At 39.5% G+C, this 144,179-nt stretch overlaps 2 protein-coding genes across 2 annotated transcripts in view; one reads left to right on the top strand and one right to left on the bottom strand.

Annotated features, from left to right (window-relative positions):
- LOC149317244 (phospholipase ABHD3-like) overlaps positions 1-8,677 on the bottom strand; it is a 22,354-nt gene extending 13,677 nt beyond the window's left edge. The window contains exons 1-2 of the mRNA XM_089518362.1: positions 8,510-8,677; positions 1,263-1,426 (exon numbers count right to left, since the gene is read on the bottom strand). Of these exons, the coding sequence (XP_089374488.1) occupies positions 1,263-1,426; positions 8,510-8,677 (332 nt within the window). The remainder of the gene's footprint in view (positions 1-1,262; positions 1,427-8,509) is intronic.
- Positions 8,678-17,838: 9,161 nt separating this feature from the next.
- MIB1 (MIB E3 ubiquitin protein ligase 1) lies at positions 17,839-74,579 on the top strand. The gene is made up of 21 exons (XM_089517161.1): positions 17,839-18,375; positions 22,603-22,774; positions 23,014-23,143; positions 26,556-26,660; positions 30,190-30,256; positions 31,176-31,380; positions 32,574-32,757; positions 34,584-34,728; positions 36,548-36,681; positions 37,462-37,569; positions 39,178-39,375; positions 46,214-46,365; positions 57,589-57,721; positions 59,224-59,310; positions 61,067-61,228; positions 62,462-62,643; positions 65,631-65,823; positions 67,177-67,255; positions 67,624-67,737; positions 70,031-70,131; positions 73,355-74,579. The coding sequence occupies exons 1-21, from the start codon at positions 18,147-18,149 to the stop codon at positions 73,493-73,495; spliced, it is 3,021 nt and encodes a 1,006-aa protein (XP_089373287.1). The 5' UTR covers positions 17,839-18,146; the 3' UTR covers positions 73,496-74,579.
- The last annotated feature ends 69,600 nt before the right edge of the window (positions 74,580-144,179 follow it).

The following is a 144,179-nucleotide window of genomic DNA, read 5'->3' on the forward strand; positions in this document are numbered from 1 at the left end:
TTCAAAGAGTTCAGCTAGGTATTGGTTTCAGCTGCAAAACAGAGCATGAGAGGACATTTTTTTATGGATGTAGAAAACAAGGGAACAGATTGGTCAAAGTAACAAAGAGCTGAAACAGATGTGAAATGAAAAATTCATTATGATACTTCTGTGTTTGGAGGGCATTTTTATCCCCAACCTACACTGTAAAAAACAACAACCCCAAAACCAAGTGCATGGCTATTCAAAGTCATAGCCATGCTAGTTCATTTCAACAATAAAAGATACAAAGAAATCCTGTGGCACTTTTAAGACTGAGAGAAAGAAGTTTATAGCATAAGTTTTCATAGACAACCACTTCATTAGATGCTACTTCACATAGTACTTCTGTGTCTGGTGATGTAGACTGGGTCCAAAAACACACTGCAGAAATAATCCAGTTTGAGACCACTTTAACTGCCCTGGCCCAGTGCCAGGGAATCCTGGAAACTGTTGTTTGTTGTGGCACCAGAGCTCTTTCTGACAGAGAAGGCTAAATGTCTCACAAAACTACAGTTCCTAGAATTCCCTAGCACTGAACCAGGGCAGTTAAAGTGGTCTCAAACTGGATTATTTCCATAGTGTGTTTTGGCCCTGAGTCTACAGAAATGTATGCTACCAAAATTTTTCTCTCAGTTAAATGCAAGAGTACTAGAGAATCAATTTGTTTCATTTTACAAGTGCATGGCCCCCCCTTCCCTTTTTCCTGCTTCTGCAAAACACTGTGGAGAAATAGGTGCCATTCTAAGGATAAGGTCAGCAGGAACACAGGGGTGAGATAAACTCAGAGCTTGGGAAAGTTACTTTTTTTTTGCCCAGAATGGCCAGATTCTCTGAGGCAGTGTGGCTATAAATCTCCCCCAAACTTCTTCCAGGCTCTAGGCCAGTATATGTTCCCATTCACTAGTTCTTACATTCTGGGAATGTGTGGCGGTTAACCTTTGAGGGTGGTTGTAGACATTTATTTCTGTTGACAGTTCCAGCATATGCCCTTCCTTTCATCCACTACAAGTATAGACAGACATCATGTATTATGGGACAGGTATCATGCAGCCATCCAGATGTTATTTGACAACATTTTACCAGCTAGAGCTGGTAGGATAACAACATCTGGATGGCTGCATGATTCCCACTTCTGCTACATCATGACAGCCACAGTATGAAGTCAGTACACCCTGGTACATCATAACAGTCACTGTGGGTAGCGTCCATATTTAAAGCACATGCGAGCAGGTTGTACTTACTTCCTATATTGCACATAGGGTCGATCTGTGATGAAAGGCCGAATGAGAGTTTGTACACGGCCCTCCCAGCACCACACAGTGGGATAGTATGTTTCTGTCACAACAGGGCAGTGGTCCTGTAAGAAGCGGCAGAAGCTTTCACTGCCAGTCACCAGCTGAGGTTTCTAGAGAGAAAAGCAGGCAAGGATTTAGTACAAGGAGTAGTCTGAAGTTGGGGGAGAAGGATATTAATTCAAAATTTTTAAAATGTTTAATAGAACAAATACATCAAACAGTTTCAGGCTTGTATGATGGTAGTAATCATGCAAATCTGCAGGGAGGAGAGGGAGAAGACTACCATGTGGCAATGCAGGATAGTCTGCTCAAGTGGCAGGTCTGAGATGCCATTAAGTGGGACAGAGCTGACCCAAGGAAATTGTGCACAAACTCTGCTGGAATACGCAGCATCCTAACAAGGGCACAAGAATGCTGCTATGAAATCCCCATGCCTGCCAGTGAGTACTTTGTATTCTGCTGTTTATGCATATGTGGATACCATTTAGATCCCCTCCTCCCAGGAATTAAAGCTTTTTGGGTCAGCTCTTAAGACAGCAACCTGCTATATATTTGGACACCCACACAAACAAGAACAGATAAACAGTAGTGCTAATAATACATTTGTTAGTAGTAAAAAAGAAAAAAGGCATATGAAAAATTAGAATGGGTGGGCTGGTGGCAGTGAGCAAGTCATCCTATCATCCTAACCATGAAGTCATTCTCTGTCTTTGACGATGTATCTGTATTAGTCTGTATCAGCATGCAAAGAAATCTTGTAGCATCTTTGAGACTAACTGGGAGAAAAATATTTGTAGCATAAAATTTCATAAACACAGGCTGCACCTACACCGTAGAAATAATGCAGTTTGACAGCACTTTAACTGCCCTGACTCCATTTAATGGAATGTTTCATAGGTTTCAGCATGGAAGATTCAGAGGAACGTGAAGTACAGGCTGACCCAAACAGGGGAGAAACTCCAGAATTTTCTTCCATGACTTCTCAACTGGAAGATATAGCCTACCATCATATTCAGACTCAAAAAGTCATTAACAGTACCTCAATTTATCCCTCCTTTCAGAAAATAAATTAGGCTAGGACTTTTTGAAAATCACAATCAGCTCTTCCAGTGTGGCTGAGCCATTTATAATAAAGATCTGCCACTTACACTGGGCATCAAATTTCTGCTGAGATGACATCTCTCCATAGCTGCAAAAGGAGGGAGAGCTCCTGTTAACAGGGTCTACTGGGAGCTGTCCATGGTCTTTTCCTTGACCTATGTTTATGTGGAATGTGGGAAACCTCGAGCGTGTGCCCTTAATCTGGCCCATAAGGCTCTTATATCTAGCGTGGCATATTGGTTTGAGTGTTGGACTAAAATTATGGAGACCAGGATTCAATTTTCAGCTTGGCCATGAAACCCCCTGGGTAACCTTGCCCAAGTCACATACTCTCAGCCTCAGGGGAAGGCAAAACCTCCTCTGAAGAAATCTTGCCAAGAAAACTCCATGATACGTTCGCCTTAGTTGGAAACAACTTGAAAGCACACAACAGTAACAAATCCAGGTATGCTCCTTTTCCTTTGGCCTCCTGTCTCACTGCTGAATTTATTTCTTTGCTTTGCTTTGGAACATGGGCTGGGTTTTACCCATATGTTCCAACTTCCTCACGGCCTTTAAATAATCTTACAGTCACTTCCTGAGTGCTTCAGAATAGCAGGACTAACTACTACTTAGCTCAGCACTTCAAACGTCAAAGCGCTAACAGCTGAGGATTAAGAAAGCGTAAGTGAAGAGCTGAGCAACCAATACAGAGCAAGGGAGCCAGCATTGGGTGGCAGTTTGATTGGAATTGGAGAATGCCAGCAAGAGTGGTTGGTGAGGTGACAATGGGGTGACTGTGACTATAACAGTGGGAAGAGTGATCATGGAGTGAAAGGGACAGTGTGGGCATGAGAGCATGTGGCCATAGGGACTGTAGGAGGAGGAGAGAGAATGGAGTATCAGAGAAAAGGGAGTGACAGGGAGTGGGGAAAGTGTTATTCAGACAGTGCTGGAAGGGAGAGTGAGGTGACAAAGAAAGTGAAGAGCAAAACATTTACAAGGAAAATAGGTGGGGAAGTAGTGATATGTGTGCTGGGGGGCATTGAAAGTTTGAGCGGTGCCCACACAGTTTTAGCCCTTATCAGTGGCATATGAGCTCCCAAAGTCTTTTATGAAGGCAGCATGATTATTAGGCTGAAAATTATTCTGCAGTCTCGGCTTATGAAATGATGTGAGGGTTTTCTTGGATCCCCTTCCTGCTTCTGCCTGAGCTGGATGGAGCTCCTTGAGACTACCTAAACAAACTAGGCTGCCACCACCTACTGAACTGTCCCCCCCCTTTCCCTAGTAACTCAGGAGGGCGTTACTGTGAGGTTGCTTCCCATCTCTGACTCTGCAGAGACTTTCTTCACCTCCCCAAACCTGCAAAGGCAAGTGAAAAAGGAGTGTGAGAGGTAGAAGTATTTTTAAAGGAAAAGGCTTTATTCTAAATAAGAAATCTACATAACAAAAGGATATCTCTTTACATGAAAGGCTACCTTCCCTTCAGGCACATATAGGAGTTACATATTACAGAATAGATTATATCATTTCAGCCAAGATCACCAAAATAACCATAAACCCTAGCACAAGCTGACTAAACATTTCCTAGCTACTCATGATGCAAATGGGATTTGTAGTCCTTGATGTTCTAGGTGTAGTGTGAACTCCATTTGTCCAATCTTGGCCAGCTTCCCCAGGTGAGACAGGAGTCCCTGCTCCTCAGGCCCCCCCCCCCCCCTTTGTTAGACTTTCCTTAGAGTATACTGGTCCTTTCTTAGGATTTTTATAAACTCTGCAGACACAGATCTTCAATGGCTATCTCATTGGGCAATTGCTCTCTTATCACCTCTGTGATGTTGACCCCATTAAAATGTAACTTAACCTTATCAGATCATTTAGCTCTTTGTTACCTGGAAAGAAGGCTATTTGTGCTGCTTAGATAATGGGAGAAGCCCCCATTATCACAAATGACCTGACCTGTTTTAGCCTTGCCTCACTTGGCTTTTCTTCACATGAAGATACTTGACCTGGCATCATCCACTTTCCCAATGAAAGAGGATGGCGGGAAACCCATGGTTGCAAAAACACAAACAAACTGAGGGAGGACCTAAGGGGAAGGTGCAAATCCAAATGCACACTATTAAGAATAGAGGGGAAGGTGAACAGAATATTCTCAATGATGGCAAGACTGGCTGGGTGGGAGAAAGGTAGACAGAATCACTGAACAGTAACAGAGTTCCACTTGTAGAACCTGTTAAGTCCTATTGCAAGGTGGATACTCACAGAGGGGACGGACACCAATTTGTTTTTCTTGTACTGCTGGGCTGGACTGGCATGCCATAACCCCTAGTTGTCCTAATAAAGTATTTTTTTTTTCTGTGTGATTTTCCCACCACAACCACCAAAATGGCTCAAAACTAATGTCCCACCCAGAATGGAAAAAGGAAGTGGGTGTAAGCAGGTTTTTAAGGTATGTCTGGAACTTTGATGACTGAAGGAACAAAATCATTGTATTACAGTGGGATGGAGCCATTTTGAGGGGACTGAGGGTCAATATTACCCAGATTTTTTAGGGTTTCTGGGGGGCTTTAGGAAATATTGTACTTTAGGGCCCCATGGTCTATAGTGAAGAAGAAAGATTTATTTCTGAAGTGGCAGAACATATATTCTATCAGCATAAAATAATCATAGCATGATATTCCCACTGCAATACGTATGGCAATGTGATTGCACAGCATACATATTTTAAAATTGGCTTGACTATTTAGTAACTCCACAAAACCATCAAAGGAGTTTATCACATGGGAGGGAATCGGCCAGATCCTGTACAGATATGGGATTTAAATCCACAAAAGCGGGATCGTTTTCAGATGCATTGAGCATTAATCCGAAATTAACCCACACAGAAAGTGGACAAATCCTGTAAAAGTTGGATCATTTTCAGATACATTGGGGGCACTGAGCATTAATCTGATATTAACCTACACAGAAAGTGGACAAAATTGGCAGCTTTTTTACTTTCAGGATTTTCCCAAAAGTAAAAAGTGGCTGATTTTGTCCACTTTCTGTGTGGGTTATTGTTGGATTAATGTTCAGTGCCCCTGTTGTGTCTGAAAACGATCCTGCTTTTGTGGGATATTCCCGAAATTTAAGTCCAGTTTCTGCATGGGATTTGGGCACTTAGCCTTCCATGTGATAAACTCCAAAGACTTGTGGCAACCTATAGATTAAGCACCAAATACTATAGTTGTGTTCAGTTCTGTTCAGCATTGACACTGAAATTGACACTTTCATTGGGGAAGTGGATGATGCCAGGTCAAGTATCTTCATGTGAAGAACCTTTTAAATCACAATTACCTTAAATTGCATTGCTTTAAATTGTTACTCGTTGTTGTTGTGTGCCTTCAACTTATTTTCTGATGTATGGGGATTTTATGGGGATTCTTTGCAAGTTTTAATCAGAAAGTGTTTGTCATTAGGTAAGGCTAAATGTTGGATTTTTGTTGTTATTAAGTGCCTTCAAGTAGCCTCCAACTTATGGCCGCCTTATTATAAAGGGGTGTGTTTTTTAGCAAGTTGTATTCAGAGGATGCTTGTCATTGCTGTCTCTGAGGCTGAGAGGCTGTCACTTGCCCAAGGCCATCCTAAGGGTTCCCATGACAGGACAGGGACTCTTAGGCTAACACTCAAACCACTGCCACCATGCTAATTCTCAATGTTATATTTAGCTCTTGGCATAAAACAGGACCAGTAGAACCCACAAGAAGCCCAGCATTAAATGGTCATCTGGGTGAATCAGCCCTAGACACAGATGAATAATGTATGAAAACTGGATATCTGGTAGATATCCGTCTCACTGTTTTGGTATGATGCTTATCACCTTGAAGAATAGAGAATACAAGAATGAGTAATTTTCCATACACTGAAATAAAAACAAACCAAAACAAACAAACAAACAAACAAACAAACAAATAAATAAGGCAGTATTACTGGGTTGCACTTAAGTATACTAGCCAGTCTCATGTCTACTTGGAAGTAAGTCCCTGTTTCCTTCAACATTTCTTCTCGCCCAGCATGCATCGTACTGTAGCAATAATTTGTTTTTATTCACAGTTTTGATGGAGCAAAACATCATGAAACATCAAACATAATTAAACTATTGCTTCCTCCTCCCCCTCCCCCTCCCCCTCCCCAAGGACTTACTTTTCCTCACCTTACATGCTCCTTCACTGCTGCTCGATTCCTCCCTAACCCAGCCCACTAATTCTAAATCCTTAACCTTTGCTCCTGCAGCTTTTCTATCTACTGTGGCAATTCGGTCTTCCAAGTTCCCTACAGCCTTTCACAAGATTTCTAGTATCAGTAGTGTGCAGAACAGCCGATCTGTTAGTCAGAAGAGATATCAGACAAGATTCCAAATGAAGGAGGGCAAAATCTGTTGACATGGAACCAAGAGTTTGAGATATCAGGAAGGAAACATGGCACCCAATTCATTATTTTGTTCCTTCACTCAAAGAATATTTTTTAAACCAACCTACCCCCTTCATTTGAGGCAGTTCAAGCAAAGTGGGTGATTTCTGCAGGGTGTTTTGGACTGGAGTTTCCCTGCTTGCCTCCCAAACTGGCTGCCTTGGCTGCCTCCGCCGGGTGCAATGCACCAACACCACCCAGGCGCCTGGGGCCATGTCAAACCCTCCCACAGTTTCTTCCCCCAAAGGCAGGCAGGATGGGAGTTGCAGTGCATTCTCCAAAAGAAGGAGGAGAAGGAAAAGAAGGAGAAGTCCTAGCACCACTATGTGCAACAGGGCTGAAAGGCAAACCTTCCCACCCCATCCCTGCCAAGGACTAGCATCCTTCTATCCAAAGCCAAGGGCTTCACCTGACGGTGAACCCAGGCTCCTGGCTTCCTCCTGACCTGAGGATGTTTGGCTGCCCAAGCCACCAAGCTGCCTGAGGTCTGTCTCCCCTCAGGGTCACCCTGAGTCCCCCCCCTCCCCGTAAAGGAGGTCAAGACATTGCCAGATGGAGGGCATTGCAGAAAAAAAAGAGGATTTTGCCACATAGAAAAGCTCCAAACACCAGAAGCAGGCATTCAACCTTCTAGTCCTGCTCAAAAGGGAGGATATTGTGGGAATTCCTCCTGGAGAGAAGGCTGAAATGGAGGACAGGTCCTGGAAAAGGAGGACACCTGGCCACTCTACTGAAGGAGAACAAGGCATTTCAAGAATGTAGGGCATTCAATAAAAATGGAGAACATTAATTACCACATATAAAAGCTAACAACACTCCAATTCATACTTCTTAGTCCTGCTCAGAAAGGAGGACATTCTGGGGCTTCCTTCTTAGACAGATGGCTGAAAGGGAAGACCTGTCCTAGAAAGGGAGGAGGACCAAGTCTGGTCACCCGGTAGAATAGCATTCGTCCTACTCTTAGTCCTATGAAAAATGGAGGATGTGTTGGAATTCCTCCTAGAGGGAAAGCTGTGAAAGGGAGGACCTGTCCTGGCAAAGAAGGAGGACACCGGGTCCAAGTCTGGTCACCCTGCAGAATAAATATATCAATTGCATGCTTCTTAGCCTTGCTCAGGAGGGAGGGCCTGGTGGAGAGTCCTTCGTGGACAGAAGGCTGAAAGGGAGGGCAGGTCCTGGAAAAGGAGGAGGACACCTGGTCACCTTGGCTAAGGAGGACATACAGTGAAAGCACTCCTAGGAATGTCAATCCATGGCTGTGTGTCCTGCTCAGGAGGGAGGACACGGTGGGGATTCCTTCTTGGACAGAAGCTGAAAGGGAAGACCTGTCCTAGAAAAGGAGGAGGACCATGTCTAGTGGTCACACTCTAAAATAGATCATTTCATCCTTCCTAGCCCTCCCTGCTCAGGAGAAAGGAAGGACATGCTGGGGATTGGCCAGGAGGCTGAAAGGGAGGGCAGGTCCCCCTGGCAAAGGAGGACAAATGTAGGGCATGCCCAAAGGACAGCTAGAGGTGCCCCTTCCCTGCTTGTGAAGCCTGAAGGGAGGCCCTCCTGGGGGGGAGAGGAGGGGCTGGAAGGGGGCAGCAGGGGTCCCTCTGGCCAAGGAGGAGGAGGAGGAGGAGGAGGAGGAGGGGGAGGGGGAGGGGGGGTCCTACCTTGGCGATGGTGCGGAGGTAGTAATAGGCGGCGTAGGCGGCGGCGGCGCAGCAGAGGGCCAGGGACCAGCCGCAGCATCCGGCTCCGGAGCCCAGCAGCAGAGCCTCCCTGGCGGCAGGGCTCTCCAGGGAGAGGGACCAGGCGGGGCTCAGGCCCAGCAAGAGCATGGCCAGCCAGGCAGGGACCCCCCCCCCCTCCCAGCCTCCTGCCCCTCAGGCCTCCATCCCTCCAGCGGCAGGCAGCAGGGGGTGAGGCTCCTTGGTCCTGCCTGGCTTGCTTGCTCCCTGCCCCAAGGCAGCAGCCTCCTGCTCCTCCTCCTCCTCCTCCTCCTGCAGCCCTTCAGCTCCGCCTTCAGTCCTCCTCTCCGCAGGCGCCAGCGCAAGGCATGGGTCCCAAGCCCACTGCAGAGAGATGATCCACTCTGAGACCGCTTTAACTGCCCCTGGATCGATGCCGGGGGATTCTGGGAAAGGGTAGTAGTGTTTGTGAGACACTGAGCCTCCTCTTGTCAGAGAGATCTGGGGCCACACACGAACTACAGTTCCCAAATTATTATTTGGGGATCATCATCATCATCATCTACGATTCCCAAATTATTAATTGGAAATTATTATTATTATTATCAATGGTAAACTACAATTTACAAATTATTAATTGAGAATAATAATAACAACAATATTTAGGATACAGTTCCCAAATTCTTAATTGGTAATAATAATAATAATAATAATAATGACAATAAACTACAATTCCCAAATTATTATTTGAGAATTATTATTATTATTATTATTATTACTACTAATAGACCACAATTCCCAAATTATTATTTGGGAATAATAAGTCATCTCTGATTTACGGCAACTCTAGGCAACCCTATCATGGGTTTTCTTGGCAAGTTTCTTCAGAAGGGGTTTGCCATTGTCTTTCTTTGAGGTAGAGAGAGTATGTCTCACCCAAGGTCACCCCGTGAGGGTCCCATGGCTGAGTGGGATTCAAACCCTGGCCTCCAGAGTCATCATCTAACACTCAAACCACTACACCACACATCTCAGTACCTTTGACACTCCTGAGCAAAAGATGTACCATATGTTTTCATAGACTTGTCTGGTATGAACTCATACATCTGAGGCAGTAGACCAAAGCTGCGGCATCTGCCTTGCAGAAACAATGCAGTTTGACACCACTTTAAAGGCCATGGCTCAGTGCTGTGGAATTATGGGGTGTGTAGTTTGTTGTGGCATCAAAGCTCTCTGACAGAGAAGGCTAAAGACTAACTCTCACAAAATACAAATCCCAGAATTCCATAGCACTGAGCCATGGCAGTTAAAGTGGTGTCAGACTGTATAAATGTCTGCAGTGTAGATGCAGATCATGTCGATCTAAGCATACGTACTATGATGTCTTTTACTCAGTTAGTCTCAAAGGTACTACAAGATCCCTTTTGCATACTTGGGCAGATCACACACTCTCAGCCTCAGAAAATCCCATGGTAAAACTCACCATAAGTCAAAAAACAACTTGAAGGCACACTGCAGCAAATGAGGCCCCAGGTTTTCCCCTCAACTCCACAAAGCCTCCAGGTAGAGATTTTAGATAATGAAATCTGCAATTTATTCATTTAATGTATTTAACCCTTCAGCCAAAAAGGCTCCCAGGGAGGCTTACAAATTCCTACTTTGATAGTCCCCTGCTCTCAGGTTTACAATCTAAACAAGACACGAAACATAAGGAAAAGGGAATGGCGGAGCAGGGGGAACAAGAGTCTGTTTCATGAATTCTACAATTAGCCAGGAGTGTTGGCCAGTTTTGTTTCTGTTTGGTTATAATATTTACATTGCTTTAAATGACATGGTTCATGTCCTACTTTTGTATTTAAGTAGTTTCTTGTGTTTCCTTATGTTAAGGTTCCTTGAGAACTTTGTGATGGAATGGCACACAAATGTCACAAATGAAATAAAACAGCTAAGTATGGTGTTAAATGGGGATAACAGATCAGCAGCAGAGCACATACTTTGCATGCAGAATCAGAGGTGTATTATGCAAAAGGTCTCAAGGTCCAAGTCTCTGGGAAAGGAGTCCTTTTTTAAATGTTATGTAAGTCTGTGGGCACTTCAAAACCATTCCACCGTTGTTGGTAAACTGGGTTCCTTTCAGGCTGGGATTCTTTCTTTTGTAACCAACATCCATAACATAAGAAATCTGTTTATACAAGACAGGTGGTTTCTTCAAAAAATTACTTATTGTAATGTGTTTTAAAGATTATGCTAATGTGTTTTTTTAAAAAAATGTTTTTCCCTCTTTACTGTTTTAATTGGGGTTTTTTTTTAAGTCGGTCATCCCATTGGGAGCCCGTGTGGCCTGGGAGGCAAGAGAGAAATACTTTAAATAAAACAAAATAACATATGTATCCTGTTCCATAAAGTACTCCAGGTTTCTTTTCTTTTATAGTAGTTATAGTGTGAATATAAAATGACCAAAAAGACACACAAAAACCATTTAAATACTATACAACACATGAAGCCATATCAGAAATTAACTAGTGAAAAGGGCTACTGTTCTATACATTATTTTTTCACTTATCCTTGTATAGACTCATGATGAATGCTCATTGTATATCTAGTTTGCTGTACAACTCTGTTCCTGTCACTGAGTTAAGCTGTCTGTTCTCCTCTGTTGGCAAATTCTCAAAGACAGGGACAAATCACTGCCTTAATCAAGAAACGGGCAACTGGCATTGAGACCAGCAACTTGGAATGATACTTAGCTCTGCTTGAGTTTACAGCAACGCTAAAAGAGAGTGAGCATGAAAATGGAAGCAGCAGTTAGGAGCATGTTGCACAAAGAGTGCAGCTGATGTATCAGGAAACGTATTGTATGTGCACAGATGGGAAAGCTATTATATGCCATGGCAGCGTTGTATCCAGTTAGCCTTTGAAGAGACAGACAGTCAGTTTGGGACTGCAACAATGAAATGCCCTAACTGATGCTCAACACACACTGCATGCCACTTTTGTGGGGAATCAATGAGGCATATAACATGGAATGGGCAACAGGGGGTGCCACCTGCAATTTCCCTCTTCGGGATGGCATTTTTCTCCTTTTTAACATGGATAGAGTCTGCCATCTACTGGGTGAAATGTTGGGTATTTATTCAGAGCCAACATGGTATACTGGTTTGAGTGTTGGACTAGGATACTGGGGAACCAGGGTTTGAACCCCTGCTGGGAGATGGAAACCCACTGGGTGACCTTGGGCAAGGCGCACTTTCTCAGCTTTAAAGGACGGCAAAGGCAATCCTCCTCTGAACAAATTTGCCAAGAAAATCCTGTGATAGGGGCACTTTTTGTTGTTGTGTGCCTTCAAGTCATTTCTGTCTTATGACAATCCTAGAAAACCCCATGCCTTAGGGTTGCCATAAGTTATTTCTGACTTATCATTGGGTTTTCTTAGGTCACCGTAAGACAGAAATGACTTGAAGGCAGATAACAACAACAAAGTATCTGCCATCTACTGGGTGGAATTTGATTCATGTCTGGCATTTATTACCAGTGGTAAAGAAGGGACAGTGAGTTAAATTTCCAAGTCAGCTATCCAGTTTCTGGTGTGGTATGCAAAAGAATAAGTAATTCAGCATTTCAGCTATGAAGCTGCTGCGATTGCTATTGTTCATCAAGATGCTGAACATGGAAAATAAAAATAAAACTAGGGAATCTTGCTGTAATTGAGGCAAGGAGATTTCAAACCCACTGGGAGAACCACTCTTGGGAAGTGGTTTGAGTCTGGGTTTAAGTAATTTCATAGAGTCAGGGTGTCTAGACATCCTTCTTTCCCAGGACATTTCAACTTTCCGCCCAGGAGGAATTCCAAAATGTACTCCATTTTGAGCATGACTAGGGTCCAAAACACACTGCAGAAATAATCCAGACTGCTTTAATTGCCCTGGCTCAATGCTAGGGAAGTCTTGGAACTGTAGTTTTGTGAGACATATAGCCCTTCTCTGTCAGAGAGCTCTGGTGCCACAATAAACTACAATTCCCAGGATTCCCTAGCAATGAGCCAGGGCAGTTCAAATGATCTCAAACTGGATTGTTTCTGCAGTCTATTTTGGACCTAACAGGAATGTATGTTTATATGCATGTTTTTAGCTTTTATTTTGTAACATTCTCCATTTTTCTTGAATGTCCTCCATTTTGAGCCCTGGAAGTCTCTAGATGTTCTTCGGCCAGTAACTTTCTGCTTGACTGGCTCACAGCATTGTTTTGAGGATAATGTGGGGAAGAGAAGAGACATGTATGGCACCTTGAGCTTAGTACATATTTTGGCTCAGCCAGTAATCAGAATTAAGAATTAAGTTTCCAGTCAGAAAACTACTAATTTGTTTGTTTGTTTTATGTTTATCCTTCCTTTCCCCTAAATTGGACCCAAGGTAGGTCACAAAACATACTAAAAACAAACAAACAAACAAACAAAAAACAAATCTAGAACTTGGAAGAACAGCTAAGAAAAGTAATTCCTCAAGTGTAAAGAGATAGAATTGGATTCTTGAATGGTTGTGAAAGCTGGAAAATGAAGAAAGCTGATAGGAAAAAAATCAACTGATTTGAAATGTGGTGCTGGAGAAGAGTTCTGCATATACTGCCAAAAAAAAAAAAAAAAAAAAAAGGAAAGAAAGAAAGAAAGAAAGAAAGAGGTCAAAGGGTTCTAGAGCAAATCAGGCTTGGACTCTCCCTAGCAGCTAAGATGACAAAAATAAGACTGGCAGGTTTTGACCATATCATGAGAAGACATAACTCACTAGAAAAGTCAATAATGTTTGGTAAGGAAAAGACCCCACTGCAGATGGATAGACTCAATCAAGGAAGCCACAGCTGTGAGTTTGCAAGGGCTGAGCAGGGCTGCTGAGGATAGAGTGAGTTGGAGGTCTCTCATTCATAGGGTGGCCATAAGTCAAAGTGGACTTGACAGCAGTTAACAACAACAAAGAATTGATGAGGAGAGAATTAAGTGTGCCTTACAAAACATACTTCTCCAGGTGTGTCTCTGAGTAACTTCTAGTGACTATGGTACAACTGCACTGATTATTCATTATTCTGAAATGCCCAATCTTCCAAGGCAGGTTTGAAGGCATGAGCCTATCAACCTGATATATGCGCATAACAAGTATGTGTGTCTGTATCACAGTCTGCCCTAGAACTCAGGCAGGTCTTGTGTTGATCAGTATTAGGGACCTGCTTGGGAATAAAAGGAACCAGCTAGCGATTGTCCTTGCAACTAACTGAATTGCTTTCTTTCCCTCCTCTCTAAAAATTACTTGGCAACGGGTGACTCAAATGATCCAGGATACATTTGTATCTTTGAAGGTCCAAACAGAAAACCAAATCCAGTCCAATGACTGTAAACTTATCAAAGTGGAGCAAAGAGGAGGATGGATAATAAAATAAGAAAACAAATCCTGAAACCAGCAGTGTTGATTTATCAGAGAGCAGGCGAATGGATTTTAAGGTTCCCTTACTAGCTCTCTGCTTAGCATCCTGCATTGGCCAGGAAGTATGCATAATGCAATATACTGTACAAATGGTGGGCAAATGTAACACAGGCCAACTTGCACTCCTGTATCCTCCCTCCTCCCATGGCCTCAGCATCACAATTTCAGTGAAAAATTAGACAAAAATGTAATCCAAAAGTGACTAGAAGTCTAATTCTAGTCTGTACATCTTCTAACCAATTTTTGAGGTTTGGGGACTTTGAAGTGGGAAGCACCTGTGGAACTGGAGGGGGGAGGGGGGCTTTTACTCCCATCAAAATAGTTAGAGTTTGGGAGGGGGGGCTTTAGAGTTGTCAGATGGGGCTCAAGGGGTTATGAAAAAGGGATTGTGGGTTACATGTAGGCCATAGCGTACATTTTCTCTATCCTTGTACTGTGATACCACAGGAGAGATGAGAAGGCGATAGAGATGTAGACCCGTTGGATTTGTGGCAATTATATGCCTCCCATAACACATATTTGGTTTTTTTTAATTACACAATCAAACTGTTAAGCCTGATTTAAAATGAATAGAATTAAGTGCCCTTACACTTCTCAGGACTGTTTACATTGCAGTGATTTTGAACAGAGCTGTCCTACAAGTATTAATTTATTTTGCTTGGGGGAAAAGCCTAAAATTGTTAAATCACCATTAATTGCTGCTGATATGAAAGGCCACTGTGCTTATTCTGCATACCTTGGAACTCTAACTGAATCGTCACAGACTGTAATTTTTGCATTTCATTACTTTAAGCACATTTTTCCTGTACAGCACAGAAGCTAAAAGATAGACAGTTAGAAGTGTGTAAGGCACAACGTAAGTACAATATCTCCAGCTAATGAATAGACAGTCCATACACATGGGCATAGAGCAACTACTTACCTTTTAGCTTGTAAATGCAAATATTCTCAACAGAAGGATTATGTGAGAACAATATTTCCATGCATCTGATGCATCTGATATAGTCCATGAAAGCTAGCAACACAAGGAATGCCTTAATTTTTCAGGATGCCAATAGACACTTTGTTATTTTTGCTGCAACAGACTAACACAGCTGCCCTAGAAGATTTTGCTAGGCTGGGATCAGAAAATGTTACAATGTAAGAACAATATATCTCAAACCAAATACAGCCGATAAAACAGAATATTTTCTGCTGCTGTTAGACAACAAACACACTAAAATGCCAGTGTAAATGTCTAACAAACAAAATAAACCCCAAAGTAAACATTACTGGAACCACCACATCTGTCAGGCGTTTTTAGGTTTTTTGAGGTTATACATGTTTGTCTTAGCAAAGGCTTTAGTAGCTATGGATATTCTGAACAATGTTACTTCTTAAAATAAAATAAAAAGTAATATCGCTGTAGAGTGTTATGTTTCATTGCCTTTTCCTTTCCTATGATGTCATCTTCCACTATTAGATAACTAAATAAGATGCTGGATGGCCATCAGTTGGGGGTGCTTTGGGTATTCCTGCATGGCAAGGGGTTGGACCTGGTGGCCCTTGAGGTCTCTTCTGTCCTGTTGTGCCCTTGAGAGGCTAGCCAAACTCTCAGTCCACTTTCAGCATTTGTCTCTCCAAGTTGTTGGTAACAAAATCAATGGTCATATAATCAATTCCAGGTTTGTAACAGTCAGTCCAGTACAGCAGGTTCAAAGAGAGAATCTGAAAAAGTCGTCCAGGGTCCGAGCAGCGTTCCAGGTACTCAGTCCAGGTTCAAGACAACAGCAAGGCATTTCTTGAACACAAAGGATGGTTATTGACCATGGACCCAGAGAGGTGCTAGGATATTTATAGCTTATCTGGGTTTTGTAGGTGCTCTGTTAGCAACCTGCTTCCTCCTTAACCACAGAAAATGCTGTTGTCTCTCTTTTTCCTGGCGTCTCTCTGTGGAAGTAAGCACTGGTAAGTCTGGCTTCAGTGGAGGAAAATTTTGCTCCCAGGAACTTTACCTCCAGAGGCTGCTGGAGTGGCTGCAGTTCTGGCATGTCCCCTGGGCTCTCAGCCTTTTTCTCAGACTTAAGAGGACATCCTGGCTCCAGCATATCTTCCATCTCTATGAGTCTATGATTCTACATCTTGGATTGAAGACTGGCAACATATGCCAGGTGGTATAGGCTATATTTCAGAGGAAGGATCCAGTGACATATTCAAGTCATTTAGCCCAAGTCTCAAGTCAAGTCTGAAATCTCTCTGTTCAAGTCTGAAGTCTTGATACTTTCCTTAAAAGTATCTTGCAAGGACTTGAGATTCCTCACGTTCTTGCAAGTTATTTTCAAGTCACGTCTCAAGTCTGGGACCCAATTTTTAACACAAAAATAGGACGTGAGATGCGTTTCTTGGAGGGAACAGCAAACACATTAGGCAATGGGGTTGAGGCAGGGGTTGAAGTCAGCTCAGCAGCCTGTCCCTGCGGCACATCAGAGCAGCCTTCTAACACTTTTCAAAAGCTTTAGAAGGACACTTTCACCTCAAGCCCATTGCCTAACACATTCGCTGTTCCCTTCCAAGAAATACGCCCTGCACTATGGGGGCATGTGCCTACTGCTTGAAGTGAATGGCATCAGCAAGTCAGTTGCTAAAAATATACAAGTCTCAAGTCAAGTAAAATCAAGTCAGTGTATGATTTTTACCAAGTCAAGTTCCACCTCAACATTAGGAAGAGCTTCTTGAGAGTAAGGGCTGTTCGACAGTGGAACGCATTCCCTTGGAGACTGGTGGAGTCTCCTTCTTCGGAGATCTTTAAATAGAGGTAGGAAGGCCATCTGTCGGGAGTGCTTTGATTGTGTATTCCTGCATGGCAGGGGCTTGGACTGGACGGGCCTTGAGGTCTCTTCCAACTCTGTGATTCTAAGTCCAAGCCAAATCAATGAAGTGACTTAAGTCAATTGAATAGAGGCTACATCACTGGAAGGAACTGGAAAAACTAGAATATTCCTTGCCCCAGAAAACCCTGTGAAATTCATGGGGTTGCCATAATACTGTAGGTAACCTGAAGACAGACTGACTGACAAACACACACAACCACATTATCACACTACACTCTTATAGTTTATTTTATTGCTTCTAATTTAATATATGAATATGTGGTGTCATAGTTGTTTTTTTATAAAACATAAGATTTTTTCCCCTTAGGGTTTAAGTTTAAATAAATATAAGAGCAGATTATCTGACAGATGCTTATGTGAAGATCACAGCAGTTGAGGAAGGACAAGGAGATCAAGCAGTTTGATTGTAGAGCTTAAAAATATTAATTGTAGAGAATATCTCAGCAGAGGAGATGATATGCTATTGTTTTGTTTTTGTATTTATGTGGTTTTTGTTTTGCTTGTTTTTCTTTCTTTTTGCTTGTTTTGTTTACTTGTTTGTATGTTTTTTAAAAAATAATAGTGTGTATAATAAAATGTATTTTTTTAAAGTGTAGTAACAAAGAGTGTAGTAAAATCTTACATTTTACAATTAAAAAAACCCATGACACCACACTACACTCTTATTACAGCACTGCTGTTCTACTTTAAAAGCTCTGGCTGCCTCCCTGTTGCATTCTGGGATTTGCAGTTTAAACGAGGGGCATTTAGAATTCTCAGCTAGAGAACAATTAAGCCTCACTGAACTACAAAACCCAGAATGCAACAGGAGGCAGCAGAGCACTGTAACACACACACACCAAGCAGCAGCCCTTTCTCCGTTTCAGCTGCAATACCCGCCTGCGACCCCTAGGCGTCGCTGTAGAACCTCTCTCTTTGTTCTCAGAACAAACCACTCCCTCAGCCTCTTCCTTTCTACTCTCTTTCTCCCCCCGTTTGCTGAAGATGATACAATCGGAGCATGCGCAGAACGTTCTGTGGCCCTTCCTCCGTTCCAAAGCGGCGACGGCGCTGGCGCTGTGGCTGCAGGGTCCCCGGATGTAGCCACTGGAACACCCCCCGCATTTGGGACTTGGAAGGAGCGGGGCGCGCGTCTCCCAAGCGGTCGGGAAAGACCATTGCGGGGCTAAAGAGGGGGGTGAGGCCTAGTTGAGGGGAAAAGAGAGGCGGGGGGAAATTACTGTTGGAGGCTGCGGAGGCCGTCCCTTTTCTGTGCGCGTGGTTCCCCGGAGGCTGAGGGCGATGAGCAACTCGAGGAACAACCGCGTGATGGTGGAGGGGGTCGGGGCGCGGGTGGTGCGGGGCCCCGACTGGAAGTGGGGGAAGCAGGACGGCGGCGAGGGCCACGTCGGCACCGTCCGCACCTTCGAGAGCCCCGAGGAAGTGGTGGTGGTCTGGGACAACGGCACCGCCGCCAACTACCGCTGCTCCGGCGCCTACGACCTCCGCATCCTCGACAGCGCCCCCACAGGTGAGCCGGGAAGAGGCGAGGCGGCCCCGCCAGGCACCGGGCCACCGGCCCTCCCTCCCTCCCTCAGCAGCAGAGACAGGGGAAGAAGGAGATCCCAGTCCGACCCGGGGCTTGGATATAAGCCTCCTTTAGTCCCTGTGGGGTTGCTCCCCGGAGAGCTGGGCCTTTTAGGGTCCCTCGTCTACACTGCCGAAATAACGCAGTTCGACACCACTTTAAGCCCTGAAGCGCCATCCCATGCAGCCCTGTTTACAGTCCTTGAGCCTTCCCCACCAAAGTGTGCCGCTGCCTCCAAAATGCCATGACCCCCAGCCCCCTCCTCCCCTGCCCTGCTTAGGAGCCTTGTAGAGTCAGCAAAGTACACACAACCACAACAAGCCACAAATGCCAGGGATCTGTAGGAGGCAGCCATGGCAGTTAAAAGCAGTGTCAAAGTGCCTTATGTCTGCAGAAGAACCTGGTCCCTGACCGGTAACCGCAGGATTGATTGACATACTGTACTTGTGTTTACTTCCATGTCCCCTTTCTGCTTTCACTGCCATCCATGGCTCTGTCCTGTGGGATCCTTGGATTTGTAGTTTGTTGGGGTTTTGGGTAGTTGGATAAATCTGCAAGACCTAAGCAGAGCAGTGGAGGACAGGGGGGCTTGGAAGGACCTTGTACACAGGGTCGCCATAAGTTGAAGGCAGCTAACAGTAACAGCAAGTGGCCCTAGAGCTCTCTGACAGAGAAGGGTAAATAACCCACAAAACTACAAGCCCCAGAATTCCATAGTACTGAGGTGTCAAACCCCATGAATTCTGCAGTGTAGATGCAGCCCTAGAAGTGGACCTTAGTGTTGGTAACTCTTAAGACAGATTCCTTTGATGCAGTGCAAGAAAGACTATAAATCTAACATTTGGAGAACATTTCAGTGAATGAGTTTTCTTTTTTGGTGAGGGAGGGATTTCTTTCCCTTTAAACTGGGGGGAATATCATGTGACCCTCCAGATGTTGCTGTTTTGCAATTGCCAGCATTCCCCACCATTGGCGGCTATGATGGTTGGCGGTCTAGCAGCAACCGGAGGGCTGCATGATTCCCACATCTGGAGTAATTCCTTCTGGGAATGAGACTTTGCCATGAAGGCCTATGCATCTCCATTCAACGGAAGATATCCTCCCAGTACTGTATTCCATAGGGCTTCAAGATTTTATGCCGTCCAAGGCTGCCCTTGGACTGCATAAAATGCATTGAAAACGAGTTTCCTTTGCTGTTATGCTATAGTCTCTGTTGTAACAGAAGACATGCGTTGACTTCGTAGGTATGGCTTCAGTAACCTGTAAAAACTTTATTGGTTGACAAAGAATAGGATTTGGTAGCCTTTTCTCTTTCTGGCGACTTGGTCAATATATTGCTGATTTGTATTATTTTTAATTTGCTGACAGCTATGGAAAGTGTAGTCCAGTATTTGAATTCTGCTTAGCCAAAGAACGTATCCATTGCACTATTTTAAACATCAAGATGTTGTCATTTTAAAATTACAAGGGAATCTTAATGGAAAATGCTTGTTTTTAAACAAAGGAACAGTGATTGTAACAGTTCATAAAGTGCAACAAAATTTAGAATCCACGTTGTAATGATACCTTTATTGAGACAACAAAAATGTCCAAAGTACATCACACTAACTTTCAAAGCTTCACTGGCTTCTTCATTAGGCAAAAGATAGATGCAAAAATAATGCAGGGGAAAGAAAGTGTGTGATGTTGTTGTTAGGGCATCTATATTGTAGATTGTGGGGGTATAGAAAGCATGAGCAGATATAAAGTGAGGCTTGTTTGGCCATAAGCAGAGTCAGAACAAAGGCAAAATGACAAACTGTTTCTCCCCAGTAAACAGTGACAAACAACAACAGATGATTCATAGTTTGCTGCTCAAAATTATTAACATATTTCTGCCTTCAACTTAATTTTAATTCACCTTATTCATGTTAGATTTTAGTGGAGCCCAATCCTATGTACAATTACTCGGAAGTTTCCACTGAGTTAGTAGGATTTCTAAGATCTTAGTAAGATTTCTAAGATGGTCTATGAGGAATATCTGTGTCAAAATCATAATATCACCTACATGGGATAGTTCTATCACTTCATAAAACCATTGTCAAATTGAAAGGACATAATCTGTGTATGCCTTTAAGGATACTGATTCACTCTGTTGTAACAGATGGTCAGTGCTATCATTAGAATTATTCACCTGTTAGCAAAGAGGGTAAGCGGGAAACAAGTGTTTCAATAAGAGATTTGCGTTTACATTGTCATTAGCTATATTGTGCTGTGGAACATTTGCTATTTCTAAAATGTATTGCTCCATTAAATTTATCAACATAATCAATACTAATACACCATCAGTCAAATGAAATAGTTTTAAAATTCTGAATGTATTTGCAACAGTTATTGAGATATGTTGAAATTACATGTGTTAACAGTCTTTATTACATTCATGGTTTTTCCTTAATATTTGGACAATTTAAGGGAAATGAATTCTACAGCACACGAAAGTATGGATTGCTGAACTGAATGGGGCTTACTCCTGAACAGAATTGCACTGCTTACTGTATGTGCTTTAAAAGTCATATATAATTCTATTTAAAAGTAAGCCCCATTCAGTTCAGCGAACCATTCTTCCATGTAGTTGTTTGATTGCAGTCGATAAGTGTACTTTTCCAATCAAATATTTCATTTTTGGCTTTTAGCAAAAGCTTCTGAAATACTTATGTAAAACGTAAACTTAACAGTTAACTTGAATAAGTTTTACTGAGTAGACACAGTTTCTGAATTTGTTTATTTTTGTTAATTTAGAAGATTGGAATTTTTTTAGTAAACTTTCCCAACTCCAGCAAATTAAAATCACTATGGGGACTCCAGTTGGAACTTATAATTTAGTTTAGGTCAACAGTATTGCCATTGAATTACTGTGTCAATATTAATTGGAGCTGAATGGAAAAGCAGTGTATGAGAGACCAGCTGGTAGGCATCTGCCTGCTTTATCTTTTCCTTTGCTGCTGAATGCCTATATCTTATCAAGTCCAGGTTTGTGAAGTTTGCCAGAATAATAACATTAATGGATCTACATTGCTTAAAAATACACTGTTTAGTGTGTTGACTGACTTTATATTTCACTACTTGTTAAGTAAAAACAGTGTGACACTATTTGAGAATGAATACTAAATACTGCAAGAAACTGATTCTGAAATGAATTGTCATCGGATACTTGGGACATCAGTTTCTTCACATTTGAAGAGACAAATCCATTTGAGCACTAGGTCAACCAGTCAGTTTTCTAGAGGCCTAAACTGAAAAGTGAAAGGGACTGTCATCCTGTGGTAGATGCACTTTCTATGGAAAATGTTATAGTTTCATTATTTCCTTCCCACATTGCAGGTTAAATTTTAACTGTTAAAAGATATTGTGTAGAAGGCTGGAACTGATGCTTGAAAGTCCAAATACAAAAAAACTTGGCCTTTCAAAATCAGTGTCTGTCTGAATACAAGAGTGTTTTATAGTATAATAGTATCTATTCTAATTGTAATTGTACTCTTATTTAACTAGAAGGAGCATTTTACTGAACTTGATTCCAAAAGCAAAGTGTTAATGTATCTTATTTATTTGATATCAATGGCGGCTTACAGACCGCCTATTTGGGGCGGGCTGTACCCGCCCCTTTCCCCGGTGTATCGGGGCCTCAGCTGCCAGAACGGCAGCCGCTGAGGCCCCAATCCGCCGCTTTTCAGGTTGCGGGGAAGCAGCAAAACATGACGTCCTCATGGCGGCGGCCGTCTGGAACGGCCGCCGTCATTTTTTACGCGCTCGGCACGTATTAGGGTTAGGGAGGTGCGGAAGCACTGCACCTCCCTAACCCTAGTACGCGCTCCGCGCGTACTTTAATGGCGGTGTATAACCCGCCTCTGACTCCTTGGTGGGAACAGTGGTACTGTTGCTTACAATATTTTCTCATTAGGATTATGTGTACAGCTTCTACATTCCTGTGTAGCTCTAGTTTAAAAAGACAGAGAGACTTGAGTGGTCATAGGAATTTATGGATTGCATTTGTGCAACCTCTGAGAAAACAGAACTGCTTGCATAACTGTTCCTATACTTGTGTAGTATTCCCTTAGGATTCCACTTTTTTGTGTATCCCTGCATATATATATGTACAACAAAGTATTATACTAATAGTACTCCTTTCCACAGGAATTAAGCACGATGGAACAATGTGTGATACTTGTCGCCAACAACCAATAATTGGTATTCGATGGAAATGTGCAGAATGCACAAATTATGACTTATGTACAGTGTGTTATCATGGGGATAAGCATCATCTGAGACATCGGTTTTATAGAATAACTACCCCAGGAAGTGAAAGGTAACTTTTACATTCACACTTTAACAAACAAAAATGTCTGTATTATCAGTCAGGAATAGTCTCAGCACCACTTAAAATGCTGAGATGTTCAGTAAATTGAAACGCAAGTTGCTTTTTAAAAAATGTTAACAGCTTCTCTTAATTTCTGAAAATGAGAGATTATATTGAAGAGATTATATTGAACAGTTTATTTTTGATCTGGCTTTTAAATATATATATAATTCAATATTACATTTTAGGGTATTACTGGAATCCCGTCGTAAATCAAAGAAAATCACTGCAAGGGGAATCTTCACAAGTGCCAGGGTAGTACGAGGAGTTGATTGGCAGTGGGAAGATCAGGATGGTGGCAATGGACGTAGGGGCAAAGTAAGAGTTCAGAGTATCTATGTTTATTCCTATGTCTTTGATGAATAATTTGGCTAGGTATCAACTACAGATGGTGGGTGAAAACAGTGGTTCATATTTTTTTTGGTCCATCCTTGGAGGCTTCTAGATACAGATGAATTCCTGATATGTCTAGGAGATTTTCTCACTGATATGTCTATCAGGTCCTTGCATACCTCTGAAATGAGTATTGAAGTAGTTTGCTCTGATAAGCTATTCTGATTTGTAGAGAGCATGTAATAATTTCTTGGTATACGTGGCTGTCAGCATATGCTGAAAGCCACGAGGGAGCTGCGTGGGGCGCAAGGGGCAGCGTGTCCCATTTAGATGAATGGGGCGTGCATCTGAGGCGCACATGTGCCCCTGTGCCACCACTGCATGCACGAGCCCCATTACTTTCAATGGGGCTCAAGCATATACGTTTTTTTACATGGTGGGGTCCGGAACGGATTCCCTGTGTAAAAAAAGGGCACACTGTACTGAGATGCTGATGGAAATGAAATTATTGCATGTCAGTCACTGATTCTTACTATTGAGTAGCACAATTTGACACAAAGATTGTTGATGAAACATTTGGTGGTTCACTGTAACTAACATCCAGTACCTGTTCGCGTCATGTTTAAGGCAAAACCAAAGATAGCTGTAGTCAGTGTTCCATTTGGTGCTGTTAATAATGGATATATTTCAGCTTGTGCAGCTTCCGGACATGGAGATACTACTTCATAGTTATTGGCCTTTCAAAAATATTCTTGATCCTTGCCTTTCTTTGTTAATTCTTTGGGTGTTTTGACTACTTGAGTCATAGAGATACATATTTCAGAAAAGGTGTGGTGTCCTCATTTTGGGGTAAGATTGTGGAACACATAATAGCCTTGCAACTGAAGGTGGTACTGGATGTTACAGATCGCTTGTATCTATTGACTCTCAGAAACCTCAGCCAGCTTCTTGAGAAAATTGGGAGAGTTGAAACCCATAACAACTAGAAGATGAAAGTTGAGAACCACTGCTTTGGGGGCTTAATGAGATACTCCTGAATTTTTCAGTGGATTTTAGTACTATTGACTATGGCATATTTTAGGGATAGCCTGCAAAATTGGAACTTGGGACCACTTTATTTCCACTTCTTTCTGGAGTGTTGATAAGAGATTGATGCTACAGGATGGATGCTCCACCTGTGGCCTTTAGCTTACAGTTTTTTGAAAAGAATTCAAAGATATGGCCGTGTTAGTCTGTAGAATCAGTATGTAGAGAAATCTTGTAGCACCTTTGAGACTAACTGAACGAAAGAAATTGGCAGTACATGCTTTTGTAGACTTCAGTCTACTTCTTCAGATGCATTTGGTAGAGTTGCATCTGAGGAAGTAGACTGAAATCTACGAAAGCTCATTCTGCCAATTCCTTTCTTTCAGTTAGTCTCAAAGGTGCTACAGATCTCTCTGTGTACAGTTTACTGAAAAGTTCCATGTTGTCATCTACACTTTGAAACATCTGTATCAAGTTGCAGGGTGAGGCCACTGGATGTTTGACCTGAGGTATCCTCAACATACTGATAAGTTTACTTCACATTTCTATCTAATTATTCCAGGGAAGCAGTGGACAACCTGTATTGAAATAGATCAGAGCAAACAGGTTGAAGCCTAATCTAGATAAAATGGAAATACTGCTAGTGATGAATTTTTCTGATCTGGATGGACCAGAATTATAGCATTGGGACATTTTTGGGTCCAGGGCTAATCCCAGAAGGACATCATAGTGGGAGTCAATTAAGTCATTCTAGGAAGGGTGTTTCAGAACCCGGGTGCTGGCCACCAGTAATGCTGTCTCTGACTGGCAAAAACTCTTCAGAATTTTAGTTAGTGAGATTTTTCCATTGTGTACTACTTGATCCTTTTATCTAGAGATGCCAGGTTTTGTACCTGGGAACTGATACTTGCCAAGCACATTCGGACCAATGGTCTGTCTACATAAATGAACATAAATGCAATAGCACCCCCTTGCATGTGTTCTCTAGTATTGAGAGCCATACTGTCTCTGGTAATTTGAGTAGTATATAGCCTACTAGTAGAATATAGCCATCATGACTATGAGACATTAATAGCTTTTGAAGAATTAGACTTCCATGTCCACTTTCATTGCAGAATGCTCTCTGACTGAGAGTGCAGTGGTGGAAGTATAACCAATGGTCACTCTAAGTAGCCAGAAGGATTGAAAATTGTTGCTTTGTTTTGTAGTAGTTTGGCTTAACACCTCTGTGACTAAATCATTTGGTTATCATAAAAAAGACACCAAATCAAGCAAGACGGTTTTCAAAAAATTGTTGATTGTTGTTATTTCCTGCCTCAGTCTCTGGGGAGAGGCGGGTAAGAAATAAATACTCACTCTGCATTCAATTAGCTAATATACTAAAGAATAGTTGTAAATTATGGTCATCACAGTGGTCCTTATTATAAGCACTTCCATGTAAATATGGTTATGAATTAACAACAACAACAACTCATAACCATACTTACACAGAAGTGTTTTTATAGATCACAGTGAAGACCATAATCTAGGACTATTCTTTTGTATATTGTCTAATTGAAAAGAGAGTTTGGATGTTAATTTCCTGAGGCAGAACATGCTAATCATATTTGTTTGTAAGCAAGTTTTCTTGGAAACTTCCAGGTATGATTTAGTTGTAACATACCCTGTTGTAAAAATGAAACTGTTAACAACAGAAGTCCTCTTATCCATTCTAAAATGACAGCTAATCATTGGGACTAGAAGGAAGGCCTTTTGGTGGCTGTACCTTTTACATTCCTAACCCAGTGATAGCTGCTTTGCTGCTTGCTTAATAGTCTTTTAGGCCCCATGCAGACAGGTCAAAATAAAGCTGCTTCGGGTCACTTTGGAGGTATGCTGTTTAAATGATGCATGCGTACTAAGAGTACGGAAGCCACGCCAAAGCTATGATCCAGTCCTAAGGACTGGAGCTCAGCTTTGGCGCAGGTTCTGGACTCTTAGTATGCATGCATCATTTAAAGAGCATACCTCCAAAGTGACCCGAAGCAGCTTTATTTTGGTCTGTCTGCATGGGGCCTTAGCCTTCCTTTTTGAGGGTGGATTCCTTAGGTTAAGGGTTTTAGTGCAATTTGAATTAGTTTTTAACTGATGTTTTGATTATTTTATTTTTCTGTTTTGTGTGTGTGTGTGTTTTGTTGCTTCTTTTGATTAATAGCCATGTTTTCTTGTGCATTTTATTTTGCTTTGTCATGGTAGCAACATTGAACTTTTTGAAAAGGTAGAATATAAATGCTGTAAATAAACAGTGAAGGTTAGTGTTCTTATCTGTAGACTGTGGATGAAGGTGATTTACTTTTTGGAAACAGACATATATCCTTCTTCATTTTGCTAGGTAACTGAAATCCAGGACTGGAGTGCATCTAGTCCACACAGTGCAGCATATGTTTTATGGGACAATGGAGCGAAAAACCTCTACAGAGTTGGCTTTGAGGGCATGGTAAGAAGTAAATCTGTACAAAGAGTAAAACTGCTTCATGAAGGAAGAATAAAATGGCATGTGCTGTGCTATTATCTTCTTTTGTAATATCCTTCTGTCAGTTTGCATGCTATTAGGATCTTCATTGTTCTTACAGCTGTAGGGATGGCTTATGCATATGCAGTAGTCTGGTCTCAGTTTAAACATACAGACAAAGTGGGCTTCTGTCTCAGTCTTAACCACAAGTACTTTTGTAAATAGGATGTTTATTTTTGAAAGCAAGATGGACAGAAATGGTTAGATGTGAAGATGGCTAAAAAGTTTTCAATTCCCAGTAATTGTAAATATGTTCATTATGGTAATTATTTATTTACATACTGTAAGGTAATCTAATATTTTTCTGGCTGTATGGTGTGCTGGCGGTCTGAGGACTTTGATGAAGTTCCAGTAGAGTTTTCATATTAATGTCTGCAAAATCACTACAGAATCTAAAGCAGAAGTTGGCCAAATAATATTTTTTCTTTTCTTAGAAGTATAATTATAGATCAGTTTGGACTATTTATCATTAGAATAAAATATTTAATAAGTTCACGATTCATTAAACAGTAGGAAGATTCCTGATACAGCAATATATGATTACCAGACAAGTGCACTTCTTGGCATTCGTTAAATTGTTATTCTTTTCTTTTGAAACTTGTATTGAATAGAAACCATTGTCTTTGGGTAAACAGCCAGTATATTCTAATCAGCTCTCAAATTTCCCCATTTTCTACTTGGAAACAAAATAATCTGCTGATGTAAAAGTTCTTCATTGCTTTGCAAATTGTTTGCTTCTCTTTCTCACCTAACCAAATGCTTGGTTTCTTATAAAAGAAACATTTACATGTTCAGTATCAAAATTGAAGTTCTTCTGAAGTTTTGTTTGTATTCCTCTCATATTAGTGTTGTGTATGCTTTTCTTCCACTAAATTGTAAAGGAAGCAGTTTCTATTTTCTAAAGAAGTTTATCTGAATACCGGGTGACTTAATTGACCTTTTAATCCTTTTTAAAAGATTTATGTTTTACATGTTCAGGCAAAGCTATGATTTTAAATATTGAGAAGCAATTCAGTCAGCTGCATTCAAGCACATACTTTTTCTAGATATTTGATTCATTTTGAAAAGACTGAATTAGGAAGAGGCAATAAAATAAAAATAATTTCAGTTAATCTTCATAAATGTAATATCAGATGGATGCAAAACTTACATATGATAATATGGGAATGCAAATGTACATATTTTCTGCCTCATAGCTGTATATTTAGGAATCTTCTGCTCTTGGAAGTTTCATTTTGAAGTATATTCATCTAACTCAGTGGACAACTTATTATTCTTTTCATCCTGCAATCTGCCAGCACCTCACATTTACTGCTCTGGACCTTTTTTCTCCAAGTAATAAAGAAACAGATCTTTGCTGAGGCCCATGGTTGGCCTATACACCACCTGTCCCTTTGTTTGCTTCCTTAGTTCCAGATGATATGAATTAAAGGATTCTTCTCTTCCTATTAGCTTCACACTTTAGTGTAATGTGCACTGAACAACTTTTGTCCAATGGGAATTACTTTAGAGATATCACCAGATGGCTGCTATTTGGGTTAGGAATAACAAGAACAACAGTCAGAGAAGGGAGGACATAGCAGAATTTGTTGCTAGGTGTATTTGATAGAGGTTACTTTTGAAATAAATAGCCTGTGTATCCTGTAAAGGCACAGTGAAAATATAGAATATTGTATTGTGGTGCTGCAGATTACTGTAAAAACAATGCAAAGTATTATTTGTAGATTGGATTAATTTATATGCAAAGAAAGTTTTATTTTGACTTTTTACAAAACCATAACAGATATGTTACACTTTAGGAGTATTTTGGGAAACAGTCCGTAATGTGGCATTGTAACTAGAGCAGCAGAGGATGATTACATATCTGAGTTGAATAAGGTCTTTTGTGAACTGAACGTGAATGGAGAGGGAATGTGGCACAAATATATCTGGAATTGGGAAAGAAGTGTCTGTTTACAGACATCTCTATATAAACAGGTCCAGGAGTTTGAACTGGTATTGCTTTTTTGACACTAGGGCATACAGTGGTACCCCGGGATACGAATTCACCACGTTACGAAATTTCCGGGGTACGAAAAAGTTAGATTTAAAAAAACTGTTCCGGGTTACGAAGGATTTTTCGGGTTACGAAAATCTTTTCGGCGCGAAATTCAAAGCGCGGCTAGCGGCTAGCGGCTTTCCAGCGGCTTTTCAGGTTGCGAAATGTATCGGGTTACGAACGGCGCCGCGGAACGAATTAAATTCGTAACCCGAGGTAGCACTGTATATCCCAAACAACATTTAATAAAAAGGTCAGTGAAGAAGAAAGTGTTTTGTAGCTCAGGTCTGCAACTGGGCTTGAGTTAGCCCAGTTGCAGTCCTTGAGCTACAAACACTTTCTTCTTCAAGAAAAATTAATTTTAGGAAAGGACCTTTTTATCAGTAGTGCCATCGTTATAGGTAGAGTTCAGGGAAGGCACAGCAGGAACTAAATGAGGAAAACCATTCTTGATTTCAAGTCTGTGTCAAGAAAAATACCAACTATGCAAAGGTGTTTACATTTTAAATATTCTGTTCCTTAAATACCTGATATATGCATTGTATGTAAAAAGCTGTTCCACTTAGGCTTGCTTCTGAGTAGACAAGCATAGAATTCAATGTTGCTTAGCTTGCCTAAAAGCTCTTGCACTGAAATTTGAATCAACATGCTTAGAGTTGAGCTGTGCTCTGCAGACTTGGTGAGAAAATTTTTAAGTGATAAGCATCTGTGCATGTGTATGAATATGCAAGTATGTGCACATATTGTAGTCCCTAGGATACCCTTAATACAGCCCTTTGGTTGAAGACATTTTTGCATCCTTGGCAGAGGGTAAAGCATAGTTCTTCGTGGTCTGTCTGAATCACACAAATGGGTTATTCTGTGCCTGTCCAGTTAGCTTCAGAACTTTCTGGAATCACTAGGGAAGACTTTTTGGCAGTAGCACCTCCCATCCCCTATATCAGTGATGGCGAACCTATGGCACGCGTGCCAGAGGTGGCACTCAGAGCCCTCTCTGCGGGCACACATGCTTTCACCCTAGCACAGAGATTGCCAGAGCTTCTTACTAGAAAGCCAGAGGGACGTGGCATTTTGCAATAATTAAGTGGAGTCTGGGTTGCAGTTTGGGCACTCGATCTGTAAAAGGTTCACCATCACTGCCCTATATAATGCCCCAGTCTTCCTGCCGTTTCTCAATTCCTTTTGTCCAACTTGAAGGAACTGCATTTTGTAGCAGCTAAAAGGAACTGCATTGGCTACCTTGCCTACTTTTCTTCTTTATAGTTTCTGTGCCTCACACAAATGGGTTTTATGCCTAAATAGCAGATCATCATAGATTACTGTTTGACAGAGCCACTGCAGTGCAAATACCAGTTTAGCGGCAGACAAATAATCTGTATTGAGATAGTTAAGGCTAATATTTTCTGTTGTTTTTAGTCAGACCTTAAATGCGTCCAGGATGCAAAAGGAGGGTCCTTCTACCGTGATCACTGTCCAGTACTTGGTGAGTTAGAAGAAATATAAACTGAATTATTTGTATGGTTATTATATATATTTAGAAAGCTTACAAGCTTCAATGTAGGAAAAATGGTGAGTAGAGAGACACATGATAGAGGTATATAAAAGTATGCATAATGTGAAGAAGAAGGCATTTCTCTAGAAGTTTGGGTCATCTAGTGAAGAGAAATGGTGGAGGTTTAAGATATAAAAAGGTAATACTGTTTAATACAACACAGAGGCAAAGTATGAAATTCACTGCTACAGAATGGAATGATGGTTTCCAATTTGGATCATTTAAAAGGGGATTGGATAAATCCATGAAAGATGGAGCCATGACTGGCTACATGTCAAAATCACTATGCATCACTTCCCACATCAGAGGCATTATACATTTATATATCAGTTATTGGGGAGTATGAGATAGAAGGTACAGGTGCACTCAGGTCCTGTTGGCAGGCTTCCCTAGGCAATTAATTGGCTAGTTTTTAAACAGATTGTACAACTAGATGGGACTTTTGTCCTATCCAGCATGTCTTTTCTTATGTTTATATGTTGCAAAACTTACTGAACTCTGAGAATTTCTCTGTATGGTTTGGAAGCCTTAAATTAAGATAATAATGTTCTGTTTAGAGTTTACCATAATTAACAGTTCACAGCCTGTTCAGCTTGTGTTAGATTTAAGTGAAATGCTGTTATCTGAACTGCTTACTGACTGGACTTCTAGCATCTGCACTGATAAATAGCTATACTGCTTTCTTGAATTCCCAACCTGTGTTTCAACATGAACAAGATTATGCTGTTAGAACAGGAGTTCCTTTTTTTTTTTTTTTTTGGTATGATGTTGAATTCATTATTCCTTTATTATTTGTGAAATTGTATTTGCATGATTAAAATTCCATCTTGTCCTTTTATTTTAACTTTAGGTGAACAAAATGGTAACAGGAATCCAGGTGGACTACAGATTGGTGATCTGGTAAACATTGATCTTGACTTAGAAATTGTTCAGTCTTTACAGCATGGTCATGGAGGGTGGACTGATGGAATGTTTGAAACCTTAACTACCACTGGCACAGTTTGTGGCATAGATGAAGATCATGACATTGTTGTGCAGTATCCAAGTGGCAATAGGTATGTTAATTTCATGTATTTCCAAGACAGTTTTTTTCTTAATGTTTGGTTAGTGTTCAGAAGTTCCACTTGACTATTTTTGCATCCCAAAATAAGAAAGGGGATACAGATATGTCTCCTACCAAACCTAATAAAATTGATCATAGTTCTTGCATTTTAAATTTCGATTAGAATACAAAGCACAGAAATTAAAGAAGTAACCTTTTGTTGTCTGTATTTTGTACCAACGTATTTCCTTTAGTCTAAGTAAAAGAGCTGGAAATTCTGTAGTGTTCTTAATGACTTTGGGCTGTGTGCAGTAATGTCAATTTACTAGTGCAAACTGCCAGTCCCTTTTCAAATCTTTGGGGCATCATTTTCTAGCCAATTTCTTCCATTATGAATTATCCATTAATTCCAATTCTCTGCTTCCTAGCTTTGTGGGGTTATGCATCCTTTAAATTGGAGTGAGTAAAATGTTGTGATTTAGGTATTTGGTGGCCTGCAGTTTGCTTCACTCCTGATTTATGTATTGATTGGTTTATATCACACTTTTCTCCCCATATAGGACCCACAGTAGCTTGCAATATCAGCCTAATTTATTATCCTATACACATAGACTTTACAATTAATTATACAGGCTTGGGCTGATGAGGCAGACTTTGCCCTATTATTGCTGTTACTACTCAGGAAGCAATGTGGGCTTTGTTCACTTGGATTTTCAGAAAACCTTTGACAATGTCTTGCTGATCTTCCTGTTCATAGACATATTAACACTCAGGAGACTCTTAAAGATTATTGAGATGAAATTTACTTCTGGGTTAGCCCTACTGGCTCTCTGCGTGATTTGTCCTTCTCAGTCTGGCTGAAGGAGAAATCTACTATAGTGGGTTATTCCTTTTGCTTCCAGTTCCTTTTATTTTGTTTATGATTTACTCAGACATTATGCTAATTGATCTGTGACTGTCTCAGTCTTTCCTAAATTTCAATTTGAAAATTGATGTGGCACATGAATCTTCTTAGATTTCTTGTAAAATTCACGGTGCTTTCCCTTTAGCTAATAGACACAACTATGAAAACATACTTGGATTTTTGCAAAACCAAGCAATTGCATACTGGCAAACCTGTTACTAGTGCAGTTACATAGCTACTGTCCATTAAAATACTAAACTTCACTTTTCTTAATAATGTTGCAAGTAACTCATCTTTTGTAGGTGGACCTTTAACCCTGCTGTCCTCACCAAAGCCAATGTTGTCCGAAGTGGAGATGCTGCTCAAGGGGCTGAAGGTGGCACTTCACAGTTTCAAGTGGGTGATCTTGTCCAAGTTTGTTATGACTTAGAAAGAATCAAACTGCTTCAAAGAGGACATGGTGAATGGGCCGAAGCAATGCTTCCTGTAAGTATATACATATATGTCTGTTAATCTGAAATAAAAATACTAAAAATACTAAAATACAATACTGTAGATTGTGATATGAGTAAATTTACTTTTAAATTTTGTAGATTAGATAATACTTTTTTGGGATGAGAAGTAGTGCAGAAAGGAAGTAATCTGAATTTGTATGATGCATAGGTACGTAACTTTGTACATTTCTACTGTTCTTGCTATAGAAACAAGGTGCTTTAATGTTGTAATTGTTTGTGAACTACCCATAGAATATCTTCTACACATGTTTATATTAATAAAGCTTCATTACTAAAACTCATCCTGTGTGTGACCTCATGTCAGTGTTAGGATGCTTGTCTTATGGTGATCTAGGCCAGTTATTCCTAAAGTGGGTGGTATGCCCCCACCTGGGAGCAGTGGAAAGATCCAAGGGGGTGGTGAAGGAAAGGGGGCTGATAGGAAGGCAATGAGGAAAGGGGGCATTAAGGGAGGTGTTAGTCAAATTATTGGCACACAAGAAAGACAAGGGGAACCAGTGGCCCACTGCTGCATTCACACATGAGAGCAGAGGAAGAGGTGAAGCATTGGGTACTGCTGGGGTAGATGCTGCTAGATGCTGCACAGTGAGTAGACCTATGATCAAGAAATAGACATGGGGGGCAGTAGGGTTGTTGCACAAGAGGAAAGAAGGCAGTAACCCAGTTTGGGGACCACTGACCTAGATGCTCCTAACAGAAAGTTTTGTTTTAATTTCCAAAGCTAATAAATTGATTCCTCCCCCTAATATGCATTCAGAGAAGCTTGATGACCAAATGTTAGGCTTGATACTTCATCCCATCAGTACCTGCAAAATCATGAAAACATTTCAGGCCACTTGGTTTTGATACTTTGTTGCTTCTTTCTTAGTTAAATGAACTAGAGAAGGATCACGTTGATGATCTCACTCAAAAATAATTTGGCTGCACATAGGACATGGAAGGAAGTTCTCTTTCTGTAAATGCAAGACATAATGATATATAATTAGCTCATTTGGAGAAAATTTATTGTCTTCTGTTGGTGGAGTTTTGAAATGCTTCGAAAATTAGAGTTGCACTTCATTGCTGTAGCTTTACACAGACATTCAGCAATCTTTTGTATTCAGTTTAGTAAATATGAGTCTGTTTTTAATACCAGTATGGTGTTCTATTAGTGTTTTTGATACCTGTGTAGTATTCTAATATATTACAGTCCGTCCTTCCCTTACGCAGGGAATCCGTGTAAATGAAAAAACATGGATATTCAAGCCCCATTCAAATGAATGGGGCTTGTGCCCGCGGAGGTGCGTTGGCGGTGCGTGGAGTGCACACTGTGGGAGCATGCGCCATTGTTTCCTTCCGGCGTGCATCTCCTTCACTTCCGGCGTGGCTTCCAGCGTATGCTGGAAGCTGCGTAAAACACGGCTGCGTATAACACAGGTGCACTGTATAAATATTGATAAACATTGTTCAATTTCTGGTCTTCTCAAAAATCCCAGTGTCATTTAAACCAGAGAAATTCCACAGTAGGTGTTTTATTAGGGGAAATTGTCTAGTAATAGATTTCTGAAATTAGCAGAAAATAACCTGTCTTTCAAAACAAATTCTTAGTGGAAATGAATAGAACATTTACAACAGAATTAGGCACCGTGCACCCTTTTAGCTTTTACCCTGCTCTCTATTGATGGTTCATGCTACAGTTTATACACAACTTGACTGAACTAGAGAGACAAAATATCCTCATAGTGCAAATAACTGTATTTGTTTAGTCTTTTTAAAAATTAATCATATGTGCTGGGGTCTGTCTTGTCTTCTATTTAGACTTTAGGGAAAGTTGGAAGGGTCCAGCAGATCTATTCAGACAGTGACTTAAAAGTAGAGGTTTGTGGAACTTCTTGGACATACAATCCAGCTGCTGTGTCAAAAGTAGCATCAGCAGGCTCTGCTATAAGCAATGCATCTGGTGGTAAGTTAGACTCTTACTCTCTATGTGATTTGGAATTTTTAAGATGTTTTTAAAGATAAATAATGTACAATAAAAGTACTTTGTTAAAGTTCCAGAAACTGATCTTTAATAAATAATAATAATAATAACAACAATAATAGTGATAGTAATTTTAATATTTTTTTTAAAAAAATCTGTTTTTAGGATTAGTGAAAGTGTAGTTACATACTGCATATGTTCAGAAATTTATTGAAAGAGTAGTTGTGTATTGGATATTTCAGTTACTTATTGAAAAGTGGCACATTTTAATTGTGTTTTATTGTGTGTTACTGTAAGCTGCTTCAAAAGGGCAAAAATATACAAGATACAGTACAATCCTGTAGACATTTCTGTTACAGATATGGCTCAGTTAACAAAGTGGGGGGAACAGACCATCACAAAGAAGCAGCTTAAAGCCTTCCCCGCCCAAGACGTCTTGGGACTGTGGCAACTGCATGCCGTGGTCCTGAGGGTGCCCTCCGCCAGGGGCCCAAATTGGAGTGGAAAAAATTGCTCTTTTTTGGCCATGGGCCCAGCTTCGGTTTGTCTTCCGTGTGTCTTGGGGACATGTGTCATCTAATTACCATGCCCCCAAGCCATGCAGAAGCCAGCGTTTTCAGCCTGTCTGTTCGGCCCCAAAGTAGATGTGTTCATAGTAAATGTATGCATTACAGTGGGCCCTTGGATCCATTCCGCCCCTCCCCCCCGCATATACCAAAATCCGCGTATGCTCAAGTCCCATTTGTCCCCAATGGCGGGGACAAAAGTCCCTGGCCTCCCCTCCTCTCCTCCCTTCCCTCCCTCGCCTCCCTCCTCCTTCCCTGCCTTCCTCCCTTCCCTCCCTTTTGGTGCCGCTCAAATCCGTGGATGGCAAATCCGGCTGTTTTTTCAACAGAAAATTTGGTAACAGAGAGGAATGACATGGAATGAATAGTGTAAGGTTTCTGCTATACAAAAATATGAGCAATTCAACATGTTTAAGCAAACTTTTTATTCAGAACTAAACAATATACACACACGAAATGAAATAACCAGATCAGATAAGCCTTGCCTGAATAAATAAATACATTTTGAACCTTCTGGAGACCATCTGAAGGCATCCTCCAAAATTTACCCAGGGATGACTTTTTCTTTCACCAGTCTCCATTTTCCTTATGGTTTCCATTTTGGTGGCCACCCGCTCGTTGCTCCACTGGCTCAGGACAGAAACTGGTTGGAACCAAGAGCAGGATATGACGGGCTTGGCCCATGGTATCCTGCGTATCTGCTCAGGCCTTCAGTCTTTCTCTGTTCTTCTCTCATCTTAACTTCCTGCTCCCTTGTCTTACCCCACCAATTTCCTTCTTACTTGCCATTGTTCCCAACACATGGCTTTCCCTTCCCTTTGAAGTGGGTGTATATTATTTACATCACTTCTCACACCTTCTTTTCCCAAATGTGACCTTTTTGTATTGCTCACAAATTTCCATGCATCTTCATTTTATTCCATAATACTTGTACCCTCTTACCACTAATTTGTGCTCTAATGTGAATTGTGACTTTTCTCATCTACATAAACTGCAAGATGGCAAAGTAGTGCACACAAAATCAATTCTGTTCTGAGAATTCTCTGCCATAACTCTTCTGTTTCTGCTGTAGGGAAGTATTGCTGCTTTTCAGGAGACATTATTTACAGGCAAATAGCAAATCACAATGAATCTTTAAACACATTTGAAATGTTGATTCCCCCCCCCCATCTAGTTTATTCAAGTTTATTCAGGTACAGTGATTCTGATAAAACTGTTTCATTTGATGATCACAGAGAGATTGTCACAGTTACTGAAGAAACTGTTTGAAACTCAAGAATCTGGGGATCTTAATGAAGAACTGGTTAAAGCAGCAGCAAATGGGGATGTAGCCAAAGTGGAAGACTTGCTTAAGAGACCTGATGTGGATGTGAGTACCTGATTTTCTAACTCCTGATGCAAAAGGAAATTGAGAGCTTCCAATCTATTACTCAGAATTTTTGGAAAAGCAGGACACATAACTGGTCAAATGTAAGGATGTTTCACAGTCTTTACAATTAGAACTGTGGCAGTGAATGAAAGGCAGTGATGTGGATTTTCTGCGGAAAGTAGCACTGGGAAATAATCTAGAAAATTTTCCAGTGCTCTCACTAATACTCTCTAATTTTGTATGTTTGATTTAAATGTTATATTCAAATACATTTAAATCTTTATGTGCAATTTTTTTTGTAATAAAATAAAGAGAATAGCATATTGTTTTTGTTGCTATATGCCTTCAAATCCTTTCCAACGTATGGCTACTCTAAGGCAAACCTATAATGGAGTTTTCTTGGCAGGTTTCTTCAGAGGGAGTTTGCCATTGCCATCCTCTGAGACTGAGAGAGTGTGACTTGCCCAAGGTCACCAAGTGGGTTTATAAGGCCAAGCCAGGATCTATTCAGACCTAATATTTCAGTTTATTCCAACATTTTAAAGGTAGCATTACATAGATATAGTGCTTTACTTTAGCATAGCCAGTTAATGAATAAGATATGGGCATTCGAGGAAAAAAATAATAGCACATTTGTTGTCAAAAATATTTGTATAATGTAATGGATTGCCTACATAATGCTAATCTTAATTGAATTTTCCCTCTAGAATATATGACAGTACAGTTCTCAGTATGCATACATGTTTAAGCTTAATTGACTTGATTAACCATGTATTTCAGGTGAACGGGCAGTGTGCAGGACACACAGCTATGCAAGCTGCTAGTCAGAATGGACATGTTGATATTTTGAAATTGCTTCTGAAACAGAATGTGGATGTAGAAGCAGAGGTATCTTAATATTTAATTCTTCAGTTTAATACTAGTAGAAGTACCTTACTGTGAACTCAGTAATGGTAAACACAGTCACTTAAAGCTTGTAAATAATTTATTTAAAATTGCAGTTATTGCTCCTGGGTGAGGATCATTTTTATATCTTCATATATCTTTTTATTTTCATCTGTCACTTGTTTAATTAGAATATTGAGCAATTGTTTTAATCAGGTTCTCTGTTATTAGTCATCAGTGGCTTGATAAGGCATTCTTTTTACTTTATTTTAAATGTAAACTTACTTTAATGTCTTCCGATGTCAGAATAATAAACTGATGTGATGCAGTTTATTTTGAGGGTTAGCAACTATTAATTGTAATGTCAAACACATAAAGAGGGAGAAGGTATGTGATCCTGCTGGTTATACGATTCCTAAAAATATGATCTGCGAACTGGTCCCTGTGTTATAGTTTGAGCAGACTACAATGCACATGCATCATATGCGGGTGTGCTGTACATGGCTTTCAGCTTACGCTGAAAGCTGTACCACTGGAAAAACAATGGTGCACATGCCTGAGGTTGGAGTATACACGGTTTTTCCCTTACGCAGGGTCCCCCGAAACGGATCCCTTGCATAAGGCAAGGGCCCACTGTATTGTGTAGAATAGTAGTACATTTTAACAGTAAAACAACTGTTGCAACTGTGGTTTAGGTACCACAGAAAGGAAACACTGTTTACTGCAGATAAGAAGCAACTCAGGTAGGTGAACTTGGATGATCTCACCAGCATGAACAAGAGAATGTCTTGCGGGGAGTGGAGGGGGATGAAGGGTCTGTTTATCAGCTCTGGGTTTTTCCTTGTTGTTTTGCAGAGTTAAAAATCAGTGTGGGAGAAACTTACCATTTGCTCCTCCAGCTAGAGAACCAAAACTGAGAAGGAAGGATAAGGGAGAAGGGGAAGGGAGAAGGAGCCTCTTTGGCGGACTTTGCACCATAGCTGGCACTTTGAGGCACTCCTTCAACAACAAATTATTAAAGAAATGGGACTCTGAATGGATTTCACTTGCAGAGGTTGTCCAATGTGCAGAGGGGTCTGACTAACAAAGCAGCAGAGGAATGACATAAAACTCTGGGATTCCAAAGGATGGTGGCGACTCTTTGGTGTTTGCTCAAAGAGGGGAGGGGAGGAGAGCAGTGATGACATTGACTTACCCATGGATCATATTAAAATCCATAATTTTGGTCTCAAATCATACCCTTGACTTATACATTAGGTCGACTTATACACAATTATATATGGTATTTTTGATATGTTCTCCATTTTCAATATCCACACATATACATATGTATAGAGAAATACAGTGGACCCTTGCCTTACACGGCGATCCGTTCCTCCCCCCTCCCCCTCCCGGTAAGATGAATTATGTGTATGCTCGAGCCTCGATGAAAATAATGGGGCGTGGTGGCACATGCGCACCATGGGCGCGTGCACCATTCCTAGGATTGTAATTGTGCTTAATACTATTGCACCAATTTGCTGATTGTGTGCGAAGTGTAAAAGTCAAAAGTTAGAACTATTGTTTAGGGCAAAAGTAAGATGCTTAATTCAACTGAATATTGATTTTTAGGACAAAGATGGAGACAGGGCTGTTCACCATGCAGCTTTTGGAGATGAAGGAGCTGTGATAGAGGTTTTGCACAGAGGCAGTGCAGATCTCAATGCTCGCAACAAACGCAGACAGACACCTCTTCATATTGCTGTTAATAAGGGTCATCTCCAAGTAGTAAAGACATTACTGGACTTTGGTTGCCATCCTAGCCTCCAGGTATTTCAAATTGTTGTTTGCTATTGATATTATTCTGAGCATGTAAAATTTTCCATTTTTTGGATTATAACTAATAATGGCCACTAACTGTTCACAAAAGTAATTTTAACAAACCGAGGCTTTATTACAGAAAAATGTATGGAAGCATGGTATATTTTTGTATGTGCATAACAAAAATGTAAATAAGGTTATCCACTTAATTTACTATTTCTGTGATTGTATGTGCTTTTAGGTCACCTGCTGATTTATAGTGATCCCATTGTAGACAACTAGGGTTTTGTTAGGCGAGTTCTCAAGGTGATTTTGCCAGCCACCTCACTTTTGCTATTTAATTTTGGTTTTAAGTAACTTACCCTACTGTGTGCATTTATATGAAGGTGTAAGTATATGCAGTCATAACACAGATCTGTAGCCACAATTTGATGGGCTTGGCTTGATCTTGCTATTGTGGGTTCATTTACTTGTTTGTTAATATGTTTACGTTTATAGCACAGGTGGTCCATTCTTAGGGGCCTTTCTGTTCTTGCAGGCTGCTGTGGTAATGGAGCACATAGGTGCAACATTTGATATATACAGATTGAGTACCCCTTATCTGAAATGCTTGGGAACAGAATTATTCTGTATTTATTTTTTATATTATTACTGTTGTTGTTATATTTTGGAATATGTAAGACACTATACACAACACAAGTAGCATAATATGTACTGTATTTGCAAGGCTGGAGAGAGGTGAGAGGCTGAAGAGAGATGGAAAATCTGCGAAATGACAGTAATTCAAGCACTGAGCCCAACGCAAATCCGTGCCTCTTTGCATCTCTCTCCAGCCTCACATCTTGTTCATAATAATAATAATAAATAATAAAACATATTTTTATCCTGCTTTTCTGTGACAAGACAATCAAAGCGGCTCACGACACATTAAAATATCCACATTCAACAGTATGTCCCAAATTCCCCCCTTAAAACAGGATTAAACATGATACAATTAAAATTGGAGATTAAAATATCTATTAATAAGACAATAAAAAAATATAACGAGGACAGAGTGGTGGGCTAATACATGATGTGAGGGCGATTATTCTGTGGCCGAACACTTTTATTCAGGAAAGGCCTGCCAGAAGAGATCCGTCTTGACAGCTTTTTAAAGCTTTTGTTCATTTGCTGTTTATGTTGTGAATGAGCCATGAGGCTGGAGAAAGAGTAAGGATCTGTAGACAAACGAGCAGGAGCCCTGCAGCCACCACCTTGAAGGTGGAAGCGGGTGGCCTTTTCAGCAACTACTCTTTCAAGAAACTGTTTCTTGCAATTATTTTCCTATTTATTTCCGATTGAAACAATTCTTACAGCTGTAGGACATACTCAGGAATGCTGTCTCTACTTATTTTGTCATTCATACTCTTAAAATGTAAAGTAGCCATATATCTAAAGTTTACATTCTGAAGAGATATACTGTTACTAATGGTGCTGATGGTGTAGTTTACTAGAATTGTGTTTCACTAGTATTCCACATCAGCACCAAAAGGAATAATCCAAATAACAATCAGCCTACTCTTGTGTTCTTAGGCTTTTAAGTTAATTTGGCTCTCAAATATCTTGGAAATTGCCTCTTTTCCTACACTTCTAGTATGATCTCCTTCATATGGGCACAGCTGCAGTAGGTTTTCAGTATAAGATATCAGAATGTCACAGTGAGGTGTTACAATTTTGCTCTCTTACTTTGGGAATGTTGTCATTTAGAAAGTTAATAATAGGATTTTCAAAATACCTTAAGTATCATTATTTAAATTTCTCAGAGATGGAGACATAAATTCTAGTTACTTTAATCTAGGAATGAATGATTCTGCAGATTTTGCAGAGAAGATGGCACAGTGCTAACGGGGGACAGAGAAAAGGCAGAATTACTCAACACCTTCTTTGCTTCAGTCTTCTCAGAAAAGGCAAAGGGTGCTCAACGTGAGGATAAAGGAGCAGAGGACAGAAGAGGGGAATTTCAGCACAGAATAAGTAAAGCGATAGTAGAGGAATATTTGGTTAATCTAAATGAATATAAGTCTCCAGGACCAGATGAACTACACCCAAGGGTATTAAAAGAACTGGCAAATGTAATATCGGAGCCATTGGCAATAATCTTTGAGAACTCCTGGAGAACAGGAGAAGTCCCAGCAGACCGGAGGAGGGCAAACATTGTCCCCATCTTCAAAAAGGGAAAAAAAGAGGATCCCACCAATTATCGTCCAGTTTGTCTGACATTAATACCAGGAAAGATTCTAGAGCAGATAATTAAACAGAGAGTCTGTGAACATCTAGAAGGCAATTCCATAATCACAAAAAGTCCACATGGGTTTCAGAGAAACATGTCATGCCAGAAAGATCTAATCTCTTTTTTTGATAAAATTACCAGCTTGGTAGATGAAGGAATGCTGTGGATATAGTATGTCTTGATTTCAGTAAGGCCTTTGACAAGGTTTCCCATGACATTCTTGCAAACAAACTTGTAAAATGTGGGCTAGACAAAGTAACTGTTACATGGATTTGTAATTGGTTGACTGGCAAAACCCAAAGGGTGCTCAACAATTGATTCTTTTCATCCTGGAGAGAAGTGACCAGTAGGGTCCCACAGGGTTCTGTCTTGGGCCCAGTGCTATTCAACAACTTTATCAGTGACTTGGATGACAGAATTGAGGGCATACTTATCAAATTTGCAGATGACACTAAACTAGGAGGAGTAGCTAATACTCCAGAGGACAGGATGAAAATTCAAAATGACCTTAATAGATTAGAAAGCTGGGCCAAAGCTAACAAAATGAATTTCAACTCAGAAATGTAAGGTACTACACTTAGGGCAGAAAAAGGAAATGCAGATGGGCGACACCTGGCTTAAAGAGACTACGTGTGAAAGGGATCTAGGAGTCCAAGTTGAACATGAGTCAACAGTGCGATGCGGCAGCTAACAAGGCCAATGTGATTTTAGGCTGCATTAATAGAAGTATAATGTCTAGATCAAGGGAAGTAATAGTGCCACTCTATTCTACACTGGTCAGGCCCCACCTGGAATATTGTGTCCAGTTCTGGGCACCACAATTTAAAAAGGATGTTGAGGAACTGCAGCATGTCCAAAGAAGGACAACTGAAATGGTGAAGGGTCTGGAAACCATGCCCTATGAGGAATGACTTAGGGAGCTGGGAATGTTTAGCCTGGAGAAGAGAAGGTTAAGAGGTGATATGATGGCCCTGTTTAAACATTTGAAGGGATGTCATATTGAGGAGGGAGCCAGCTTGTTTTCTGCTGATCCAGAGAACAGGCTACAGCAAGCTACAGGAAAAGAGATTCCACCTCAACATTAGGAGGAACCTCCTGACAGTAAGGGCTGTTGGACAGTGGAACACACTCCCTTGGAGTGTAGTGGAGTTTCCTTCCTTGGAGGTCTTTAAGCAGAGGCTGGATGGCCATCTGTCAGGGATGCTTTGATTGAGAGCTTCTGCATGGCAGGGGTTGGACTGGATGGCCCTAGTGGTCTCTTCCAACTGTATGATTCTATGAGATTTTACTTTTGAATTTTGGCATTTTCTTACCAAATATTAACTGAATGAAATTCATAAGCATCTGTACTAGGCAGATTCAATAGACTTTCAAAATGCTGTTCTCACATGGAAAGGACAATATTGTGCTTGCCTGGTATGTAGCTTTAAAATTGAGACGCATGAGAAAAAACAGCTGGCAGCCCCAATTCAGCCAGAACATGGTTGAATACCGAGAGGCTATTGAGATTGCTTTGGTTTCTTTTCTTTTTTTAATTAATTTTTATAATATTTCATAAACAAATGTCTTCTTACATTCTATTACATACTATCACATTTTAAAACATTATTTTGTATACCCCTCAGTGCTCCCCTTCCCTGAAGCCATTTCCATCCTTATATTCCATCCAAAATTTCAGTTCTTCTGGAGGTAACCTTCCATCTTCTTTTCTCAATACTTTCTCGACAAATTCTTTCCAAATCCCCTCAAAGTCATTTCTTTTCCATAGTCCTTTTTTACTTTCAATTTACATGTCAACTTATCATTAATAGCTAATTTCCAAACCTCTTTGTACCAATCCTCCACTTCTACATCTATTTTCGTTTTCCAACACCTTGCTATTATTAATCTCGCTGCTGTAAGCAAATTTGTTACCAAATCTTTTTCTTCTTTTTTCCATTTCTCTGAATTATATAACGATAACAAAACAATACTCGGTCTTCTATCTATTTTTATATTCATAACATTTTCTATTTCTAATAACACTTTTTCCCAAAAATTTTGTACATATTTACATTGCCACCACATATGGATGTATGACCCGATTTCTTGACAGCCTCTCCAACAGTCCTTTGAATTATTCTTATTAATATTGTATAATCTCACTGGAGTCAGGTACCATTTCCAAATCAACTTATAATAATTTTCTTTTATCCGAACCGATAAATTTTTCAGGTGTCTTTGTTCCCAAATTCTATCCCATTCCTTGTCATTTATTTTACATCCTAATTCTTTTTCCCATAATCCCTTTAAAGTATTTCCTTTTATTTTTCCTCCTTTATTCTCCATCAACATTTTATAAATTTTACTAATAGTTCCTTTTATATTCTCATTTTCTTCCATTTCTCTTCCTTTATGAACTATTTGTTCAAATTGCGTATACTTTTTCTTTTCTACATTCCTTTTCCTCCAATTTTTAACCCATTGTTCTATTTGTATATAGTGAAACCATGACATTTTTATTCACATAAGTTTTTCTTTTATATTTCCTTTCTCTATTCTTACATCTATCTCATCTTCTATTCTGTCTATTTTCCTTTCTTTTAACTCCTTATCTAACAATCCTCTCAAATTCTTTGGGAATTTCTTTTCCATTATTATTGGTGTTATTATTGAATCTTCATTCATTAATTCTTTTTTGTGCTTATACCATATTTCTATTATATTTTTCATAAGTGGGTTTCCAATAATTTTTATTTCTTTCCTAGTAAAGTTCTTAAAAAAAATATTCCATATTCTCCTATCTACTTCTTCTGTATTCTAAATCTATCCCACCCAACATACCTTCTATCACATATCTCAGTCGATTAGCCTCATAATATCCTCTTATATTGGGAAGGCCTAACCCTCCCTCTCTTTGTGTTTTATACCAAAATTGTTTATTTAATCTTGTTCTTTTCCCTCCATTACAGAATGTATTTATTAGCTGTTGCCAGTTATTCAGTTCGGTTTCCGACACTTTTAATGGTATCATTCTAAATAAAAAATTAATTTTGGTAATATTTTCATCTTGATTAATGCAATTCTTTCAAACCAGGATAATTGGGTTTTTTTTAATATTCTACCAATTTTTTCTCCATTTCTTTCCTTAGTACTACCAAATTTTTATCTTCCGTTTCCTTCAAATCTTTTGTTATATTTATTCCTAAATATTTTATATTACTTCTTAATCTTATCTCTAATTTTTTTTGTTTTATAAACTCAAATTCCTCTTTTTTTGTATAATTAAATATCATCATTTCTGATTTATTCCAATTAATCTGTAACCCTGTCATTTCTCCAAATATCTTTAAATGTTCTTTTATTTTACCCAATCTATCCAATAAATTTTTAATAGTTAATAATGTATCATCAGCAAATAAACTAATTTTATGTTTGTTTTTAAGTCTTATTCCTTCTAAACTATTATCATTTCTTATAGGGTTCGCTAACAACACTATAACCATTGGAAATAATATTGGTGATAGTGGACACCCTTGTCTTGTACCTCTTGTCACTCTTATTTCATTTGTTATTCCGTCATTTACCATTACTTTTACTGAATTATCAAGATATAATTGATCTATCAATCCTCTTATTCTATCCCCCATTCCAAATCTTTTCATAATTATTTTTAATGTTGGCCATTCCACACAATCAAACGCTTTAAATATGTCTAATGCCAAAATCCCTGCCCTTATTTTTTTTCTCCCCTATTACATGTATTTTGTTCAATACTCTTCCTACTAAATTGGACATTTGTCTATCTTTTACAAATCCACACTGATCCTTTCCTATATACTTATACATATATTTATTCAATCTATTTGCTATTATTGCTGATAAAATCTTTGCATCTTGGTTTATTAATGATATGGGTCTGTATGACGCTGGGTCAGTTAAATCTTTATCTGCCTTTGGTATTAAGATTACTAATGATTGGTGCCAGGACGCTGGTATCTTCTCCCCATTCATTATTCCATTATATAATTCTAGCAATTTTGGGATTAATATCTTTTCAAACACTTTATAGTATTCTCGTCCCAATCCATCCATTCCCAGAGCTTTCCCATTTTTCAGTTTCTTTATTACCTCCACTATCTCAGCCTTCTCAATGGGTTGCTCCAGTAACTCTTTATCATCTTCTTCTAATTTTTGCCCCCAATTTTCTTGCACATATTTCTCTATTTTATCCAAATGATTTTCTCCTGCCTGATATAATTCCTTATAAAATTCTTCAGAAATTTTTTATTGCTTTGGTTTCTTTCACACTTCCAGATTGGAAATTTTGAGTCCTTTCTATGAGTTCATGAGTAATTTTGCAAATTGTAATTAATTCTCTTTGGAGAAAGAACCAAAGTAGATCCTCACCTATATCTGTTTTAGTTTCATTAAGCCCTTTCTGTCAAAAGTCAAATTTTGCTTGCATTGATTGAATGAAATGTGTGCTTTAGTATAGCATATTACTATATGTGTGCATTTAACCTAAATAAATAAATATTTTTTCTAAGAATATTATTTTGAATAAATTTTTAAAGAATTAATTAATGTCTGTTTCAGGACTCTGAGGGTGATACACCTCTTCATGATGCAATAAGTAAAAAGCGTGATGACATCTTGGCTGTACTTCTAGAAGCTGGAGCAGATGTTACTATTACAAACAACAATGGATTTAATGCTCTCCATCATGCAGCACTGAGAGGAAATCCAAGGTACTGTATCTATTATCTTCTTCCTAATATGGGATAGGCAAAATAGCTACTAGAAAAAAAAACTTATGGAGAAGACTATAAAGTGAAAGAAACTCAGTTATTATTTGATGTGATGTTGAACTGATAGACCAGATTTTGCACTCCTTTGATGAACAAGAATCAGAAATCCTGTTTCAGTTGAATTTGTATACCACAGTTTGCTGAGCTTTGGTGAGCTCTTTGGTCCTCTTGGAATGGCCTGGCCGTGAGAGGGAGAACCAGGCAGGAGAATCAGGGAGTGAATGAGTATGAGGAGGGCAGCTGTCTGCCATTGGTGCAAGAGCCTCCAGCTTCCTGAGTGGGGTAAAGGAGGAATCCAGGGATTCTGCTTTGGGAGTTAGCAGGACAAAGAATCCTTGGGTTCCTCCTGCACCCCATCCCTGAAGGTAGAGTCTGCTGTCTCCCATTCTAATAACAGCCTTATGCTTCAGGAATTAAGAGGAGGAAGACTGTCTGGATTCTTCCTGCACCCCACTCATGAAGCTGAAATCTCTTGAGTGAATGTTAGACAGATGTCTCCAGCTTCAGGAGTTAGGAGGATAAAGAAGTTGTTTATGTCACAACTGATACCATTACATTCATTATTAAGATGTAACAGTACAAAAAAAAAAATCACTAAGCATTCCATATGGTCTGATAGAGGAGGAGGTCAGTGAGGGTGACACCATGAGTTATTGCACTAGGTATGCCAGTGTCTTGCAGCAAAGGCTAGTGTTAAGCGAGAGGACTTTTGGTTGCTTCTCAGCCAGCTGGTTAGTTGCTGCTCACAAGGTGACCAGGTGCAAAGAGAGAAGCTTTTCCCTGGTGAGAAAGGACTCTCAATCCTTTTTTGTCATGGCAGATGGGGGATGCAGGCAGTGTATATGTAGAGGGTTTCCAGAGGCCACATGCTGGACTGTAGACTGGCATGGATGGGGCCAGGGAGAGACTTTAACTATTGGAGCCACTCCAAGGCAAAGAACTCTTTCCATGAATTGACCCCAGATACTCTTCCCCCTCCCTCCTCAGAGATGTGCCTTCTCCACACATCTTCAAGTGTTCAGCCTCCCCTAAAAACATTGTTTCTTCTGCTACCTCTTCTCTTGGCCTGTCAGATGAAAGAAAGCAGAAACAGCAGTGTAACTCCAAGCAGCCAGCCAAGCCCTGGCAAAGCTCAGAAAGCAGGCTCTCAAATTTGAAAGCTCCTTTTTGCCATCGCTTCTCCGCAGCTGCCACATGTTCTAATGCCTTGCTCCAGTGAGTCTGTCCCAAAATGGCACTGCTCCAAGCTCAGAAGCTATGCCCTGTATCCAAGCCTCATGAGAATTTCCCAAATGGCACTACTAGTGAAAGATGCAGCTAGTGAGCTCCTGTGGGCAGGCAAAGAGTGGCAGACAACCACAACAGTAAATGATCAGCGGGGTTTTCGGGCCCCGAAAAGCACTTTCATGCATTGGGGATAATTGGTTCTCTTTGAATTTCTTGCACACAAATACTTTGACTGAAAGCCCCCCCTGCTGCCCCTTTCCCCCCTCACTGCCCCCTTTTTCACCACTCCCAGGGGGGTGTATCATCCATTTTGGGAACTGCTGAACAAGCACAATAAGGGGATCATCCCATTGTAAACGTTTATTTAATGTCATTAAATGCTGTGTCAAATACTCTTAGATTTGTGTGATGAAAACAATTTTGGTTTTGATGGCATCTCTGACCAAAAGAGGTTTTTGTGAATGCATGCTGTTTCTTGATCTTAATTTGAGATACAAAAATATCATTAAAATAGTGGGATCAAAGAGGACATGTATTCAAGCACTTTGACTTTATTTCATGGAAGCTTTCATGCAGTACAACTTAAACAAAATAAGAACATCTTAAGAAAGTGATAAAAAATAAGTGTAACCATTTCCCTCATGGTCATATTTAGGGTACAACAATGGGAGAAATGTAACAATCTTTAATATGTAGCTTTTCATTTAGAAACAAAATACCTTCTCTTGATTGCCCAGAATAGGTGCCTATGGTCAGTTTTATACAGAATGTTCATAATTATGTTTTTCATAGGACTTAAGGAGTAGAGGGACTACTTACTTATTTTCATAACTCCTATTATAAGAGTATCTTGCTGATGAAAGCTTTTGTCCAGTCGTGATCAATACATAGCTACAGCTGGTTGAAGGGGACCAAATCCATTTAACAGGTGATTTGGTTCCATTTTACCAGCTTTAGCAAAGCATTGAAGTTTAGGAATCATACAGCTGTATATTGTGCATGTAGGGTTAATAACAGTTTATTGTGCAACAAAATATAAGATTTTAATTTGTAATTTGAGTCTCATTTTGGTGGGAAAGGCAGGTATAAATAAAATTGTTAATCATCATCGTTATCATCACTACTTTCTTCTTATGGAATATACACAGTTTTGAATTTGAAATACGCTGCCTTAATGACCCATCCTGTACATCATAAAAAGTAAAACTTAAAATATTATCATAGACAGAACACAGAAACTGGAATACCCACTAGCCCTTCTATTTCCTTGCAGTTGTAGCTTTTAATGATAAATCAATGTATCAATGAGCCCTGAATAGACTGGCCAAAATAAAGCTGCTTTATGGAGCTTTGTTGGTTAAATGATGCATGTGTCCTAAGAGTCTGAAAGCCGCGCCAAAGCCACGCTCCAGTCCTAAGGACTAGAGTGCAGCTTTGGTGCAGCTTCTGGCCTCTTAAGATGCATGTGTCATTTAGACAGCATACTTCCAAAGTGACCCGAAGAAGCTTTATTTTGGTCTGTCTGTTCAGCTCCAATGTTGAATTGACGTCCTTCCTTGGGACTGTTGATCTTTACCATTGTGATTATTATTTTGGTTGAGCAACACATTTATCACTCAACAAGAACAGATTCATGCAGTGGTATATTATATTTATAAAATTTTACTGCTGTTCCTCCTAATTATAACTGCTATTGACAGGGAGATAACTACAGGAAGCTGAAGGGACAGTGTTGTTTTTAAGCTTACCATTTGTAATGCTTTCCCACTTTTCAGGTACAATATTTCCAATAATATTGTAGTATATCCATTAATATTCCCAGAGATAATTTTGTTCTCTATGGCTTTTTCTGTTGTAATATATGTTTTCTATATAAATTATGTAGTAGCGTACATGTTATGAACAATTGTTTTATCTTTTTGAAGACACAACAAATAGCTTTTGAAATCAGAGTAGAAAATGTGTGCCTTTTGGTTATTAAAAGATTGGTTCAAAATGGCAGTAAATGCCATTAAATAGTATTTATATTTGAAGGCCTTTAAATGTTGAATCAAGTAAGAGGGGAGCAGTATTAATTTTGGCTGTATGTTATTAATGCATACATTAAATATAAAGCAAGTTTTGTTGTAAGGTCTGCTGCTTGTGATGATGAAATTTCTGTAAGTATACTTTTATCCTTTGTTTTTAATAGAAACAGAGTATGTGGCTTGAACTTGGGCATTTAAGGCAGCTATAAAACTAGTATCTATTTTTATATCAGTTATATGGAAGCTGTTGTACTGGTCCAGCTGCTCAAGTGTTCTCTTGGATGGCAATGGTTTCATGTACTGGCCATATCAGGGCACAAAGTGACTGTGGAAAGACCATGGTAGCATTTGATAATGTCAGCATCTGTTATCCTTGTCAGTCAAATGGTTGAGATGTTTGAGTTACAACTCTGTCAGCAGATGTCCAGCATTCAGCTTGTGCTTAGCTAGAATTCAACAGCTGACCTAAGTGGCAGAGGTGATATTTTAGTGTGACTGACAATGTTCTAAGGGAAATACTAACCTGAGCATTTACAAAGCCATGTATATAACTGCAAGGATTGTTTTGCTGCTTGTTTAGAATAGTGCAGTAAGCAAAGGTGTGAAGTCTATAACACATTTTAAACAATATTCCATTTTAAAATAGGGGCCTTCAAAAAATAATTTTTTTTGGTTCAGTATGTAGTGCTTCATTAAAATAACCGGGTTTTCTAACATTGCTATTTGTGAATTTTCACTCTTCATAAATCTATTGTTCATTAAAATTAGACACAGTATCTCTGTTATCTGTTCAGCACATTTGCTTTATGAACCATCTTCAGATGTTTGTTGTGGGCTCAATATAGTGAACTTTCAAGATAAAATTTAAATATACAATTTTTATTGTTTCAAACTGGTCAGAAAGTTTCAAGTCTTTAATTTTGCCTGAGTTAAAATAGTAATATTTAACATAGATCCTTCTAATAAGTGTCAGATATCAGTTTAGGGAATCTGTAATTATTAAATATAATGTCTTAAAAGTATATATTAATTTACATTACTGTAATTTATGATTTGTCTTTAATTTACAATAAATATAAGCATAATGTGAATATAATAGAAATTATAATACATATCTGGGCTAAAATACTATTTATATTTGAATGTTCCTTCAGTGTTTCAGCTCTGCATTTTTAATTTTCACATTGTTCTTACATGTAACAATGAGAAAAGGCATTTCAGTTCTTAACTGTTCTCTAAAAGTGTGATTAAAAAATAAAAGGTTTTGACATTTTTATAGTTATTTGAAAATACTGTATCTTGGCTCTTATAGTAAAAATAGTTATTTAGTATTTTCCCCCCTGTGTTTGAATTTTTCAGCCAATTTAAAATACATTTTCCCTTTTGTCTTAGACTTTTTCAAGTTTATTTGGTATTTTTCACATTGTGAGTAAAACATTGTTTTCCTCTTTTATAATCTTGGGAGGGAGACCAGCAGATGAATTGAATAGAAACTTAAGGAATGACTGGTTGTAATAAAATGTAGTACATAATTCAATATGGCCTAGAACCCACTATGCCATAAATCAGTATTTCACCTACCTACATTGAATTTTTAATTAATAATCACTGGCAAACTTATTCACATACTGGCATCATATATATGGTAAGCAGTATTTCCAGAATGAATAAAAATCCGTATTTTTTTTTTAAAAAAATTAAAAATAGGTTTTAAATATATTTTCTTTTAAAAAATGTTTAAATGTAAATATCTATTTTCTCTTAAATAATAGTTACATTATTTCCACTTCCCACAACAAGTATGTGACCAGTCTTTAGTAACTAGCCAGCCAGCCTTCCAATTGTGAAGCTATACAATTGGGCCGTGATTGTGCCAGCACTTGCAAGGTGATGCCCCTTCTCCAGCTCCAGCATTAGGAAAAATAGTGCAAGTTGTTTAGCAGTGCATCGCTATCATGCTTGGAGAGAATCTGGCAATATTTTAAAGATATCATGTCAGTGGGAAAATTATTTAAAATGGCCATTCATTTCATGTTGGTCAAATCATGATTTTAAATCAATGTATCCTATAGCAAACACTAACAAACAGTTTCATCTTAGCAAGGGAACTAATAGAATATTATTTTAGGTTTTCTCTCAGTCTAATCTCGTTGATCTGTTGACATGTTCACCCAACTGGATAAATCAAAGGCACAAGTTGATTTCAAAAACACTTCCTGTCTGCTGTGCTTGGGCACACAAATAGTGTGTGTACTTAGAGATTTTTGTTCATGGGCACATCCTTACATGACAAAAATGGGCCATGAGAGGCAAGAGTAATGATAGGACCTCATCCGTGGGATTCAAAGCACATGAGTAACATTCACATTATGTCAGCAGTGGAAACAAGGCAAGTGGAGGGCAAGTACTGATGGAGAAATTGCTAATACCAGCAAGGGTGGCAATAAGTGGATAAATGCTTAAAAGATTCCTTACTGAAAAGTCAAGGCAGATTAGATAGACAGTGAAAATGAACTTTTGCTACTGTGTTGAGTTTACCACACACTGAATGAATAAAATATTATATTAAATTTGCTTATAATAATAAATGTTAATAGTCTTTAATGTACACAAAAGTTTAGTTACCAAGGAAAGCCTTTCTTAATTGTCTAGGGAAATGATGTAGTAGATGTGGATTATCTGGCAAAACCCTAATTAATTTGGAGATTTTCTTTAAAGCTTCAGAAGAGATATTTCTAGGTAGAAAGTGTTGTAAAAGCTTGATAAGGTTATCACATTTCTGTCCCTGAAAGAATTCATGAGTGGGAAGGAGTTTCATGTTATTTTGATCATATATGACTATGGTTGCTTTAATCTTAGATTTTGAACTGATATAAAATGTATGCATGTATAGAATTGGCATTATCAAATTTGTCCTTCTAAAAAGTAGCACAGTCAGCATATTTTAAACAAATGCTAGTGTATTACAAATTGTAAAAGACAGAACAAAGATGCAGTTTTGTACTATTATTTACCTGTTCCTTTTACCTGCTAACTTACATGTTATAACACTTTCATCAGGAATTTAATTCAGTTTTCTTTTCCTGGTAGTTTGTACCTGCCAAAAATACATACTTCTTTACATTCCATAATATTGTATCTTCATATGGGTACATAAAGAAGTATGTGCTCTCAGCAGGTTTTAATAGTTGCTATCTGCTGAATGAAGAGGAAAATAATTTTCCTCACTCTTTATCCTAAGGTACAAAATAATTTTCCCCAGTTAGTTGCAATAACACGTTTGGTGTAAATAATTCCTGTTATTGGTGAAGCTAAATTCCCCAATGTAGTTTACTTGCACAGTAGTAAACACATATTAAAACTCATTATTTTCTCATCAAGATTTCAAGTGGTTGTCCAGAGTTCTGTTACACCTTATTGTATAACTATTGCATAAAGAGGAATATGACTTCATGCAAAGTCAGCCATACAAATAGTATTATGAAATTGCAAATGTTACTCCACCTTAAGCTTCTATTGCCGTTGGTCTTCATCTATAATTTATCATCATATTCTTAGTTAATTGTCCCAGCTCCAGGATTTTCCCTTAATTTTGATTATGCTTTTCAAATTCTTTTTACTGGATAAGTGTTGATTAAAATGCTGACACAAAGGGAGAAAAAGCCTTCTAATGAAAAGATTTGGCCTTTAGGTGGTTCCAGATCACACAGTTTATGTTGCTTCTCACTGAACACTTCTGCAATATTAGTGCAATAGTTCATTTGTTTCTTGACACAATAATTAGTAGGCTTGCCATGCTATTTCATATATATTGAGTTTTTTTGACAATCTGATCAATTCTGTCTCCTGCTATTGAATCCAGTAGCAGGGTAAAGAAACCACAGTATAAGTTTGGAAAAAGCAATTAAATTTTGTAGTTTTTTTTAAAAATTGAAATATGTAGAGTATAGTTTTCAAAGATTCCTCTTTGTGTTTATAAAGTTGATTTGTAATCCAAGCAAGGAAATATGTTTACACTTGATTATTAGTTTAGGAAAAAAAACTCAAGCAGAACAGCTTAAGGGTCCCAAGGAGGAGAAAACGTGAATGTTCACTTTCTGCAGCCCATGACAGAAAGCTAGTGCAGCTGGTAGAGAGCAAATCAGAGCCTAGCAAGTAGCTAAGTACAGTACTACAAGGAGAAACAGCAATGCAGCATACGAATTACAAGTTGCTTGTTTCCAGTGAACTAAAATGTAGGCAAAATAAAATACTTTTCATATTCTCTCTTGATAAAAGTACATCATAGTTAAACAATTCATTTCCATCCTCTAATGAAATGCCTGCAAAATGTTAGCTAGATGTGAACTGAAAGGAAGAATGAGGCAATACATTCCTCTAAAATTAATACTTTTAGGAATGCTTAAACATCAGTGGATCCAGTATTTAAAATACAAGTAAAACAAAAATTTGCTTGTCAAATAATTAGCTAAGATATTTCATTTAAGGTTGATTTCTCAAAATTTGCTCTTTGCACTAGAAATGCTTGATATTTAAGCACACTGGTTATAAATATTACTTGCAGTAGAGATTAATATAACAAAATGCAATCTAATAAATGATACATGCAAACAGGAATCTTTTGAATGTGTGGAATAATTTAGGTTTTTAGCTCTGTTACCTGTAAGCTTATCATGCAGCATTTGTAGTTGAAAGAAAGGTAATGACCTAGAGAGAGACATCAGCAGCAGCCATCTCTTCTTGGGTGTTCATTCTGTTTGCTGATTCAGCTCCTCATTATGTAGGAAGGGGGAGCCGTGAAGGAGGATTAAACTGAACACATATTTCACTTTTTAAAATAATTATAGCCCAAACTCATTGAATTGTGTTAATAAGCATGTGCTACTTTTTAGCTAAATACTAAGATGCAGATATGAGAAAGTTAAGTTTTTTGTACCTGCAAGACAGAGTAAGGTATCCGGGATAGCTGCTAGGAAACCAAAAGCAGAATAAACTCATTTTGTTCATCTATTGAAAATGACCTTCTAAAAAGTTCACAAGACTATAGAAATTTAGCATGCACCCTCCCCACCATAAAGTTTTGCTTCTTTTCCCTGAAAGGTTGCATTTTCTTCTTCATCTTTTCAAACCCATTTTCTCTTGTCTCTCTTCAGAGGTCAAACACTGTTGTTCATGTCAGGGCTTGCACATGCATGATTCTTATGCTGGATCCGTTTGCCACTCCGGACACAAGCAAAACTGTTATGGCTTTATAGGCTGCTAAGCATTTGGAACATCCACTCCCAGTCTCTCTCCTGCCTCTCTCTCTTCCCTGACCATATTTAGTCAACCATTGCAAAAAATAGTCTCTCAGTTCTTAGCTGCTGTTCTGAAGCAGAGCATGGCTCTATCTTTTTCTCTGCATATTGATTATTAATCCTGCAGTCCCAAAAGTACTCAGCTATTTGTGCTTGTTCATTTTTAGCAATGTCAAATAAAGTGAGGTCTTGTGTTTCGACTTATGTTTTCATAGATTTCTTTTCTCTGAAATTCAAAAGCCTGATGAAATTCAGATGCCTGAGGTATCTGTCATTTTACTTTAAGATACTAAATATCAAAATGTGGGGAAGATACTAGTTTTTTAGCTTTGGAAATACTAAAAGTGGAAGCAGTCTGGACTGGGGAATCAATGCTAATTCTGTTTAATAATCAGGATTAAAGAAATCTTTCTCCTTCATTTTATATTAGACCCTTCTGCAAATGGAGGACAGTTTATTTTGGAAAATACTCCAATAATTTTTACTAATTTGTCTGTGTATATTACAGATAGTATGTTTTATTTTCAAAGAGCAGTTTTAAAAAGACATGCCATTCCTTGTGGTCTGTACATCACATGTGTGGTTCTGTGACTCCACAGAGCTACTTCTTGGAACCTTCTAGATTGCTGAGATTTTTTTTTTTTATTTAGCCTGAACAAAAAGCCATATTGTAAATATTTAAGTTTGAATTCCAGTTGGATGTTGAATTCCAGCTGCAGCCTTCCTAAGATCATACCTCTTAGTTTCTGGGATGACTGATAACTGGGGGAAGTGTGTGGTCAATTGCAGACCGTTGTTCATAGGAGAGGGTGAAGAAGATTCAGTTGAATCTCCTGTGAAATTATTTTAAAATATTTTTTCAACTAGAGTTGATTACTTTCTTGACATTTTTTGGATATTTATTTTTTCTTTTGTTCATATCACTGAAGCACACCACGTGGAACATGTATTGCATAGACATAATTTCTGAACATGAAGTCATGATATAATAATAATAATAATAATAATAATTATTATTATTATTATTATTTTTATTTATATATATCCTGCCTTTCCCTGCGGATTGAGGCGGGAGTACAGCACAATTTTAAAATTACAGTTAGTTAAAATACATTCTCATGATATAAAATCTTAAAAACACATCAAAAAACCTATACAGGTACAATATCAGCATCTAATTTCCCATACATGCTCCGAATGAAGTGTCATCTTAAAGCTGTTATAGCAGATCTGGGGGATAGGCTCGCCAGAAGAGATCCGTCTTGAGTGCCTTCTTGAAGGCATCTAAAGTGGTAATAAGACGGATCTCCTCGGGCAAGCCATTCCACAATTTGGGAGCCATAGCAGTAAATGCCCTGTGGGAAGTAGATCTTAGTCTGGTCTTTGGATAATCCAATAGATTCTTCCCAGTTGTTTTGAAAGTGTGGGGCGGATTGTGTAGGGAGAGGCATTCCTTCAAGTAACTTGGGCCCAAGCCATGTAGGGCTTTAAAGGTAAGGGAGAATAAAGAGAAATAGAAATTGAGATTCAGGACAGTGTTTAAAATAGAAACACTTCTTAAAATTATGGTAAAATACAAATATCTGTTTATACAGTTGTCCCTCCGCATTCACTGCTTTGACACTCGCAAATTTGGTTATTTGCAAGTGCCGTGCTGCATGCGCTGCTCCCCCCCCCCCCCCGGTTCCCTTAGAGACCTCGGGCAAACTTTCTGAAGCATTAGAGGAAAGAAAAGAGAAGCACACATGCGCATGCCCTTCCTGGCCACCCTGTAACTGGCCCAGTGGCAGGGAGAGGGAAGAGAGGCAAGCATGCGCTGTAGGGAGAGGAAAGAGAGACAAGTTCATGTGCTTGTCTCCAACCCCTCCCTGCCACCCTGTAACTGGGGGGAGGGGTTATTTGTGATTTTTTCCACATTCACGGGGATCATTTGCCCCTAACCCCCCATCCATGGATGAATTACTGTACTCACAAGCCACAAGGTTGTGAGTTCAGTACCGGCCAGGGGCTCTGGGTCAACTCAGCCTGGCATCCTTCCGTAGGTCACTAAAATGAATACCCAGCTTGTTGGGGGTAATTAGCTTACACTTTGTAAACCGCTTAGTACAAAGTATAGAAATGTACTTGCTATTGCCACACAAAGCAGTATAGAAATGTGCGCTCAAAGCGGTATAGAAATGTACTTGTTATTGCTATAATCCAAAATGATGTAACTGCAAATGTGCTCTAGAGTTCATGCTTATTGATGGTTGCTAAAGTAATCATTTCATACCACCAAAAGTATATAAAGTGATATTGCAGCATTATTCTGATTAAGTTTTTAAAGAGAACTTCTAAAATAAACTGGCCCTGGCTTGTTAATTTCTTTAATAAATTATGGCTTCTTTAACTCGGTTCTCATTGAATCTGAATGATAAAAATTAGTAAATGCAGTTTTGCATGTTTGATTTAAGGTAGCTTTGAGACTAATTTTTCTACAGTCATGAATAGAAAAGAAAGGGGTTTTTTATACCCTGAAATCAGTGAGCTTTGGGGTTTTGTACTTAGCTAAATGATTTTGGCTCTGTTACAAAATAATACTGTACAATAGTACTATGTTTTATGTGTTTCAGTGCAATGCGAGTGTTACTTTCCAAGCTCCCAAGGCCATGGATTGTCGATGAGAAAAAAGATGATGGCTATACTGCCTTACATTTAGCGGCACTTAATAATCATGTAGAAGTAGCAGAACTCTTGGTACATCAGGTAAAAGGATATTTTGCTAATATTTTGATATTAAAACAATTATTTGGTTGTGGTAGATTTTTACATATGTTGCTAAAGTGTTTTTATTAGCCATATGAACACAAACAGCTGTATTTACTCAGTACATCTAGCCCAATTTATCTGGTTTGGCTTTGACTCTCTAAGATGTCTGTCATTGCCTACTACCTGATCTGTTTAATTAAAGGTTAAAGATTGGAGATTAAATTGTTTGGTTTATTAGAGTTGAATTCTGAACTTTGTTTTGTATACCCACCAGTTCTAACAGATGTTAATTTTGTGCATCGTATTAGTGAAATGCCACTAATTTTTAATTATAAACCTTATATATAATAGTAAAACAGTTTCCATTGTTCATTCACTTATTATATGACTGAGGTTGTAAAGCAAATAAAGGTGCTTTACAAACACAAATGCATGGCATTCTCAGTAGCTTCAATACTTGGCTCCTTGTGTACTACTGTTTACTGCTTTTGCAAACAGGAAAACCTTTGAGGTGGAAGTCTAGAATTGGACTTGGGAAATAGTTTTTACTAAGAGCTTTATGGTGAATGTTATTTGAATAAGTTTGGTTAGTCTTGTACAGTCTGGCTAGCTTCACAAAAAGTACCAAGCCTCTCTATTTTTTAAACCAAAACTTATTTTTCCCCTCTGTTCAGCTTAAATTATGTGTTTGATAAACTTGACATCCAAAAGTAGTTCCATTTCTATTTCCCCTAAGTCAGTGGAAAAGTTTCTCAGTGTTGAACTAAACTCTGGTCCACCAGATGTTTTGAACTTCAGCCCCCAGAATTCCTGACTATTGGCTAAGATGGTTGTGGCTTCTGAGAAATGACCAGAGTTTGGGAATTACTGGACAGTCTTAGGAAGCCTGTTCAACTAGCAGTGACCAAGGGGGAAGAGTTATGCCCACTTGGTTTACTGAAAATACTGTATCCAAATCTGTGTCTAAATTGTATTGGTGTTAACATGAACTGTGAAAAAATCACACTATATAGATAAATTTATATGTTTTATAAATACTGGGTTTTACAATCCAAGGAAGATAGAGGCCTAAATTCAATGAATCGTTCCAGCTAGAGTAGACACATTGAATCAGTGGAACTTACCTACATGTTGATTTACCAAGATCGCAATTCATTCAAGGATTATTTTAGTTCTAACTGATAGTTGGATTTAGGTTTTAATCCTCTTTCCATGTCAAAAACTGAACATTAATTGTATTCTCCTTCAGATATTGTTGAATGGCAGCCTCCAGCATTCTTCACCATTTGGTCAACCCTCTTTGGGTTCATGGGAGTTGACATTTGGTAACATTTGGAGGGCTACATGATTGAATCCTTGGTTTAAAATATGCAAATGAAAATAATTTGATTTTGTAAATTTAGTTCAGCAGATTAAAATATAAGTTTAGTGTTTAGTGATTGAATTAGTTTGTATTTACAAAAATGATAAGGATGATTGTAACAGTATGACTCTTTCAGGGAAATGCTAACTTGGATATCCAGAATGTAAACCAACAGACTGCACTGCACCTTGCTGTTGAACGACAGCATACCCAAATAGTGCGGGTAAGATGCCTGTATTATATTGTAAGCGAGGCCTTAGATTTTAGTTCACAGCATATTTCTGAGTGAATCCTTAAAGGAAATAATTTCCCCTTTATTTCTGAAAGCATATCATTTGTATACTGTGATCCATTTAAGAAACAGACTCAGTCCTATTTCTCTGCTCAATATTATGCATAAAATCTGTTCAGTACATGCTACCCATGCTACAAGCAGTACTTCTCACAAGTTTGTTCTGGATCCTAAAAGGATGATGTGAGTCACTAAAATATATATATATACAGTATTTATTAAAATGATAAACAAATAGAACACAGTTTATAAGTAAAACTTGTGTTTTCAGCAGCTGAAGAAGGCAGAAGCAGAAATGTTTATTAATTGAACTAATTGATCAATTTATTAACTGATCTAATTAACTGAAGCTCTGTTCATTATTCATTCTAGTATATATGTTGTATATAATGTGATACAATATAAAAAGTGAAAACCCATTCCCTTCACATCCTAATAAGTTCTCCTGTGCAGAGTGGGGTGTAGAACAAGGATAATTTGTAGATTTCTAGTAGCCCTGCGGTTTGCAATAGTAGAATAGTGTTAGAAGAAAATTGTTCTGTGAGGACATTGGGTAGGATACAGACTAGTGACCATAAAATGCTGGCTGGTAGGGGAAATCTGTGAAGAAGATAGGAAGAAATATGGAATGTTTGGCTTGAAAAGTAGAAGAGAGACACAGCAACAAAAGATTTTGTTGTGCCTTTCAACTCTTTTCCGACTTAAGGGAACTCTAATGTATCCCTATTCTAGAACTGAGAGTGTATGACTTGCCCAAGGTCACCTAGTGGGATTCTATAGTCAAGTAGGCAATTGAACCCTGATCTCCAGAGTTGTAGTACAGCACTCAAGCTACTACACCACATTGGCACTCAGCAGAAAATTAGAGAGACCCGATTTGACTAGATAACCTCCAATGAGATGCATAGTGAGAAGTTAGTTTTCAGTGTTCCCTGGAGAACTGCAAGCTATCAATAGAGATCAATTGAGACATGTAGTATTCTAATGGAGAAGAGGTGAGACACTAGTATGCCTGTCCCACTCAACATGTGGGAGGTGAGAGGCAAAATCTAGATGTAGAAAAGAACCCAGCAGAGTCTGAGGATATTCAGTGAACATGGAACACTGTCTGGAGAGAGAACTGGAAAACCAGAGCAAGTGGGTGAGAGCAAACGTAGAGTGGAACTTTGAACAGAAGCTGTCTGCACTGAAGCACTGTAAAATACAAATTTTTTCAGTGTTCTAATATTATATTGACATTGCAATTCTTATATAAATACATCTTGCACTTGGCCACAGTTGTCTTGCTTGCAACTTGAGCTGTCTTGATGCAATTTAGTACCTACCATAAGGCTCACTCATCAGAATTCCTTTTTAGAAATTGTTAAAGATCAACATGGAATTGGTCATTGTTTAATACTTTTGTATGTTTTTACAGTTTCATATAATTGGAGCAACTGCTGGTAGAACATTAGTCATTTTTATTTTAATATATGATATATTAAAATGATTAGTGAAGAGATTCAAGATGAAAATTAGATGTGGTGAAAACAAATCTTAAAGTATATCTTGTAAGATGAAAATAAGTCCAGATACTAATGTCCTGTTTAGCAAAGCTGTGTGCTGTTTTCACTTTGGCTGTAGTTTGCCCATGGGTTATGTGGAAAAGGAAATTTTAAAACTGTTGAATTATTTATTTTTTTCTCAGCTCCTAGTTCGTGCAGGTGCTAAACTGGACATTCAGGATAAAGATGGGGATACTCCCTTACATGAAGCCCTGAGACATCACACCTTGTCACAACTCCGCCAGCTTCAAGACATGCAAGATGTGGGCAAGGTAGATACAGCTTGGGAGCCATCAAAGAACACAGTAAATACATTTAATTTATTTATTACTTCTTTACTGTATTTCTGTTTTACAGTGTTTTGTTCTGGGTTGCTTTCTGTTTTCTGAAAATTAAATTGAAAGAGATTTTCTCTATAAAAAAACCCCAAATGTTTTGCTTTAATTGGATTTTGTCAATGGTCATACATATGTTTAAAGCATATATAAAAGTGTGAGAATGTACATAATAGTGTCATTTGAACCCACAAGTAGTAATACAGAACAAAGAGTGGCTAAAACATTTATAATCTGCATGGTCAGTAGTTTTTCCATTTAATGCTTTCTACTAAACTAAACAATATACTATGTGCACTTGTGTATGTGCACATGCATTCTCATGTACCTGGGGAAGAAAGACAGTATGTATTTGTACGTTTTATTTATTTATTTATTATGGATGCCGCTGCTTCTTTTTTTTAAAGTTTGCTTGAAACAGAATAATTGCAGAGAAATTGCAGTATGATTGTGCTAGTCATAACAGGAAAGAAGGTTAGAATTGGGATACTGCTGTACTTACAAATAGAAGTAATACCACAATTATTGGTTCATGAAAGGAGCCCTGGTGGCACAGTGATTAAATGCCAGTACTGCACAGCCACTCACTCACAAACCACAAGGTTGTGAATTCAATCCCAGCCAAGGGCTCAGGGTTGACTCAGCTTGGCATACTGCCAAGGTCGCTAAAATGAGTACCCACCTTGTTGGGGGCAATTAGTTTACAGCTGTAGACTGCTTAGAAACTGCTTAGTGTGGTATGAAGTGGTGTATAAATGAAGCTGCTGTTGCTATTGCTGTTCATGAAGTGTTGTTATATGGGAAAAGGGCTTGCAATTTTCAGCATGACTAGATTAAATGTTTTTTTTTTCTGTTTGAGTTACTCTATGAATTAAAAGAACTGTTTGATACTGTAGAAAGAACTGTTTGATACTGTACACGTACAGTCTACCATCAGTTTATATTTTAATTTGTTATTGTTATATTGATATGTTGCTTGTGTGATTTTGTTTTTATACTGGTCAATGACCAAATAAATTTTATTACTATTAGAATTAAAATAACTAACAGCATAATAACTTTTTCAATAGTATGTATTGTGGTCTATTAACAACATTTATATCCATTAAGTTATATCTGGTGAGTTTTGTTGGGTCTTAAAGACATTATTACTTGGGTTCATCTCGAAAAATTTAAGTAAGTTACATATTTACTTTCTTTCAGCTGATAATGGGACTGGGTACTCAGGGAGCAGAAAAGAAGAGTGCAGCATCTATTGCCTGCTTCCTGGCAGCCAACGGAGCTGATCTTGGTATTCGTAATAAAAAGGGTCAGTCACCACTTGACTTGTGCCCTGATCCTAGCCTCTGTAAAGCATTGGCTAAATGTCACAAAGAGAAAGTCAGGTTTGTAATAAAACAAAACTCAAATTCATGTTACTCTTTTATTTTTTAACTACTGTATATACTCATCTATAAGTCTAAAATTTATGCCCAGAAATTGACTCCAAAATCCCAAGTCGACTTATTTACAGTCACTATAGTAATACAATAGCAGCTCTTTCAGATTTCTCCATGTGGTGTGGAGATAAGTTTATCTCCATGTGGTGTGGAGATGAGCCAAGCAGAAAGAGTCATGTGATTGATTGATATTGCTGTTTGTTTAAGAGTCGCCCTCCTACCCGGCTCATCTGGCTAAAATGAAAGCTGAAACAATGAAGCAAAAAGCCTCAATGAGAGTCTTTCTTGCCATATGCACACATACACACACCAAAGGAGCCTCTAAGTTTTACCCTCGACCTATCCACGGATCAGGCCAAAATCCATAATTTTGGCCCCAAAACCTGACCTTGACTTATACATGAGGTCGACTTATAGTTGAGTATATACAGTAGACTGGATGACTTACCATGAGTTAAAATGAATGGTGGTCCTCTCGATTCAATTTTTTATGCATTAAATCCTTGTCATTTATTCTTGCCTCTTTGGGTCACTGTATTCCTAGGTTTTAACAGTTTTATGGTTATCTAGTTTGAATAAATAGCAATCAGAAATCTTTGTAGCCATGTTGACCATTTGGGAAACAATACACACAAGAAATGTAGGATAGTATTTTGTTAGGACCAGTTAAACAGCAATAGAAAGAACTACTTTCGTTTATCCAAGCTTTTAATCATCTGTAAGGTCTGGAAGTACAGGGTGAATTCTACACTGGCAGTAAGGTCCTAATAAGGTCCCTTACAATATCGTAAAGGCATTATAGGGCATGTAGGTGATGCATTTCTGCAGTCTATTTTTGACTTCTGCAGTCTTATTTTTTGACAAAATGATAGTTTCTACATGAAAGGATAAATGGACATAAGTTTTCAGTATCCAAAAACCAGTATGTATACTGACTTTCAAGTATCTGTTCTGGAACAAAATAAATCAAAAATCAAAAGAAGATTGGAAAGAAAAACAGTGGAATTGGCATATATTCACTGATTCCAAATCTTTAGCAGAGGCATGAACAGACATAATGATTTCTTGACACACTACATTTTTAATGTAGAGGCCCTTGCAACATCACATGTAGCAAATGACTTCTCATCAGAAAATATCTTATTTCAAGGGAACTGATTTTTAGTAAATACAATGTATTGCTTTCACACCTCAAGCTTAACAGACCAGCTGCTTGACCAGCTTCTATCATCATACTCCACTCTTTGAAGGTGTATGACCAATTTCAGAATTTGCATCTTTCTGGCGGGATACAGACGGGCAAAAAGGGGTGTATTCATGACGTCATGAAGGTAGAGCCTTCAGACGGGCCTTACCTGAATGCCGCCATGAACACGCCCCCCGCACGCCCGAAGCGGGAAGAGGCGGCATTAAAAAGGTGCTGCTTTTCTCCGCTTCTTTTCCGTTTGATGCGCAGCTGCGCAGCTCCATCTGTAAGCTGCTGCACCGGTACGCCAGAATTGCTACGCCGCTAATTTAAGTTGCCCATTTAAAAGCTCCGTGTCTGCTGCGTCGCATAATGAGTCAGGGTCCTGGAACATGCGCAGTTTGCAGTCAGGCTTTAATTGCAGCGTCAGCTGCCATGCAGGTGTGGAAGCTGCAGCACAGCTGCAGCGCATTTTAAGACTCGTAACCCTAACCCTAACCCTAACCCTAGAGCAACATGTACGCATGCGCTGCTTGGAAAGTTTGGACTTTAAAGTGAACCCCTACACACATTCCTGTGCCATTTTCACCTAACAATAAAAACCCCTAAAACTGTAAATATTTACATATGTACAAGGGAGGTGATGGGGGATGGCAGGGGGACAGCGGTGGCAGCGGCGACAGCTGTGGCTGTGCATTGCAGATTCAGCAAGAGCGCGGGGACCAAAGGAGAGGAGGCATCCATGATGCTGGTGACACTGGCAAAGTGCAAGAGGACAAGGATGCCAACACCAGCTGATCACCAGCTGGCAGGAGACCACCATTGTTCTTGAGCAGAGCGGGGGGAAAAGTTTTAAAGGGGCTTGGGCACTTTAAATGTGCACATAGGCTTTCTGCCGCCGCTGCTTAGCGCTGCAGCTGCGCATCCGCCAGCCGGCAAAGGAAAAAAAAAGCCCCGTTTTTGGCCGCCCGTGAGGAAGCTGCCTCTCTCTTTGCAGCATCCTCTGAGGCGGCGGTTTGGAAACTGCGGGTCAGAAACGGCCCCAGGTGAGGCGTCTTCACTGCCTCCCATGTGGAAGCCCCATCTCCTGAGCCACGCCCCCGGGGTGGGCGGTCTGGAGGCTCCGTATTCAGCAGAATACACCTCCAAGACGTCTTCCCCTGCCCGTTTGTATCCCGGTCTGTATCCTTTTGTACTGTGATCCACACCCCATATCCATTTAATTACTAATGTGCCTGTGACTTTAATATTGAGTGCATCAGGGCATCTGAGGAGGTAGACTGAAATCCAGTCTTAAAGGTTCTGCTAGATTCCTTCTCTTTCTCTCCTTCTCCACTTTTATAGTGAAACAGACTGACACATCTGTCTTTGAAAACATACACTGTGTGGTTTTTTAGGTAATTTTAATGAAATTTTTGTTTTGTTGTTCATTTTATATTTTTACTAAATGTCAATGCTGCTCTAATCCAAAGTATTGATTAGATATTGATATTGAAAGAATATTGTCTGCTTATATTTTTCTTTCACTGCAGCTATAGTTTCCGCTGTGTAAAGTGCTTTCTGTTAGTTGGCTATAAATGACTATTTGATAATTTCTATGAATTTGCAATGCAGATGAATAAATAATAATGTTTAAAGAACAGAATGAACTTTGATGTAACAAAATAAGGTTACAAATAGCATTCTATATATATTTAAAATGTATATCATATTGTAATATAATGCTTGGATGGGTTTTTGTGTTTAGTGGCCAGGTTGGCTCCCGGAGTCCTTCTATGATCAGCAATGATTCAGAAACTTTAGAAGAATGTATGGTATGTTCTGATATGAAGAGAGATACTTTATTTGGCCCATGCGGACACATTGCTACTTGCTCACTTTGTTCACCAAGAGTCAAGAAGTGTCTTATCTGCAAAGAGCAAGTTCAGTCAAGAACAAAGGTTTGCACACTTACATTTTACATTTAGCATACTGTCTCTTCAATCAGTTATTCTCAGGCTTTATGATCTAGACGATAGTCAAAAAAATTGTAATGTGTTAGGTACCAGTCCCGTATTTGCATACATGGGCTATAATGCTTGTTTGCTTTCCTGAAAGTTGGCCACAGACTAATAACATCAGTCCACAGACAACCAGTTTGGCTAGCATTTTGTCATAAATGATGCTCCACATTTAAAGCATAGCATCATCAGAGGAAACTACCCAATATCCAGGGGCTGGGCACAACTCTCACCAGTGCGCTGAAGGCTGCATCCCATCATGCTCTCCCCCTTCCCATATTTATTTATTAATTCATTTTCTGGCTGGTTTAGAGGAGAAATTCACTAACCTATGTGGTATCCCTCATGCCAGCATGCTTAGACAAGAATCCAGTGTTCTTTTTCAGTTAAACTGAAGACCCATGTCTCTTTTCAGGGGCTGTTCATACAGAGCAAAAAGCTCATGTTCCCCCCAGCCTTGTGTTGTCCTTTTCGTATTACACAGGCCACTTCCCCAGGCAAGGATTGTGTAGATTGGATGCTGATCTTGTAGTCCGGGTGCGATCCCATCTCAGATGAGCCTTAGCACAGGTCAAAACAGCAGACTGACAGCTCTGCACACCACTTAATTATTACCTCTACTGAGAAGACCCTCATTGCGACTTCTGACCTGGAAAAGAGGGGACCTGGTCATGTGGTTGTAGTCAGATGGCCTGTTTCCATGTCAGACACTGCTATGGGGGTCTTCTCAGTAGAGGTGATAGTGGAGGAAGGCAATGGGCCCATAGTGGTAGTGGGTCCATGGCATGTCAGTGGATGGGCATGTAAACACCCACCTAGGCATTGACCCAGGTGCCGGCCAGAGACTGAACCAGGTTAGGACTTGGTTTTGGCCTGACTGCTCAGCCCCTCCATTTTAAATTTTTTGCTTTGCCTCTTATACCCTCTCCAGGGTCTTGGTGTTATTTTGCCATGCTCTTCCTCTTTTGTCAGTTTTGGACTTTGGGGAGGCCTTTTCCCATGCAACAAAGCGAATTGGAAAGCATGTTAGTTTTCAAAAAACTGGACCTGAAACAGCCTAGGGTGGGCAAAAATATAGTGGAATTTCACTCTTGGGGGCACAGGATACATTTTGAATTTTAGGGCATTTGCCAGAAGGTGATCCCACAAATTGGAGATTACTTCATGATAGATTTTATCTTCATTCATATTTTGACAGTTTACCCTCAACAGGGGTTATCCTAGTTGGTCTGTGGTTGTGGGACTAAATAACAATTTTTGAAAAGCTGAAAGGCAATTGTTTTCTTTTTGTAGATTGAAGAATGTGTGGTATGCTCAGACAAAAAAGCTGCAGTACTGTTCCAGCCTTGTGGACACATGTGTGCTTGTGAAAGTAAGTGCTATTAAATTGTTTCATAGCGGTAATGTGATTAAAATAATTTCTTTAATTTGATCGGCTTTATGAGGTGATTAATGCAATAGCGTTAAAAATAATTCTGAGTTTGTCTGCTTAAAATCATGTTTGTCAGAGGCTTCCCCTTCAGTTTGAAAATTGGAGGATCTCAGTTGTGCATGAATTTAAAACAGTGTCCTGTCTCAGATTCTGATGGACCAGAATCCACTGAGAGACCATATGGAAGGAGAATATTTTTGAGACCTGTCACCTGCAGTCTTCCTTTCCTGAACTAGAATTTATTGAAGGGATTATTAAATTTGTTTAAACCATAGCAATGGTCTTGATATCAAACTTCTGTCTTCCAGATTGTGCCAGCTTGATGAAAAAATGTGTGCAGTGTCGGGCAGTGGTAGAGCGAAGAGTGCCTTTTATTATGTGTTGTGGTGGGAAAGGTACAGAAGATGGCACAGATGATATTAGTGAGTTCTTTCTTTTGTTCCGCCCTGCCTATTGGTCATTCTCCCATCTATATCACTTTTTCACCCTTTCTTCTCTCTCCTGTTCCTTTTTTTCCATTGACCTTATCCTACTCTTCAAACTGGAGAGGGTGCAGAGATTACTTCTTGTTTTGTGACCTGGGAAAGGACAGTACCCCGGTGAAATCTTCATAGTATAACAGATTATTTGCTATATATATATACGTTATGTATATACTTAGTACATACTATGTATCTATTTCAGAGTATATAGTTCATAGTATAATAGAGGCAAGAACGGCAGCTGGCAAAATCCCATACAGTATCACTGTTACCAGATTCTTCAATTAGCAGGAATTTGTCTGTAAGGGAAAGCTGCAGATGTGTTTGTACAGTCGGGTTCTGTTAAAGAGTGTAGTTACAGCAGTTAGTGTTGGAAAGGGTAAAATGCTAGTCTCATACCTGGCCTGCAAATAATGGCACTGCACCTTTGAACTGATGCTAAATGTGGCTGTAGATTCCTAGAAAATGCTGTAGTTCAGTATTGATAGATTATAATTATTCATAGGTTATACAGTCGGCCCTTCTTATACAAGGATTTTTTATACACGGATTCAAGCATCCATGGTTTGAAAATGTTAAAAAAAGGTATAAATTTCAAATATCAGACCTTGATTTTCCATTTTTTTCTAAGGGACACCATTTTGCTATGTCATTCTATTTAATGGGACTTGAGCATCCACAGATTTTGTTATCCACAGTGGGGTCTTGGAACCAAACCCCAGTGTATAACAAGGGTCCACTTTAGTTCAATTAATACAAAGTTAAAAATATGTTCCAAAGGCAGCAGCCCACATAAGTGTGTTGCCGTAAAATTATAAAGATTGAGGCCAGGATTCATCTGGGTCCTTGTGCTGACAGAAGAAACTTTTCAGTGGATTTCAAAAAGAGCAATTTCTTTTCCTTCGTGACCTGGTCTGTGTATGCTTGAAACAGGACACTCTCCCCCTCCTCTGTACTGCTTAAAATAATAATAATTATTATTAATAATAATTTGTCTGGGTACTCATTTTAGCGACCTCGGAAGGATGCAAGCCTGAGTCGAGCTTGGGCCCTTTTGCTGGTCTTGAACTTGCAACCTTGTGGTTTTGAGTGAATGGCTGAAGTGCAGGCATTTAACCACTGTGCCACCAGGGCTCCTGAACTCTGTTTTGAAGGCAGGGCAATCCACCTTACAGGCAAACATTAACTCATATGCTTTACACAGTTGTCCTTCTTGGTTCTGCACAAATTAGCCTACCCTTTGCATTTAGCTTGGGCCATTAGGTGTCAGATTGTTTTATATTTCTTTTCAGAGAAGAACTATGTAAAGCGGGAAGTTATTAATATCCTGTATTTGTTTTTTGTATGTCTTCAAGTCATTCCTGACTTATGGTGACCCTAAAGCCAGCCTATCATGCAGGATTTCTCAGCAAGATTTGTTCAGAGGGAGTTTGCCCTTGCCTTCCTCTGAGGCTGAGAAGATTTGACTTGCTTAAGGCCACCTCCTGGGTTTCCATGGCTAAGCAGGGATTTTAACTCTAGTCATCCAGAGTCCTAGTTCAGCACACAAACTGCTACACGACACTGGCTCGCTGCCCTGTTTTTACAAATAACATGATATTAACAACTCAAAATAGATCATTAAGCAGTCTTCCAGTATTTGTGAAGAATTCTGAAGCCATTTTTAGCCAATGAATTCGTATATAGAGAGGCAAGATTCATAATCATGACTTGTTCCTTGTGGGGCAAAAAAGTATTTAGTCAGCCACCAATTGTGCAAGTTCTCCCACTTAAAAAGATGAGAGAGGCCTGTAATTGACATCATAGGTAGACCTCAACTATGAGAGACAAAATGAGAAATGACCTCTGTCATTGCCAACACAGGATATATAATAGTATTGAGATGAACTTTTGATATTGAACAAATACTTATTTTCCACCATAATTTGCAAATAAATTCTTTCCAAATCAAACAATGTGATTGTCTGGATTTGTTTTCTCATTTTGTCTCTCATAGTTGAGGTCTACCTATGATGTCAATTACAGGCTTCTCATCTTTTTAAGTGGGAGAACTTGCACAATTGATGACTGACTATGAAACACACATTTAATAAAATGTTGTGGGGTTTTCCAGCAAAATGATGTGGGGGTTTTAAATTGTCATTCAGAAAAGTTTCTGCATTTAATAGATTAAATGGTTTCTTCTTTCTTGCAAGCATTTCGGTCACCATTTTCTCCTCTCTGTACTTCGTAGCAAGTGGAAACATTCCTGTTCTGCAGAAAGACAAGGACAATACCAATGTCAATGCTGATGTACAGAAATTGCAGCAGCAATTGCAGGACATAAAAGAACAGGTAAAACAAATAGACTTTTGTGATAAATATCAAAGGAAACTTGAATACATTGTATGAACATTCTCAGAATAAGTACTATATGTGTTGAAAAATAGCAGATTTATATTTTACTGCTATTTTTATCATCAGCTGTAGAATAACTTAAAGGGTAATTTTACTTGGGCTGAATAATAAATGTGAAAGTATTTGAGTAAAGTATGAAGAAAGATTCTGTTTATAGTTTTATCTTTATGTTTATCTCAGTTTTCACATAAAATATCATGAATGTAGTCTGGATTTCAAAAGAACAGGAGATGGGTATATGTATTTGTAAGGGTATACCGCCTGCATTTTTGGAAAATGAGAATGAGCAACAAAAGGCAAATGTTGTTTTCTTAAAGTGCATGTTGTATATAGTGTGGGCTGAAAGCTTTTACATATAGTGAAAAAATATATATATATATATATATATATATATATATATATAAAAATTCAACCTGGCCCAGAATGCTGAGACTTTTTACCAGGGCTGGCTGTAGGGTGCATATGACTCGTTACCACAGTTTCACTAGCTGACATTCAATTTTCCAGGCAGAATTTAAATTACTATTATAACTTTATAAAGTCCTATGTGACTTAGATATGGTATATATATATATGACCACATTCTTTCACATGATAGGATGATTTGAAGTCCTTAAGAGAAGCTCTTCTCTCAGTTTCACCACCCTTAGAAGCACATCCCATGCTCTGGGATTTTTGCTCCCTTCCCTATTGGCTGTGTGTCTTGGGGGCAACTGGCTAGTTTTCTGAGAAAGAGTCTATCTCAGACTGTGGAGAAGAAGCCATCTATTAATGGGTTTGTTCCTGTCACCACCCAGGCTAAACAAGATAATTAAAGTTAATTAAAATGAAACTTTATTGGGCCTCATCTCCTGGTTGCTTCACCCAGGTCTTGTGTCTGTCTCCTCTGCTTTCTCTGGCCTTATTTCTTCAGTTTAAATCTCCTTTTTTCTTCTTTCTTCTTTTGCAATCCTGTATTTTACAAAAAGAAAAGAAAAACATCTTTAGCCTTTGGTTCCCTAGCTAGTTCCCCCCACCCATTGTTTTATTCCTCCCTTCGTGTTTCTCTCTCAAATGCACCTTTAGGGTGGGGAAAGTTAAAGCCAAATCAGCTAAACCTAGCTTTGCTTCTTTAAGCGCTCCTGCCCCAAAGCACATCCATGCAGTTTGGGACACATGCATGTGCTCTTATCTGCCTCCTCTGGAGTGGCCTATGCTAACGAACCTGTTCAATCTATTTCTATTGAAATGGATTCTTCTTGTGCCTCTGACCTTCCAATGGCTGAAACACTGGAGTCAGTTTCTGGTAAACAACCATTAGAAATAGAGGATTTAGTCTCTGAGGGGGCTACTAATGATGAATATTTAGAAATGTGGAAGAGGAGATGAGAGTCGACTCTGACAGAGCTGCTTCCCCTCAACATCACCAATCATTGCCACAACAGCTTCATCCCTAGTGTCTCTCATAGTGCCTCCCAAGCACAAGAGAGCACATGCATGTGCTACAATATCTTGCAGCAGCCATTTTGAAGCCTGCATTATAGATACCACCCATTTTGAGCAAAGCTATACCATCCCCAGGGCCTATGTCTTTTCTGTGTAGCTTTGTGAGATATTTAGCCTTCTGTGTTAGAGAGCCCTGGTGTCACCACAAACTATGAATCTCAGAATTCTATATCATTGAGCCATGACATTGAAAATGGTGTCAAACTGGATTATTTCTGCAGTACAGATGCAGCCTTAGTCACCCAAATCACAGTAATAATAGATATGAAGGTAGTTAGCATCTCCCCCCATTCTAACAGCAGTAGACAATGCAAACAAAGCTTAAATAGAATCAACTAATTTTTTTCAAGTAGAGCCCCCCCCCCCCCAAAGACATTGGAACTAGGAGTTGGGCAATTCTAATGGAAGTGGGCATGAATTTAGCAGGATTCTGCTCATGGCTGCATGGGAGCACATGGCAGTCGGAATCTTTCTGACTTGAATATAGACCACCCATCTTCACCTCTTTTCCACAGGTAAACAGAAGAATTCACCTGTGATGCCAGGCAGTCCTGGCAAATTGTCCATTCTCACATTTGAAATTTCAGTTTGAAGTCCCATTATCTTCAGTCAGAAAGCTGCTGGTACTTGTGTCCATTTTCATGGGGGCAACATTTTTGTGTTTAGGAGGGCTGCTTCTTGGCAGACATTGATGTGAAACTCAGTCACTTTGTATACTGATTTTTCATATACCTTACCTTACATTTAAAGCAGTTGACAGGAAAGTGTTGCACAAAAAATAACATTGCTAGCTGCATAAAAGACATTTCAAAACAATTCCATAATAATCATAATCATAATATACATGGTAAAGTTTCACAGTTTGTTTATAATTTGACTACCAGCAAGAACAGGGTGAAATATGTTGTTACAGAAATGGCATATTGAGTAGTTTTAAAGAATAAGAGAAGCAACTAGATCAGACCTCAGTCCCAACTGTTAACAGGGTAAAATGCCCTCTGACTTGATATAAAGTGACAGTGGCAAAGTGCTTACCTTCCTGCTTGGACCTGTGGTCCAGTTTCCTTGCCAGGAAGCTGGAATGCCTTACTTGCTACCACAAGAAAGTTGGAAAGACCTGGGAAAAGGGCACAGTGGATACTTAAAGTACCTACTGTGCTCGTTTCTCAGGCCCTTCCAACTTTCTTGTGGCAGAATATTGGGCCCTTTTTCAAGCTGCACACAGGTTTTCATGTATCCTTAAGCATAATCTCTGGTTCAGATCCAGACTGTTACAATTCCATCTGGGCTGTGTTATTATGAGGGATAACTCTCCCTACAGACCTTTTCTCTAGTTGATATCTTCCCTGTCAGCTGCTGTTCCTCTCTAAGGGTGGAATAGGAGATCTATACCTTTCTGAGTTCTGCCAATCTGTAACAAATTAATCTCCTTGCCCCGTCAACAATTGCCTGTTACTACGCATACTGTAAATTTGTGTGAACTGCTTAGGATGTTTTGAAGTGCTATAGTAAATCTCAGGAAAGCTGCTCTAGACAGTGTCTTTCAGTATTTGTCATTTTTTACTCTCTGGCATTCTTTCCCTATATGGTATTTACATCAAGACTAGCAAAATAATGAGCTATTGTATTTTATTATTTTCTTCTGATTCTTCATTTCTTTGTTTTTCTGTTACAGACCATGTGTCCTGTGTGTTTGGATCGTCTGAAGAATATGATATTTCTGTGTGGTCATGGAACATGTCAGCTTTGTGGTGATAGAATGAGTGAATGCCCTATCTGCCGAAAGGCTATTGAACGAAGGATCCTATTGTATTAAACTATAAAGTGTCTTACTTTAGCTTGTCACATTATTACCATGTTTTGCTAATTGAATCTCCATAAGCTTAAGTGGCAGGTAAAAGTTTCATGTGTTGCATTTTAAGTGCTGATAACCACAACAAAAATCAGTATTTGAGTGCTCAGCCTCTCGCCGTCAAGAAAGCTAACCCAGTTTAGGTTAATTAACAGCATAGTTTGTTTTTATCATTTGTCTTTTTCCTTCTCTCTGCCCCCTTTATGTTAAAGGGACAATCTTGATTTCCCCTTTTTATATTTTTATTTGATATATATATGAGCTCTTATTTCAGCAGTGTTGATTTTTATACTGTCAGTTTTTCATGTTTTTAATTCTCGAAATTGTATTCAATTTTAAGATTTTTTTTCACACTAGTGTCAGTGCTCAATTGCAGCGGAAAACTAAGCCTTGTAGCTTGTCACAGGAATAAAGAAAGGCACAGTATTTTACTATTACATGTTGCCTCTAAAATCTAAAAGCCTATAATTCTGTGTAGTCTGTTTTTTGCTCCAAGTTGACTTAAAGGAGAACAAAGTACAAACAAAACTGTTCCCTAACCAAGTAACCAGGGGACTAGAACAAGTTGGCAGCTATCGCTATCCAGATGCTCTTGGACTGCAGTTTAGCATAATCTCTCACTCTGGCTGTGTTGGGTAAGGCTGCTGGAAGTTGTAGTGCAAACACCTGGAGGTTCACAGTTGCCCACTCTTCTCTAGAATAAAACAGCTGACAAACATCTGAAACAGTGAGACTACTGATGTGAGGCTGAACATAATACATATCATTTCCAATAATAAAAAGCAAATATTTCTGTATACTTACGAAGCTTTTTGGATCTCAACTATAATCCTTTCAGTTGAGGAATAGGTCTAAAAAAAGACTTTTAACAGAGCACATTATTTAAATACTTGGAGCCATTCTAGCTGTAAGGTTGGCTCAACACTCAGTAACATTTCAAGTAGATCTTTTGCAAAAATTGACTTGACCCATTGATTTAAATTGGTCTACTCTGACGAACGATGGGCCCATACAGACAAGCCAAAATAAAGCTGCTTCGGGTCACTTTGGAAGTATGCTATTTAAATGATGCATGCACCCTAGGATGCCAGAAGCTGTGCCAAAGCTGTGGTCCAGTCTTTAGGACTGGAACATGGCTTTGATGTGGCTTCCGGCCACTTAGGATGCATTCATCATTTAAACAGCATACCTCCAAAGTGACCCGAAGCAGCTTTATTTTGGCCTGTCTGTACAGGTCCTATGAATCCAATCCATGAATTAGAATTATACAGTATTTGAATACTGTTTTATAATAAGGGAATACATAGTCAGAGTTTTAAGAACAGTTGGAACAATGGCATTTCCTACAAAAGTGCTCCTGATTCTTACAGACTTCACAATATGTGTGAACTGTTGGGTTTTTTTGGTCAATATTCTTGAACTTCACTGGGATCATTTAGTTTTTAATTCATATTAACTAAGGCAGTGGTCAAATGATTTGTGAGATTTCTTTAAATTGGGAAGCTCCTTGAGTAGAGTTTAAAACTTAATATAAGAGCAGTTTGGGAAAGCAGTTTGCTCTGATTGTTCCGTGGGAGGCTATAGATAGAAAGATTTCCAGGTGTTAAAGCAGATACTAGAAATAATTGGCAGATATATTTATTTCCAGTTAAATTCTTCTAAGCATATGAAGCAACAAAGGAGATAAATGAATGGCCTTTTCATAGCATTTTATCCCTGTTAAATTTATTTTATCAAAGAAGTTGTTTGTAGAAACATTCTGTATTTGGTGGATATAATCTGTGTGATAGAGATCTGAGTTGAGATTTTTATTTTTATTAATTTTTAAATTTACAAATATCTGCAGATTACCTGGAACACTGCTGATCATGTATCAGGAACACTATTTATGGATAGAAGCAGGTGCGGTATTAATGCATAATGGCATAGTGCCTCATAAATTGGCAGTGTTCTTCACTGTTGCTAAACTATAATGTTAATACTTGATTTCCTGGAGTGTCCAGTTGTTCACCAGTTGCTGTAGCTAAATGACTGTGTTTGCAGTCCTGTGCATACTTGGGAATACATCCCACTGAGCTTGCTATGGTTTTGTTCTGATAAGTTTGAAGTTTATTATACCAAATTATAATAAATTACATAAAAATTGATGGTTCTTAGAGCTACACTAGAATGAAGTTCTTAAATATGATACACATGGCAAATGTGTACTGGAATGAAGTATACATCTGTCAAATGAGTGTGAACTCATTGATTCCTAGTTTATAAAATGATAAAAAGTACAAAAGAACTCTTGTACTGATTCTGAAATTGTCTACTGAATTGTATAGTTCCTGTTTCAAAAGCAAACTATTTAATTCCAATTTGATGAATTTTCCCCATAGGTAGTTTCCTGGGTAAAGACACCTGCATGCATATGTCAGAAATAACAAGCTAGATTTACAGACATTTACAGTCAAATTGATTTGAACACTAAGTTTTTATAGGGAGTTAAACAAGATAAGGAATGAAAAACAGAAACATAACAGAAAAGTTAATGTCGTATATCATTGATGGAAGGCAAGTATCAATCCTTTCTTGACAAAGGAATGTGTCATATACAGTGATATACCAAGAAGGCTGAATGATAAACTTATTGAAATGTTTTGTCTCCTCTGTTCCCTTCCATTTCTGCAATAATTTTTAAAACATGAAGTTGTATAAACAGATGTCTAAGATGACATATACCTAGAAGTAATTCCCACTCAACTCAGTGGAGCTTACTTCTGAATAGGCATGTGTAGGGTTGTGCTAGTAACTCAGCACGTAAAAGGATGGACGAGAGGTGCCACTCTCACCTCAAATTACTAGGACACTTTTGAAAAGTAGGACATTTGTTATATTAGCACATCTTAACTTTTTTGTGTGTTTTGATGATATTTTATGCCATTCTGTTCACCATGTAGAGGAACAAGTTTTTTATAACAACTTTTAGCCAACAGAAAATGCTATATTGATTTTAATTTTTCTTAATTTATTTGATATGTACTTTATTAAACTTTTATAGTATATGAAGTCAGATATGGAGACTTGAATTTATATCTTTATTAAAGTGTAAATACAAACCTGAGGTGGATGGCTTTGTCAAAATGTATTAAAATACATACATCTTAGAAGCTGTAATTGCAGTCCTGCTCAGAGAATCACACATGAGGCTTACCCTTATGAGACACAACAGTGTTCTAGATGGAGCAATGGGTCTGACAACTGTTGATCAGCTGCCTAAGTAAGAGTGCATTCCCTTCATTCTGTCTCTACAGTGTCTCAGCTCCAATGCTTTGCATTGTGCTTGTGCTGCCTAGCAGCTGTACAGATAAGAACAAAAAAGGGGGAAGCTGTGGTCACAGGAATCTGGGCAGAATTGTTGGCACAATTTCATAGCCAATATGTGAAAAGAAGAACTGTGAAACACAACAGCTGGAGCCTACATTTTGGTTCTGTTGAAACACAGTAGAGTGGGCCAATTTTAGAAAATGACTAAGATGCACACACATTGTAGGTGGTATGAAGAGAGAATGAGGTACATGTGCTGCTGGTTCTGTGAACCATGCAAGCCTGCACCCTAGTAATTGTTTTAACAATATTGCCACTGAGCTTTCTCTATGCTCTGGTACCTTGTTGTTCCTCCATTCGTGTGGTGGACTGATTCTTTTTGCATATAGCCCTGAAATAGCAGGTAGATCTTTCACCTCTCTCTTTTAATATTAGTGCTAAGTGTGGCACTGGGATGCAAAAACTCTTATCATTGTGTACCTGTTCCATGCAGCCAATATGAGTATATAATTTTAATGAGATGTGCCTAGAAAAGTGATTTAAAATACCTTGAAAAATTGATTGATGTGAACTCAGCCCTAGAACTGGAAAGCTACTTTTTCCCTCCTTAAAAACTTAGTGGGGACAAAATACCCTCACGTTTGCTTATTTTCAATAACTTACTTAAAATCAATCCTTTATTTATACTAAGTCCGTATATAGCGTAGAAGATGCTGTCATAAATATTTTAGCTTTTAGAAGATGCTATCATAAATATTACAAAGGTATTTTTAAAAAACTTTATATATAACTTAACATTTTTTCAGAGTTGTGATTGTGGCCCCAAAAGCATGGATGCTATCCCTAGTTCTCCCGTATGTGTTTGAACACTAGTATTCATTTTAAACTTTTGATGTGGCAAGAATTGTGTGAAATTACTTCTGTTTGGCCTGAAACAGACAGTCCAAATAGAACAGTAGGAGACTATGTCGGCACCGTTTGTGCTGGGACCGTGCCAACCGCATGTGCCCAATCCCAATTGGGGCTGCTGGAAGGAGTGGGTTCTACCCGCTCCTTCTTGACCTGGTTTATGCATCATGTAAACGGCAACCCACCCACCCCCTCCCACAACGCAGGCTGAAGCCACATCATTTTGCCCATGTGTTTTGGGCCTTTGCTGGATAGATTGAGGCGAATTTGGGTTTGGTCTATGGTGCAAGAGAAAGGCTTTCTCCTTCCCTTCTATTAAAAGTTATTCTTTGTTCTAAGTTTAAAATGTTTGGTTACCATATATGTGGTTGTGCTTCCTCTTTGCACAGCTATAAGCCTGGGAAATGACTGCACTGCTGAATTTTGTAGAAGTTCTCAAATTTTAAATGGAATAATGAATTTCTTGTTGCTTCTTGAGAATATTAATATAGTGCACACAAAAGTATCAGTATATATAGTTATATACAGAATTACTTTTAATGCTGCAAAATATTTGCACAGTACTAGTTTGGAACATCTCATTTAGGAACATGGGTGCAAAATCATAAACTTTTAAAAAGTACACCACTTTCTTAATTGTCAATAAAAGTTCAATTAGTCCTAACTTGGTCCCTAATGGGAATCTAGTGAGAGACTTCAACAAGTGTGCCTTCTCAGTATAACCTTAATGTGCATTATTGTTGGATTTGCTCATCAAATCTTAATAGTCTTTTTTGCTTTGTAAGATAGGAGTTAGATATTTTGTAGAATTGGTGTGTTGATCAGTGTATGAGTATGTGTGTAATATTATTGGTAATATTGGACATATTACCAGTTTACATATTTTACTGTTTCAGCAGTTTATACTAGAAGTCCATATCCTTCAAGGCTTCCTTGACCATTTGATTGGAGAGAGCTACATTCCTCTTGTGTACACACACAGTGTATCTATCCACTGAAATGAGGAATACTCAGATATGTTTAACTTCCATGCTCACATCAGTATGTTTTCAAATCTCTGTAAGTCTAGCAAGGAATGCTACTGTGCAGCCTCCCATTTGTTTAATCTGCATTTGGGGACCACTACAAGCATGTTAAAATAGATGAAGATTATGTAGCAATGTCAATTGATGAATTGTTTCCTTTTTTAAATCAAAGACATTTTGTTTTCAACTGTAATACACTACTAGTGCCATGTGATATCTATAATAATGCAAAGTGACATGCTGAAATTCTGTCTTTCTCAAGTATGGTTGCCCCTGTAGCAATGCTTAAGTGGTCAGAAAGTCTTATACTAGGGCTCTGTGCTCAGTTTATTCCAGTTTTTAAATGCTGTAGCACAGCTTACAATTTCTGTGTGGCTACACTGTAGGTTAGACTGATTTCTAACAGGGGTGGGATACAGACCGCCCAAAAAGGGCGGTCTGCTGGTGCCTTGCTTTGCTCCGCGAGGAAGCTGCAGTGGACAAACCATGTGGCTCCCTCGCATAGCAAAAAGAACCTGCAAAAAGTGGGTTCTTTTCCCGGTGCACTTGTAACACTCAAGTGCTGCAATGGCACACTCGTGATGTTACAAGTGCACTGCGGCATGCAGATGCTAGGCTTCTGTCGCGACAAAATGGTGGCACCTGTGTGTACAGGGCACTGCCATTTTGATGCCCTCGTCACGTGCTAGGAGTGAGGCACGTATGGGCGGTGAGCCCTCGGCCAACCCCTAGCACGTGACAAGGGCGCACTTTAGGCTAGTCTGGATTGGGCCTCAGTTTTTTTTAATCAGACCCATTTCTTTAATTCAAATGCTAATCACATAATGCTATCTCCTATCTGGATATGTTGCATTGACAAAATTGGTATTTACCTTACCGTGAACAGTGTTGGTCACTTTTTTTATACTAAAGTTTCATTTTTGTTTTTCATTGTGTGTGTTACTAGGCAAGGGAAGGGGTAAAAGAACTAATAAATATGGCTAAGTCCTTACTTTGGGGGATGAGCACAATGATAGTAGTGAGAGAGCCATAAGTAATGGTTATATATGCTATGTTAGCAAAAGATTTGCCTCATTATGAAAAGGTAGCTGGCCTCTCAGTTTGTCTCCAGTGCCTGAATTCTGCAAGACTGCATGTGTCTTTTAACTAAGCGCTCTACTACAAAATATTTTGGACCAAAACTTGTTTTTTCCAGCCTTCCCATAAACTTTCCCTCCCTCGATCCATTTCTCCCTCCATGGTTTGACTGTGAGAATGCTCTCAGCATTCACACAGTTAAACCATCTGCCCTGTGATTCAAAGTAGGCATTGGCCCTGACTAAATTTCATATAAACCCCACCCCACCTCTACACTATTGGAAAGGGAAAATGCCATGTTCTCTAGCTTTTAAGTACCTCCAAGTCACCCTTTGACTTTCTCAATAGGCTGGGGTGATACTAACTTTTCAATACTGTACATTCATGTTCTGTCTTTGAAATATTTATTTTAAATATGTATTTTCTTATGTTAATATCCTGGAAGACGTTCACTACAACCTTCATAATTGTAAAAGTGGTTTGACAGTTTTTCAGACAACTGACTTTTAATCAAAGCAAAGGCTTTTAAAGAACTTGAAGCTCAATCATAGGAATGTTTACCTGGAAATAAGTCCTACTGTATTCATTGGGAGCTTAATAGCAATTGAGCATGCCCAGGGTTGTAGTCTTAATGCTTTGAAAAAAATGTCAGCTGTCACAAATTGTGTTCTTATGGATACAAAGGGCTGCCCATTAGCTTCAGTTGGTAATAGCAATAGTGAAGTGGCAGCGAGTGAGCCTAGCACCCCAGCCCTAGATAGCAGCAATGATGCAGTGTGGGATTTCAGTTTAACTCCATAGCGGTCTGTATTGAGTAAGCTTCTGCTACTGTTGTGTTCCTACTTATGGCGGCCCTAAGGTTCATGGGGTTTTCCTCATGTTTCTCCAGAGGAGGTTTGCCATTGCCACTCTCTGAGGTTGTGTGACTTGCCCAAGGTCACCTAGTGGGTTTCCATTGTCAAACCAGGATTCGAACCTGGTGTCCAGAGACATAGTCCAACACTCAAACCATTACACCACACTGGCTCTTGAACAAGCAATTACTTAGGTGTAATTTCTGCCATGATACTAATGTAATGGCTTACAACAATGTATCAGGCTAGCAAGGATCCATCTGTACAGATGGTTCTTCAGTGACATTTTAGACCCTGAAGAGCAGTGTACTACTCAGAAGTCCTCTCCTGCCCCACCTACCACAATACTGTCTTCTTTTTGCCAAGTTGTGGTGGTGTACCAAATAGCATTGGGCTCTTCTGCTACACTAGTGAAATGAATGGCTCACACTTGATACGATGCAGAAGACGGGGGCTCAACCATAGCAGTGTGTGATCCTACTCAGTTGTTTTTGGTTTAGCTTGACAGTTCTTTGTTTAACCAGGTAACCATATTGTTTCAGTTGGCATTTCCTATATTCAAAATGCAAGTCTGTCTAGGATTTCCCAGATGTTTCTAGTACTAGATTAATGTAGTATATTTCTTGACACAATATCAGTTGTATTCATACAGTGTAGCTTTTCTGTCCTTAAAAACAGTGTTTCAGTTAACATTGCTTTGTTGGATTCATTTTAATTTATGTGGATACCATTAATTTTACAATGAAAAATATTTTTGCATAATTGTTTTGATAAACTGTCTGAAAAACAAATTAATGTACTGCATTAATAAAACACAAATGATGATTTTAGTGTGTTTTCCCCTCAGACTTTAGAATGAAACAACTTGAAGGTGACTCCTGATTGCTGAATGAATAAATGTGTAGCTACTTGAATGTGTCTGTCATGAATAGTTCTGTTTATGTCTCTTAAAATCATACAAATATCACACTCACATACAACATACAAGGGATGTTCTTCTCAACCAGTATCTGCAACTACCAGTAGCCCTAGCCAATGGTAAGGAATGCTTGGAGGTGCAGTTACCATCATGTGGAGGACTCACAATTATAGTCTCACATTGTTTCTTCTGGTATTAGTGGCTTTTAGACTTTATTACTAATTATTTTAAGCTTTGTTTCAAAAATTGCAAACTTCTTTTTTTAAAATAATATGAATAGTGATATTGAAGTAGTTCTAAATAATGTGCATGTGTCTGTACACATGCACACACACCTTTCTTGTTCAGAAATTTCCCCCTTCTTCTGAAATTAAACCTCCCTATAGGTGCATAAAGTATTTTTGTTATGTGAAGTCTCTATTCTCATACCATTTCACTCTTGATTTAAATATATATATAGGTGATCTGATGTATTTATTGAGACAGTTTTTTGATGCTCCATATGGAACACTGTTAAGATAAAAAAGGCATCAAGAGATAGAGGAGTTCAATCCCCATCACTCTGAAGTCAGTAATGCTCAAAGGAGCTTTATTCTTCCCTGGAATTTTGATACGTTATTATAAGGTATGAGCAACATATTCCATAATGATGATTCCTTGGATATAGTATTTGGAAATTAATTGAAGTGTGCTATCTATCACATTTGATAATACTTCATATATTTATTAATTGAGGTGAATGACAAAAATGACATTTATTGTTTCCTATCTTGCTCTTAGTGGACTTAGTGGCTAAGGTCAAGGTCAGAAGGTTGCCAGTGAGGTTCAGGTGCTTGCATGATGTGGTGAGCTCCCATCACTAGTCCCAGCTTCTGCCAACCTAGCAGTTCAAAAGCATATAAAAGTGCAAGTAGATAAATAGGTACCACTTTGGTGGGAAGGTAACAGTGTTCTGTGCAGTCATGCTGGCCACATGACCACTGGAGTCTTCATCAGATAATGCTGGCTCTCTGGCTTAGTAACAGAGATGAGCACCCTATAGTCATGACTAGTCATTCATGTCAAGGGGAACCCTTTACCTTATCTTACTCTTATTTGTGTTTATACAAATATGCCTCAGTTAAAATAGATGTGTTCCTGGGCATTATTTCTTTAGCAGAAGCAGAAATATGGAAATAATAAGGATAAGTTCCTACACTTCAAAAGAAAATAACAGCTCAGTAAGTTTCCACAGACCTTTTATCTAAAGCTAACAATATGCTTATGTGAAATGAAACAAACATATCAATGTTGATATGTTTGTATGAAAACATTTTCAACCTTCTGGAGACCACTTGAAAGCTCCCAAAATGCATCGAGGGACTTTTAAAAAAATTCACCAACCAGCCTCCATCTTTCCTATTTCCATTTTGATGACAAACTTATGGACTGATGCTCTCTCTCTCTCTTTTTAAACAAACTGGAAGGAGCTGGTAAGGCAGATTTATCTGTTCTCCCATTTTTGCATTTCCTGCATGTTGTAAAGAATTCTGGAGGGAGCTGCTGTTTACTTGACGTAATGTAGGCAGGGACACAGAGTTGCAATTGGATAGGCTAGACTGAGCAAAATCCCATCCCCCCCATCTTAAGCTTCACTGCATTGTCTATTCCTGGCATGCTGCTGCAACCTGACACTGACAATCTGTTTCTCTAGTCCTCCTTCACCATGTTCTCAATGCTGATGCTACTGAAAGCCTTCCAGCTAGAAATGATGAGGAAAAGGGACTGGGCAGGCTAAGATTTTGTAAAAAGAAGCTGCTTTATCGGAGGCTTTGTTAATAGAGATGTATCCCTGTATTCTGCTTGTGCCCTGCCCTCTAAGGGACTGAGTATTATTATGCGCATGGTTCTGTGTCATAGTTTAGCCTTTCAGCACCCTTTGAAGTAAGTTAAACAGAGATGTGGACCAAGATCATCCTGTGGAATGGAAGTCTGAACCTACATCTCTCTATATCTACTTCAATGCTTTCACCATTATACTATTCTAGGTTTCTTATAATTATAGCAATAAGAGTCAGAAGTTCAGATGCATCTCTGTGTAGTTTTTCCTTCACTAAAAAAAAGTGCACTTTTATTGCCGCTTAGGATCATCCTCTTATGTTAGGGAGGTTGTATGTGAGTGTAAAACTTTGATGAGACAAGCAATTCCTTTTTCTACAGGTTATTTGAGGATAATCTGTATGTTTTTAAAAGAATGTGGGAAGATCACTGAAACTTTCAGTGGATAAATGAAGTTTCACTTTGAAAATGCTGCTTTCATCACTTTGCTGCTCAAGTTCCCTCCCCACTTGATCTGTAAGGGTTTTTTAAAACTTGTCAACAACAGGCCAAATTCCTTATTTGTTGGGCTTCTCTTTTTTCAAAGCCTCTTCAAAATGTGAAGAAGGGGATGCATTCTTACCGACAATGCTGGCATCTGTATTGGAAGAGTATTTTAATAAGAGTCTATGGATTGTTGAAAATAAATATGTACACTTCAATCCTAACCTTGCTAAGGTTGATTTTACACACTCTGTAATTTTGAAAGTTCCGATCCCATTAAATATATTACAGTGTTGTTGTTTTTCCAAGTTGGACTTCTAAAGTTAAACGGCATTCCTAGATCATATGGATTCTATCTGCATCATCCACTAGAGGCCAGTAATGCATTGCACTTGTAAAGAAATTGGAGCAAAGCAAAGTATGTGGCTAAACTTTAAACTGTTTTTTTAGTGTTGACATATATGTCTTGAGACTTAGATGAGGTGGGGGTAATTATTTCCTGCTGGGTAATATTTGGAAGATCATATTAGAAGCTGACATATTTCAAGCTGAATACATACATACATGCAAGTCTATCCTAAGCCCATCAGCATGGCATTTCCATCTTTATATAGTTGAAATGCAAAAGTCTGTGTTCTTAGTAGTTATTGTAATTAAACCATTGCCATGAATGCCTGGCAGGGAATCACTTCTTTACCCACCATTGCAAATGCTTGGGAGTGGTGTGTTTGCCCCATCACAAACCTGTAAAGTTGTGATGGTGTTTACTGGTCCATTACAAGTAATGACATTTTAAGTCAGTGAGCTGCCTCCAGCCAGTAGTAGCTCTTTCTTTCCATCACTCACGCCTTGCCTCTATATTAGTGTTGGGAAGCAATATTAGTACTGGGAAGCAAGTTTGTTCTCTTTTAATAAAGTTTTGAGAGGTATGTAGTTTCTGTGACTCATACCTAGAGCATGCAGTTCTTTCCCCCAACAAAAACATATAGTTGATTGGGAGGCATAACAAGGACGTCAGAGAATTAACCTGAACTTGAACAGGAGCATGTTCTAGTTGGGAGACTGAAGAGAGATGACACAGATGGATGATCAAGGATGAGGTGCAAAAGAATTAAGGGTAATTTGGATGGAAAATTAACTGGGTTGTCTTGTGGAAATATAAGTAAATTCTAATATTTTTAAACTATACACATAAATGAGCATATGCACATTCTCCATCAAATACTTTTGCAGAATGCTGACACCTATTCTCTGGGTGGCGTAATGGGCCTATGACTCATATTTTAAGAGCCTAGCAAGATTCTTGCCATAAAGGATATTTTAAAAAAAGGTTCGGTCCCCATGAAGCCCACTGGTGACCTTGGGCAAGTCACACACTCTCAGCCTCAGGGGAAGGCAATGGCAAACCTCTGAACAAATCTTGCCAAGAAAACCCCATTATAGGTTTTCCATAGGATCATTGTAAGTTGGAAAATAGTTGAAGGCGCATGACAACAACAGCATTATAGCACTCTTACAAACAGAATGTTGCTAATATTTTAATATTTAAAACAGGCAACTGGGGAAGTGGTTTTAACACAAACTAAATAAAATTTGAAAAAGCCATTTCCGATTTATTTAGTTCAGCCATTGTTAATTGTGATCTCACATTCTTGAACATTTTAATTGCTTACTTTTGAATTTTACACTTTTCATCTACATAATTATATTTGCATTTGCAAAAGTAGTCCTTTTACTGGTACATAAAATGAGTGGAGAAGATTATAACTCCAGACATCCTTGGTCATTCTGGGTGCAGCTGATAAATCCCCAACCTTTGTATATTGAGTTGGAGGGGGGGGGGGCAAATACAGAAAACCATAATTTTTTAAAACCTGTTTATTTCAATGGAATGTAATCAATAGTAAGTAACATTCATGTGAAATTGTTTGGGGTTTTCTTGTTAAATCTTTGCTGCAATAAAATGTTCCAGTTCTCTGGATTTAGCAAAAAAAAATAAATAAAAATGAAATTTCCACTAAGATATCCTTTTCCTGCACAGGGGAATGAATTCCCTTAAAGGAAATGGCAGTGAAATAAAAAGCTGGGGTATGCTAGTATCACTTCAGTCAAATGGTGTTGTAGTAATCCCTAATCTTTTGAGGGCTCTTACGTTTCCATAAATAATATTCTTTTTTCTTTTCTTTTTTTAAACTGCTTGACAAGGCATACAGAATTCAGCTAAATCATGTCAGTGCTGCTTTGCAACAGTTCACCCTCAAACAGTGGCACTGACCATACAGAATTGTCCAAAACACCTTTGCAGCAAAATGTTGCATTACCCACCACCAAAGGCTGTGAATGCCTGATTATAGCAGAGATGACAATGTCTTGGTCACAAGGTTGTGTCAGTCTTCTCTTATTTCTCTGAGTGCATATTACAGTATTTTTCTACCCAGAAAAAAAGGGATCGCTTAAATTCTACCATGGCAATTGTGCTATGCAACTATGCCCTTCGTTGCCATTGGGTGTCACTATGGTTACTCTATTTGGAAAACAGGAAAACTGAACTATCCTTGGGCCATAGATTACTAGACACCAATGGTGGTGCTGTTTTTCAATTCACACACCAGCTCTGGCTTCAGTAGGAGGAGCTGTCAAATGTTGTAAAGAAAACTGGAAGTTTCATGGCTCTTTAATTCTGCTGCTCCTTCCCATGGGTGAAGTGAACTGAAATATTGTGCCTGACAAATTCAGTTATCTCTGTTGCCTTTGTGTGAACAGTCATGGTGATGGTTAAGATGAGGTTTTTCTTCTCTTGCACAAGCTCTCCTGTGAAATTGCCTATATTTGCAGATCTAAGTGCTGAAGGTCATTCTGGCTCAAAGCACCCTTCACTCTCAGGTTATTCTCCTTTACCAACGCCAGACATATTGGGAAGAAAATGCCCTTTAAAACTGGTGCCACAAAAATGTATATATACACATACTTCTCACACACACACACTGACATCTTTCAGCTGCCCGTGACTGTGCGTCAAAAAACAGCCACAGAAGCATTGAGCTGTTTATATGAGATACATTACACAATGGGATCTGCACTTTTCAAAGAGGCCTCTTCCACACAGGTCATTGCTAAGGCCCAAGTTGGCTGTGTGTGTGTTATCACGAAGACGACAAGTTTAAACAGACCTTATCACTGTGTGTTCAATCTAAGTTTATGAGGACTGATAACATTGCTTTGTATGTTCATTAAAATGCTATTCCTTGGTAGGGGCAACAGTGATGTTAATATTCATGACTTTCAGTCTGTCTCAGCTCACAGGAAAATGTATTTGTGGCATAGAAGGAAGATATTGTGTTTGTTTTTACATGCCTAACTCACTGCCTTTGCTCAGCTGACAGCCGTATTTATCTTTAATATCACAGCATATCATAACCGCTTACTTAATGATTCAGTGACTTTTCATGCAGCGGTCAAATTATATCTGCCTTTCCAAAATGGTGTGCTTTAACAAGCACTGACATTAGTTGGAAAGAGCTCCACACATTTCTGTTTTGCTTGTTCTGTGTGCTAGAAAGGGACCCAATTTCACATAAATGTCTCCTTCCTCATCTCAAGCAAACAAGCACTTCTGTAATTTATATATACATATTACTGCTGCAATGCAGAAAGTATACCTTAGGAAGAGAGCACATGCTTTGAATGTATAAGAGTCCAGGTTCATTCTCCAGCATCTCCAGATAGAATTGGGAAAACAGCCATTTAGAGCAGCTGCCAATATAGATAATGTGGTAGATACACCAATGGTCTGGTTCTTATGTTCCATATTAGTCTGGTCTCATGTCGTTGGCACTGACTTCATGTTTTCAGGATCATGTGTAAAATGTTTATTTTGACCTGCAAAGCCCTATCTGGATTGAGTTTGTTCAGTTGAGATTGACATAGTTCTATCCATGATCTTGTCTTTATATGAGATTAGACAGCCAGGTACCCAACTCAGGGTCTTTTCAGAGGCAGGGCTGAGTTGTGGAAACAAAAAAAGGGGTATATCTCAGGTAAAGAAGTAGATGTGTTCCTTTATTTCTTTAACAGCAAAGTTGGTATCAGAGGCAGAAATAACACAAAAATAATAGGGATAGGTTCCTAAACCACAAAAGAGAAGAGCAGTTCAGCATGTACCAGAAAACTTTTTATTCAAAATTAACACATTTATTTTATTTATATATGTGCCTTTTTTCCCCAGTACAGGAGTCAAGAAGTGAAATGAAGCAACCATGCTCAATAAGCTTTGCATAAGTAAAAAGGTTGTCCACTCCTCTAGAGACCATGTGAAAAAGTCTTCCACAATGCGTTCAGGCACAACTGTTTCTTTTCACAAAAACTTCTCTTATGGTTTCCATTTTGATGGCCAAACCTTTGCTTTTTTTTTTAACCTGTTAGAGAGAGCTGGTCAGACTGGCTTGTCTACTCACCCCTTTTTGTTCTGATGCATGTGCGGGCTCAACAAGAGATCCCGGAGGCAGCTGCAGTTTACCTTGCCTGTTGTAGCCAAGCACACACACATGCAACAGGACCGACTAGAGCAAAATCCTGCTCTTTTCCAGTCAAACCTTATTGCATTGTTTACTGCAGACATGCTGTTGCAACTCAGCACTGGAAATCTGTGATTTTCCAGCCCTCCCTCACCACGCTCCCAATGCCAGTGCTGCTAAAACATGGACAGTGGCCAGAGAGAAAAAAGGAGCTGGGCAGGTATTTAAAAAGACTATAAAAAGAAGCTTCTTTGTCAGAGGCTTTTTCAGCTGAGTAGGTTGGGGGGTGTACACACAACTCTTAGTTTTAACACTGAGTCCGAAATACGCTAACCATACAACACTATCAGGATTTTCAGCGCCTGCACACTGCAGCCCTGTCCACTGCTGAAAATACTTTTTGCGGGTTTTCCACAGCCTTTGAAGCAAGTTTTTGGGCTGCAATGGGAGAGGGGACTCCCTTTTAATGCAGGATTCTGCTTATCCACAAGCAGCATATTTTTTGCACAACTGTGCTTGATGACCTGAGCATGACCAGAGTTCTTGGAAGTCTCTCATTCATAGGTTACCTTCTTCGTGGCCAAAACAAGCAGAAGTCCAGCTTCTGGATACAAACTATATTTACTGAAAATTATTTCGTTTCAGCAAGACTTTGGTACTTGATTTTTTTTCTTAATTATCATCAGACCTTTTAATTTCCTGTGTAATTTTGTGTTATCTTTTGCTGTTTGGAACTGTTCTCTTGTTTTTAATGCTGTATGTCATTTTGTGGGCCTCTAGAGTGCGTGGGGACATTGTTTTTATATAAATAACTGTTATAAAATCAGCTGGTTTACAGACGTTGCCACCCAAGGAAAACAGGTTTCAGTTCTTGCATTTTGAGGCAAGTGAACAGTGTGCATATTGTCAAAACTGCTGTTATAATGATCTTACAAGTAATTTACTTACTTCTTGTGTAAATCAATCAATGAAAAATTCACAGCAGCATTATGCAGACAATGGTTTGCAGACCTCAGACAGTGTTCTTAAGCATACTTACTAAGAGGTAAATATAGAACTCAATGAGACTTAAATTCCAAATAAATGTATTTCTTACAACATTGTTGCAAGTGGGAAAGTTTAGTGTAAATCTTAATGCTTGCAAAAGTTAAATATTTGGCAAGTTTCTGTGTCTCAGCTTTCTTAGATTCTAATTTAGATGCATGTTGAAAGTTTTATTCTTGAGGATTTATAGCTTATTTGATTAATGATTTGTTAGTTCTTTGACATTTTGTTTGCTTTTTTGTTTTATGTTCATATGTTGTTGTCATAAATCCAAATTTTAGTTCAAGTAGAGTAGACCCATTGAATTACTTACTGAATGTTTATACATTTGATTGATTCAGCCAGTCTGCTCCATTTTGAATGAATGAATGAATGAATGAAATTTTATTTCTAGACCGCTATTCCTTGTAGATCACAGCGGTTTACAAAAACACCATCAAAACCAATACATAGCCCAACAATACAAAAACCCACCCATACAATTTAAAAACAATACAAAGGAGGGCTGGTCTTCTTCAGGCAGGCAGTTGGAGCCAGCCTGCCTCTCTCCCCCCAAGATGGTGGCTCTCCCCATAAAACTCCATGAATGAGGCAGATGATCTCACAATAAAAAAAAATCAACTTGCGAGGGTCCTGATAGAATCTATGTATTTCCTTCCTTGCACAGACTTTTTCAAGAACTTTGGGCATGTTCTAGGTTTCTTGCCCATTTTCTCTTCATCCTTTTTATCTGGCTGCTCCACATTTTTGAAATCCAAAATATTTACAGACTGCTGTTTTCCACACTGTTCTTAAATTTCAGATTAGATCTTTCCTGATTTCTGAAGCTTTTTGGAATTTTAGTTTATTTTAGTTTTATCATTTCTAACCACTGTGCAACACCACTTCTCTGAAAAGGTTGAATCGATGCTAATTTAATTACACGGATGTAACTGACCTGTTCCATGTGGGATATTTTTATTTTACTTAAGCAAGCATTAACATCTGATTCATGATAAATGGCTAAAGAGCTCGTAAAATGACAACCTTACTTGTAATTTTTTGTATGATGTAGCTATATGATGAGACCTGCAGTGTTTTAACAACATAGATATAATCAAGAAGTCTCCCAATACACTGTTGGCAGGATATGACATCCAATTTCTTCAGTTTTGGCCCAAGAAGTTTAAGTCCAGAACAATGAACTGCCTGCAACATTTTACTCTTGCTTAATATTAAACTATGAAAAACAATGAAGCTTCTTTGATTTACAGCCTGCACCCTCCTGTGTTTTACAGTTGAAGACATTTTAAAAGCAGATGAAAACATGGGACACCAGAGGATTAATCAGGACTGCCCCTAATGAATGGGACAGGCAGGAAATGGTTTTCAACTGTTGTCCTCTCTAAGAGTATATGGTATTGAGTAAAACAGAACAGCTTCAATATTCTAAAAGTACCAGATCCCATAAGAGCCAGTGTGGCATAATGGTTGGAGTGTTGGACATCAACTCTGGGCATCCGATTGGCCATGAAACCCACTGGGTGACCATGGGCAACTCACACTCTCTCAGCCTCAGGGGAAGGCAGTGGCAAACCTCCTTTGAACAAATCTGGTCAGGAAAACCCCGTGATAAGTTTCCCATAAGTCAGAAAAACTTGAAGGCACACAGCAACAAACCAGATCCCATCTGATCTTGGAAGCTAAGCAGGGTCAGCCCTGGTTAGTAATTGGATGAGAGACCACCAACAATACCAGGTGTTATAGGCTATATCTCATAGGCAGGAACTGGCAAAAACCACCCCTCAGTATCCCTTGCCTAAAAAAACCTTATGACAGTCATGAGGCTGCAATAAGTTGATGGGCAACTTTAAGACAAATACACAAATATTGGCCTGTTGTAGACTTTCTAAGACATGCTTGGAGTAGACCTAAAGAAATAACGTACATTAGTCATGACTAGTGTGCCTCATTCATTTCAATGGATCTGCCCTAAACGTGACTAGATCTGTATTTAATCCATGATAAGGTAATCAGTAGGTAACTTTGCCTTACTTGTGGCTAGAACTAGAATTGGCAATAAGAGGCTATAGTAAGAGTGGCTAACAAGCTATTACTTACTAGGTTTTCTGCTGTGCTCAGCTGGAAAGGTAGAAATTCCAAGAAGGAACCTTTTCAAAAAAAGCCTCCAGGAGATTTGGGGGGGGGGGGGACTGGAGTTTTCCCAGAACTGTACCTAGAACTTCTACCAGAGGTTGTTGTTTTTAATCAGCACAGATCAGGTTTGGGAGAAGGTAGCACATGTAAAAGCCTTTAAAATGTAGCAGTAGGGCACTTAACAAGCAGTTAACAAGGTATTTGTCGGTAAGCTTGCTGCTTCCTTCAAATGCAAGAAATAAAAGAATGTTCAAGAAGGAAGCTTTTAAATTAAGCTGCAGGAGCTTTGGGGGAGGGAACCTTCCCAGAACTGTGCCTAGAACTTCAACCACAGATTATATATATATATATATATATATATATATATATATATATATATCAATAGAGATCGAGTTTTGGGGAAGGTAACATATTCAAACGCCTTTGAAATGTAGGACACTTAACAAGCAATTAATAGGGTATTTGTTAGTAAGTTTGCTGTTGCCTTTGAATGCAAGAAATAAAAGAGTAGAACTTCTAAGAAGGAAGCTTATCAATAAAGATACAGGAGCTTGATGGAGGGGAGCTTACCAGACCTGTATTGAGAACTTAGAACTACAGTTTTTAAAAAGTCACCACAACCCAGGTTTTGAAGATTGTCCTTTCCCTTACTATTTTTAAATCCCAATTAACATGATTGCTTTCTAAAGCTTTTGAAATTTAATTTTGCTTCATAATCTTATATATTTTAATTACATCTGTTTATTAACTTGGTTAGTATTGCATTACATTGGTTTTTTTTATTTTTGTATTGGGATAACTTTTTTACAGTTGCATTATACTGGTTTTATATTTGTATTATTCTTTCCTTCCTGCTTAAAAAAAAATAAAATTGTATACCTTTGGCAGGGCTGTCTGTCTCTTTTATTGTTTTATTCTGTGAAGTGCCATGTATGCTGATAGCGCTATATAAATAAACAAATAAATTATTGTAATAATAGTCAACTTATACAAAAAGGCTTTGAAATGCAACAATTTGGCTCCGCCTGGATTCTCTGGGGGAGAGTGCATGAAAGAAAGGATGGCACTATAGTCTAAATTACAAAAACAAGATGCAGTCGAAAGAAAGTACTTGATTAATGATAGAATCATAGAGTTGGAAGAGACCCCAAGGGCCATCCAATCCAACCCCCTGCCATGCAGGAATTCACAATCAAAGCACCCCTGAGAGTTGGCCTTTCATGGTTCAGGTTAAGCCCTTGGCGACAATGGATGAAACCATCTCACAAGCAAATACTGCAGCAACAGACTAGAACAACTTCTCTCAACCAGATATGTTGGACTGCAATTCTCATCCTCACAGGCCGTGGGTAGGGCTGGTGGGAGTTGCAATCCAACAGCATGTGCGGTGAGGTGGTACACATTTCCCAACCTTTTGTACATTTGCACCAGTAGAACTCTGGTAACTATGAACAATGAGTAGATCTCTAGCAACTATAAGTCAATGGAGATGCGCCAATTAAAGGGACTGTGGTCAGCCACACAAATTAATGAGTAAACATTGAAACAATGGAGGTCACCTAATCTGCTTCACAATTTTCCTTTCCTCTTTTTCCGTAACTTAATGTGGCAGCCACAATGGCTGCATTGGGTTCACAATAGCCCCATTTATACATTATGTTTTACTTGTAAGCTGACATATAAGGGAGTGTAATGGGCTTAGGTCACCTGCCCATGCAGGAGAGGTTTAATTCTTTTTCTTTTTAATCCTTTCATTCTCATGGGTGCGCACTGGGCAGGAGTTGTATTTGATCACATGTGGAAAGCAGCACCGCGGTGTTCTGCCAAATATAGGCCATGGTAGAGTTACTAGAAGTGGTGCAAGAACAATGACACCAGTGTGTCTTCTATTAGGGGAGAGAGAGAGAGAGAGTGATGGAAGAGACTCTCAATATTTTAACCTGATTATCTGCTGGAACTACTGGGGAGAGGGGAAGCAGGCAGGGAGAAGAGATTCTGTAAAAGTATAATGTAGGATCTTTCTTTGGCAGTGATTCTTCCATATTAAATGTTTAATAGTAGAAAATAATAACAGATCTTCCAACATTTCACAAATGAAAAATGAAACATGCATGGCTGAGCTACATCAGAGTGTAGTCAAAAGGGTGTAGCCAGGCACCAAGAAGGCAAGTTATTAATAAAGAAGAACATACAATACTAGAAAAAGCAGCTAAATTCTGAAATGCACGCAGAGTTTAGGAAGGCCCCACCTCTCCCTTCTGGTGAGTGCACATGAAATCTGCACTTTTAAATCATTTTGCTGCAATTGAAGTAAGCTGAAAGTGGGAGGAGGAGAGAGAACCTGGGACATTTTAAAAGCGGCTGAAAAAGTGGGGGAGCAGAGGATTAAGTAAGGCTGTTACTGTCAGATCAGGACAGTTGGACGATAGGCAGCAAAGGCAGTGTGTTTTGGGTGCCAGAAAAATAAAATACCAGTGGATTTATGTTGATACCTCTTATTAACGTCTGTAAATACATGTAAAACCTCTAAATTAAAATAGTATTAAACTGGAGAAATAAAACCCATTGCAAACACTTAAAGCAGTGGTACTCAAACATTTTACCTTTGGATGTTGTAGGCAGCCCTCACTCTACATAACACGTTAACAAAAATATTTTGTTTATTTAGTGTGTGTATTTTCATTTGCATGTTTGTGTACAGTGGGTCCTTGATATCTGTGGGAGTTTGTTTCAGAACACTGCCCCCCACACCTGCCATGGATGCCAAAAGCCATGGATGCTCAACTCAGTATTTAACATCTCCCATCACAAAGGTTTTGCCAAAATTTAATCCCTTTCCTGACTCTGGGGTAAAACAGACAGCCCAAAAGGAATGGTGTCATGGCACCCCTTTGATTGCTGGATCGAGGCTGTAGCAACTGCATGCTGCAGCCCTGATTTGGCATTTTCCTGGCTCAAAAAGAAGCAGCAGAAAGCCGCTCCTTTTTGAGCTGGGAAAAAAGTTGGCTTTGCTGCCACTGCAGCTTTTTAGCATTTCTGTGGCATGGCGCATTCAGCCACCACACGTTCGGTCAGCCATGCACCTTCCCGACACCATGCCCCTATGCTACTGAAAAACCAGTCTGTTTTGCCTTTCTGTTTCCCACCTTCTCACCCTTCACATCACAAAGTTTCTGCCAGATTTAAAACCCCTTTGCCAGCAATCCATCGCACTGAGGGGCAACAGAAGAAGTGGGGCAAGGAGGTATATTGGTGGGAAAGGGGTTTAAATTCTGACAGAGGCTTCCTTGTGTGAAGGTAGGAAACAGAATGAAGCAGGGGTTTAAATTCTGGCAACAGTTTTGTGATGGGAAGGTGGAAAAGAGAGTGAGGAAGAGGCTTAATTCTGGTTTCATGGTGGAACTGACTTCCATGAGGGAGAGAAGCACTGGCTTTTTGTTCAGGTCTTGGTGCAGCAGCCTCTGCATTGCCCTGGGACTACTTGTCAGCCTGGCCGTCACAAATTTTTAAAAAATTAAATCAAATTAGAAAAGTTTTATTTGAGTAAATTCAATATTTAACCCAACACATGTGAAATTTTACACATAAAATGTTTTGGAAGGATCAGAGCCTTCATGTCTTGCAGCCCCCTTTAGCAACTCTCATGCCTCCCTGGAGGTCCCACCCTACTGTTTGAAAACTACTGACTTAAAGCATAGAATAAAAGTAGTACAGTGCACTGACACAGAAGGTACCAAAATCAGTCCTCAGATACCTGCTAGAATCTAAAGATCTTCACCTGTCAACAAAAAGACCGTAAGGAGGGAGCCAACCTCATCATAATGGGAAGGGAATTCCAAAGCTTGGGAGCAGCTATGAAGGCAGACCTCTCCCACTTTTCCATCATGTCTCAGTGAAGGTGGTCAGTCTTGTGCACATCGGCACATGGACATTGGAGAAGGGACTATCTTATCCATTCACTCAGGGACTGTAATCTTTAAAGCCACCACTTTCCTTATCCACCCTTGAGGTAGGTTTGGAGAGGGGCCTCCCTAGTGATTCGTCAAAGACAGTACATAGGTGCCACAGAGAGGACAGTTCTGTGAATTCCTCTGGTGGTCCCATTTAACAAGTGACTAGGTAGCAGCAGCTTTGCTTTGAAGGCTTAGCAAAGCTGTTAAGAAGTCTGGAAGTTGGTGGACATGAATAATTGCCTTGAGACTAGGCTTTATGTTAAACAGTCTTCCCAGAGGTGAAGGACTGGTGGCAGCGACTTAATTGATCTGTCTGTCACTTTTGGAGACTTTTTGATTTGTTGGGCAGAGCTGCTGCACATTTAATACTTGTTACAGCTCATATGGCTGCTACAGTGTCCTTTCCTATTTTTTTTCACAAGATCCTAGGAGTGGCCTTGATTCTTTGCAAATTCCTCATTAGGTCTTTTGATTAGTGCTGTGGGACAGAATCAGGGAATTTCCAATTTAAGTCTGAAAATAGTAAGGGAATTGCAAGGATGTACTTGCAAAGTTTACTAAGTGCAGAGTGTACGTTTTAGTTTTAATTAGCTCAAAAGCTGAAATATGTTTTTTAAAACTAATAATAACAAAAAAGCTTTATTTTTACCCCGCCCCTCTGTCAAAAGACAATTGAGGTGACTTACAATTAAAAGGGTACAAACAATGCCCAATAGAAAACTCTAATTATGAGAATGATGTATTACCAACCTTTAAAACAGACTCATTTTTTACTGGCTGGGAAACTTCAGCTTTCTAGTGTATTGATGAATGTTTTATTTTTGCTATGTGGGTGATGATTTGTGATGCCCATAAAATGTGGCATCTTCATAATTGAATTCTATCTGTAACCATTGGGGAAGCAGGCACCATTCCCATTGCAATTAGCTATGCTCTAAAACCGGTAGGAACAGAAATCATCATGATGGGTACCGTAACTTTTTTGTACATGGAGCTGATCACGTTGCCTCCATTTCCTCTGCAGATTTGCATACCCTTTATGAAACCTTTCTTTTCTCCTCTTTCCTTCAATTACAATATGTGAATAGGACAGATTTACTAGAAGACCCTTGAACAGACCCAGAAACATAGCTGATACCAAGCATGTTTAAGTGCTGCTATGAAGCAAGGTCTGGTGAGAAATGTGAATGGAATACAGTAAACTTTTAACATTGAATATGTTTACAGCCTTATTTTATATATTAGTTACATTTATGTCTTGTCTCGTCCTCCAAATGAGCTGAAGGCAGCATACATGGATCACACAGACACCATCCTCAAAACTACCCTATGAGGCTGAAAAAGTGTCACCTAGGGTGTATCCACACTGTACAATTATAGCTGTTTGATTCTAGTTTAACTGCCTGAGACCCATCCTATGGAATCCTGGCATTTATAGTTTGGGTGGGTATATAGAATTCTTTACTGCAATCCTCTGAATTACAGCACTAAAGCTTTCTGTCAGAAAAGTCTAAGTCTCTCTCCAAACTACAAATCTCAGGATCCCATAAGACAGAGCCACAGCAGCTAAAGTGGTATTAAAGTGTTATAATTGTGTAGTGTGGTTACATTCTTAATCAACCATGCTTATGGAAATGTTTATATAATGTATCTGAAACAGTTCAGCACTCTACACTGCATTGGCGTTCAGTGCAAGACAACAACTTACCAGATACAAAAACAGCATAAGCAATATAAAACACTTAGAGAGGAAAGCATGGATCTCAGTTATAGAACGATCGTTTCTTCTACAAGGTCAGTGACAGAAAAAGTATACTCAAATTGCTGCAGCCTGCTCTCCAAGACACAAGCAGCTTGTCTGGAACTTTGTTCTTTCAACAGGTATGTAGAGGAACCAAACTGATCAAATACTGTACTTGGATGGAAGACATTCAGTGGCGGCCATGTATAGCAAAACAAAACAAAACACAAAACCCACAAAAGAGTGATACCTTTATTGGCCAACTAAAATGTGGAAAACACTTTGAAGAGTATCAGAGCTTGAAAAAGAAATATTTTTGGACTATTCCTCCCAGAACCCCTAAGCCAGCATGGCCACTTGTCAAAAAAGAAACTTTCCCAAGCTCTGGGGATAATAATGTAGATGATATGTCAAAGCACATTTAGTAGTTCTCAGCTCTTATTAAGTATTTGATAGGCATGGCTCCCTATCTGGCTATTTATTGAGATCTCAGAACCCTCCTTGCTTTTGAAAGAGAAGCTCTAGAGAAGGCTGGACCAAGCCCTGTGAAGCTGAAACCAGCCCTGAAGCTCCAGCTGTGGGAACGCCCAGGGCTGAAGAGGAAGGAAGAGGGTTTCCTGGGAAATAAAGAACTTTGTTGACCTTAAAGCCTAACCTAAACAGCCAGAGTTGGTTCTATTGTCTGAGGAACGCTTAATCCAATGGAAACTGAGAGGGGAAAATGAAATAAATATTGGAGAACTGCAATACAAACAATAAACACTACCACCACTCTGCATTGTAGCTTCTCCCCTGCTGAGAACAGACCCCCTATTGTGGAGTAATACAGTTAATCTCTATAGGTTCACATTCTGTCTGAAGCAATGCAGGCTCAGTACCTTGTCTCATAGTATGTTGGCTTACTAGTAAGTTCCTTAGAGCTGCAGTTATTGGCTGAGAGTGCATCTCCTTGAACCTAATGGGACTGCCTGTCTTCTGACATGCAACAGATTCAAATACAATCTGTTTTGTCCCTTTTCCTTACCAAAGAATTAAAATAAAATTAGATATTTATTGTGTGATAGTGTTTTAAAAATTATTTGGAAATGAGCACTTTCATGCAGTTAGGGAATAATTTGCAACTCAAGTCAAAACACATAGAGATGGGAAGCTCTTATCCTAAATCCAAGCAACACAAATGGGGCTGACGGATTACAGAAGCAAACAATATTTAATCCATGGCAGTCATTAAGTTTTCTCAATATTGAATGTTTATATAATATACTTGTTTGTTGTAATTTTTTTCTTCCTTACTAAGGAGTGTCGATATTATGCTTATCTTATCCCCTTAATCCCCCCCCCCCATGTATAAACTATCAGTATTTTTGGTGCTTTTGGTACTAAATCCCACCAAATGTAGAGACATGACATGGTGATTCAAGATCCTGAGAGGTATCTTGAAGAAAAATGCTAACAAGATAACAGATAACAAGGTTTTATTGCCTTTGAATTAAAGGTTTTCCCAAGCCCTGTTTACACAATCCTAGATACATATAATTACACACAAAGGGAGAAGTTTGGCCTAGGGACTTGGGGAGGGGGGGTTTCAACCTGCAATAGGGAGGATATGTCCCACTCCTCAGTGTATTAACTCCCTATAGTGGGAAGAGGGTCTTGAACTGGAGACTACATCAGCAGGGCCTAAGATGAAATGTATGGTTTCTTTATATCTGAAAATATCTACCAGTGTAAATTTCAAGTATGCACCTATGGGCATAAAGAACTGTATATGTGTAGGATTTAGGATATAGTTGGAGGTTATGCTTTTTCAAGTTTTATGACCTTGCACAGAAACCCATGTAGATACAGTTAGGGCAAGTATGTGGCATATGTGTGTGTGTGTATTAACTTTAACATATTATAAGAAAAGCAAGCTTGGACACAGAAGAAGGAGAAGTGAAAATAGGAGGAAGGAATATCAACAATCTAAGATATGCAGATGACACCAAAGTACTAGCAGAAAACCTTACCAACCTGGAACACCTACTAAGGAAGATCAAAGAAGAAAATGCAAAGGCAGGCTTAATGCTGAACATAAAGAAAACAAAAATAATGACCATAGAGGACCTTCACATGTTCAGTCCAGACAATGAAGAAACAGAAATAGTAAAAGAATCCCCATACCTGGAATCAAACATTGAATGGCGACTACAGTCAAGAAATCAGAAAATGATTAAGAATGGGGAGGGTGGCTATGAGAGAACTAGAAAAGATTCCAAATTGCAAAGATATACAACTGAGCACAAATGTTAAAAGTCATTGTATTCCCTATTACCATGTATGGATGTGAGAGCTGGGCAGTTAAGAAAGACGATAGGAAGAAAATCAATTCTTTTCACATGTGGTACTGGAGAAGAGTGCTGAGGATCCCATGGACAGCCAAAAGGACAAACAAATGGGTCCTAGAACAGATTGAGCCAGAAACCTCCCTGAAAGCCAAGATGAGGCTGTCGTATTTCGGACACATCATGAGAAGGAAGGACTCATTGGAAAAGACAATAGTAATGCTGGGAAAGGTGGAGGGAAGAGAGGAAGGCCACGTGCTAGATCAGTGGTCCCCAAACTGTACCCTTTGAGAGATTTTGCACTTCAGCTCCCAGAAACCTCAGCCATCTTGGCCAATAGTCTGGGATTCTGGGAACAGACGTCCAAACTCCCTTAAAGAGCACAGTTTGGGGACCACTGTGCTAGATGGATGGACTCTATTAAGGAGGTCATGGGTATGGAATTGGAGGAATTAAGCAGAGCAGTGGAGGACAGGGGATCTTGGAGATGTCTCATCCATAGGGTCACCATGAGTCAAATTTACTTTAAAGTCAGCTATCAACTTGTGGCAACCACATGAATTTCATTGGGGTTTCTTAGGCAAGGAATACTCAGAGATAGTTTTGCCAGTTCCTTCCTCTGAAATAATTTGAACCTGTAAATGCAATATGCAGCTATGCCACAGAAGTGCAAATATGCATACCTATGGTCAGAGGTAGGGCATGCTGCTGTGTTCTTGTTACCTCTTATATGCATAAGAAGATGTATGTGTAACACTAGATTTGCACTTCCTTGAGGATTCCTTGGTGTTCTCTCTTTAAGGGTATATCAACACTGTAGAAATAATCCAATTTGACACCACTTTAAGTGTTATAGCTCCATCCTATGGAATCCTGGAATTTGTACTCATCAAACTACCAATCCCAAGATTCTGTAGGATGGATCCATAGCAAGTAAAGTGCCATCAGTGAAGATGCCCCATAAGTCTTTTTCTACATGGATACCAATTTTTTCCTCAGAGGAACAGTTGTAAATCAAGTCGAGAGATGATGACTGTCCTCATGTCACCCACAAGACCATACTTCCCCTGTGGTTTAGATTTTTAAACATTCCATCACACAAAAAACCAACATCATCTGCTGAAAATGGAGAGGAGTACCATAGACTTCTACTTAGGCATTTCAGCCCACTGAACCATAACAACTGCTTAAGCCATACTTGAAGGATTGCCCCAATTGATGTATTGTGAGGGCTACAAGTTAGAATAAATCAAGAAAGTCACTATATACAAGTGATTTAAGAATAGGCATGGAGTTCTTCAGATCTCAAATTATATGTCACTTGGAAATCACCAAGTCAAATACAAGCAACAGATCTATTATTTTCCATTTATACATTCACCTGGTTTCAACACTGCATTGTTGGTCAGAGCTGCCTATCTTAAACCAGGTAATATCATCCTAACAAATCCATCATAGCAATGGTCATATTAAGAATTGGGTTAGACAATGGATGGTTGCAACTCTTTGTTTCTCACTCCTCCAGGGTTTGTCACCATCTGTATGTGGTTAGCTTGAGACTGTCTATTTTGTCCTACAGGTACCATTTGAATGGTAAGAGCCTGTTGTTTGATGTGTCTTCACTAATGTAAAGCACACCATTACTAGGTTAATGATCATGGGTCATCATTGCAGTCACTTTGAAAAGGTGGCAGTGATGAATAGCGCCAGCAACTCCAAGGGAGGTTGATCACTGTGAGTGCACAGTGAAGTTTATTTAAGCTGAGGTTGATAATGGGCCTGTATTTAAGATTATTTGAGATGGGATGTCACTATTTGGATAGCAGACATTCCCTGGTATGGCATTTGCCCTCCCTTAAGACATTTCACTACCAGGGGAAGATTTACTTTTACTATTACTAGTTCCATTACTAGTTCCGACTTGAGCAAATTCATTGTATTTGTAGGGTTTACTTAATTGTTGTCTTAATTTACATCAATTGATTCCTATTTTACTTCGGACTAGCAATTGGTTTTAGGACAGAATCCTCATATGTGCTCATATCCTCAAAGATATTTTGGCCTAAGTGGCAGAAAATCTTACAAAGACTTTTGTCATTCCCTGGCAGTAAAAATACAACTGTAATAGATTAAATAAGAATTTGCTTCTCATTTGCATAATTGTATATAAGTTGCCTGGGACTAGGGTTGCCAAACTGAAACTGGAGAAACCATGTGTATTTTTAATGGTTGCATAGAAGAAGGAATTTCAACAGTTGCTGCTTTTCACATTACCAAGTTACAAGTAACACTGGCAACCCTATCTGGAGATGCCCTGTTCTCTCCCTCTTCCATGCGTAGATCAGATGTTGGAAATTTTATTAGTTTGGATTACAATTTACTGATTTACTTGCTATAGATTTGGGGAACTGTAGTCCAAACAAAGACTACTGAGGATTCCATGGATAGCCAAAACAAACAAACAAATGAGTCCTAGAGCAGATCAAATCTGAACTATCCAAGATAACAAAGCTTAGGCTGGCGTACTTAGAATCATAGAATCATAGAGTTGAAAGAGACCACAAGGGCCATCCAGTCCAACTCCCTGCCATACAGGAAATCACAATCAAAGCATCCCTGACAGATGGCCATCCAGCCTCTGTTTAAAGACCTCTAAGGAAGGAGACTCCACTACACTCTGAGGGAGTGTGTTCCACTGACCAACAGCCCTTACTGTTAGGAAGTCCTTCCTAATGTTGAGATGGAATCTCTTTTCCTGTATCTTGCATCCATTGCTCTGGGTCCTAGTCTCTGGAGCAGCAGAAAACATGTTAGCTCCCTCCTCAATATGACATCCCTTCAAGTATTTAAACAGGGCTATCATATCACCTCTTAACCCTCTCTTTTCCAGGCTAAACATCCCCAGCTCCCTAAGTTGTTCCTCATAGGGCATGATTTCCAGACCTTTCACCATTTTAGTCGCCCTCCTTTGGACACACTCCAGTTCCTCAACATCCTTTTAAAAATATGGTGCCCAGAACTGGACACAATATTCCAGGTGAGACTTGACCAAGGCAGAATAGAGTGGGACTATGACTTTTCTTGATCTAGACACTATATTTTTATTGACGCAGCCTAAAATTGCATTAGCCTTGTTAGCTGCCTCATCACACTGTTGACTCATGTTCAATTTGTGGTCTACTTGGACTCCTAGATCCCTTTCACATGCAGTTTCATTCAGCCAGATGTCACCCATCTTATATCTGTGCATTTCATTTTTCCGCCATAAGTACAATACCTTACATTTCTCCATGTTGAAATTTATTTTGTTAGGTTTGGCCCAGCTTTCTAATCTATTAAGGTCATTTTGAATTTTGATCCTATTCCTCCTAGTTTGGTGTCATCTGCAAATTTGATAAGTATGCCCCCAGTTCTGTCATCCAAGTCATTGATAAAGATGTTGAATAGCACTGGGACCAGGGCAGAACCTTGTGGGACCCCACTGGTCACTTCTCTCCAGGATGAAAAGGAGCTTATAATTTTATCACATCATGCAATTTGGACACATCATGAGAAGGTATGAATCACTGGAAAAACCAATAATACTAAGAGAAGTAGAAGTTTGTAAAAAGAGAGGAAGGCCACATGTTAGATGGCTGGACTTCATTAATGACATCATGGATATGAGTTTGCGGGAGTTGAGCAGAGCAGTGGAGGACAGGGGGTGTTGGAGATGTCTCATCAGCAGGGTCGCCATGGTTCAAAGATCAATGTGAGGACAATTAATAACAACAACAACAAAGTCCAAACAAACTCTTGGTGTGGCTAAGGCTGGTCTATGTTCATGCTGCCAACTTCTCTCTTTTTAGTTAGTCTCAAAGGTGCTAAAAGATCCCTTTGAATATTGATTTCCCAGAGTAACACAGCCATGTTTTTGAATTCTGTACTGGTAGAGTAGTTTGATATTTGGACTATAACTCCAGGAGACCAGAGTTAAAATCTCTACTCAGCCATGTAAACCCACTAAATGGGCAAGCCATACACTCAGCTTTAGAGGAAGTCAGTGGCAAGCTTTCTTTGAATAAATTTTGCTAAGATGGAGTCATTATAAGTTGGAGGTGACTTTAAGGCACATAAGAACAACAAAAATGTTGCATTAAATGAGCTTTTCTTTCTTTCTTTCTTTCTTTCTTTCTTTCTTTCTTTCTTTCCTGATTAATCAAATGTTCAGAATTTCCCCCAAGTCATTTTGGTGTACATTCAAATATTTAAACAGATTCACAAGCTAGTTTTTTGTGGGTTTTTCAGGCTATGTGGCCATGTTCTAGCAGAGTTTCTTCCTGCCGTTTCACCAGCGTCTGTGGCTGGCATCTTCAGAGATTCACAAGACTTGTTGCTGATCTTGTAAAGAAAACATGGTATGTAGATATTTGTTTTGAAATAGTCTGTTCTCATTCCAGCTTTGGGGAGGGTCCCTTTTTTAAAAAAACAAAAGCAAGTGGTTCAGATGGATTCATTGCCACATGTCCCTTTAGACTGGCTGAACATTTTCGGTAGATATAATAACACCACTTTTACTACAGCATCTATTTAACATGTCAGAAAGTGAGGCTCTGGCACAGGATTTCATAGAGAGGGTGTGTGTTTAATTTATTGAGTGAGAGGAAAGAGACTCCTAATCAGAGGCAGAGATAACAGAGAGATAGCAATAAGGTTGTAAGAGGAGGGGTGTGTGGTTGAAAGATTTTAGGAAGTCCATGGAAACTTAGTGTCGATGGCCAACATGAATATCTAAGGCAAGAGCAGAAACCAAAAATTGCTCTTTTGCAGCCAATGGCCTGCATTTTCCTCGTTAGTAGCAATTGGCTGCTCATGGGACCTGGGGAGTTTATAGACTGGGAATGCTGATGCTTTTGGATCCAGATTATTGAGGACCCAAGATAAACAAATCTAGTTGTGTGAGAGTGACTAGTGTTAGGTCAGGCTAAGGGTTACTGAAAGGTCAAGCTGCCTCCAATCTGGATATTTTGGTTACCTATTTGCTTACAGAGGCTGCTGTAAGGCAGAGATTGCTGAAACACTCTCTGATCCTGAGATTCCTGGCTGCAGAAAGAGCCTGGCTGGCTGGCAGTGCAGTGGGAGGGGGGGGGAGCAGATAATATCAGAGAAATATTGCTTCTTGGAAAGGACTAAAATAGGTGGAATCCCACTTCTGACAAGTTAAGTTTTGGAGAGCCAATATGTTGTACATAGTAGTTTGAGTGCTGGACTAGGAGAATAGGATCTGAATCCCTGCTCAGCCATGGAACGCCGGTGGGTGACCTTGGGAAAGTCACACTCTCTCAGCCTCTGAGGAAGACAAAATCAAACCCCCTTTCGACAAATCTTGCCAAGAAAACCCCATGATAAGTTCACCTTAGGGTTGCCATAGGTTGGAAATGATTTGAAGGCACACAACAACAAGATTCTGGTATTCTGCTATGGATGTCCAACTTTGGTGGGTCTATGGGCCAGTTTTCCTACCCAGCAGCACCCTTCATAAATTGCATGGACAGCAAAGCTGTGCCAAAAGAAAAAGAAAAACCCACCACATCCCCCAAAGCAAAACTAAACATAACTAACATGTTTTGATTCAATACTGCAATATCTCTCTTCAAACTGTGAAGGTACTAGGTCATTCTTGGGCTACCTTCACACTACATAGTTATACTGCTATGTTTCCACTTTAATTGCCATAGCAACATCCTATGGAATCTGGAGCTTTGTAATTTGGGGAAGCATGAGAGATATCTGGCTAACAATTTTAAATACCCTTCTGTCAGCTACAAATCCCAAGATTCCATAGGATGGAGCCACTGAAATTAAATTGGAATCCTAATGCTGTATTGGGTAGTATGAAAGGTCCCCAGAGGATTCCAGAAAAGGCCATTCTTTTTTTCTCTCCCAGTCCCTATTTTTGGAGATTCTAGGGGAGGTTGGAGCCACAAGCCTTTGGATTGGCATCCAGTCTCAAAGCAGCACTGTGCCCACCCTTTCATTAAATACTCCAAGACATCTGGAGGGCACCAGATTGAGAATAATACTTAAGTATGAATTATAAGAAGCAAGTGCCCTTTTTATCATATGCATGAAGCAAAACACCGCTTCCCCGCGGCCTGGAAAGGGGTGTCCTTGGGACTTCATGCCCCAAGGATAACCCGACAGCAACGGGGAGACAGAGAAAGGGGCAGCTTGGCCCCTTTCTCTTCAGTATTGCTGGTGCGGCTGTGTAAAGGCCGCGCCAGTGATACGCAGCGTGAATGGAGCTCCGTTTTGGATCTCCTTTCGGCACCACTGAAAGGGCGCCACAGGCGCCCTGCAGCAGCACCAGGACGTAACGGCTGTGTTGCGTCATTTTGATGTGATGCGGCCGTTACGTCAAAATGGTGGCGCCCATGTAGACAGGGCGCCGCCATTTTGACATACTGAGTATGTTCTAGGGTTAGAGAGTGTCTGAAAAGGACGCTCCCGGGCAACCTTAGCAAGTACTCAGTACGTGCTTAATGGCCCGTTTGTACAGGGCCATTGTCTTCCTTTATTATTTCTAGTTATTTTTTATTCTAAGTCTTCACTCAGACAAAGTGTTCTCTCTCTCCTTCTTTGTGTGTGTAAGAGATACGAAGAAATCATAGAACTGGGTACAAGATCCTCATCAATGTAAGAAATCAAAATTTAGAGCATGTTCAACAGCCTCTGTTTGAAGACCTCTATGGAGGGGAGAGTCTAACCCAGGGGTAGGCAACCTACGGCCCACGGGCTGAATCCGGCTCGGTGAGGCCTTGGGACCGGCCCCACCCCAGTCCTGCCACCAATTGCTGCCGGGGCCTTTGGCCTCTCGTGCGAGGGGGCAAGGGGGGGCAATTGTCTATAGAAGCCGCAGAAACATGCATTTATATTAACATTTTTTTAAAAAGCAACAAATTTTTTCACATGTCCTCCAGTTTTGAAAAGTGTCCTCCATTTGAAAATTTTGTCCTACATTTGTCCCGGTTTATTTATTTATTTAATTTTTTAAAAGAAAAATATTTAATTATTTATTTTTTGCCTCTGGCCCCCCAGTTGTCTGAGGGACAGCAACCCGGCCCCCGGCTCAAAAAGGTTGCCTACCCCTGGTCTAACCCTATACCTGGTACTTTTGGCCATCCAAAAGTTTGGAACTTCCACTCCTAGAAGCCCCAGCAAGCATGACCAATTATGGGGCTTATAGACCAAAACATCTGGAGGTTCAAAGGTTCTCCATGTTCCTAACCAAGTAGTTCAATTGTTAAACTCTTTGTTGAACTTCAAGAAGATTCTCCTAATGTTCAACTAAAAGCTCCTGAAACTTAATCCCATTAGATTCATCCTGCCCTCTAAATTCATTTATAGCATACTATAATTCTAAAAGCACTTAACTGTGTTTCCCTAGAAGACTCCAGCAGGCAAGAAGAGTTTTTCCTTCAGCGTACCTTAGAGATTAGTTCCTTAAACAAGTGCAGTCAGCAAAATAAATCATCTGCTTAGAATAGTTTTCCAACTACCTGCAAATGTTGAAATACATCAAACTACAGCTGTCAGCTTTGAAAGCCATTGTCTCTTTAGTGACATTTTTCCCTTCAAGTTTCTTAGCCTAGGTAAGACAATGTTGACCAAAGAGATGAATTCCTGGAGCCTGCCTCTTCTACACTCTTCTGCATTGTGAAAGGTGCAGTAGTATCTATTTAAAGGCATTCAGATATAGCATACTATATTTCCATTATTTAAGTTTGGATTTAGGAGAAATCTGGCATCAACTAGAAGAGTGGAAAGTCTGACTTTTCTTGATAGCATTCAGAGTAGAAGAAAAAGGAAGCATAACACAGACATTAGTTCCTTTCCTCATGACACGAGCAGCATCCACACTACAAAAATAATCCGTTTTGACCCCACTTTAACTGCCATGGCTCAATGCTATGGAATTCTGGGAATGGTAGTTTCAATAAATTACCATTCTCGACAAACTACCATTCCTAGAATTCCATAGCATTGAGCCATGGCAATTAAACTAGTGTTAAACCAGATTATTTCTGCAGTGTGGATGCAGCCTAAGAGAAGTAGTCTCCTTTTTGTCTACTGGCTCTTTCATTGTTTGCTCCAAGGAACCTGTTGCCCTCCGAATGTTAATTAATGATTACTTCAAATGACCCTTCATAACTGGCCAGGGTGGCTAAGGCTAACGGGAACTGGATTCCAACAAAGCCCTACTATGCAAGCTAAGAGAGTGTTCTAACATACTTTCTATGTAGCCTTTCACACTGAAAACGTATAGCACTATGATGTCACTTTAATTGCCATGGTTCCAGTCTATACAATCCTGGGATTTGAAGTTTAGGGAAGGTAGTTAGAATCCTCTGCTTGAGAGCTCCAGTGTCCCCACCAAACTACAAACCCCAGGATTCCATAGGAAGCGCAGTAACATGATATGAAGCATGTCTTTCTCCTTGTCACAGTAAAAATGAAGAGACAGACTTCCTGTTACAACAAGTTTTGTCTCTGTTTATGGAAAAACAGATAATTATTACATTTTCCTAGGCACTTACAGGCTATCTTGGAGATCGTTTCGTCAAAGGAAGAGCCAGATATTGTGAAAGGGCTCCAAGTGAATTCTCTAATGGACAAATTTTCAACTGATAGTTGGAGAAGTAGGCATTTGAAGAAGTTTTCTGATGATTGTGGACAAAACTTTTTTTTCTTTCCCCTTCTCTATTTGAAAGTTCTTTTAAACACTGTACTGCTACTTAGCCCTGTGAAGAAAAAGGGCAGTATTACTGTTTGGATTTATGGCAATCAGAAACTGTGGCAGGAAGCTGCCTCCATCACAATAACTCAAAACTCCACCTTATATCAACAAACTATTGAACCAGAAGGCTACAAGGCCTTTGCACAGCCTGGTATTGTACACTCTAACCAGCCCATGTGCTACGTAGAAAGGAAAACACTGTGCCAACTCTTTTCCGACTGCATGAAGGTTCGCTGTCATTTCATGGCTTCCTCCCTTCTCTCTTTCATTTTGTCAATAACATTAAAAAGGTTTTCTTACACTCTTTTGATGAGTATTTTTTAAAAACTTCATTGCAACCATATTAGTCTTTTTAAAGTAGATGGGTGATTTTATCATTTAAACATATTTTACTCCCGCCCCTTGCAATGTAGGGTCTAAAAATGCAACTGAAGGAACTGGCAGTAAAAATTAAAATAGGGACTCAATATATGATGCCTAAACTGGATTTTAACAGGATCCAGGAGCTGAATCTGTGTTTTATTTGAGCTCCTTTGAAACATAGTGTCTTGCTCTAGAATTAGAAATAGTTCCAGGCCTCCGCAAGGGTTCTTTCAGTGTCAAATACTGACACATCCATTAATACTACAGCATAAACTTTATTGGTGGTAAATGATGCAGCTGATTGTACATAGCAGAGAAGCATTCCAGCCCTTTTGCTGATAGGTCCACATCCCCTGAGAGGCAATGGTAGAACCAGGACCCCAAATAAATTCTAACTCTACTATAACTCAACTGGTGCTCAAATTCCCCATCATTGCACCCATGGGCTCAGGTGCCCCCTAAAGTGAGACCCATGGGGACAGACTCCAGTGGATTATAGAAGCAAGCAAACAAAATCAAAGAGTGCAAGCATGATCCAGTGTCATGAACCTCAATAACTGAGAATTGTACAAGCAGGTTAGCAACAGAGAAAAACGCGGGCACCTTTTTGTGGCTTTCAGCTTATGCTGAAAGCCACACAATAGGATAAAATGGCATGTGCCCATGGCGCGCACACCATGCACAAGCCCCATTATTTTCAATGGGGCTCGAGCATACGTGCAATTTGCCTTATGCAGAGGGTTCTGGAACAGATCCCTGTGTAAGGCATGAGTGCAAGCAATATCGGAATTTCATTGTCGCTGAAATCCTGAAAGTAAAAAGATGTGCACTAATGCTTCTTTGTGACCACTTTAATGGCAAGCTTTGTGTGATGTCATGTGAAATCGTTACACATAATTATGTAATTTTCCAAGGATTTTCACAACTCCTGATCTCCTTTATGTGAATGAGACCTTCAAGTCACCCTGTTCCCAACAACCCTGTTCAGAGCTGTTTGAGTCCATCCACCTGTGTCCAATTTCAGTAAGGCCTTTGACAAGGTTTCCCATGACATTCTTGCAAACAAGCTTGTAAAATGTGGGCTAGACAAAGGAACTGTTAAATGGATCTGTAATTGGTTGACCGGCCGAACCCAAAGGGTGCTCAACAATGGCTCCTTTTCATCCTGGAGAGAAGTGACCAGTGGGGTCCCACAGGGCTCTGTCCTGGGCCCAGTGCTATTCAACATCTTTATCAATGACCTGGATGACAGAATTGGGAGCATACTTATCAAATTTGCAGATGACACCAAATTAGGGGGAATAGCTAATACCCCAGAGGACAGGATCAAGATTCAAAATGACCTGAATAGACTAGAAAGCTGGGCCAAAGCTAACAAAATGAAATTCAACACAGAGAAATGTAAGGTATTGCACTTAGGGCGGAAAAATAAAATGCACAGATATAGGATGGGTGACACCTGGCTGAATGAAACTACGTGTGAAAGGGATCTAGGAGTCCAAGTAGACCACAAGTTGAACATGAGTCAACAGTGTGATGCGGCAGCTAAAAAGGCCAATGCTATTTTAGGCTGCATCAATAGAAGTATAGTGTCTAGATCAAGAGAAGTAATAGTGCCACTGTATTCTGCTTTGGTCAGGCCCCACCTAGAATATTGTGTCCAGTTCTGGGCGCCACAATTCAGAAAGGACATTGAGAAACTGGAGCGTGTCCAAAGGAGGGCGACAAAAATGGTGAAGGGTCTGGAAACCATGCCCTATGAGGAACGACTTAGGGAGCTGGGGATGTTTAGCCTGGAGAAAAGAAGGTTAAGAGGTGATATGATAGCCCTGTTTAAATATTTGAAAGGATGTCATATTGAGGAGGGAGCAAGCTTGTTTTCTGCTGCTCCAGAGAACAGGACCTGGAACAATGGATGCAAGCTACAGGAAAAGAGATTCCACCTGAACATTAGGAGGAACTTCCTGACAGTAAGGGCTGTTCGACAGTGGAATGCACTTCCTTGGAAGGTGATAGAGTCTCCTTCCTTGGAGGTCTTTAAACAGAGGCTGGATGGCCATCTGTCAGGGATGCTTTGATCTGGATTTCCTGCATGGCAGGGGGTTAGACTGGATGGCCCTAGTGGTCTCTTCCAACTCTACGATTCTATGATTCTATGATTCTATGATTCTATGAATTCTGGGCATCACAATTCGAAAAGGATGTTGACAAACTGGAGCATGTCCCGAGGAAGGCAACCAAAATGGTGAAGGGCCTGGAAACCATGCCTTATGAGGAAAGACTTAGGGAGCTGGGTATGTTTAGGCTAAAGAAGAGACAGTTAAGGGGTGGTCTGATAGCTCTGTTTAAGTATTTGATGGGGTGTCATATTGAGGATGGAGCAAGCTTGTTTTCTGCTGCTCCAGACAGTACAACGCAGAACAATGGATGCAATTTACAGGAAAAGAGATTCCAACTCAACATTAGGAGGAACTTCTTGACAGTAAGAGCTGTTCTACAGTGGAACACACTCCCTGGAGTATGGTGGAGTCTCCTTCCTTGGAGGTCTTTAAACAGAGCTGAATGGCCATCTGTGGAGGATGCTTTGATTGGGAGTTCATGCATGGCAGGGGGTTGGACTGGATGGTCCTTGCGGTCTCTTCCAACTCTATGATTCTATGATTCTATCTGGAATATGGCCTTCTTTTTTTCCTGAAGTCTTCTACTTTGCTAAGTATTATTGTCTTTACTGGTGAGTTAAAACAGTTAAAAGCACTTTAAAATCTCTTACACATTAAACGTGACTGTGGTGAAAAGGGGACCAGTGCATGGCAGTGTTTTGTCCAGACAAAACTGAGGTTTGTGTGATAAAGTCCTAAGTAATTCAGTACCAAATGACTCAATAATCTCCAGTTAGGATAACTAAACCAATAAAAATAAAATGATGTATATGACTGCACCGGATGCTAACCAAAGCTGGTGCTATCCTTTCCTATTGCTATGTTTGTAAAGGTTAGAGGCTTATGAGTCACATTTGTCTCATTCTCCCATTCATGGGGAAAGAAAGAAGGAGAGGCAGACTAACCTAAATCCAGTTGTTAGTCTCCACTAGAATAGAGCTGTTGAATCCTTTGGAAATGTTGTTGCTGATGTTGATGATTCCTATTATTATCTTTATACATACCCTCTCTTTCCCTGAAAACTGGAACTCCAGGCAGCTTAAAATGAGTACACTGGGCCTTCCACATTGACTGGAGTTAAAGGCATAGGACCCCCATGAAAGTTGGAGAAAGGCAAAAAAAAAAAAAAAAAGCCTGAGATATATTTTTCTAGGAAACTTTAGGCCCTCCAGTGCAATCCTATGTTCAATATGACTATAGGATCATACTGGAAGACCTACTAATGCTTAGAGAACTATTTTTTCTAGGAATCTCTAGGTCCTCCAGTGTTACTCTATGGTCAATGTCCTATGGTCATGCCAGAAGACCTAGAAATTCTTAGAGAGAACATGTTAATCAAATCTATGAATAATTAAATATGCAAAAGTCAAAGCCATAAATGTGGAAGGCTGACAGTACAATAAAGTTAAAAACACACAAATGCTCACCATTAAAGTAGAATGGCACTGGCAAAAGTTAAAACAATTTAAAACATATGTTAACAGCTACTCAACAGCTTCAGTATTTCAATATCTGGGGTTACTGGAAACACATTGGGTCAGTGTTCAGTATCTCTCCTGGCTTTCTAGAGTCTTCATCAGACCTATAAAGCCATAAACCAGCTTTCCCCAAGCCATCTCTCTTCAATTGTAGCACCTTTGAGACTGAGTGAAAGAAGGCATACAGTCAGCCCTCCTTATCCACTGATTTTTTTTATCCAAAGATTCAAGCATCTACAGCTTGAAAATATTAACAAAAAGTATAAATTCCAAATCTCAAATCTTGATTTTGCCATTTTATATAAGAGACACCAATTTGCTATGCTACTGTCTTTAATGAGACTTGAGCATCCATGGATTTTATTATCAATGGAGGATCCTGGAACCAAACCCCAGCAAATAACAAGAGCCCACTGTACTTGGTCTATTTCCTCAGACACAAATCTATAATATGAACCTTATCACACTAGAGGAATCCCGCTCAGAAATAGGATTTAAAATAGATTTAAAGTAGAGAAAATCTGTAAATGAGGGAGGTTTTTCACATGACGTTTCTGCAAAACAGAAATAACACAAAAATAAAGTGAATGTAAAGGAGACAAAACGACATCTTTTTACTTCTGGGAAGTCCCAAAAATAAAAAATGTCATTTTTGTCCCCTTTATGTTTGCTTTAATTTCACATTATTTCTGTTTCTGCTTCTAAAATCTATTTCTATTTATCTATTTCTCTATTTAATTGTTATTATCTTAGAGTGTATGCCTTGGGCAGGCTTTTATATACTCCTTAATTTTACCGACTTTGTACAGTGCTGTGTATAATTACAGCGCTCTAGAAATAAAGTTTAATAATAATAATAATAATATCCTGTTTCTAGTGTGATAAGGTCCTATGAAAGTTTATGCTACAACTTCTTGAGCTCAGTTAGTCTTGAAGGTACTTCAAGATCCCTTTGCATACTGATATTCCAGACTGACACTGCTATGTCTCTCTCCAATTGTGTTGGACTAAAATGTCTGCTTAGAAAGCCAGCATAGCATAGTGGTTTGTGTATTGGACTACAGCTCTGGAGATCAGAGTTCAGTTCTCAGCTTGTTGATGAAACCCTCTTGATGACCATTGTCCCTGTTGGTTGGGAATTATAGGATTATAGGTTCAGCATAGCTGGAGGGCACTAGGTTAGAGAAATCTGCCTTAAATGGGATCTAATACTCCTCATAGCTACTTCCTTTCTTGTGTTTTGATTCGATCTCAGTGCTATCATCTCATAGGAAATTCAGAAATGTGACCACGATGGGAATTGTACACCACACCAGTGGAACTGCAACTACCAGCCTTCTTCACCATTGGTCTTTTTCTTGCAGAATTAAGAAACATAGCCATGTTAGTCTGGAAAATCAGTATGCAAAGGGATCTTTTAGTACCTTTGAAACTATCTGAAAAAAAGAAGTTCTAGCATAAACTTTCGTTTATGCTTTCGTGCTACAAGATCTCTTTGCATATTGGTTCTTTTGGTTAGGGATTCTGGGAGTTGCAACTGAACAGCATCTATACAGTCTTGCAATTCCCATCCCCTTGTTAGATCAGCAACAGCATGCATTAAGAGATTTTGCCTCTTTATTACAGCATCACCCAGGTTATTGCAGAACTTTTGAGGGGGTGGATTCATATGTTTAATAAGCAAAGTAACCATTACCTTAGCAGTTGATCTTAAGTGTGTGTCTTCTGTGTATTAAATGCTTTATATATATTTTAAAATGATATCTTGTTTTTATAAGGCTATCAACAGTACTCAACCTCTGTGGACAGGCTGGGTTATAAATCCAAAAGCAAATAAATAGGAACACTGAGCTGCTTTCTGCATTTGCACACAGTTTTTAACTTGAGTCTTTGTGTCCTTGAGTCAGTTACAGAACAGAGGGGCAAGCCAGGCACTTTAATTTGAAATAAACATAAAGAGTTCCCACTAGTGGAAACGTAATGGCATTCTTCCTCTTCTAACAAGTGGGCCTCTATTATGACTAAAACAGAAGGCCACCAATTTAGTTAGTTTGTATCTTCTGCAAGTATTTGATGGTGCTAATGAGCAAAAAGACCTTGATGCTTGTGACATCATGGATAAAAATATGGGGAAAGCAACAGATGTCTGACCTTGCCTATCTTGTTACTACCCTTTGCTACTGGAGTGAACAACATCTTTCCAAGGTTTCATTGCCAAAAAAAAGGAAGAGACAATGCACTTAAAGTCCATATCTTCAAGGTATCATACTGGGCAATTATGGTAGCTCCCTTATTGATGGTAGTAACAGTGACCAAAAAACCTGTGGCAGAAAAACATAAAATTGTAGTGATGGCAACCCTAAGGTCTTGGCAAGATTTGTTCAGAGGAGATTTGGCTTTGCCTTCCTCTGAGGCTGATAGAATGTGGTTTGCCCAAGGTCACCAAATGGGCTTCCAAATGGCCATGGGGGGTTGAACTCTGGCTTCCAGAGTCAACATCCAACATTGAAACCAGTCTACACCACACTGGACCACAAGCCGTGAAATCATATAATGCCAAATCGGTTAAATGCAACAGTTACTCTGGATAGAGCCAGAAAATCTTTTGTTTATGCACTTAGAATTTCCCTCATCGTCAACTGGTTCTCTAGTTATATAATAAGCAGGTGCACTCAGGATGATGCCTTCATTGATTTACCAACATTCAATTCATCACTGCACCCAAACACCCAGAAAGCAAATGGCATTATAAAAGAAAAAGGAGGGGGAGAAGAGAAGGTGAGATTTCCAAATTTCTGGCCAACATCCTTCTCCTCTACAGAAGCTGATTCATGAAGATATTGGACACCCTGGATCAGGGGAGGAGACAATCTTCTCTCCAATGCAATAATGGCAAAAAAGTGAGATGTCTTCGGCACCATCATGGCCACAGAGTAAGTTCTAAAATGATTGTGGGTAAACAACCCATCCCCCAAAGTTTATACATGGATAATAAATCAAGGGCTCCTTCCTTTCATTCTTCCCTTCCCTTTTCTTTTTTTGGCCTACACCTTCCAGAATCCCTCAGACAGTGCAGCAAACAGTAATATTTCCACACTCTGACTTAGGCCATGACTATGGCAGATTTCCCTTCCATGGTTCCATAGCCTTGTTCTTATCAAGATGATGCACATTTCATTTATTGTGAATGAAACTGTGGCACAACTCCCAGTAGCTTTTGCTGTTGCCAAACTAAAGTTTTCTTTTTTTGGCCTACACCTTCATCTCTCTCTCTCTCTCTCTCTCTCTCTCTCACTCACACACACACACACACACACACACACACACACATTAAGGACAAGAGGGGCATCTCTTAGGAGCAAAAATATGTGAGGAGGAGAAATGAAAAATGAGAATGACCATTAAACCCAATTAAAGAGTAAAATAACAGAGGAAAAGAAAGACAGAATGGAAGGAAAAGACTAACAGGGACATATAGGGATGCTCAGCCTCACTCAGCTTGAGCACTTGGCTCTTCTCCATGTCCTCACTTGTATCACAAAAGTTAAGAACAAAGTGAACAGTAGAGAATGTTCATGTACTCCACTACCCAGCCAACATATATCTTCTGTGTCTGTCAAGCCGTCAACCTGGTAACACTTGATTCTCCTGCTGACATTGCTCATGTGGTTAGAGACAGCTCTAGACTCTGCCTTATACGTTCATATTTGCCCTGTTTGCTTTGCTCTTCACAGGAAAAAAATGAGTTCAGTTGTAAGGATGGGGAAGATGGAATGCTTGATCTACAGCAGGATAAGGCAACTCAAGACCCTAAGGCTGAATTTGTCCCTCTTGGAGCCCCAGCCTGGTTTACAGCTTTCCCCAAATAACCATACCAGTCTTCTCAATGACATATTTTGATGGCTTCCTAGCTTTGGCATGAGCCAAAGCTGACATTTTGCCAGCTGTGGCTGGCATCATCAGAGAATGCTGGCATGGAAGTAAGTGGGGCATATATAGTGTTGGTTGAGAGGAAATGATTTATATGTTAATCTGTGTATTATTCTGTTGCTGAATGGCAAGGCCTCAGGGTGTCTATTTAATGAATGATCCATTGTCCGCTGGGAAATCCCCCTCACCCTGGATGGTTTTCATTTGAATCAAGACCCAGCACATACAAATGAAAACCACCCAGGGTCAAGGGGATTTCCCAGCAGACAATGGATCATTAATTAAATAGACACCCTGAGGCCTTTGTCCAGGTACTAAGTTGTGACTGGATGAGAATCTAGTGAGCAGACAGGTGTAGACCATGGTAATGAGCTAAGTAGACCAGGTGATTGTATTAACTAATTAGAAAGGTATAATTGCCTGGTGGATCTACTGGGTTTTGGGAGCATTAATTGAATCCTCCTCTCCATGCTGCTGTATCTGGATTTTGTACTGTGCCATTCATATTGTTTTGCTTCAGTTTTTTTGAGACTTCTGTTAAGTAAAGTTTTGTTAAATTTCCTCAAACCTCTGCTGTCATTTTTTCTTTAATACTCACACCCCAACAGCCTTGCCATTCAACAACAGAGCAATACACAGATAAACATGTAATATATATACAGGTATATATATATACCCACTCACTTCCATGCCAGCATTCTCTGAAGATGCCAGCCAGAGCTGTCTAAATGTCAGGAATAAATTCTCCCAGAACATGGCCACATAGCCTGAAAAACCCACAAAAAACAATCACTGGAATGATTTTAAATTAAAAATAATGGACTCATAACTGCAAAAATTCAGTGGTTAGCTAATAATATTGGAGTCACTTGGATACCTCTGATTCTGCTTCCATTTTGTGATCCAATTCAGACCAGCAAAATCAACAGGCTCTTTGTCAGATCAAATTAGTATAGAACAAAAATCAATGTATTTTTTTTTGCAAGTTACCTCTTAATTACTTTTGCTTTTCATTAATATATGTGATTACTGTGGGACCTTGTTATCCGCTGGGGTTTGGTTCCAGGAACCCCCATGGATAACAAAATCCATGGATGCTCATCCCATTCAGTACAATGGCATAGAAAATATATAAAATGGCAAAATCAAGGTTTGTTTTCTAAAATTTATATATTTTAAAGCATTTTCAAGTTGGGAGATGCTTGAATCTGTGGATGAAAAATCCATGGATGAGAGCTGACTGTATATGTGACAGTGAAGCTTCCAATACTGATTGGAATGGCTGGTGTGGTGCTTGGAATGGTCAGTTACTTAGGGAACAATATAGTTTTTACAGTCCAATTGCTTTAAGGGGGAAAAGCATTCTCAGTCTGGCTTGATTTTAAAATCTTATGTAAAAGGTAGCTGCAGATGGCAAAGAGGTATTGGAAAGTAGAAAGGCAAAGGGACATGAAATCCAGAAACTGAAATATGAGTAGAATAGGCAATGGAATATGAAAGAGAAAAAACATGGTAGAATGTGAAATTTGAATAAAAAGGAAGAGGCCAAGGAAAATATGCACAGCTAAGGGCTCAACAATAGCTTACAAGCCGTGGGAAACTAGTAGTATTTAACCCAATAATATGAAATTGCCAGCAAATGCTTTCAAAATATTCGTTTCTAATGTGTCATATTCATCAATATTATAAGAAAGAACTACCATACCATCTTAGCAGTGCTTTTTCAGCTATCTGATATAGAATAATTCAAAAGGCGAAACTATCTCCATCACTGTATCTCCTTGGAAAAAAAAATCCACCTACTGGCCTTTTCCTTGCCATATGCCTGTTAAATGCGGGAGACCATTTGGAACAGAATTGCCTCCTATTTGGGCCAGAATTAGACAAAATAATATTTGGCATGACACAATTAAACTGAAGAGACACAATTTATTCATATTCTCTACCCTGTTCCAAATTTCTTTAAGGAAGCTTCTGAGCTAAAGGAAGACTGCCTGAGCAAACAAAACATTCCTTAGTGGCAGGAGAACATAATGAAATCAAGGGACTTGGAGCCCAAATGTGTTACCTTTACCTCTGCATTTTTACCTTGAATGGCTGGTTGCCCCAATGCACTGAGAAAATACTTGGACAGAGCCTTTATTGCTCATTATTTGCTTAGCAATAATCTTCCTGCATCATATGCCTGTTGGTGAGAACTCTGCCTCACAGAGCAAATAAAAGGCCTCTGGACAGTGACCCTCAAAAGGCTGAGTTTGCTAAGGCGCATAGACACAAGGCAGTCTCAACAGTTTAACTGCATGCTAGGAACAATTATAAAGGGTGCACATAGTACAAAGTGGGGACCATGTGTATCTAACACCCAAAATGACAGAATCAAGATTCAAAATAATCTTGAAAAGCTGGAATGCTGGGCCCCAAACCAAATGAATGTTATTCAGCAGTGATGAAAGGAAAATCCTGCACTTAGACTCATTTTGAAGGAAGGAAGGAAGGAAGGAAGGAAGGAAGGAAGGAAGGAAGGAAGGAAGGAACAGTACAGGAGGAAGAGAATCTGGCCCAGGTACAATTCATGTGAAAAAAAATCTGGTTTCCCTAGTCAATCACCAGAAGAGCATGTGCCAGCAATGTGATATGGTTGCTAAATAAACAAAATGATAGGGGCCAGATCACTGAAGGTAATCATAGAATCATAGCGTTGGAAGAGACCACAAGGGCCATCCAGTCCAACCCCCTGCCATGCAGAAAATCCAAATCAAAGCATCCCCAACAGATGGCCATCTAGCCTCTGCTTAAAGACCTCCAAGGAAGGAGACTCCACTACACTCTGGGGGAGTTTGTTCCACTGTCGAACAGCCCTTACTGTCAGGAAGTTCTTCCTAATGTTGAGGTGGAATCTCTTTTCCTGTAGCTTGCATCCATTGTTCTGGGTCCTGTTCTCTGGAGCAGCAGAAAACAAGCTTGCTCCCTCCTCAATGTGACATCCTTTCAAATATTTAAACAGGGCTATCATATCACCTCTTAACCTTCTCTTCTCCAGGCTAAACATCCCCAGCTCCCTGAGTCGTTCCTCATAGGGCAAGGTTTCCAGACCTTTCACCATTTTAGTCACCATCCTCTGGACATGCTCCAGTTTCTCAATGTCCTTTTTGAATTGTGGTGCCCAGAACTGGACACAATATTCCAGTTGGGGCCTGACCAGAGCAGAATACAGTGGCACTATTATTTCTCTTGATCTAGACACTATACTTTTATTGATGCAGCCTAGAATTGCATTGGCCTTTTTAGCTGCCGCATCACACTGCTGACTCATGTTCAACTTATGGTCTACTTGGACTCCTAGATCTCTTTCACATGTACTTTCATTCAGCAATGTGTCTCCCATCCTATATCTGTGCATTTCATTTTTCTGCCCTAAGTGCAGTATCTTACATTTCTCTGTGTTGAATTTCATTTTGTTAGCTTTGGCCCAGCTTTCTAGTCTAATAATTTCACTTTATCCTGCCTTGGTTAAATCATGCTTGGATTACTGTATACAGTTCCTGGAACCACATTGTAAGGAGGACATTTGAAAAACTAAAGTATATACAAAAGAGAAACACTAGGACCACAAAGGGATAGGAAATCAAGTTATAACAGCTTGGTATGTGGATCATAGAAAATAGAAGACTAGCTAGAAATGGGGAGTCTGTCTTCCAATAATGGAATGCTGTGCAGAAGGTAGAGTTGAGTTGTTCTCTCTCTCTCTCTTCATTGCTCTAGAGAGTAGGATTACAACCAAAGGGTGGAAATGGCAAAGGTGAGTTTTATCTAACTATCAGGGCACTCTTGCTGATGATAAGAATGATGATTAACCTTACAATGCAGTGGCACCTGCTGACTTACATGGCCCTGTCTGTGTGAACCAAATAAAGCATTCTCCCCCATTTCCCATGGCAATGAGTCCAGATGTCATATGGCCCAAACCCTAGTTCTGGTGTAGACAGTCCAGACTACATTTATTCAGTTCAGGAATGAAACAATTATATGGCTCATTTAGAATAGTTAAAACCCTCAGTATTTGCTCCATGTCTTCCTGGAAGATCTGGAGCCTTCTGTTGCAACAAGAGGTGGCTTTTTACAATGTGTCCCATGCAGCAGAGTCACTTGCCTCAAGGTCAGAACAAAGTGTGCAGCCATGTGATCAATTTTGAGGGTCTTATTCTGACCTCAGATTGAGTGAATCAGAATGAGTGAATCTCAGTAGGACACACATGTGAAGAGCGGCCTGGCATCAGTACATAGGGCCCCAGGCAATGGGGGGATGTGGAGCAGTTTGGGGGCCAGAATACCCTGGCCTGTGCTACATTAGTGAGGCAGTTAATCTGCTCTGGATTAAATGTGGAATTTAAAGGAGCTATCCAAGGTTCTGAACCCTAACCTTTAAATAGGCCCAGCACCTTGAATATCTTCTTTAAAGTCTGAGCTAAAACCTCAAGTGGATCCACTACATCAGTGGCATGGAAGCCACAAATCACTACTGTTGTAGAAGGCTCCCCTTCATTTGAGGTACGTACTTAAACACACGCTGTCGGGAATGACATAGTTACAAGATTCCAGTACTGATCAATGGTTTGAACTAGATTTGAGGATTTCAAGTCCCATCAATCTCTCTATCATAGATCATCTTTATCTCAGCCAGTTAAAAAAAAAACCCCACTTTAAAAAAGAGAAACATATATGTTAATAGGTAACCTCATGAACAATCATTTATGTTAAATTTTAAAGACATTAAAAATCACAGTATATTGCTGGGAATAAACACAAACAAAATATTAAGTGGAAAATTGAAATTATAGTGTGGAACATCAATTTTACTGCTAAAGTCTCTCAAACACAAATAATGTATATATATATATATTTAAATGTAGTATTATTGGGAATTAATTTCATTGCTGTGACCATTATCCACTGATATGCTTCAGTACCTAACGCCAGCAAAATTCCTTCCTTCCTTCACTCTCTCCAACTCCTACCCTGTGTAGCAACAAAAACCTTCTTTAAAGAGTTCTCCATACCTGCAGAACATATTTTTAGGATGTAGGGAGGGGTGCAAGAAAGATGGGGATGCTGGTTCTTGTGTAAACAGCAGGATCCAGCAGGCATACATCATTGGATCCTGGACTATAACTAAAATCTCTGTGTCATACAAGTATCAGCAACTGAGGAACACTGGACTCAAAGGTACCTTCTTACGTTAAAATTCAGTCATGCTATTTTTTCCATTGTACTCTGCAAGTTGCAATAGCGTCTCCCTGATGAGGAGGTTCCTGGGGAAGATTTTATCCTAAAGTGCAGTGTTGTTTCAGCTACAATTGAATGGGAGACATTCATTCATGTGGGAGAAACCACAGAAAGCAACCAAGCAAAACTTGTGCAGTTAAGTTGTTACCTTTCTTGAGTCAGAAGTTGCTCTCTACCCCAGGAGTTTATAATAAATCAGTGTTAGTTGAAAACATCTAAGTGTAGTGCTCTTTCCTATTTTCAACAAGTATAATTTACACATCACCATGTATCCATATCAGGAACAGCTTTCACCTTTTTAAATTTCTGCCTGCCATGCAGATGCTGAAGAGCCAGAAAGCCTGCCAGATAGGACAAATGTAGCAGTCTTATCCAACAAGTTGTAACTGTCCTGTACAGTTTGTTTAGATTATGGTGTATGAAGCAATATCTTTGTTTTTCAAGGTGAGATTTAAAGTGTTGCCAAATTCTTAAAGAACCAAAAATACATTAGGATTACAAATAGACTGTCATGTGACAATGATGGAGTTAATAGGAGGGGGAGAATGGGGCCGAGTGAATATTTAGATGGAGCAGCAATGCAAACTTACCTTCAGTTCACTTTAAAAGCCTAGTAAATCATTACACTTTTTTATTATTTACCTGGTACGAAATTCTCTAGTGGAGGAGGGGATGCATGGCCCTCTGACAGTACATTCTTTTTATATTCTTTTTCATGGCTTTCTTAGCACCTTTCCTGAAATTCAAGATAAGGCAATGAAGATGTTCCACAAATATGTTCATAAATGAGAAATATTGGAAAGGCTGGATTTTGGCTGTGTAAACAGTTTTGTAAGGGCCCAATGTGCCAGTGCCAGGTGGGAATTTTGAGAAGGAAGGTAGTTTTCGCACAGCCTGAGGAAGACAAAGGTTGCATTTACACCTGGCCAGGAGGTTTAATCATCTACTATTTCCAAACATTGCAGGCTAACAATCTGCTGTGTCTGAGATCATAAAATATATCACAAAGTGGAGACAGAAGAATTGGGACTCTGCTGACCAGAGTTTATCTTTTTGAAGATGCAAGCTAGTTGGGAAATTCTTTCAAATGCTACCTCTAGTTGCTTCCTCCCCCCCCCAGCTGGGACTGAAGAAAAAGCAAAAATATGTACCTATAGAATCTCTCCTCATCATATACAAAAAGACATTTGAGGCTGTAGGGGCAGTGATAAATTATACCATTGCAAGGACAAAGATTCTAATACATTTTAGATACAGAACAGATTAAAATATGTTCTGTGAACAAAATATGAATCAAATTTAGTTGGGCATTGCTCAAAAGAAGTGGCTCTTTTTGTATGCTGGTTGTCATTCCTAACATTTATAAAATATGAATATTCTGATTTTCAGTAATTTAATAGAATTTCAAACTGGCATCAAGACTTGTCTCCCACCCATTATATGTATTCACTGAAGATCACTTGCAAGCAGTGATTGTTTCCACCCAATACGACGTGTGTTTTATCCAGCAGTTCCCTATCTGTAAAATGTGAATGTAAATATATTAAAGATAAGAAGGTGTTCCAGTGCTTTCAGGCTGGATTACATGCCTAAAGTAACTAGATAGATTTGGACAAGATTAAAAAAAATCCATTGAATGTTATTTGTTTTTACAGTGCTATACAGTATTTGCTGAGATTCTTGGCCCTTTTCTATAATCCGTCACAGTACAACAGTGAATCTATGTGTTAACATTAAGAATGTGAAATCACATTATTTTTCACGGGGGGAAATTAAGCCAGAATGTAAAGTACAGTTGGTCCTCCATATCCACAGATTGCTATCCACAGATTCAACTATTCACAGCTCGAAAATATTCCAAAAATATATATTTGAAAAAGCAAACCTTGATTTTGTCATTTTATATAAGGGACACCATTTTACTACACCACTATATATAATAGGACTTGCCACCTGAAGCTTGGAAACATGGAGGTCATGTACTCCATGCTAAACTCCACAAGCTCCTTGTGAGTTGCTGGGGAAAAGGCGAACTGTCATCAGATCTCTGAGATGCAGTCATCATCACCCTGTACAAGAAAAAAGGAGCGAAATTGGATTGCTCAAACTATCAAGGTATAACACTGCTCTCCATTGCTGGAAAAATCCTTACAAGGATACTGCTGAACAGATTAGTCCCTGCTATTGCAGAAGAACTTCTCCCTGAAAGCCAATGCAGCTTTAGAGCTAATAGGAGCACTACAGATATGGTATTTGCCCTTAGACAACTGCAAGAGAAATGTAGAGAGCAGAACAAAGGACTCTATGTAACATTTGTCGACCTCACCAAAGCCTTCGACACTGTGAGTAGAAAAGGTCTGTGGCAGATCCTGGAACGACTAGGAAGCCCCCCCAAATTCCTCAAAATGATCATCCTGCTCCATGAAGGCCAGCAAGGCCAAGTCAGATATGGCGATGCTCTCTCAGAGCCCTTTCTAATAACTAATGGTGTGAAACAAGGTTGTGTTCTCGCTCCAACTCTGTTTACAATCTTCTTCAGCATGATGCTCCAAAGGGCTACAGCAGATCTCAAAGAAGAAGACGGCATTTATATATGCTACCGTACCGATGGTAGCCTGTTTAATTTAAGCCGCCTGAGAGCTTGCACTAAGACTCTAAACTATCTAGTCCATGAGCTGCTTTTTGCTGACGATGCTGCCCTCGTTGCCCATACGGAAACAGCTCTGCAGCGCCTAACATCTTGTTTTGCAACAGCTGCAGAGCTCTTTGGACTGGAAGTCAGTCTGAAGAAAACGGAAGTTCTCTACCAGCCAGCACCTCAGGAAGAACACTACCATCCCCACATCACTGTAGGCACATCTGTGCTTAAGTCCTCCAGCAGTTCACCTACCTGGGAAGCATCATCTCCTCAGACGCCAAGATTGATAAAGAGATCGATCACAGACTGGCAAAGGCATATAGTGCATTCGGAAGGCTTCACAAAAGAGTCTGGAGTAACAAACACTTGAGGCAAAGCACAAAAATCAGTGCTTATAGAGCCATTGTACTGTCTGTTCTCCTTTATGGGTCTAAAACATGGGTCACCTATCGCCAACATCTATGACTCCTTGAACGCTTTCATCAGTGCTGTTTACGCACAATTCTAAGTATACACTGGACTGACTATGTGACGAACGTTGCTGTCCTTGAGCAAGCAGGGATCACCAGCATTGAGGCCATGCTATTGAGAACGCAGCTGCGCTGGGCAGGACACATTTCTAGGATGAAGGACCATCGCCTCCCCAAAATAGTATTCTACGGTGAACTCGCCATGGGTCAGCGTAACATCTCAGGCTTGGCCAAATTGATCACCAACAATGGTCCGCCCTGGCCTCGCATTGGGAGGCATGGAGACGAACTATCCACGATGCTGCAGCCTTTTTCGAAAACTCACGCCAAATGAGTCTCAAAGAGAAACAACAACACAGAAAGAACCACAACCCGGAAACATCACTCAAGGAGACTTTCCACTGTGCTTTCTGCAACTGGACCTGTTTGTCCTGGATTGGCTTTTTTAGTCATCAACGTGCTTGTACAAAGCGCGGGATGAGTCCTTCCTAAATCTTCGTTCACGAAGCAAAGCCAGAGAGAGAGAGAGAGAGAGAGAATAGGACTTGCTCATCCATGGATTCTGGTAACCACAGGGGGGGTCCTTGAACCAAACCCCAGTGGATACCAAGCACCCACTGTATTTTTTCTCCTAATGTATTTTAATGTACTTTTGAGAATTTCTTCTAGGATATGATACTGGGGGGATGCTTTTCTTTGCTATATTTTCCCCGCCACACCATCCCTTCCTTCCCTTTGAGTTTATTGCTTCATTTTTTGTGCCATGAAAGTTGGAGAACATGACATCAGAAGACAGGAGGAAGGGAGGAGCAAGAAGAGTGCATTGCCTCCTGGGACAGAGGTCAATGTGGAAAAAGAAGGCCTGCCTGCCTTTGCAGAAATGAGAAGGAGGAATAAAAAGATGGGCATGCAATGGACAAGACAAGATGAGAGTGGGAGGAAGCAAGACATGTAGCGAAAAAGCAAATGGAATGGCACGAGGCTAAAGAAACATGTAGGAGTAGTGAGTGGCTAAAGGAAAAGACAAAACAGAGTGGTTTGACAGAAAAGCACATCAAGAAGTGGGAGTGCCTAGAAAGAGCCTAGAAAGAAAGAGATTGGAAAATGAAAGGAGGAGGGCATAGGGCGCCAGAAAGACAGGAACAAGAACTATAGAAGAAGCAGTGAAAATGAAGAAGAATACAAGAATTAATATAAATGTTTCCTTCTTTCCAAAACTCAAAACAGGGATAGATGTTGGAGTGGAAGGAAAGCAAGGATTGATTTTTCATATCACTTTAGTAAGGTACAAGGTTGCAATACCAATTTAAATGCCAAGTTAGACTCTGTGTTATTATGTCGCTTTTCAATGTAATCAATTAAACATTAGCTAGAAACCACCTCTGAGTATTCCTTGAATAAAGACTTTATCACACTGCCTTTACTCCCATACTAGGTGTGCGATGTAAACTTAAAAAGGCAGATCTTATCACACACCTCCATGCTTGGGCACTAGGCATCCTTTATCTGGGCTGGACTTTTCCAGTATCTTGTAAGGAACAGAAAAATCCCATTCTTTACAAGTTATGAGAGATGTTCAGCCCTGGAACTTTGCCTACTGCCTGGGCAAAGAGGTGTGTGTTAAGATCCACCTATTTAAGTTTACATCCTGTGCCTAGTGCGAGAGTAAAGGCAGTGCAATAAAGTTGTAAGAAAACCCTACATGGAGTCACCATATGTCGACAGGCAACTTGAAGGAATGTATATACGCACACAGTTTAAATATAACATAGCCCTTTTTCACTTTCCTGTTTCTGCATTTCAATCACAGAATCCTCATATCTTCCACATGAAAACACTTCTTTTCAGGGTATATCACATTTAAAAAAAAATAACTCAGACCACAGTATATAAGGGCCTGTACAGACAGGCTAAAATAAAGCTGCTTCGGGTCACTTTGGAGGTATGCTGTTTAAATGATGCATGTATCCTAAGAAGCCAGAAGCTGTGCCAAAGCTGTGGTCCAGTCCTTAGGACTGTAGCGTAGCTTTGGCCTGGCTTCTGGCCTCTTAAGATGCATGCATCATTTAAACAGCATACCTCCAAAATTTGCCAGAATAAAAATCTATATTCTACAAATGTACAATTGTATGCTTTCACTGAAATCATAGTACTATCATGAAGTTATTGTTGCTATGTGCCTTCAGGTTGACTCTGACTTACTGTGACCCTATCATAGGGTTTTCTTGGCAAGATTTTTTCAAATGGGTTTGTCATTGCCTTCCTCTACAGCTGAGGGAGTGTGAGCTGCCCAGGGTCACCCAGTGAATTTCCATGGCTCCTGGAATCTTCCCTGGTCTTCTGGAGTTCTAGTCCAACATTCAGATCTCTATACTATGCTGCCTTACCATCATAACTACATGAATAAAATTCTGTTCTCTTCTGATGCACACAGTTGAGACTTAGCCTGATTGTGTTATAGAAAAACTTTATATATTTGTAAATAAAATGTGCTTTAGAAGCCATGTACTCAACTGGCCACACCTTTCCCTATATAATGTTTTCAAAAATGAAAAAGAAATAAATGATCTTTGTGGCCTAGATGGTCACGCCTGACCAATTTACCATTGTCTGCTGTTCTACCGTTCATCTGCTCTCTCTGGGAGGCCATTTAGAGGCCCTTGGGACTGTGGGACTCTGAATTTTGCCCTCAAGATCTAGCCCTAGGTACATCTCTGGTTTATACCTAGAGAGATCCCAGATGGAGAACCCTCACTCTAGCACCCTAGAAAGCTAATTGTAACTGTATGGTTTTCTCCTTCGAAGAGAGTAGGAAAAAGATGGAAGAACTAACAGGAAGGTTACAAAGGAAGGTTACAAATGAAGGACAGCACTGTGTGAAGCCTTGTCAAATCAGTGTGTTGCGTGATTGTTTAGAACCAAGCCTCATATGGAGCCACTCTTAGCTTCAATAGGGAATTTGGTCTGAAGGTTTGCAGGAAAGATGGGTGCTAGGCAGAGCTCGAAGAAGTTGCTTTTTTGAACTACAGCACAAGAATCTCCCTGTCAGCATGGTCAGTGGAGAAATAAGGTCATGCTGACTACAGTCCAAAAAGTCACAAAGTACTTTTAGTAGATGGCCATGAGCATATCACTGGCAACCTGAGTTTGTAAAACAGGAATAGCAGTGACCTTTCTTAGCATTAGATGGGGATTATTAAACATCTCATTTTCTTTACATTGCCTTCTGTTTTTATGCATTTAAAGTCATCTCCCAGCATTCCAAGCATTATGTCACTTCTCAAAGTCCAAAGAGCCACAGTCTAGTACAACAGGGTCATATAGGGTTTTGTAGATGGGCGGAGGTCTGCCCTGCTATTAGACAGAGGGAGATAACTGTATCAGATGGCAGTTGTCGGAAGGCAGCACTGGCACCTTCCCAGCTGTTCCTCCTGAAGCTGGTGGCCATTCCTTACAGTGAACTAGCCTACTGCCTGGTCCATTGCCAGACCAGAAGTCTAGTGCAACTGTCAGGCCCTATGGCCCTCATTGATTTTGATAGAGCAAAGTCTCTGGATTGTAATGTGGAACAGAGGTTAAGATCAAGGGTGAACATTAAACTCAACTCCACATGAAATTTGATATTATTTCCTATGGGAACAACACTGTATTGTGTGTGTGTGTGTGTGTGTGTGTGTGTGTGTGTATGTGGGGAAGCTACTTATTACTTGTGAACTCAGTTGAGCAGGCACGTCACAAAATAACCAAAAGGTGTGTTTTATAAGGGAAAATCCTTTTGTGAACCCTCTAAGGTAGCAGGGGTAAAGAACAGACCTTGATGTGACAGGGAAGGGGAAGAAAGAGCATAAAAAACACGGGGGGGGGGGGTAGGATAGAAGAAAGGCTGAAATTCCATCCTGACTTCCTATTGCAAACATCCTTCACCTGATTGTAAAATTTCACAGTCTGTTACCTACTGCCCAGTTCTTTCCAAAGGTAGCTATGATACTTTATATTTTACAATTAAATTTTTTAAGTGTTCTAGTTTATGTTTAGCCTGCCTGCTTGCTAAGTACTAGATTTTGATTCTTTACTGTTTGCTAAAGAAGGCAGGGGAGTAAAGTAGATATGGCTATCCATTCTTTAAAAGCTTTATTTGAAACACCTTGAGAGTTTCCCCCAAATATCTGCATTGCAGAGTATTTTATGTTGTCTGGAGCTGCAGCTTTGTTGGATTGCATAATCAAGGTCAATGGAAAATTACACAAAACTTTGCTCCACATCTGTTGCAGAGATGTGAAACACTTGGAATGAATACCCTGAAATTTGCAATATTGCTACTCATCAGACAAAAGAACTTTAGAGGGCATGTTATCATACCCACATAGGTTAAATGTATGTATTTATTGTTGTTGTTGTGTGTCTTCAAGTCATTTTGGACTTATGGTGACCCTATCATGGTATTTTCGTGGCACGTTGTCATTGCCATCCTATGAGAGTTAGAGAGTGTGCCTTGCTCAAGGTTACTCAGTTTACATGACCAAGAAGGGATTCAAAACCTGGTCTCCAGAGTAATAGGAGATTATCACACGGGGAAAAGGAGGGGACCAAAGCGGATTGCTCCTGTCCTTATTGCATGATTGCACATGCTTATGCTATCCCTATTTAGCGATTGCGCAAAGATTATCAGATGTCACACTTATCCCGTCCTCTCATAAGTGAAGTGGAATGGCCCCATCACTTTGTATTAATGGAAACTCCTGTTAATACAAAGTGATGGGGGCCATTCCACTTCACTGATGGGAGAAAGAAGGGAGAAGTGTGACACAATAAGGACGGGATAAGGACAGGATAAGGATGGGAGTGCACTGCTTTGCTCCCTCCTTTCCCTCATATGATAATCTCCATACTCTAACACTCAAACCAAAATAGTTTATTTCTACCTTTCTTCCTAACCTGCTGTATAAGTTCTTGATTTAAACATGGAAATTGTCAACAGTTATATATGTCACCCCTGCATCTGATGGTTTGGCCTCAGATTTAGTACCAAGTGCTTTGAGATGTTATTTTATATTTCCTATTGTCCCCACACTGTGACTCACTCATTAGGTTCTAGCAGCTTCAATTGATTAATTGATTGATTGATTTCCCACAAGTTTTAAAAAACAAAGTACAAATCTAGCCTATTAATACAATCATTTTTTGATCTTTCAAACCACTTTTGGATTCTGCCCATTGATCGGTCAAATCCAGCAGGTTCTATTGTGACCCATCTTTTCAAAATCTGAACATATGACACATTGAAGTAGAGGGAGCCTTTGATGGGATATGTTGTGTTTGTATATTATTATGTTTCAAATGTGTTCTTAAAAGTATTTTACACTTGTATTGTAGTTCAGAGTTGCATTTTTAAAAAACTTCTTGTGAGCTACTTTAAATTCTGTGCTGGGTGGAAGGTGGGAAATCAGTCAATCAGAGTTGCCTCCCCCCTCGATAACTGGTCCATCTGACTACTATTGTTTACTCATTGATTTTCAAGTAATAGGTGGGGGTGGGACCCAACACCGGTCCACAAGATCACAACCTTTAAACAAAAAACAAACAAGCTTCATTTATATACTGCTTCATACCGCCTAAGCAGTGTCTAAGTGGTTTACAACTGTAAGCTAATTTCCCCCCAACAATTTGGGTACTCATTTTAGCGACCTTGGAAAGATGCAAGCCTGAGTCGAGCTTCAGCCCTTTTACTGGTCTTGAACACGCAACCTTATGGTTTTGAGTAAGTGGCTGCAGTACAGGCATTTAACCACTGCGCCACCAGGGCTCCTAAATACCTAGTAAAAATAAAGTTTGGACTGACTGCTTTTTTTTAAAATCTCAGCTCAGAAAGCTAGTATGGCATTGGAACCAAAGAAATGCTGCACTCCTCTTGGCTTACAAAGAAGATCAATTATGTAAGAAGAAACCATGCATCTTTGGATTATCTCCATGCATTCATCTGGAAAAATGAAAGTAAACCTGGAAAGTGAAGTTGTCTTAATGTCCAAAGAACAGAAGCCAGAGAAGCAAGCAGGACACGAACCCCTCACTATCAACTAGGGCTTCTTTCTGCTGCTTCTGGCAATAATAATAATAATAATAATAATAGCCAGAAAGATGAATAACTTTGTTTTACTGGCCTATAGGCATGTATCATTATTCTCAGAACATTTCCTGCATCTGCAGGAAATGGATCATTTTTTGGAATATTTTTTTCTTAAACCTATAAAGCACCGATGTGGGCCTCTGATCTGTAAATCAGCTGCAATTTTTCAGAGAAATCATTTCAGTGTAGCCCTGCCAACTTCATTTTCTGTGCACATTTATTATTTTGCTTCCAACCTTTGAGCTGATTTAAGGAGACCCCAGTGGAAAGGAAGCAGTTGCAGCTGAAGAAACGGTTCTGATTTATGATTCCCCCCCCCCAGGAGGAACCAACCAATGGCTTACTTTGCAGAGTACAGGAGAACTACAAAGTAGTTGCTACATGAAACTAGCTCCATGAACCCAATGGTACAAGCTTCCTTTCTCCTCCCTGCCTTTCCTGCCCTGGGCACTATGTAGCAAACTGATTTAGATATTGAAGAGAACTTCAAAAATAATTGGTATGATGGCAAAAATAATTAGTGTAATGCCCATCTCTCAGGGGTACAATCTGTATACGTGTAAAGCATGCCCCAAATAGATGTGAACCCTGGTGGCAGGGCTCTTGTGCATGCATATCCCTTCTTCAGACTGATGCTGATCTCATTGATCAGGGATCAGGGACTTGTAGGTATTGCATGCAAGTGCATTCTAGAAAAATCCCTTTACACATCCAGTACTCGCAAAGTCCTAACAATTGAGCAGGGCTATACAAATGCATAGGATTGTATTGTTAAAGTTTCCATACTGGAGTGAACAACCTCTGGGCCTATAAATTATGTCAGAGTGCAAATCCCATTATCCCTCAGCACTGACTATACTGGCCAGGGCTGGTGGGAACTGCAATCAAACAATATCTGGAGGCACAAGTTGCCCATCCCTGATTTAAGGACACACATCTTTTTTTATTTTTTAAATTCAGAGATGTACAAATGTGTACAAACATAAGACTCCTTATTGACTACCACCATAGGACCTTGCAAATTTAGAAAGGTTGCTTTTTGAAGATGACAGGCAAACTACATGGTTTTTACAAACATGGACCTGAGAGGTATTGGCTTGATTTCTTAACATTTATGTATTAGCCCTTTCTGGACATGAAATTGCCTCTTGTTGCCTGGCCACACCCTTTCAATCACCTTTTGATGTGACTCATATACATTTGTTTTGAGATACTTCACAAAATGGAAACAAGGCCAGAATAGCTAATACTCCAGAGGACAGGATCAAAATTCAAAATGACCTGAATAGACTAGAAAGCTGGGCCAGAGCTAACAGAATGAACTTCAACAGGGAGAAATGTAAGGTACTGCACTTAGGGCGAAAAAATGAAATGCACAGATATAGGATGGGGGACACCTGGCTTAAGGAGACAACATGTGAAAGGGATCTAGGAGTCCAAGTAGACCACAAGCTGAACATGAGTCAACAGTGCGATGCGGCAGCTAACAAGGCCAATGCGATTTTAGGCTGCATCAATAGCAGTATCGTATCTAGATCCAGGGAAGTAATAGTGCCACTATATTCTGCTCTGGTCAGGCCCCACCTGGAATATTGTGTCCACTTCTGGGCGCCACAATTCAAAAAGGACATTGAGAAACTGGAGCGTGTCCAAAGGAGGGCGACTAAAATGGTGAAAGGTCTGGAAATCTTGCCCTATGAGGAACGACTCAGGGAGCTGGTGATGTTTAGCCTGGAGAAGAGAAGGTTAAGAGGTGATATGATAGCCCTATTTAAATACTTGAAGGGATGTCATATTGAGGAGGGAGCAAGCTTGTTTTCTGCTGCTCCAGAGAACAGGACCCGGAGTAATGGATGCAAGCTGCAGGAAAAGAGATTCCACCTCAACATTAGGAGGAATTTCCTGACAGTAAGGGCTGTTCGACAGTGGAACACACTTCCTCGGAGTGTAGTGGAGTCTCCCTCCTTGGAGGTCTTCAAACGGAGGCTGGATGGCCATCTGTCAGCGATGCTTTGATCTGGATTTCCTGCATGGCAGGGGGTTGGACTGGATGGCCCTTGCGGTCTCTTCCAACTCTATGATTCTATGATTCTATGATTCTAATAAATCCCTGTGTGGTATGGAACATAAGACATTCTAATGTTATGAACATTTGACATGGCTATTCAGCTAGTCTCAGCTTGTGTGGTCCATAGAATAGACTGGATGGACCAGACCACAATCCTTCTTCACAGGCATTGCTGGGGCCTGAATTATAGCAAACATAAAGTACTTGGGACCGGAGGCAAAGCAACAAATGGCACTGCCCTTTCCCCTCTGCACATAAGTGTGAATAGTACTTAAAGCCAATCAAGTTTCTTTGGCATGTGCCTTGAGGCTGCTATGGGTAAATAGTTACACTGAACAGGATGCCAGATCATTTTTGTATAGCCATGTACAACATATGGCCTCATGCTCCAGAAACAGAGAGAATCAGCTCTTCTCTGACTGTGGCTGCATCTGCACTACAGAATTAATGCAGTTTGACACAACTTTAGCTGCCATGGCTCAATGCTATGGAATTCTGGGATTTGTAGTCTTGTGAGATATTTAGCATTTTCTGTCCAAGAGCTCTGGAGCCACAACAAACTACAAAGTCCAGGATTCCATTGTATGGAGTCAGGGCAGTTAAAGTGGTATCAAACTGCATTAATTCTGCCATGTGGCAACAGCCTAAATCACCTGTAGGTCCTTCTATACATGTGTCCTTCTACACATGCTGCTGACATTGGAGTAGACCAGAGAAACTTCAGAGGTAATACTCTGGCTTCAGTGTGTGTGTGTGTGGTGTGGTGGGGGATGCTTAAATTCATTCCTGCACCAATTGTTACATCCTTCTCAAAGCTGCAGCTTTATCTCTTGAGAAAAGTGAAGGAAGATGGCAAGGAGGGCTGCAGAGGTGGGTTGCAAACACTATTTCAAGTTCAGTGCACTTTGAGGGCAGTGGGTTCAATATGAATTGCATCCAACCAATTTGAACAAGGTTCAAATTTTGGTCTCTGCCTCCCCCCTTATTTGACTGCTTACCCTTTCCCTACTTGAAACTTGACCTCAAAGGTCTGAACCATACAGGATACTGGCTAGATGTGATAGATGGATGTTGCGGACAGTGAACCAGCCTCATTGAATAAATGCAGGATTCAAAGGAAGAACATAGTTTGGATGCTAAAGCAAAAACAAACTGGACCCCCCTGCCTCCAAGATGCAGATCTCTTGCAAGATCAAGATATATAAATCAGAGCTTACTTTTTTGGACTTTAACTCCCAGAACCTATTAGCATGATCACTGACCATATTTGTCAAGGAATTCTAGGGGTACAGTACAATAAAAGAGTTTTTTTCCCATTATCTGGTCTAAGGGAGCTGTAAGACAGTGAGAAAAAGGAAACTAACATCGGCAACTGGCTTGAGCAAACAGACAAGATAGGAAGATACTATCCCACTGCTAATGTAAAAGTAAGTTTCAGGTGCCAGAGTGGAGTCATTCCACTTCCCACTAACAGGGAAGGCAAAAGCTGCCATTGCTAGAGGGAAAATGTATTTTCCCAGCACCAGTATGGCATATTGTTGTGAGCTACCTCTGTAGGAATGCTAAGTATTGTGGTAGGGTTTTTTGCCTTGAATGGGCAGTTAAGACACATTAGCTTTACAAAACATCTGCATTTGGCAAATATAAAAACTGCTACAACAGGTTGGTTAATACATACCTATTCACACTTTCCTTTGGAATGCAGGTATGGAAAATGTCATGATTACCATCTGCACTTCAAAATGCAGTTCCACCAGCCCAAACTTGGTTCCAAAACCTTTTCCAAAACCTAACACTAATGATTCACTAAATGTACTGCTGACACTGCTATGGAATCAAATTGTATGCTGTGGCTTCCTTGATTGAGCCAATCACCCTGCAGTACAATTCCCTCTTTTTCTACCACTTTTTTCTTTACTGTTAACTTCTTTTCCAATGAGTCATGTCTTCTCATGATATGATTAAAATACAAGAGACTCAGTTTAGTCATCTTCACTTCTAGCGAAGAGTTCAGATGTGATTTGCTGTAACACCCATTCATTTGTCTTCTTAGCAGTCCTTCTGTAAACTCTTCTGTAGCACCACATTTCAAATGGCTTAATCTTCTTCCTCTCAGCTTTCTTTCCTGTCCGATATTTACAATCATACACAGAAATCAGAAATGTTATGGCATGGATGATATTGACTTTGGTATTTAATGATACATCTTTACACTTGAGGATCTTATTTAGTTCCTTCATAGCTGTTTTGCCAAGTCTTGACTCCAGTCTCCATTCTGATTAGTGACTGAACCCAGGTATAGAAAAACCTTAATTATTTCAGTGTCTTCATTTTCCTCTTTAAGCTTGCAGGGGCTGGAACCCAGTAGGACTGCTGTGTTTCATGGTATTCCACATAGAAAAACTGGTGGACAGTACAGGAAAAGAAGAAAATGATTTGGTGAACAAATATGGCCCAAAGAACATCGCCAAGTACAGTGGACCCTTGTTATACGCTGGGGTATGGTTCCAAGATCCCCCGTGTATAACAAAATCCGTGTATGCTCAAGTCCCATTAAATATAATGGCATAGCAAAAATAAAAAATGGAAAATCAAGGTTTGATATTTGAAATTTATACCTTTTTTGAACATTTTCAAACCGTGTATGCTTGAATCCGTGTATAAAAAATCCGTGTATAAGAAGGGCCGACTGTACACATTTTTCAGTATATCTAGCATGCAACTAATTTGGCATTCAGATCACTTAAGTTGAAAGAAATATTATGGCTAGCCATGATAGCTCAAACCCACCTTCATAGTCCTATATTCAGGGTTACAAGTGATTTAATGAAAAGCAGTCCAGAATCTAGTCCTTGGTGATATATATGATTGGTTGTTTTGAATACCTTGGAAGCCAGAATTCTGTTCTCTCTCTTTTTAACGTGTTCTGTCTTGAAAGAGAAAAAACTGAATTCTGAATACTAGGACAGTCAAAATATTATTCACTAACACAGGTGAATCCAACCTGTGAATATATATAAAATGGTCTATTCTGTTCTGCATAGCTTCTGGCTTTGATAAGATTAATAAAATGTTAGCATTGGAGGAGTGTTGTTTCTAAGCTATTTCTCTCTATTGTCCCTAACAAAGAGCTGTTTTTTGCAGTGGCCTTATCACACAAGGGGTTTTGCAGCTCAGATCTGGAGTCACTCCTGGTCCAGCCATGCGAATTCACTTTAAAACGTGGTGTATTATCACATGTGATTGCTTTCTATGGGGGGGGGGGTCATTCCGAGGTGGATCCACAGTCAGTCTGAAATGACTCCTCATTTTTGTGAATTCGGTAACAAGCGAATTGACAAAAATTGTTTCCAAGCTCAAACAGAAAAGGCTGCTAGTTGGGATGAAAAAAACGGACACCGAAGCCCATAGAAATGGCTGCTGGTTAGGATGAAAAAACAGACTCCAAAGCCCATAGAAAAAGGCTGCTAGTTAGGATGAAAAAACAGACTCCAAAGCCCATAGAAAGGGCTGCTGGTTAGGATGAAAAAATGGACTCCAGAGCCCATAGAAAGAGTACTGGATGTTTCAGTGAGGAATGGAGGACTGTCAAGGAGGGCACGTTTGGATGATGCTGGGAGGGTTTTGGGGGCTGGCAAGGATGGCACATTCAGATGTTTCAGGGAGAATAAAATAGAAGGGAAGAGGAAACGTGAAGCTGTCATTCACATGAGGCTAGCATTCACGTGAAACTGGAACCAGGAAGTGGACCCCTTCTTCACCCCGGAAGTGCAAAGATTCTCGACGCATTCAGATCCCCACTGAGCATGCGCAAGGGTGCCAAGGATGTGGTAATTCAATGTGCACTGGCTCCGCTTTGCCTCAGTAATGACCACAATTTCGTTCTTCACGTGTGATAATTCATCATGTGAATTGCCTTGGATTCGAATTGACTCTGCTTCTCCTTCACTCTGGATTGGCTCTGGATTTGAGTTCCAATCTCACATGTGATAAGGGCCAGTGATTTTATTTGCAAAATGGCTGTTCACACCCATTCCGCTATGACTGGTTTTTACATCCTCCTAAATATTTATGTACTGAAGTAACACAATCTCTGTCTCCTTGATGTGTAAAACAGAAGCTTTGGCTAACTTGATATAAGCAAGATATCTACATACAATATCTGAGGACGATGATTTTAGCCCATTCACAACTCCTCCTGTTATAAATCTGTTTTATTGCAAATACCCTTTTACACTCAGTAGTCAGTTTGCTATATATGCTGAGGTGTGAAACATGTTTTCAGAGACTTCCTCCAGTATATTTACACTAGAGTGTTTTTATGATTATGTTCCCCACCTTAAGAAGGGAACAATTTTGAGTCACGTCTTCCTGAACCTTCATTTTTACAGTCTGGAAGAAACCATTTTGTTGTAATGCCCAGGAAACGAACCTGATGTAAAGAGGGCAGTGCAAGTTCATATGTTATAGTACAAGGTTTTACAAGGGCGACATTGTGAAAGGGCAGATAGAAAAAACCTGCATGACCAGTTTTAGCCACCAGTATGTTCTTAATACCTATGCTGTTTTCTTTTAGCCTTTTCATTTAGGAAAAAATACAGATAAAGAACTGATTCAAAATCTCTGCTATGTTTAGATGGAAATAAGCTTACATCCAGAAACAATCAGATAGCAATTAAGAGAAACTGCACAAAAAGAGAAATCTTGAAGATCATGAACATGTTTTGTATATTTTGTCATTTGACTATAGTATGAAAGCATATTATATGGGAAATAACCTTGCAATTTACAGACATTTGGTACCAAGATAGATCCTAGCAGTAATGGAGTTCAGCCTGAAATATGAAGAATAAGGAAAATGGGAGGCAAAAACACCTTTCCTGTTTTGTAGAGGACCGTCTAATAGAAAAATGGCAGCCTCTTCCTTGTCAGAAAGAGGCAAGACATGGGTGCATTTTATTTTATATGTTAACTGCACCCAGGATGGCTTATGCCAAATGCTGGAAAAAAGGAAAAGTCCCTGACATAGAACAATGGGTCTTAATTTTATGAAATAATAGAAATGTATAAGATGATTAGAGGAATTCAAAATGAAAGATCAGATAAATATCTAGAGGACTGGGATAAAATGTTAACATATCTAGAAAAGAGATGGGGAATGTCAGCAACAAAGATCTTTAAGAAGGAATAATATTAGGTCAAATAATAGCAATAAATAGATAATAGTGATTAATGGCAAAATTAAGAATTAAAATCAGAGAAAAAACATTGAGGACGTGGAAATAGAAATCGTAAGGAAAACAAGGAAACAAGCAAGAAGCAAAGAAAACAAAAGAGGTATAAACTAATAACAGTTAAACGACAAATTTAAGGTAAGAGATCTTTTAAAAAAAATACAAAGATTATTAAGGGACGGGAAAAAAAGAGAAAGGAATAGTAAAGAACAGAGAACAATGAGATGAACAGAATAATTTTTCAATGAAAGACAAATTACATATATAAAGCCAGGAAAAGAAATGGTGAAGACTGTAATAATAGGAGGTAAATGGATGAATAAGATAAAATGGAGTGTGTTGTTGTTTAGAAAACCCTTTATACGGTAGGTTTGTATATGTTTGTATATTTGTATACATTGTGTTTGTAAAGCTTGTGTATGATAGAATTTTGTTAAAACATACGTACGAAATAAGAATCAATAAAAATATTTTTTTAAAAATGAGGCAAATCCTTTTTTAAATGTGTGGTGTTTTTTTAAAGAACATTTATAGCCAGCCATTGAATCTGCTACAAAACTTTTAGATCCAAGAATGGAAGATAGTTACATTAGGTGGTGATAAAAGTGTTTTACTACATTTGCTTGCATATCCAGGGGTAGCTGTGTTGGCCGTACATCAAAGTACAGTAACATCCAAAATCCACAAACAGCGATATCTTTACTGGCCAACCAAAATACACAAAATACACAATGCAAGCTGTTCTCAGTTAAAATGGTATGGAGGGATATCCAAGTAGGCAGAGGCCATTACTCCTCCCTGGCCATGCATGCTCTGGAAGTAAACTGCAGGATGTAAAATTTAAAGTCTATTTACTTTTCCTCTCCCAGAGTCCACATGGCCAAGAAGGAGTAATGGCCTCTGCCATTACTGTATGTGGGGTGTTGGAATGTATAATTCAATGTAATCAATCTGATCTGTATTGCTTTCTTGACTCTGTATTGATTCTGTATTGGTTTAAAATCAATCAACACAAGATATGCTTTAAAGAAGATATGCTTTAAAACCATAATATTTCAAGACTATTATGCCAAGACTTCAAAATAAGCTTCATCTGTGTGTAAAATATGAGGTTGTGGTTTGGTTTGCCATACATCAGGACCTTCAAATGGGGACAAATGTAGGACAAAATTTTCAAATGTAGGACACTTTTTTGTGTCCTACATTTGAATAGGAGCCTCGCTGAGGGGAGGCTTTCCCTCGCGGCCTGGGCTCCGGCCTCGCCGCAGCAGCAGCGGAGCCCAAGCAGGGAGGGAATCCTCCCCTCAGCCCGGGGGCCAGGGAAATCCCAGGGGCGGGAGCAAACTGGGGCGGGACCTGCGGACCTGCCCAAAACCGGGAAAGTCCCACCCACAGGCGGGATATGGCAACCCTAGTTGTGGTTAGGGTATATAGACATCTTTTTTAGACCACTTCACAAACAATGCTGACAGAATTTGGACCACCACACAGAGACTTTTCATTATGCAGTAAAGATGTTGAAGGAAAATATATATATATTTGCATGCTTCAGCTATCCTATAGCAATTCAACCCATTTGGATGGGGGTTACACTCTGCCCTGAGATCTCAGATTCGCAGCTTGGGCATATTCCTAGACTCAGATCTGAACCAGAATGCCCAGGTTTCAGTGGTGAGCAGGAGTGTGTTTGCATTGTTAAAACTAGTGCCCCATCTGTCCCTTTCCTGGAGATGTCAGATGTGGCTACAGTGACCCATGCCTTCATTACATCCCATGTGGATTTCTGTAACACATTCCACATGGGCCTGCCTTTGAAAATTGTTCAAAAACTTCAGCCAGTCCAAAATGCTGTGGCCAGTTATAGAGAACATGTAATTCCCTATTGAATCAGCTTCACCTGCAGAATTCAAAGTGCTGAATTATGTACTTTCTGTATCTATCTCTCTGTGTCTGTCTGATTCTAAAGATCTTTGGAGGAGGACTTTCTCTCAGTTCCAGCACCATCATAGGCATGGATGGTAATGACACAGGAATGGGACTTCTCCGTGGCTTCTCCCAGGCTGTGGAACTCCCTTCTATGTGAGGTCTTGTTAGCCTCCTCTCTGCTCTTATTCTGCCAGCTGGTCCAGCAAGCAAAGACCTTTCTACTTAGGCAGGCCTTTAATTTTAAAAACATGCCAAAAGGCGTTGAAAATTATGTGCTGGGTTTTTATATTGCATCATGTATTTTGAACTGTCCTTAACCATGTGCTTCAAAGAGATATAGGATGGGAGACACATGGCTGAATGAAAGTACACGTGAAAGGGATCTAGGAGTCCAAGTAGACGATAAGTTGAACATGAGTCAACAGTGCGATGCAGCAGCTAAAAAGGCCAATGCAAATTTAGGCTGCATCAATAAAAGTATAGTGTCTAGATCAAGAGAAGTAATTGTGCCATTGTATTCTGCTCTGGTCAGGCCCCACCTGGAATACTGTGTCCAGTCCTGGGCACCACAATTCAAAAAGGACATTGAGAAACTGGAGCGTGTCCAAAGGAGGGCGACTAAAATGGTGAAAGGTCTGGAAACCTTGCCCTATGAGGAACGACTTAGGGAGCTGGGGATGTTTAGCCTGGAGAAGAGAAGGTTAAGAGGTGATATGATAGCTTTGTTTAAATATGTGAAAGGATGTCATATTGAGGAGGGAGCAAGCTTCTTTTCTGCTGCTCCAGAGAACAGGACCCGGAACAATGGATGCAAGCTACAGGAAAAGAGATCCCACCTCATCATTAGGAAGAACTTCCTGACAGTAAGGGCTGTTCGACAGTGGAACACACTCCCTCGGAGTGTAGTGGATTCTCCTTCCTTGGAGGTCTTTAAACAGAGGCTGGATGGCCATCTGTTGGGGATGCTTTGATTTGGATTTCCTGCATGGCAGGGGGTTGGACTGGATGGCCCTTGTGGTCTCTTCCAGCTCTATGATTCTATGATTCTATGAGTCTAAATAAGATTTTAGCTAAATGTTTATTTTAAATTATTGTAAGCTATCTTGAGCCCCATGCCAGTAGAAAAGTAGGGAATAAATTTAATGAATGAACTGATAAATGAATGAATGAATGAACGAATTAGCAACTTGTTCAAACTGGTATGTCACAATGAGACCCTTGTATACAGGATAAGGTATAACTGTTTTAAGAAATGTGGAAAATCCCCAGCCAGCATGGCAATGGACTACAAAATTTCCTCCCTACAGACCTGAAATGCCTTTATCTATTTTCATTCTTGAAGGGCTGGATAGTAATGGAGGAATTTTGGTGTGCATTACCCATGGTGAAGTGGTTTGAGCATTGGACTATGACTCTAAAGACCACGGTTTGAAACTCCACGGAGTCATGTAAACCTACTGGGTAACCTTGGGCAGGTAACACTCTCTCAGCCTCAGATGAAAGTAAAGGCAAACTCCCTCTGAACAAATCTAGCCAAGAACCAGCTGAGGTTTGTGAACAAAAATGTATGTATGTATGTATGTATGTATGTATGTATTTATTTATTTGCTGCTTTTCTCTCAAATTGGACCGAAGGTATTTCACAAAGGATGATAGCTTCATCATAGGGTTGCCATAAGTTGGAAACAATTTGAAGGCACACGACAACTATGGCATAGAAACAGTCCAATAATGCTTTTGCCATCACATAAACATGCATCTCTGACTACTTAAAATCTGAGGAGCAGATTTTGCTTAACAGCTGGAGAACCTCTCAGCAACAGGGTTTAAATTAATTTTCTCCTCAAGAAACTCTCCAACAGAATTTTCCCTAAAGAAAAGAAGTATGGATTTCCCTAAACAAAACAAGTAACATTTATTTGCACTTACTGCATGAAGGTGAATCTGGAACAAAAGAATGTGTATCAGACACGCTTGCCTTGCTAAGGATTATCTAGCATGTCAACCTGGTGCCAACGTTCTCTGAAAGCCCAGCAACGAAACAGTGATATCGTACCTAATGTGATTTTACTGCTTTGAATCTCTGCCCAGATGCTCATGGCATTCCATACTACCACATCATCACAAGGGAATGAACTTTATCTTGAAAACTTTAAGAGTGTTTGTTTTAAAGATGATTTACCACACTTGACAGTGACTAGATTTCCTAAATTAAGGCTGAGCTATTGTTGCTCTTATGCCTCTCACATAATGCAGAGAAATGCCCAAGACCTAGACTAGTAAATCTCTCAGTATGGATCAAGCCGCTCATAAAACAAGCGGCAGGGCTGAGGCTTCTAATTGGATTTCAGCTGCTCTGGATGTCAGCAGAGACTTGAAAACCACCTGATTGAGGGGGTGAGGAAAACAGAACTGGCGCCCAGCCGGTTGAGACTTCAGCACATCCCTGGGCCTAGAAATTATCAGGCTTTCTGTCTCTTATTTAGTCTGCCTGGAGAAGAAATGCATAGTTGACAAAGACGGCTCAAATGCTGAAAATAAACCTGGTTTTGAAGATTTCTCTTTGAAATAGTTCCACTTAGGAACAGAACAAATGGTGTCTACTAGCAATTATCTTAAAAGGAGCGGTGGGAGGAGAATGGCAACCTTGATTCTAAACAGGCTATAATACTGTAGGCTCTGTCTGCTGCTCTAATGGAATTATTCCTGCAATATGGATTTGGGAATGTTTGCTCTGGCCAACACATTTACCTTTGCTTCTAGTATATATCTATTTCCCTGTTTAAAAGCAATATATAATTTACATTTACACAGATCTGCAGGAACATTGGACGTGGATATCATCACCACCACCATCATCATCCCATCTTTTTTCCAGTCCTGAATACAAGGTGGCTTACAAAAGTTAAAACAGAAATAAAATTTCACACCACACAAAAGTTAACAATGTTATTAAGCTGTCAAGACATTTAAAAGGAATTAAACAGATGATCCTTAAAAAGAAAAGTAATGATTACAAATATAGACATTATAAAAAGCTCTTTCCCTCTGAGCAATCAGATCCCAAAGATCTACTGAAATAAAACAGTTTTTCTGCTGCCTATGGAAGGATAACAAGGAGTCTAATCTCTCTAGGGAGGGAGTTCCAGTGCCTGGGAGCAGCCATCAGGAAGGCCTCTATTCTCACCAGATAAACCTATGATAGTAGAATATATGTGAATTCAGGATACATGTGAAAATTGATAACCAGGGTCCAGAAAATGTTGGTTTAGCAATTTATTGTTAAACGTTGTTGTTGTTATTGTGTGCCATCACATTGGCTTTGACTTACAGGAACCCTTTGAGTGACCTTCAAAAATCCTGTTACTATCAAGCCCTGATCAGGTCTTGCAGATTCCAGGCCACGGCTTTCTTCACTAAGTCAGTCCATCCACAATGCTATCTTCCTTTTTTTCTGTTGCCTTCATCTTACATTTAACTTAATGTTTACCATTGAGTTAAACTTAGTGTTTAACATCAGTTGGGTGGTAAGAGAGAGAAGGTGGGAATACTTAAGATGCTATCAACACAAGATTTGTTGCTTTGATGATTGAGATTAATGCATTCAGACAGCAATTCTGTTCATATTTACTTGAGAGTAAGACCGGCTGAATTCAGTTGTACTTCTTATTCACCAGCCTCCACCTTTCTCATGATTTCCGTTTTGGTGACCACATTTATAAAGCTATGCTCTTTTCTTTTTTTAACACACTGGGAGGGAACTGGTAAAGCAAGTTTATCTATTCTTCGCCTTTTGCATTTCATACATGCTCAGTAAGGGATTCTGGAGGGAGCTGCTATTTACCTTGCCTGTTGTAGGCAACATACATGGCTATAGCAGAATTGACTAAAATAAAATCTTTATTTCCCCATTTTAAGAATCACTGTGTTGTTCATTACAGACATGCTGCAATCTGACACTGAGTATAGTGTTTCTCTAGCCCTCCTTCGGCATGCTCCTAGTGCCAAAAAACTTCCTGCTAAACAGAAGATGAGGAAAAGGGGGCTGGGGGGGCATAAAAAGACATTACAAAAAGGCACTTCTTTATCAGAA

Source organism: Sceloporus occidentalis, unplaced genomic scaffold (genome assembly GCF_023333645.1).
Source record: "Sceloporus occidentalis isolate IW3139 unplaced genomic scaffold, rSceOcc1.0.p SCAF_3, whole genome shotgun sequence".
Classification (NCBI taxonomy): Eukaryota; Metazoa; Chordata; class Lepidosauria; order Squamata; family Phrynosomatidae; genus Sceloporus; species Sceloporus occidentalis.

What these genes read in the sequence shown, in the direction of transcription:
- MIB1 (XM_089517161.1), top strand. Translation starts at nt 18,147, where the DNA reads ATGAGCAACTCGAGGAACAACCGCGTGATGGTGGAGGGGGTCGGGGCG. An exon ending in GCAATGGACGTAGGGGCAAA is followed by an intron (nt 23,144 to 26,555) that starts GTAAGAGTTCAG and finishes TCATTTTGCTAG; the next exon opens with GTAACTGAAATCCAGGACTG. An exon ending in ACACATGTGTGCTTGTGAAA is followed by an intron (nt 67,256 to 67,623) that starts GTAAGTGCTATT and finishes TCTGTCTTCCAG; the next exon opens with ATTGTGCCAGCTTGATGAAA.